This window comes from Corvus cornix, chromosome Z, assembly GCF_000738735.6.
Source record: "Corvus cornix cornix isolate S_Up_H32 chromosome Z, ASM73873v5, whole genome shotgun sequence".
Taxonomy (NCBI): Eukaryota; Metazoa; Chordata; class Aves; order Passeriformes; family Corvidae; genus Corvus; species Corvus cornix.
Window position 1 is genome coordinate 15,164,284 of NC_046357.1, and position 135,332 is coordinate 15,299,615.

The 135,332-nt window shown below is 53.7% G+C and overlaps 6 protein-coding genes across 24 annotated transcripts; 5 read left to right on the forward strand and 1 right to left on the reverse strand.

Moving 5' to 3' along the window:
- Window positions 1–774: 774 nt before the first annotated feature.
- Window positions 775–39,709, forward strand: FAM214B (family with sequence similarity 214 member B). 7 transcript variants are annotated; one of them, XM_039567779.1, is made up of 12 exons: window positions 775–837; window positions 6,143–6,239; window positions 27,961–28,025; window positions 30,205–30,297; window positions 30,895–31,096; window positions 32,714–33,989; window positions 35,531–35,589; window positions 35,896–35,992; window positions 36,421–36,579; window positions 36,953–37,021; window positions 37,486–37,691; window positions 37,915–39,709. In XM_039567779.1, the coding sequence occupies exons 6-12, from the start codon at window positions 32,880–32,882 to the stop codon at window positions 38,066–38,068; spliced, it is 1,854 nt and encodes a 617-aa protein (XP_039423713.1). In that variant the 5' UTR covers window positions 775–837; window positions 6,143–6,239; window positions 27,961–28,025; window positions 30,205–30,297; window positions 30,895–31,096; window positions 32,714–32,879; the 3' UTR covers window positions 38,069–39,709. The 7 variants fall into 7 exon arrangements, with proteins under 7 accessions (XP_039423713.1, XP_039423710.1, XP_039423715.1 ...); XM_039567776.1 differs by lacking the exon at window positions 27,961–28,025; XM_039567778.1 differs by lacking the exons at window positions 775–837; window positions 27,961–28,025 and adding an exon at window positions 894–974.
- A 146-nt stretch (window positions 39,710–39,855) lies between these two features.
- On the forward strand, window positions 39,856–47,376 carry STOML2 (stomatin like 2). The gene is made up of 10 exons (XM_039567782.1): window positions 39,856–39,959; window positions 41,705–41,857; window positions 42,136–42,235; window positions 43,230–43,288; window positions 43,543–43,644; window positions 44,273–44,407; window positions 45,519–45,663; window positions 45,994–46,073; window positions 46,274–46,402; window positions 47,107–47,376. The coding sequence occupies exons 1-10, from the start codon at window positions 39,909–39,911 to the stop codon at window positions 47,236–47,238; spliced, it is 1,086 nt and encodes a 361-aa protein (XP_039423716.1). The 5' UTR covers window positions 39,856–39,908; the 3' UTR covers window positions 47,239–47,376.
- Window positions 47,377–47,982: 606 nt separating this feature from the next.
- Window positions 47,983–64,917, forward strand: PIGO (phosphatidylinositol glycan anchor biosynthesis class O). Of its 4 annotated transcripts, none has more exons than XM_039567768.1 (11): window positions 47,983–48,058; window positions 48,494–48,987; window positions 50,851–50,994; window positions 52,077–52,200; window positions 53,175–53,334; window positions 54,493–54,666; window positions 56,512–58,081; window positions 58,584–58,787; window positions 59,058–59,260; window positions 60,047–60,117; window positions 60,716–64,917. In XM_039567768.1, the coding sequence occupies exons 2-11, from the start codon at window positions 48,495–48,497 to the stop codon at window positions 60,834–60,836; spliced, it is 3,264 nt and encodes a 1,087-aa protein (XP_039423702.1). In that variant the 5' UTR covers window positions 47,983–48,058; window position 48,494; the 3' UTR covers window positions 60,837–64,917. The 4 variants fall into 4 exon arrangements, with proteins under 4 accessions (XP_039423702.1, XP_039423701.1, XP_039423704.1 ...); XM_039567767.1 differs by having other exon boundaries at window positions 47,996–48,098; XM_039567769.1 differs by lacking the exons at window positions 47,983–48,058; window positions 60,047–60,117 and adding an exon at window positions 48,268–48,392 and having other exon boundaries at window positions 60,716–60,815.
- Window positions 64,918–65,445: 528 nt separating this feature from the next.
- FANCG (FA complementation group G) lies at window positions 65,446–75,549 on the forward strand. 5 transcript variants are annotated; one of them, XM_039567773.1, is made up of 14 exons: window positions 65,451–65,595; window positions 65,695–65,776; window positions 67,347–67,478; window positions 68,249–68,319; window positions 69,051–69,204; window positions 70,371–70,501; window positions 70,871–71,017; window positions 71,801–71,961; window positions 72,195–72,261; window positions 72,746–73,083; window positions 73,242–73,297; window positions 73,870–74,007; window positions 74,853–74,985; window positions 75,268–75,473. In XM_039567773.1, exons 1-14 carry the CDS (start codon window positions 65,473–65,475, stop codon window positions 75,383–75,385), a joined length of 1,851 nt encoding a protein of 616 aa, XP_039423707.1. In that variant the 5' UTR covers window positions 65,451–65,472; the 3' UTR covers window positions 75,386–75,473. The 5 variants fall into 5 exon arrangements, with proteins under 5 accessions (XP_039423708.1, XP_039423709.1, XP_039423706.1 ...); XM_039567771.1 differs by having other exon boundaries at window positions 65,452–65,595; window positions 68,249–68,442; XM_039567772.1 differs by lacking the exon at window positions 74,853–74,985 and having other exon boundaries at window positions 65,447–65,595; window positions 68,249–68,442; window positions 75,268–75,549.
- Window positions 75,550–77,115: 1,566 nt separating this feature from the next.
- On the forward strand, window positions 77,116–99,709 carry LOC104686563 (valosin containing protein). Its single transcript, XM_039567216.1, has 17 exons — window positions 77,116–77,269; window positions 82,121–82,232; window positions 82,613–82,785; window positions 84,584–84,726; window positions 87,791–87,921; window positions 89,599–89,730; window positions 90,148–90,250; window positions 91,972–92,105; window positions 92,359–92,494; window positions 93,519–93,631; window positions 94,248–94,412; window positions 94,521–94,643; window positions 95,709–95,921; window positions 97,067–97,375; window positions 98,232–98,387; window positions 98,714–98,868; window positions 99,263–99,709. Exons 1-17 carry the CDS (start codon window positions 77,253–77,255, stop codon window positions 99,366–99,368), a joined length of 2,421 nt encoding a protein of 806 aa, XP_039423150.1. The 5' UTR covers window positions 77,116–77,252; the 3' UTR covers window positions 99,369–99,709.
- A 7,040-nt stretch (window positions 99,710–106,749) lies between these two features.
- Window positions 106,750–122,174, reverse strand: DNAJB5 (DnaJ heat shock protein family (Hsp40) member B5). 6 transcript variants are annotated; one of them, XM_010395075.4, is made up of 4 exons: window positions 118,486–119,645; window positions 115,207–115,451; window positions 112,365–112,963; window positions 106,750–108,234 (listed from the first exon to the last, which is right to left on the reverse strand). In XM_010395075.4, the coding sequence occupies exons 1-4, from the start codon at window positions 118,551–118,553 to the stop codon at window positions 108,001–108,003; spliced, it is 1,146 nt and encodes a 381-aa protein (XP_010393377.1). In that variant the 5' UTR covers window positions 118,554–119,645; the 3' UTR covers window positions 106,750–108,000. The 6 variants fall into 6 exon arrangements, with proteins under 6 accessions (XP_010393377.1, XP_039423350.1, XP_039423349.1 ...); XM_039567416.1 differs by lacking the exon at window positions 118,486–119,645 and adding an exon at window positions 122,123–122,174 and having other exon boundaries at window positions 107,888–108,234; XM_039567415.1 differs by lacking the exon at window positions 118,486–119,645 and adding an exon at window positions 119,669–119,845 and having other exon boundaries at window positions 107,888–108,234.
- Window positions 122,175–135,332: the final 13,158 nt, after the last annotated feature.

Here is a 135,332-nt window from a genome sequence, read left to right on the forward strand (position 1 = left end):
ACAGGCTAGTTCCCAGCCCAGCAGTGTGGGCGGATGGCAGACCGGGCCTGCGGGGCAGCGGCACCACCCGGGGAGTGGGGATCACCAGGGTGACCCCACTCAGGACATGGGGCAAGGGACACCTCGGGGGTGTCACCTGGGGGAGGCCATACTCATGGGTCCAGGGGAGGGCTGTCTTGGGGGCTGGCACATGTCGCACGCGTGGGGCTGGGACACGCTCTGCCCGTGGGTGTGTGCGCGGGGTGGAACACGCCGTGGAGCCGGGGGCACCTATGCGGTGGGACGTGCTGGGGATGAGGGGTGCCTGTGGAGTGGGACACGCCGTGCCCGTGGGGCCTTGCCGTGCCCGTGGGTGGGACACGCCGTGCCGGTGGGGCCGTGCCCGTGGGTGGGACACGCCGTTTTCGTGGGGCCGTGCCCGTGGGTGGGACACGCCGTGCCGGTGGGGCCGTGCCGCAGCCCCGCCGCGGGCCGGGGGTCCTCGCTCAGCCCGCAGGGCCGAGGGGGCGACAGCCCCGCCCCGCGCCGAGAAAGGCCCCGCCCCCAGCGCCGCCGTCGACCAATGAGAAGCCGCTCCGCCTAGGCCCGCCCCTTCCCCGCTGTCATCACACTCCCGCACGTGGAGGGGGCGGGTCGTGGGTGGGGTCTCGGCGCGCTGCTTCACCTCCCATTGGTCGCGCGGCCCCGCGGCTCGCCCCGCCCCGCGCCCTTCCCCGCCCAGCGCACCAATCAGCGCGCGGGAGGCGGGCGCGGGGGGCGTGTTCGCGGCGGCACCCGGAAGGAGCGGAGGAGCCGCGTACAGTCGGGGCCGCGGCGGCGGCGGCGGAGGGGGCGCTGGTGGGTCCGGCGGGGCCGCGGCGGGCAGGGCCGGGGGGCGCGGGGCACGACCGGGCTCCGGCGGGGACGGGCAGCCCGTGCTGCGTGCGAAGGGCTTCGTGCGCCCCATCTCCGCCGCCATCCCCCACTTCCAGAAGGTTCGGGGGGGGCCGTTGGGACCGGGGGCCCAGACCGCAGGGGCGAGCGGGAGCTGGGGGAGGCGCGACCGGGAGGGGCCGTGATCGGGTAGTACCGAGGAGGCCGTAACCGGGATGGGGGGCTATGAGCGGGGGGGGACCGTGACCGAGAAGGGTTCTCTGAGCTGGGGGGATCATGACAGGGATGGGGATCTGTGAGTCTGGGGGATCGTGACCGGGGTGGGGGCTATAGGCGGGGCACTTGGACCGGAGAGGGGCCTGGCACCGGGGGCGCTGTGGTAGGAGGTGCCGGGGCGGGGAGGGCAGGGGGCAGTGTGACCGCAGAGCGACTTTGGGCGGGGGGAGGGTGCCCGGGGGAACTGAGGCATCGGGAGGGCTGTGTCTGGCAGAGGCAGGTGTGGGGGGAGGCGGGAGGGACCGAAGCGGGGTGCAGGCTATGCTGCGGGGTGTCCCCGATCCTGGCTCCCAATGCCCCGGCAGCTCAGGGAGGCTGCACTCTCCCTGGTCTCGCCCACCAGGGCCACGTCCTCTGCGCTGTGACATGGGCAGGGACAGCCTGTCCACAGCTCTGCCCGCACGGTGGGGCCTCCTCCCCCTCCTCCTCCTCCTCCTCTTCTTCCTCCCGCGGGCATCAGCTCCTGCCCAGCCGGGACGTGGTGGGTTGTTGTCCCCCGGGACGGTCCGCGGCGGTGGGGCCGGGTCCCCCGGGGGCGCGGGAGTCGCGGCTCGGGCGGCACCTGCCCCGAGGGTCCCTCCCAGGTCCCGGCGTGGGGCTGCGGGGTGGGCGCCGGGGCGGATGTGAACCCCGGCATCCGCCGCCCTCTGGTGACAGCCAGCCGCGGGCGGAAGGGCCCGTCGGGGACAGTCACCCACCCGAAGTCAGCAGCTGCCGACCTAGCGAGATTTTCAAGCGTTTTGCGGGTTTTATACAGAAATCACGCAGGCGGCGTGCGCTCGTTAGCCCGGGTGTCATGTTTGGAAAGGTGGCCTGCGTTAGGGAAGGCAGAGGGAATGGCTGCGTGGTGGGTGCTGGGGAGGTGGGCTTGCTCACAGCCCGCCCATGAACGAGATCCATCAGTGCGACGGGCAGACACTTACCTCTGGGGTTTCCACACTCCTTTTATTATTTTTCTTTTAAGGAAGTAGCGTGGAATTTGCAACTGCTGTGGAAAGTGTATGGTAGAGGAATGTTGTGCAGTGTCTTAGTTTTGAAAGGCATTTGCAATCACTGCCTTTTAAAAAACATCAGACAAGCAGAGATTTGCTTGTGGACCTGTCCTCTCCCTGAATTGTGTCTGTTGGCATCAGCAAAAAGGGGAGGTTGGGAAATTGTGGAGTGTAGCAGGCTTGAACCCTGACACAAAGCAGTGTCTTGGCAAGCTTGGTAACACGAGGAGGTGAACAAGGTCCAGCAGGTGACAGAGGAGAAAACTCCCAATGTGATAGTGCTAGAGTTACTTTCAGCAGGGCTGGGCTTTAGGTTGAGGACTGGGAGAATGAAGTCATCCTGTAAAGCCTCGTCACCGCCTTGTTTCACTGCGGCAATTCCCATGGTGCGGGTCTCGGCGTGCGTGAGTGGTGGGGCCCTGGTAGGGACTCTACATGTCCCAGCATGCAGTCCCCTGTGCTAGGGCAGGGCACTGGTGGGAGTTGGTAGGGCTGAGGGGTTCGGACAGGGGTGGTTCCGAGGGACGCTGCTGCCATAGTGTTTCTTGCCAGGGAGTCAACACTTGCCCTCGCCTGACCTCCAGCCCCTGCTCCCATAACACTTAACCATAACACTGGATTCCTGCTGACTCCAGTGGGGCCTGGACACGTCCCTTGCCATGGAGCCTGGGGAGGTCAGGATGTGTGGGTACAGCAGAGCCCTTGCTGTCACCCAGCTGTACAGCTGTGGCCCTTGGTGAGCTGGGCTTGTGGACCAAGGTCCAGCTGCAGTTGGAGCAGTGCTGGGGCTGTTTCAGCTCTGCCACTTGCCCACCTTGTTTCTGTTCCTCATGTGAGAAGTTTCTTATCCACTGAAAGAAGGAAAGGTTGTGGGGTCACTTTGCACTGACTGTGGGAACTCTGCTATTCAGAGGCACAGCTTGCTGAGGAGCTCTCTTGATTCCCTGCTTTTGCAGCAAGTCGTGCAGAGCAGCTCTCCATGCTCTATTTTTCATGTCTGCTCTCTCCAGAAGTGGCCTTTAGGGAACTATAGATAATTTAAATTTTACTGGTAGGGTTGCTCTTTCGCTCCTGGTGGCTTACTCCAAATCTGATGAAGGCCGCAGCCCCTAAAGTCTCCCTTGGCTGGTGGTGCTGAGCTTTCTCAACCCCTCTGCCCTCGGCTGTCTTCTGAGGATGCAGAGCAGGAGGAGGAAGTTCCCTCCCTGTGTTCAAGGCACCTCTGAGAGCAGAGAAGCACATCTTTGCCCCTGGTCTTCCTTCTTGCTGTCTGCTACCAGCTGCTTGCCCTGGCACATTTCTGCATGACTGTGCTGAGTACCAGAGGCCAGAGATACCCAAACTTTGCTCTCTGAGTCTGAGGGTGATTGAAGGGGATGGTTATTGATCTGAGTCTTCAACATCAAAGGCTCTTGGCTCTTCCCAAGTCCTTTACATGCTCTTACTGCTCTGGGCTTGCCCACATTTGTCCTCTGCTAGATTTGGTTAGCACTGTCATGTGCTGTGTGGAAATGCATCATGCCTGGGGGCCAGGACACTTCCTGATGCAGAACAAGAAAACCTGTTGTTGGTAGGTATGTGACCACAGACATGAAAGAAGAAAGTGAAGCCATATGGTTAGAAAAGTGGTGTCCTCAGCACGCTGTCAATGGAGCTGTAATCAAATTATCAGAGGCTTTGGTAGCTGGAGGAATTAATGAGTCGGGTTTGAGACAGGACAGGTGTGAAGGGCAGCATGGGGGAAATCCTGAAAGGAGGCATTTGTATGCTGGCAGATGGTTTGTTGCAGGTTACTTTGTGAGAGTCTTCTGTGAGAGGCTTTTGCCTGGTGTCTCTCCACGTTGCATCATTCCCAGGGACCCCCTTCCTCCAGGGAGCTGTGTGGCTCTCTGTGTCGTGGTAATGCCATGTTACATTGTTTCTGATCCTTCCATCTTCAGTGCCTGGCACCTCTGCTCCCTGGAGCCTATTTTCTGACCAGCTCAGTTCCTTTGTTTTTTGATTTTGGTTTTGCTCGTGAGCAGGTGAGCCAGGTGAATATAAACTCCAGAGAACTTGGTCTCACAAAGTTCGAGGCCTGCTTTAAAAATTATTTTCTTTGACAGGGAAGTATCTCTGTTCATTCTCTCTTTGGCTTTGCCCCTCTCTTTCACAGTCTCCCTTGCTTGGCTTGTGAATGCCCAGCTGCCAATAAACATGTTTTCCCCCTGTTTCTGTCTGCATCTTCAGCTGGTTGTGAATCTTGAATGAAGAGCAGCTGGGCTCACATGCTCTGCATTTCAGAGAGCTTTTTCAGAACCAGCCAGTGGTTTGCAGTCATACTTGCCTGTGGCCTGGACAACCCCCCAGCTAAGCAGCTTGATGGTAGAACAATACTTGGATAGGAAACCTTCAAAGGAGTCCTGTGTGCTGCAAAATGGGAAGTTAGTGATTCAGCTGGAAGTGCTTTTTAGTAACGAATGCATGTCCCGGGCCAGGGCTGATGTCAACCCTGTGATTCTTCTTGTTGGAAGTGAACAAAGATGCAAAGCCCTTTATGCAAGAGCTGAGGTGGTAATCCAGATCTGCTGGCCTCAGTCCATTTGGGGTAATTGCATTCTTCCTGGGTAGTGTTTTCAACCCATCCCTGTCAGATACATTGCCATCGCTTCCTGTGCTGCAGCAGTATGTGGGTGGCAGTCCTTCAGCCATGTCCAAAGCAATTCTTGTCACTGCTCAGGCTTAGCGCCTTTTGAGCCTTCTCTGAAAGTGTGCTAGAACAGGGACTTGGTGGAAGTTGGTACACATATATATATTTACATACACCCATGCTGCATTTACTCGGGCTTGTTCTGCTTATAAGCTCTCCAAAAAGATAGCCTTTTTGCCTAGCTAGTGCAGAATCCAGGTGGGACCTCTCCTGGGATGCCAATGTAGATGTCACTAAGCACAAGCTTTCTGGGTGCCCTCAGGACTGTTTTAAGGGCTGGAGTCCCAGTAGGGTAGTGTGGACATGCCTCCCTGCACCATGGTGTGGAGGCTGTGCTTCTGGGGCACTGGCAGCCTGTCTGCCCACAGTGCTCTGCTCCCCGGCACGGTGGCTCTGGTCACAGCAGGGCTGTGCTGTAGTCATGCTGCAGGGTGGTTGCCTGTGTGGATGGTCAGGCTGGGGAGCAGGGACTGCCTCATAGCAGCTTTTGCTCATCATGCCTGAGGCCAGAGGAAGGTCAGACCTGATCCTGGGGAGGCTGATACTGTCCTGGTTTTCAGGATCTGCTATGCATGAAGACCTAGCCCCCACAAAATGTGATCTCCAATGCTCTGTAGTTAAAGCACTGGGAGCCTGGGGAGGAGACTTAAACAACATCTTTGTGATGGTGTTGGCAGGCCTCTTGGAGATTTCTATTAAGCAATTGTCGTTTTCTCCCTTCCCTGTAGCCTGGGAAACGCTGCCGCGTTGGATTTGTCTTGGTCTGTTTGGGTTGTTGGGAGGGGTGTCTCTCCAGCAGTGGAGTTTGTCCCTCCCTGCCCTGGCTCTGTGTCTCTGTGGGGTGGCTTAGCAGGTGGCCTGTGGAGACCACAGCCAGCACCTGTTCTTGCAGATAAACCATATGCCAGCGCACCCACTCGAGTACCAGCAAAGCCTGTGTGGTGAAGAAACCTACAGCTGCGTGGGTGGACAAGAACAAAGCCAAAGGCACAGAAAGGCCTTTATTTCCCACTGAAATCTGGGAAGGGAGATCGTGGCTGTGACCTTAGCAGCTCTCTCTGGAGAACCAATTGTGTGCCCACCCGCAGTCATGCAGGGAGCTGGGGGTAGATGGAACCCAGGAGGGAGTCAGGGCTGCAGCTGGAGGGGCAGCCTCAGCACTGGTAAAAGATGTGGTGGGATCTTTGAGCTGGTGGGGTGCTTGGGGTCTCTCACTTCTGTGCATGGGCCACTAACTCACTTGGCTTGGATGAGCAGTTACTGCCCACCCAGTGTTCCAGCTGAACTTGTGCCTGTGCACTTGTCTTTCCAGGTGACCCAAGACAGCCAGAACAAGCAACCCTAAGGCCACACTGCGAGTGCTGACAGCTGAGAGCTGCCTTCTCTGTCTGCTTCAGCCCTGCAACGAGGTTAGCAACATTCAGGCGTCACTGGTTTCCCTTCCCTCATCAGGGATGTGTGAAGAAACAGGGAACTCCGTGCTCTTCTCCCCTTGGCTCACAGGGATAACTTCGTAAAGTAGGTGTCACCTAGGTGAGGTTCTCCCCCAGCCAAGGCTTTTTGGGTACTCCTGCATTCCACCTGGCTGTCAGCATGGCAAAGGGAACCTGGATGTGTGCAACCAGCACTGTTAAGACTGTTGAACCCTGCACACAGTTGTCAGGAGCTCAAGGGTGGTGTGTTCTAAACCCTTGGGAACTTGCAGTCTGTGCTGTTTGCCACACTCCCCCTTCTCCATGCCAGCAGGATTGATGGGAGCATTTTCCAGCTGCAGGTCCCTGCTGTCCTTCACCTGAACCCAGCTGAGACTTTATCCAGAGCTTGTGGCAGACGTCCTCATGTTCTCTATTAGAAGCATTTGGGTTTCCCCTGCATTTTCCCAGGATTTTGTAGCTTGGTGTTGGTGTATGAGGCTCAGACTGACAATGAAGTGTTTTAGGAGGACCAGCAGTTTTTGTGTTGCCACCGGCAAGAAATATTACCTTCTCTGAGGTAACCAGCCTGGAGCAGCCTGAGATGGCTGTGGGCTTCCTGCCCTGTCCCTGGATGCTTGTGTGCCTGCCTAGAATCCTGCCCTACCTGCACAGAGTGCTCTCACCTGAAAGGGAGCCCTCATCAGGACTGTGCCTCCGGCAGGGCAGGCTGAACCGTTCTCTCACCCCAGAGCTCAGGTGTGATTTGGCCAGGAGAGATTATGTGGGGAAGGTGTAGTTTAGGATGCATGGCTGCCCAGGCTCTGCAGCTCTTTCTCTGAAGTGTCTGCCAGGGATGTTGGGACCAGACCAGAGGCAGCTAGAAACTGGGCCTCAGGCCATCTCATCCTGCAGCCTGATCCTGAAGTGGTACCTACAGCAGGTGAGGCAGGGATAGATTTACCTGTGAAGGTGAAAGGAAGGAAGGAAGGAAGGAAGGAAGGAAGGAAGGAAGGAAGGAAGGAAGGAAGGAAGGAAGGAAGGAAGGAAGGAAGGAAGGAAGGAAGGAAGGAAGGAAGGAAGGAATGAATGGAGGAAGAAGTCCTTTGCTCATGGTAGTGCTCTGTGCTCCAGATTCCCAATCACACAGTGCAGTGACAGCAGAGTGGCCCCTTTATCCAGCTGGGTTGTGGCATTCACTGATACCTGTTCCATGATGGGATTTTATATCTCTCTTACTGATGAGAGACATGACGAAGACCATAGAAAAGGTTTTCCCTCAGTTCTTCTGGAGCTGCTTGTAGGTCCCAGTCCACTAAGTTCACAGCATCTTCTCAGGGCTCCCCTGCCTTTTAACAAAGGGCATTTTAACACAGGGGTCACCACAGAATCATAGAAAGGCTTGGGTTAGAAGGGACCGTAAAGATCACATTCCAATCTTCCTGCCATGGGGAGGGGAGCCACACACTAGACCAAGTTGCTCAGGGCCCCATTCAACCTGGCCTTGAACACTTCCAGGGATGGGGCATCCACAGCTTCTCTCAGCAACCTGTGCCAGTGCCTCACATGCCTCTGGCATAGTATTTGGATCCACTTTTATCCCACCCCTCCTTGCTAACCAGTTAGCTTAATATCTTCATGGACAGCAAATCTCCCATTTATGTGTAAAGCAGCAGCTTCTCCTGTTGCTCGGCCACAGCATGAACTTACTCTCTGGTTTGTATGTCACCTTACCCAGGTGATATCAGTAAGTTTATATTTGGGCTAAATTAACAATGTTGGTTCAGTTTAGTGCAGCTGGCAGTAGTCTGGAAACTGATACAGCTTGCAGACCCATGGACAGACTTGCAGGCTTCCTCTCTTGGGAATGGGATGGTTTCCCTTTGCTGGGAAACCTATCAACTGGGCAAAGTGGAGTTTATATCTTCAACAGAAAGCAGTCAGCCTAATGTCCTTCAGCCTTCCCTCAGTGTGTGTAGGCTGCCCTTGCCCCTGAGTCTGACCAGCTGATGTAGCACTAGGTCATCTTTCCACTGAAGACCACAAGAAAATGCTGCCTTGTCCTTCAGAACAGGGCTCTGGGTTCCTTGTGGGTATTGGCACTGGAGTTATGCAAGGAATCCCCTATTTGCCCTACCTTCTCTGTTGCAAATAGGTTGGGTATTCAAAGATCCTGTTCATGGGAGTGTTGGGACAGCTGGATCCTTGTTCAGTTCTTGCTGCTCCCAAGAATGGAGCAGAGGATCATCTGCTGAGGCTATTTTAGGTTTCTGGACATTGCTGGTGTGTCCTATTTGTGTGCAATCCTACAGCTTCCTGCTAAGATCTGTGTGAGAATCCTGTATCCTGATGTGTGAAGGTTTTGCTTGGGCACGGTGTCCCAGGGATTAGGAAGAACTTTGAATTCCTCACTTACCTCGACATCTAAGCCATATCAGCTGTAACTGTGACCCCTTTTTCTACCTTTATCTCCAAACATCCCTTGGACCTTGCTTTGTGGATGGCCACATGTTGCCTGGTGGAAAGCAGGCTGCAGCTTTCCAATCTTTTCCTGACAAAAATGCAGCATCCTTCCTGTTTGCAGCAGTCGATTCCTTTTGTCTCAGATGGGAGCATGCATTGCCGAAAAGTCTTCCACGAAACCTCTAGGTGTGGAAATACTGCAAGGCCCACATCTGAGTGAGATGAGAGCCTGGCTCTGGCCATCTCTGTATGGCTACTTGCCATCTTCCACCACCATCCTCCAGCACAGTGTGGCACAGGGTGAGGCCTCCTAGCCTCTCCCTTCTTGGTACACCCAAGACTTTTGGCTTCCCTGCACTTTTTGGTTTCCACCTGCTCAGGTAATTTTTCAGCAGTGCTGAGCATTGCTAAGTTTCATGTTGAGGCAAGATGTGGCTCTGCAGTTTTGGCCCATCTTTATTTTTAGCTGTGTAAGGCATGGTTGATGGTATCAGAAGGAAGTTGCACGGCCTCCGGAGCTCCATGACTCATCCTGGATCAGGACCGAGGCTTTGCGAGCTTCTGCTATAACCCTCAAGTGATGTAACTGGTTGTGGGAGAGGGCAGAACGGAGAGACAAGCAGAGCTTTTAGAAGTTCTTTTTTTTTTTTCTTGTCTGCAAAGTTGTTAAATTCACATATTGAACGATATTGAGAGGTATCACTCCTGAGTGTGGTTCAACAGGGTCCTTTGTCTCTTCCCCTTCTGTCTTGTGCCTTCTGTCTTGTGCTTCTGTGAGAGAGGTGACAGGGAGAAGAGCTCTGCTTACCACCGAGGCTGGGTAACTGTTTAGTGGCACATAACAATGATGGGGAAGAGTTTTTAGGGCAGGAAACAAAGCAAGATCCTGTCTCCAATTCATGCCACAGTGAGGTTTGGTGCAGCAAAACAGATCTGAAGTGGAAACTCTCTGGAATTGGAGAGCAGAGGCTTAGGAGATGCCTGCCAGGATGCAGCAAGAAGAGTCTGAGACCCCCCCCATTCCCATCAGATCTGGTGCTGCTGCAATGTAGAAAGAGCTCCTGAGGCCTTCTGACCTGTAGGCAGCTGTGTTGGGCTGGACTGGACAGGGGGTGCATGTCACTCCCATGGAGCAGGCACTGTGGGACAGGTGAGGATGTTGAAGCATCCCTGCCTGCCACAGCATAAAGGAGATGCAGTTAAAAAGGCCTCTACTCCCCAAGTCTGGCAGCGTGGCTCTCCTGTGCCTTGCCTTGAGACTAGACAAGGTGGGGTGCGATGCACCTGGGTCCTGAGTAGGGTCCTTGCCCCTGAGGTAAGCAGGGATGATGGGTTGTGGAAGTGGGCTTACACCTCTGTCCTGTTTCCTTCCTTGGTGAAGGTGCTGCCTTTTAGGAGCATGTTGCAGCTTTTGGGTGTTTTATGTGTGGGGCAGCAGGGAGAGGACAGCAAGGGGGAAAGAGGCAGGGGAGCATGCTGGAGGGTATTGCTGTGGCAACTTGCCACTGGCAGCATTGCTGGCAAGGCAGAAGAGCAGTCGGGCAGATGTGCAAAGTGCCACAGCCCTCAATGCAGCCCAGTCTCAGCTATGCCATGGGCTTGGGACCCCAGGACCCTGCCTGACAATCTGGCATCTGGAGCTGTTCTCCCCTGGCAGCAGCCTCAGGGTTAGTGGTGAGGGGTGTTTTGTCCATCTTCTCTCCGCTTTTGCCCCTCACTGGGACATGGGCAGGCCTGCTTGCACACCTGTTTGGTTTGAAGCCCTGAGCTGCAGAGCAGGCCCAGCCAGGAACAAACCGGTCTCTTGATCCCTCTCACTGTACCATGGAAGAAGGCGAGTCATTCTGCTGCCCTTGCTTATCCTCAGTTAATCAACCTAAGTGGCTCCAGCCATGACTGCACCTTCCCAGGATGCCTGGCCCTGTGCTGTGCTGCCCACCTTGCACAGCCAGTTTGCCTTGCTCCAGGGTATCTGTACTCTGAGGCAGAGCAGACACTCTTGTGACCCCCTCTGATATGGTTTGAGACCATTGGGACCGGTAAAGGACAAGTTAAACATTTTTGAAGCTGCTCTTGGCTAGACCCCTTACCAGATCCTGGTAAGAGAGCTGGCTGCTGTTGGTGAAGGGAGCAGACAAAATCATGCACTCACTAGCAGAGGGGATGGGTCAGGAAGCCATCTCCAACCTGGCTATAATGTGAGTGTGGCTGAGACCTGACCTGTCATCCATGATATGCCTAAAGGCCTGGATGTAAGCCAGGGAAAAGGACCTGCTGGCAGCAAGCACAGGTTGCCCGTGTCAACATGGATGGCTATGTGAGCTGTAAACCTCTCTCATTACACCTCTCAAAGGTCACTGCTGGCAGCGAGCTGCAAAGCCCTGCCCACAGCTCTGCACGCAGCCCAGAGAGAGAGGGGAACAATGCTCTTGGAGATGTATGGAGGTTAAACGTGTGGGCTTGCCATGGGGTGGCACATGCTGCTCTAGTGCCTGTGGCCAGAGTTGCCTGGGACTAGGATGTTCAGTCAAAAATGGATGGGAAAGGATGCCGCTCTGTGAGCTACCCAAATAGCTCTGCACTCAAAATATCATAATCCTTGCCTGAGCTGTGACCCCTCCTTTCCAAGGCCTCATATATTCCCCTGAAAACCATTTCACCCTTTCCAATGTGTCATAGCATCCTTCTGCAGTGTAGGGCTACTGTAAGATCTGTATGGACTGCCCACTTCTGTCCAGTGCTGCAGTTCCAGTCATCTTAAAACTCTCAATGAGGCTAGACTTGTTTGCACAATGTTCCCTGGACTCCAGACCCTGGTGTTCCCAAGGGAGAGCAAACAAGGAGGTGGAAGCTGGAACATGGAGGCTCTGGGAAAGCCGCCCGTGGCAGGCAGCGGTCTGCTTCCTCCCTCTCACTTCCAACAGGTTCCTTCCCCTTTCAGAGGGGAACAGCTTGCTCTGCACTGGCAGCTGGAGCTTCCTTCCCAGGGAGGAATCCGGGACACTGGTACCTGACACTGAAGGCAGTTTTGGATCAGCAGCTCAAGCACTGCTTTCCATATATGTGACCTTCAGCACTTGGTGTGAGAGTTGGTGTTACAGTATATTATGGGTGCAGGTGATGCCAGAGTATGGTAAGAATCCATTGAGCCACACTGTAGTTCCCTCTGACCCCACTTTCACAGCCTGTGGTTTGTCATCTTTCCTCTGGACTGAGGCCCCAAGATGTGCTATGAAATACCATGGAGTGGTGCAGAACCCAAGCAGATGAGGCTCTGGGTCATATGTGTGTGTTGGGGTGGGAATTGCTGTTTTCTAGGGCAGAGGATGTTGTCTCTTTTATCATTTGTGAAGCACCTTGCCTGCCAAGATCGCTGCCCAAAGCTCAATCTCTTGGGCGCTGTGTCCCCATGAGTTACAACCATGTCATCTTTGAAGTGCTGCCCCCTCTTTTTCTGTCTTACCTGTTCCTACTACACAGTTTCAAGCACAAAGGACCAGAAAAGCTCAAAGGTAGTGGGGTCACATATGCTGCTGCTGATTTGGGGAGGAGTTAAGACAGGCAGTGCGGGAATAAGCATTTAGGGAGAGGCAGCCAAGAGAGATTTCCTCCTAGCTGAGCCGTGGTGTTGAAGCTCGGAGAGTACTGTGTTGGTTACGTGCTGCTGTGCTTTGCTGCTGCCATTACCTGAGACAAGTCCAGGACATGGATGCCTTCTTGTAATCAGGTGGGGACACCATCCTGAGCAGTGTCACTCTGGAAAATTGGACAGTGCCCTATGGGACATCAGGAGCAACCTAAATGCTGCTGCTGTGGGAAGAGTGGTGGGGATTTCAGCAGAGAGGTGATAGATCAGTGGGACCAAGTGGAAACTTTGACTTGGGGGGTGTTTCTACCTGCATTCCCTAAATTGTGAGAAGGTAGCTGAGTCCAGCTGTGCTGCACAGATTGCCCTGCCTGGAAGATGCATGAAGAATGGCTTGCAAGAGCAGACTCTTTGCTCCACTCAGGCCTGGAGAAAATGCCTGGATGCTGTGTACCAGGGTTTGCTTATTGCCAGTCAGCGCTGCTGGAGCTGTCAGGCCAACGCTGCCACTCAGCCCTTTGTATACCAGCGTTTGCATTGCTGATGAGATTAGCATAGCTGGGCCAGCAGTGGACAAAGGGCGTAATTCTCAAGATTCTCTCTGCTGTGGCTGCCAGCAAAATAGAGCAGTTATGGCATCAAGTGGGGAGTCTGAGCTTTGCTTTCAATTCATCTTTTAAAAGCAGCAACAGCTAAAAATATAAGCTGGTTTTGAGGAATTAGAATATTCTCAGGCTTTTTTTCTAGGCCTGGTCTGCCAGCCTCTTTCCTAGGCTGACAGTCTGGGCTCTTAAGGTATTTGCAATGATCTGTTCTGGCCATGTGATGAATCTGGAGAAAGAGAACCAAAAAATTGCTGGCATCAATCTGCCACCCTGAAAGTGCTCCTCTTGCTGCTGTGCATGTTCCCTGTAACCAGAGGCTGTTTTGTGGCTTAGATTTGTTGAGGAAACAGACTTACAGCTCTCCTCTTTCTTCTGTGCAGCAATTTCCCTGGCAGCTCAGTAGGAATGATTTATTACAGATTTCAGCTGTTTAATTCTGTTTCCCTACAATATGACAGTGTTGGAGTAACTGAGTAAAATGCGGTGGTGTTTCCGGAGGAAGGCTGCTATCAGAGGCCATCCCTGTAGCAGAGGCTGGAAGCAAGGAGGAACAGTTTACCAGGAAATGCCTGTGTTCATGCACTGGGCACTTTTGGGAAGGAAAAGGCATCTCGCCGTTAAAGCTTCCTCGCTACAGGACTCCAAACATTCCTGGTGAAGCTCTTTGAGCAGTAGTGAGAATGCTGCCCTCCAGAGCCTGGGAAAGGTCTGACCAAAGTGGTGGTCTGGAGAGAAAAGGCAATATCTGTCCTTAAGTGAACCTTCAAGTGCTATTTTTGGAGTGTGGGGGTTTTTTTGGTTTTTTTGGTTTTTTGGGGTTTTTTTTGTTTTTGTTTGTTTGTTTGTTTTTTGTTTTTTGTGGTTTTTTTGTGGTTTTTTTTTTTTTTTTTTTTGGTTTGTGGTTTGGGCTTTTTTTGGTACTGAAAAGAAAAGGTATCACTTGTGCAAATCTGTGTAAGGAAAGAGAGAATTTCCTTTGGAGTGAGCTGGCGTGAAACTTGATACGTCTCTGATGTGTGTTAACAGAGAAATGAAAAGATAGTACCATAAAGTGATAGGGGATAATGAATTTCATCTAGTATTTTGTTGTCCTGGGAGACAGGGCTGGGGCAAGGGTATTGCAATAATGTTACGCTTTGCATGTCAATAACAGCAAATACCACCTTAACACACTTCCCTGGGGAGGGGTGAAAGGGTCAGTTTTCAGAGAGTCCCCAGGAAGGTGGAGCGAGGCAATCAAGAAGACAGGAGCCTGGGAAAAGATGCCCGGAGACTTAAAGATGAGCGGTGTGTAATAACTGTGCATCTTTTGCAGCTTGAGTTCTGCTTTCCCATTCCATGTCCCAGCTGAACTGGGCAATGCTGGGCTCTTAGCCTCACTGCAATCTTGAGAAACGTACTAAAGAAACCCTAGCTTTAATAACATTCATGAGATGTCTGACCCAGAGCCTGAATGAACAAATCTTTAAGTTCTCTGTCTACAAGGCAGATGGATGGGTGGTGGTTTGTTACTGCACCAGTCAGGGATTTTAAAGGGTTCTGCTGTGGGTGAACACTGCTGTAGACCTGGTCCCAGGAAGCTTAACTGGTTAGCAGGCCCTCAAAAGGGTTTCTGTAGGTGTGTGATAAAAACAGAGAGCCTGAGGTCAGTACCTGGAAACTTACCAGCTCCTAGAGCTGGACCAGAGTGTCAAGTCTTTACTCAAACACATGAATCTTTTAAGGTAAACAATGCCACAACTTGTTCTCAATGAAACAACCAGTCCCCTACCAGCCTTTTGAGATGTAGGGCACTCTTCTGATTTATAATGCTCTATCTGGATCTTTAATTTTTAAATTTTTTTTTCTGGGCTATGCTAAGTTACTGCATGTCCTGGTCCCCTCTGGTGGCAGAGAGCACGTGAGTCAGTTTGTGGGGCCAGATGTAGCCCAGCAGAGCTAGGTGCAGTCCATATGGCCAAGCAGCAGACTGAGGCCAACTGCTGCTTGAAGAGAGGTGGGAACAGAGGAGGCTCACAATTGGGAAAGCTGATGGATGTAGAACATGTGGGTACCTTTTTATCCCTCCCCATCACTGGGGTTCTCAGAGGTCTCAGTACCACCTTTGCCCTACTCCACGCTGTGCCAGGGGCTGGGGGCTGCCCACCCACTCTCCTTCCTTGGGGCAGGGCCAGCATGCTGTGACTCAGTTTCCCTGAAGCCTGAGGAGAAGGAGAGGGGTGGAGCGGGACCGGAAAGGGGCAGAGGGGAAGTTACAGCAGCTGGTAGGAAATGGCATTTTGGGGTGCTGCAAGGTGGCCCTACTCCATCTTGTTTGCCGGGGTGGTGTTTTGGGGTACAAGCAGGCTCTGTCTGTCATGGAGCTGGTGTTTCAGGATGTTGCTGGGCAGCTCTGTTCCAGCTGCAAAGCTGGCATTTTTGGCAGCCCTTGATCCATACTGCCTTTTCTTGTGCCAGGGATCATGCTAGGAAGGGAGAGCTGGCTGTACTTTCCATGTCCTCTGCATTCCCGTGTGCAGGGTGTATAATTATGCACAGTCCCATGGCACTGCTTCCCCTGGCATGTGACTTTGGGCTGCTGGTCAGGATGTGGGTCTGAGCTTATCTCAGACAAGGCCAGAATCAGCGTGCAGGCTGTGTAACAGCCTGGTATCCCTCGCTGGCTCTGATTTGCTCCTGGTCATGGAGCAATGGCTGTACCTGGGGGCAGCAGCAGAGGAGTCCTTGCAAGACTGACAGTGGGGGTGCCCAGTCCCAGCTGCTTCCTTCATCTGCCCTATTCCTCTGTGTGAGCCCAAAGCTGCATGCATGGAGCATGTTTTGTAATGAACCTGCTGAACTGAGGGGAGGCAGAGCAAAACCAGGAGACTATAAAGAGGTGTAAGTCCAACCCCTGCCTGTGTCACTGCAGCAGTGTGAGGTACAGTAGTTTGTAATGATGATGCACATGGCCAGAGACATCCCTCCCACCCTGTTGTGAGTATCTGATGCATGGCACCAGCAGATTGTCAGTACAGTTCTTTTGTAAGTGGAGGGCAGGTCCAGCTTCCCATGGATGCTGCAAACTGCCTAGCTTCTGTGAATCTCTCTTCATTTGAGGCAGTGCCCTAAGGGTTAAGCCATGGTTGTGGGATAGGGTTTGTAACAGGAACAAAGAGGGCTTTTAAGGTCTGTGTTGGCCTAGGAATAGAGGGAATTGATTGAGCCTTTCCCAGTGTGTTGAATTACAAAGGTCATGGAGACCCTTTTGCTGGGAGGCAGCAGCCTTTGAGCTCCCTGCTGGAAGTGGGGCAGAGAGAAAAGAAACTGTGAAAGTCAGTGAGAGCAGCTTAGTGGAGAGCTTTAAGACCAGGTAAAAACTGGAACTGTATCATGGGATAAATAATTATTGAACACAATGCTGGGTACCTTCTGCCCTGGAATTTTTGGGTGCTTTGGTTTTGTTCCACCTTCTTCCCCCTATTGCATTTACAGCTGCCCCCACACGTGGCACCTGAATTTGCAGCATCACTGGTGTAGCCAGAACTTGGGCCTCTCCAACCTGCTCGAGGCTGGTGAAGGCAGCAGAGGGTAAAAGGCAGTGGCTGTAAGGGCAGATCTTTCCAAAATGCAGAAGACGAGACAGGCCCTGGTGCCTACAGGCACATTTTGCCTTGACAGAAGAGGAAGCTTCATATGGGCCCAGGCTAAAACTGGATTTTTCATGGTAGTTGAGCAGGAAAGCCCAAATCTAGCTGGTTTCGAAGCCCCTCTTCTTAATGTTGTCTGTTCAGGATGTCCCATGGGGCACAGCAGCAGAGGGTCCAGGAAAAAGAGCTAGGGAGGGAATGGATGGCAGAAACCTCTGTTTCCCTTCCTGCAGCAAGAGGAAAAGTGGACACAGGTAGTTTCCATCTTAAGCTTTGGATGGCATGAGCCATCCAGCTAACCTACCCAAGATAGGTATGCAAAAAAGTGGTTTAGTCCTTAAAACTCTCAGGTTTTAAGTGCTAGCTTAGCAGGAATTTGGCCATTCACTGGCACAAGCGTGCTCCCCGAGCTGATCTTTCATTTAAAGTAGTTCCACTTCTGGTCTTTATGTTGGATGAGATGACCTCAGATGTGATTTTTGGAGCAAAGGATTGTTTGGGCTCTGCCTGGGAGATGAAAGCTGGTTCGAGGGAATACCCCATGAGGGTCTGTGCAGCCAACACCTAAGTTAGCAGCCTAGAGGCTTCTCTACTTTTTCAAGCACTAGAAGGGCAGGACTGTGGGACCACAGAGCGGCATGAGAAGGGGGGCTTGTTTTGGAGCTCTCACAGACCAGAACATTTGTTCACCTTGGTAGCCAGCCTGTTCTCAGAGTCATTCTCTGTGTCTGTCCCAGTAACCAGGAACTGTTTCAGCAGAAGCATCAACTTCATGGACTTGTTGCTGCTTAGCATTGACATTGAGAAAGCCTGAATTCCTCCATCTATTGTTTCTCCAAATCCTCTCTCTCACCCTGTCCTTTGGTATCACCTGTGCTGCAGAAGCCTGCCACTAACATAAAGATGGGTGGACAACTGGGCTCCTCTCTGCTGTTAGTTCCCAGGTTGCTGACTTGGCAATTTGAAGACAGCAGGGTCTACTCACTGTATTTTGGGTGGACACTCTGCCACTCTTTTTGGCCACCCAGGCTGCAGAAGGAGAACATGAGGCACTTGCAAGGGTTCCCCTTCGTGTGGGAGCGATGTCAGAATCAAGGGCTGCTTGGCTGCCTCTGCTCTGCTCCTTCTCCCAGATGGAGAGGGGTGTTGCAAATGGGATGTTACCCCTCTGTTAGTCACAAAGGCGGGTGTGGCAGGAAAGTCTGGCTCAAAAGTCAGTCAGTCTGGCTCAAACTGGATCAGTCCCCAGCTGCTTAACTGGATGTGGGGCAGTTCCTCAGCTTCCTCTGTCCCCAGGGGCTGTGTCAGGGAGCTGACCATGTCCAAGAACTCATATAGGTTGTTGCTGCTCTCTCAGGGGCTCCCAGAGTTTGTAGGCAAGCCCATCTTTTCAGTGGTGGCAGGCTGATTTAAGCATGTGCATTTAAATTGCTGGGTCTGTCCTGCTGGTGCCTGCTGAGTTTCATTCAGGAGCTTGCCTAGTTGCTGTGACCTTGGTGACACTGTGATCATGGTGTTGGCCCTGCTGACACATGGTGAGCGCTATGGATCTCCCCCCTGCTTCCTTAAAAGAGACCCAAAGTACTGGAGCATCCTGATGAGAGGAGGAGTGGTGTGCAGGGGAAGCTGCTGGAGCTTATAAGGAAGCCATGGGACAAAAACTTGTATTTCTTTGTCCTGAGAGAGAGAAGAGGCTCTGATATACGTAGTGAGGATCAAAAATTTAAAAGTCCAGGGAGAAGCAGCAGTTCTGGCATACAATCCTAAGCTTTGGCAGAAAATCGTTCTTTGTGCCTATTAATATGTGACATTCCAGTCCAAAGTGTCGTCCCTCGCTCCCTGGCCAAAGCGTGGTTTACTTTGGCCTTAATTCCTGGGTGTCAGGGCCTTCTGTCCCAGCTGGGGCTGCATGACCCTGCTGAAGACGTATTGCTTGACTGACTTGTTCTCTTGCAGCATCAGCAAGGCTTGTCCTGAGTATCCTGTGTGCGGCTGCAGGCAGAATGCTGCAGCTGGCGAAGTGCTCCTGGGTGGAAGGGACCAGAGCCCCTTGTCAGCATGACTGTGACCCATAGGATGTGGAGAGGAAAGGGTGAGAGAAGAGCCTGTATGATCCCAATGATTTTCTGTTGTAGTCAACAGGAAATGGATCAGAGGCAGACAGGCAGAGGCATAGGTCTGTGAATGGGTGTGCTGCACAGAGCAGCATCTCCTGCTCACACTACAGCTCTCCTGTGCTCAGACACAGGTGGATGTGCAGAGCCCCTTGCTCTGCTGTCTGGGAGGTGTGCCACAGCTCTCACTGGGCTTGGCACAGCTGCACAGTGCCATCTTCCTCTGTCTGCTCTGGTCTCTCCCAGGAGACTGAGGTTACCTGGACAGCCCTCAGAAATGCTTAGCAGGTGGAGGCAATGTATGTGGCTTAGGAGCAGGCCAGGGTATGGAAAAGAGGGGAGGGAAAGGATGTGGGGCAAAGCCTGTTTGAGCCTCAGCCCCAAGCATTAGGGAATCGCCAGTCAGACAAGCAGCCTGCAGAGGATCTGTGTGTACGTAGATCATGTGCGTGACTTGCACTGTCCACACTCAGGAACTGGCCAAGCCTGTGGGCCCTGCATGCACTGTGGCATTAGCTGATGCCAGCTGACCGTAGCCATGCTTAGAAGTCATTTTGTGTCTCCCAGAAATCTGTCCACCTGGAGAGTGAAACTGGGAAGGGGCACAGCCTGGGGGGGGCATGTTTGACTGTACCCAAAGGCAGTTTAGCTGGCAGACATCTTGCTTGTGGATCTGAGCTGTGGCAGTGCTGGGTAACCCTCCCACAGCCAGCAGTGGAGGGCTGATAAAGGGAATAAGTTTGCCTGGAAGGCAGCCTCAGAGCCTGGAGGAAGCCCTCCCCTAGCATTGCTCCTTATCTTGGCAGTGCTGGCACAGAACAGCACTCCCAGCCTGCCTCTCTGCCCCTTCTCCCCACAATGGACTTGAGCCAGCAGTGTCACCTCTGCCCCTCGGGCTGCTGGGTGCTGCAGGGGGCGAGGGTTCTGGCATGGCCAGGCCAGGCTCCCTGCCCAGTTTGCTGCCTTGCAGAGTCCATGTCATTGCCCATGTTGCACATGCACACTCTCACACACTCTCTTCATACACGGGGCTGTGGCAGAGATGAGTTAGTCAGGAGGGGGTGAATCACAGGGGAATGAGTCAGTGGGAAGCAGAAGGCGGGTCCAGGACAGGGCCTTCAGGGAGCCCAAGGGTCTGGCAGCTCGTGCTGAGCCCCTGGGAGATGGGCTGAGGGTGCCAGAGGGGAGCTGGGAAAGCTGCAGGGTTTAGCAGGTGGAGGCAATGCCTGTGCCTCGGGAACAGGCCAGGATCTTAGCTACATGCTGAATTCCAGCTGTGAGTATGTTGCTGTCCTGGAAAGGCTTGGGGCATTTGTGGTGCTGAGGCTTTCCCAAAGAGGAGCACTGCAAGGGAGCAGTCTGGCACAGGTATGCCTGCCTCCAGTGAATGGGGTGGATCTTCATCCCCACGCAGGCAGTGGGGTGTCCAGCCAGTTCAGGCAAGCTGAGCAGTTCTCTATCAGATCCTGCCCAATTGTCTGAGAAAGCAGATGCAGGATGGAAAAATGAGTGATACTTTCTGGGACAGAGAATGATAAATAGCTCTGGATTGAGTGAAGACAGCATGAAGGAAGAGCTGGGATGTAGATAATACACTGGAGATTTGGGGACATGGTTAGTTGTTGGCTCCAAAACCTCTTGTGTGACCTGGGCTCTGCTGCAGACCCTTGAGGGTATTGCAGGGGTCCCAGATGGCTGCTTCCCTCAGTGAGGGACCTGCTCTGGGCTGTTGACTTTCCATCTAGCACAGCTGGTCTCTGCTGAGTTGGATTCCTAATTGTCCTGCTCATCACTCCTGAAGACAGGTCCCTCGTGGGCATGGTGGAGGCAGCTTTGGTATCAGAGCTACAGTAGCACAACCAAAGCTCTCTGTGTCTAGGGCCAAACTTCTTGGAGCAGGTACTTGGGAATTCTCTCTTGGAATAACATAGGTGTATTGCAGCAGGCACTGGTATTGCTACCAACCAGAGCAAGGATCGGAGGATACTTGAACAAATCAGCCCCCGCTGATCTCAGTGTTGAGGTGAGTCTCTTTTTTCAACACCCCCAAGGTATGCAGGTGCAGGTACCTCCCGTCCTTCCTGGTGGCACCCTTGGCTGGGCAGGATGGAGCCCAGCAGGCTCCAACAGTCTGCAGAGATGAGATGGAGCTCTGGCTTCTTGTGTGCTGCAGTGGGCAGAGGCTGAGAGTGGTGGGCTTGTGCCGCCTGGGAGAGGGAAGGCAGCGAAGGAGGCTCTTGCTGCTGCTGCAAACTGTGGGTTTGCAGTGAAGCTGCAGCTTGGCTCTCTTGAGAAGTGCCCAGGGGCAGGATGAGAAGCAGTGGCACACGAGGGAAGTTCCAATTAGATGTTAGGAAAAATATTTCTCTGCAAGGCAGTTAGGCTTTGGAGTAGGGCCCAGAGAAGGGAGGCAGTTTCCACACTTGGTGACTTTCAGCTCCTGGCATGGGCAAACCATTGCTTGAACTTGGCTCTGCTGTTAGCGCGATTGGACCCAAACCCTCTGAGGTCCCTTCCCACTGTTGTTCCTCAGTTCTGCAGTTCTCAGGTTGCTTGGCTATGTCACATGTTATGGACTATTGGATTGGCCAGCTTGAAGGCACATGGAGGGCTTGGGGTCTTGTTCTGTCTGTCCCCTTCTCACTTGGACTCACCTGTATGGTATTAGCAGTGGTGGGAGATGGAGGCACTGCCTTAGGAGTGTTGCTCAGCTCATTCACTTGCCCCAGTCTCCCTTAGCTGGAGCACACATCTCTCTGGAATTCGGCATTATTTCCTCTCCACATGAGCACAAGAAGCCAGTGGGCAGTGAAGCACAGGATGTAAAGCATCCTCCTTGCTCTGCTGGAAGCACAGAGCTGTGATATGTAGGGGGTGCTGGTGTTTTTGGAAGGCTCCTGAGGAGGCTGGCCTCCAGCCCTCCAGATGGAAGGTTTATCTTCCCCATGATGCCTGTCCCAGAGATAGTGGCGATTGGAAGGGAAATCACTGGTAGCTTTTTTAAAGGTTCCAGCTGTTTGACCATCCTCAGCAGATGGATGCTGAGATGAGCCCAAAGGACTGTCTGGAAAGAATTATTTGCTCACAGTATTTTCTGTTTCTTTGCCAGCCTTTTATTCTCATGGCTGCTCTTTTCCTGGTCCTGTCCTTCTGCAAGGCTGGCTGCTGGCAGTCTTATGAGTCTTGTCTTCAGGAACAACTTCACTCTGCGATTTATTGTGTCTCCGAGCTTTGACCTGGTATCTAATGCTGCAGAAGCCCATGTCTGGTGTGTAAGTGTTCAGAGGGTGTTTACAGTGTTTGGCCCATCCTGTCTGCAAGAGTAATGAACCAGAGCAAAGGGGTCTGCTTATAGCCATGGTGCCTGGGTTAAGCTGACCTGCAGCAGTAGCTACATATGCTTTCTTGTTTGGCAGAGGCTGGGTGGATGTCCAGGCTCCCTTTATGTAGGTTTTCAAGGTCTAGAACATTCTCGTAAACCTGTGTTAGTCCCCAGATCCCTTCTGAAGTTGCTCCTTTCAGTCTTTCCCTCAGGCTTGTTGACACTGGGCTGCCATTGCCCTGTGTGCTCTGCTCTCCCTTCCTTGGCAGTCCACTCAATACTGCTCTGGGCATGCTTGCTTTAGTTGGATGTCCCTGTCACAGCACCCCCTGTGCATCAGGAGCAGCAGGATCTGGTGGCTTGGGCCTGAGGTTTGTTCCCAGCTGCGGGAACAAGTGCTGTGTGGCAGGGGATGAGCTGGTTTCTGGTAATCCAGGGAGAGCTCTTAGGCCTCTCACAGGCTCTGTCTCCTTAGGAGGGTCAGGTCTAGAAGGACATCTGTGTCCTCAGTGGCATGGATCAACCATCAGGTTGAAGGTGTTTTTCACCTAGTTGCCTCTGCTGTCTGTAGGACCCCAGGGGTGGTTCACTCTGTATGGACCAGGAGGTTTGCAGTTTCACAGGACATAATAGGAGCTGGACTGCGTCTCCTGTGCTGCCTTTCATATGAATATGCCTACAGTCAGAATTCCAGTCCCTGCTACCCCCACATTTCCCTTCTTAGGGCCTTCTGCTCTCATGTGTTTGTCTTCATTATGGGCAACAGTGTCAGTGTTTAATGACAGCTGTGACAACCTGTTCGTAATTCCAGCAGGGTGTTTCTCTCTCACTTTCAGTCCTACAGGAAAGAGAGGTTTTCCTTTTCTGTGACAAGATGCAGGACATTGAATTCATGGTGGAAATACTCCTTGCCTGCAGTAGCCCTGGTTGTGTCCATCTTCTTAAAATCAAAGATGGACAAAGCCTCACCCTTATGGCCCAAATACCTGCCCAGCACATGCCATCACTCTGGCCTGTGCTAGACTTGAGCCTTTCTAAATCGCAGCTGGAAAAGGATGGATTGGGTGGCTGTGCACAGCTCTCTGTGTGTGTGTGTGTGTGTGGTATCTCCTCCCCCTGTGCCACGTACATGTCTAGTACGGGGAGTGGAAAAGATGCTGAATGTCCCCACAGCTGCTGCAGCCTTATCTGCAGGCTGCAGCTTGGTAACCAAGCGGGAGGCCCGAGTGCCTGTGCTCAAGCACCTCCCTTGGAGGGCTCTTACAGTAAAAGGAAGTGTATTGCAAGAGGGCTTGCGGTGGGGAGGGGCAGTTCCCACGGGGCAAATGCTGCAGTGCACAATCCTTGCTGCCCTCCCCACTGCAGGCCATTTGCCTACTCTCTCTTCCAACGTGTAGCTTTGACACCCAGAGCTGATCAGAGCAATTCAGCATCCCTGGGATTTTCTCCACTGCCCTGAGGTGCCAGGTGACTGTTTGGAGCGGTAGGGAAAGGTGAAGGTGCCGTGGGTCTGTTGGGTGTCAGGGGCTCATCAGCTGAATGTGTGCAAGGAGGCTTGGACTTGGGGCTGTGGGTGTGTGGCAGTCGGGAATGGGAGGAGCCTGGGCTAAGTTAAAGTATGAACTGCAGCAATCAGGAGGCAACAGAGCACAGGTAAGAGCTACGGGCTTGCCTTGGGGGTTCATAGAAACCGGACAGGGTCTGATGGTGGTGGAGGATGGGGTGGGAATGAAGAGGAGCACACTTGTGGGGATACAGAGCCCAGGTGCCATGTGAAGGATGTGGGGAAGGGGCAGTATTGTGCATCTGGGTTTAGGCGGTGTGAATGGCTATGGGGCATCAGGGTACAGAAGGAGCTGGCTTGGTAAGGAGGCTGTGAATGCCTGTGGCTGTATGCAGTGGTGACCAGAGGGAGAAGAAAGGAGATGGCAGAGCAGGGAGCAACAGAGGTCCTATCACCTGCTGATTTCTGTGCATATCTTCTCCCAGCTTGCAAAATGTCACCCCACTCCCTGTCAGAGGCTCCTGTTTCTGTACTCAGCTAATAGTGCTGGAAAAGGGGCTGGGCTGTTCATGCTGGACACTGAGATCATGCTTCCCATGGTGCACAGTCCAGGAAAGGGAGCTGACAGGATGGGAGTTACTGTGTGATTGTCTTACCACTGGAGTTGAGTTAAACATGTTAGAGTATGGTTTGCAGGGCTTCTGATGCAGACACCATCTGCAGGGTATTATTCTTCCTCTTGGGAGATCAGATAAAAGGGACTCTTGGTGCTAACATTTGTACATCACTTAGAGTGGTGGGGGCCTCATCCAGACTGGGCCTGGGGAATGCCTCTCTTGGACAAGCATCCTTATTGAACTTGAAATGTGGCAGTGCATTGATGCCCTGGTCATGGCCAGAGACCTCAGGTGTCATGCAAGTGCAGACCAGAAGTGGTCCCTGCCCTTGGCCAGATCCCACTTGCCTTCTCAAAGCCATTCTGTGACTGGCTCACAGGCATGTGACTTGGTAATCACACAGTGGAAAATTTTCCATTGGTTTCAGTTGGCACCAGGGTCTGGACTGGAGCAGCCAGTCCGTGTAGTCATCCAGTGGCTGAGGTCCTCCACGCTCGTCCCTCAGGCCACCACCCCTGGAGAGGGACAGGAGGGCTGGAAGGGAGCTGGCTGACATGTCCCTGTGCTTGGGTGGCCAGGGGCTTGCTTTCACATTCTTTGTTGCCTCAGGGTGACTGCTGAGGCCACTGTGCTTGCCCCAAGTCCAACGCCGTGGGGGTCCCCAAGGCTTGCAGGCGAGGTGCTGGCTGCACCTTCTGCTGTGCAGCAGCTACCCCGAGGTGAAAAGACACAGCTTTTTGTGAAGTGGAGCCAGCACAGAGGAATTTGCTGCTAGTGGACAGCTGTTGTCCTGGGCCTGGCTCGTGTCCTCCAGCACTTCTCACCCAGCACTGCCTCGGGAAGGGGAATGGGAGCTGCCCACCCTCGACTCCCTGTGCCGGGCAAGTGGGTGCCACCTCGGGCTAATGGGGGTGAATAGCTGCGGTGGAGCCTAGCAGCATCCTGCTGCCTCTGCAGGGATCCTCTTGGGCAGCGGAGAGTTTTCCCCACCCCCAGCTCTGCCGCTGCCTCTTTGTTTTCTGGCAGAAGCCTCTGTGCCTTTTCATTGCCGTTGAGGCGCCGAGCAGGAGCCTACATGTGCCGTGTGTGCGTCTCGCCGGGAATGTGATGCGGGCTGGGAATCCTGCCGGGCCAGGCATCTCCCCTGCAGGGCAGCGGGGGCCAAACAGCAGCTTCAGGGGTCTCCTTTCCAGGGGACTGTTCCTCCGGTCGAGTAAGGCTTCGAGGCAGCTGGTCTCCTCCACAAAACCCTCTCTTGCATTGGCAGCGCTTCTGCACCTTGCCACAAGTAGAGTAAGTTGGATGGGAAGGGGCTGGTCCTCAGCTGGGCACTCGGGCTCTCCGCTGTGGTCCCCCCTCGCTCCCGCTGGGAAGGCACCTGAGATTAAAGCAGCGCCAAAGGCTATGGAGCTGGATACAGCGGTGGCTGAGGATTGCTTGTGCTGCGCCTGCCTCTCCATGCATTTGATCTCTCGACTTCCAGCGGGGACTGAATTCCTGTGCTGGATTCTGGGCTCGGCTCTTGTGAAAGGATCCAATTATTTTAGAGCTTTGAGCATCTCCATTTGCTGCCCATATTTGCGGCGCGCTGGCTGGAATTCCAAGTGATTAACGTGGCTGTGACATCCCTCCTAGGGGTGTTATCTTTGCTCGCTGTCCCCCACCGCCCCCCTCTTCCTCCTCCGGCAGCGAGCGAGCGAGACAGGCAGGCAGAGACAAAGGTCTGTCCTCAACCTGGGCTGTCCTCCCCGTAAGCGGCTGCTGCATGGGATTTCCCTGCCCTGCCTGCTGCAGGTTTCCTGGGCTCCCGGTCGAACACTGGAGCTGGGCAGCCGTGGGCTGTATCGCAGAGGTTTGAACCTGCTGGGCTGGGTGGGCAGAGGGTGCTGCCGGCTTTGGAGAGCTGCCCGATTGTCCTGCCGGATTATAAGCTGCTTTTCATTCTTTGACTGCGCTTTCCTGGGAAGAGGGGCAGCCGTGCGTGGAGGCGAGGTTGGCGAGGAGGGGGTTGGACGTGGGGGAAAGCTTTACACAGGTGACTGTCGCATAGTGGGATCTGCCTGCAGACCCTGTAAGCCCCCCTTCCCAGCCGCAGGCTATTGTCAGCGTCGCCGTCTGCAAGCCAGGCACCTGGGAAAGGTGTGCGGAGGCGGTCCGTGCCAGGACGAGGGGCAGCAGAGGGAGAAGGGGTAAGTCACTGGGCTGGGAGCTCTGCTCCGGCTCCCCCAGCTCCCAGGAGAGGTTTCATTGTGTTATCCTGACTTGGCCGAGCGGAAGGGCTCAGTCCCTGCGGCACCTGCGTGTGGTGCTGGGGCTGGGGAGGCATTGCATGTCGCTGGGCAGACCTCAGCCCTTGAGGAGGCTGCTGCAGCCTGGAGCCCCAGCAAGATGTACTGCAGAGAGGGCTGCTCTGTCCCCGGGGGCTTCTGCACCCTGTCAGTGCCGCCTCCCGCGGGATGGGAGGGAGCAGCAGCACCTCACGGACACGGTGCTGCGGGCACAGGGAGGTGTCGTGTCTCTCTCTCTCTGTAGAAGCTGTGTCTGGTGGTTTCTAGGAGCTTGCACTCCTGACATGGACATTAGATACCTCTTGCCCAATCCTTCCCCTCCGGGCTCAGGCTTCCTCTCCATTCCTAGCAGGGGCTAGCACTGAGCGAGGCTCTGCAGCTGCATAAATCTGGCATGGCAGGAGGCCTCCTGAGGACCCTCGAGAGCAGCACTTGCCCTTGCAGTGGGGCAAGGAAGCTCCCTCCCTCTGTTTCCACTCCCCCTCCCTCTCCTTCTTCCTCCCTCTTGTTTCCACAAAGTGTCAGCTCCTTCCTCCACAGCCTGAATTTCAGGATAGTGCCAGAGCCATGGCCAGTGGTCATCTTTCCCTTCAAGCATAGTTTGTTCCTCTAGCATCTCACTAGTCAGCTTCTCCCTGGGATTGCCACCTCTGCTACGGTGCTGGAGGTACTCCCCAGCCTCACGTGTCTGTCTCTCTCCTGATGGTGAGATGCCTGATCTGTCAGACTGTGCAGGAACCCTTCTCTGGTGGCAGCATTGCTGTTAGTGCTGCCATCCTTCAGGGTTGTGACGGAAACTTTCTGCCTGCTGGCACTTTGCAAGCTCTGCTCTTAGCCTGTGCCAGGGAGCTCCTGGGTTTGTGCTCACCACTGGTTAGATTTCCTTCTTTCTCCTTGGGTTCAGATAGGACCTGTGGAGCTGTGATTTATCCTCCAGACAGTCTGTTTCCAGCAGTTTCTGTTGCCTCTTCTCTTGCCTTGTGCTCTGTTCATTCTAAGGATTATTTGCCCTCTGGTAATGATGGCCCTTTTCTTTCCTGGCTGTGTGGTTCCTGCTTCACCCCCCGTGAGGCCACCAGAGTCTCTCCGTAGCACTTCCCAGGAAAGGGAGCAGGAGAGAAGAAGGCAGCAAGAGCCACTTAGGGGTTGGTTTGGGGGGTTTTTTGTGGTCTAAATTGTGCAAAGACCTCTCTTGGCCCTGCCAGCCCCCAGGCTGGTGCTCTGTCCCAGGCAGCAGTGCCCAAGTCAAAGCCTCTTGTCCACTGGCCATGTGTCCCTTCTGACTGGCTGGCAGTGCTGCTCTGGGAAGCCACTGGATCCCCCCTGAATGAGTGTGGCAACTTTGGGCACAGCTCTTGCTCTCTTCCTTGCACTGGTGCTGTGCAGCCATCCCTGCCAGGCTCCCAAGGGTTCTGCCTCATGACAGATACCTCCCTGCTCCACACTCATGCCGCTTCCTCTCTGGCTGGCGCAGTACAGCTCGAACAGCAACAGATCCTTTTGCAGGCTGCAGCCCGGCATGTGGCACTGCTGCTGCATTGCCCAGCCAGGAACCCGTCCTCACTCGCCATCCTGCTCTGTTTCCTCCAGACTGAGACCATGGTCTGTTAATCCTGGCTTCCCCCTGGATGTGCTAATAGCAATGGAACCAGCAGGTAAGCCAAGTCCCTGACCCAACCGCACCAGGCCTGGCTGTGTTATTCCATGTCAGGCTCTGGTGGTTCAGCGTCCCCAAGGAACACAGCCTTTCTGCCCCAGTGCCTGGGACACGCTCCCTCTCTGCAGGTCCTTTGGCACTGGGTATCTCTTGGGTGATGAAGCGTGGTGCCCTTCCCCAGGCAAAGAAATAGAGGAAAGCTGTGCCTGGCATAGCTCCAGATCCAGGTGCTGGGAGATCTTGGCAAAAGCACAGGGCCCTGCCTGTTTTCTGAGCAATGAGTAGCCTTGGCAGGAGCGGGGCAGACAGTAGAAGAGCTCTGGCTAGGCTTCCCTCAAGAGGGAAATCTTTTTGAGTCCTGTCTTAGAGCACCAGCATGGGCTGAAACATTGTCAAAAAAAATGAGCATCACGTGGGCTTAGGAGGGACCAAACCCTTGGTCCAGGCACACGGAGCCCCATGTGCTGTGTCCAGGGGCTGGTACCTGTGCTGCTCAGCTGAGCTGGTGAGGCCCTGGGCCTGGCTCTGTCCCATCCATGTGGCCAGAAGTAGGGCTCTGGCAATGCCTGTCTCAAGGGAAAGAGAAGGCAGAGGTGACCAGGTGCTTTCTCCCTGTCCCCTGGACTGCAGGAGGCTGTGGTCCCAGGATTGCTGTCCTGCTCTGGGGGAGGTAGTGGACTCCCGTAGTGCTGTCAGAGGCTGAGCTCTACTGTGAGCAGGATGGGCTCTCAGCAGGGAGGAACTGCCCTGGGAGGCGCTTGGCACTGCCAAGAGAACCTCCCTGGGACACAGCTCCTTGCATCTCAAAGGGGGTGAGAAGCAGTGCTATGCCCCAGCTGATCCCCATCCCAGGCTGATGGGCATTCCTCCAGAAGGATGTTCAAGGAGATCCTAGGGTCTACTTGGAGACACTTTGGGTGACACTTTCCTGTCCCCACCATGGGTTTGGCATTTCCAGCATGATGCTCCAAGCAACAGTATCTGGGCTGGCAAAAGATGGTGCAGTCCCTTGTTCTAGCTGTGTGTTCTATTGGCTGGTGCTGGCAGCACCTGAGGACTGGTGCTGAGAGCTCAGCTGGGATGGATTTCTGGTGTTAGCAGGTCAGCCTGTCCCAATACATCCATTCTTGTGAAAGGTAGCTGCTGCTGGGGAGAAAATGGCTGTGACTTCAGAGGGACACAGGGAAGAGAATGAAAGGATGCGGGTGAAACTGTGTGTTTGTTCTGGCAAGGACACATGCTTTCTTCCACTGAACCAGGCTGATTCTTGCTGTTGGTTGCTGATTTTGCTTCCCAGGGGTTGATTGTGCCACACAAGTCATGGTACAAGTCTCCCTCAGGGATGGAGGAGGGAAACAGCAACCTTCCAGGCAGGCAGAGCACAGCATGCTACCACTTCAGCATCCACCCACAACTGTGGGCATTCACTTGCTTTCCTACCTGCTTTGGTGCAGGTCTCATATGGGAAGGAGCCAGGAGGAGCTGGTCTTTACAAAAAGCTTTTGTTGAGGTTTTGGACCTGTGGTTTGTTGTGCTGCAGCACTGATTTGCCCTGCTGCAAGTGCTCCTTGGGTGCTGTTGTGTTGAATCTCAACAGGTCCTGTTCTGGCTGGTTGCTGGCAGTGCCCTTCCCCAGCAGCGGCGGTGGCTTTTGAGCTGTCCAGCTCTCAGGGACTGGTCATGACAGCCTGTAATTACAAATCTTATTGGAAATGTAATGAAAGAACAGCCTGTTTTCTGGGTCAGGTGAGGTCAGGCAGCAAGCACAGCTGATGCTGGCTTCCCACATGCAAGCTGGGGGGATGCAGAATTTGCCAGACCGGGATGCCAGAAGGGGATTGCACTTGAGTGTTGCTGCCTCTGGCCCTGCTGTTTCCAGCCTTCAGAGCAGTACTCACTGCTGGCTTGGGGTGCCCAGACAGTGACTTCCCTCTGGATGGGTGCTGCAGTGAGCCCCTCTTTGAGGGATGCATGGGGAGGGAGGAGAGGAGGGCGTGACCCCCAGGGACAGGCACCGTTTCCTCCTTCAGCTGCAGGTCCCTGGGCTAGTGAAGCCCATGAGCTGCCTCTGCTGTAGAGGTGCTGAGGTTGCAGGTGCCCAAGGGCTCCTGCCCACTCTGAAGGTGTTGCACCATGAGCTGCTGCATGAGCTGACTCTCCTCCACGCCCTCTTCCAGGCATCAAAGCTGCAGTGCCCGTGGATTATGACCACAGGGGAGCTGTGTTGCATCCGCAAATCTCCGTTGTGCATCAAGGGCACATCTGAACAGGTGACTGCTGTGCACATGAAAGGATTGCTGTCTTTGTGCTGGGGAAAACTGGTGGGGGGCCATCGTGGCTCAGGGCTGTCAGGCTCCTCATTTCTGCCTTCCCTGAAAGGCATCTCTTATTGGAAGAAAACAATTCCAAGCTCTTCTCCTTATCTGTAGGGCCAGAAAGTGTCCTGTGCTGTGGGTGGAAGGGGGAGGAGGTGAAAATGAGACCAGGAACTAGCTGGAGGCCCAGAGGTTGCTGCAGTGTCTTGGAAAGCAAGGCACGAAATGGTCGCCAGAAAAAAGAGGAATCTCTTCCTATGCGCAGGGTTTCATACAGGAAGGCATGCAAAAGGGATGTAAAATCAAGCCAGGTATGAGAGTTCACAGCTTAGCTTAAAATATTTGTGGTTCAAATGGAAATCAAGGTGTTAGCACTGCCTGAGGTGGCTGAGGTGTATGTGGCCCTTGATTTGGGAGGTTGGGAAAGGCTGAGCCTAAATGCTGCCTTCCCTGCCTGTGTGACCCTGCAGACAGGCAGCACCGTCCTGCCTTTCTCCCAGGAAGCATCTGAACCACCCCAGCCCTGCATCTCCCCCTTTTTCTTCCCCTCAGAGCCGCTGTGGACACTGAAGAGCTGGAGAGGACGTTGCAGAGGTTCGGAGGCACACCGTGATGGTGGGAGCCATTCCACGGCAGCCACGCCGCTTCTGGGGGGTGCCTGACTGGCAGGTGTCTTCAGCTAATTGTGCCAACGACCGCCTGCTGCAGGGCAGGGAGGTTAATCCGGAGCAAAGCAGGGTCCTGCTGCAGAGGGGTAAGTGAGGGGGACAGCCAGAACAGGCTGCAGTGTCGTGGGCTACACAGAGGGATTGAGGTTGGTGGGGATAACTGGACCAGCCCCACCCAGAGCCATTGCCCAGGACTTTGTCCTGATGACTTCTGAATATTTCCAAGGATGAAGACTCCATAACCTCTCTAGGTAACTGGTTACAGTGCTTGGTCACAGTAAAAGAAAATGGTGTTTTCTGATATTCAGAGGGAACCTCTTATATATATATCTATATATATATATCTATATATCTATATATATGGATGAGATCTCACTGAGCCTTCTCTTCTCCAGGCTGAACAGTCCCAGCTCTCACAGCCTTTCCTCGTAGGACAGATGCTCCTGTCCCTTAATCGTTTCTTAGGGTCCCTTTGTTGCACTCTCTCAGGTGTGGCCTCACCAGTGCTGAGCAAAGAGGGAGGATCAGTTCCCTCAACATGCTGTTAATGCTGTACCTGGTGCACTATTGTTTTTCTTTGCTGCAAGGGCACATTGCTGGCTCATGGACAACTTGGTGCCCACCAGGGCCTTCAGGGCCTTTACTGTTGTGCTGCCTTCCAGCCAGTCAGCCCCCAACATATCCTGGTGCATGGTTATACCTTTTATCACTTCTTTTAAACAAAATTCCTGGTCTTGACCACCTTGGCCTTCCATTTTCCCATCCCCATCCCAGCAAGGTCAAAATAGCATATGCAGCCTCACTGTCCAGAGAGCCTTGATCAACTTGGAGAACCAATTTCCCTATTGCTCACTTGCCCCTAAGCCCTTGCTCCACAAGATCAGGCACAGCTGCAAGGACAGGCAAAAGTCAGAGCTGCCAGGATGGGCAGTTTTTCCTCAGTCTGCTGGTGACTTTTCCTGCATCTCCTCAGCTCTTGCAGCCATTTCAGTATTTTTCATGCCTGAAAAGAAACAACATATAGACAGGATTCTCACAGCCCTCCAGCTGGACTGAAAATCAAAAGTGAGGCACCAAGCAGCATGGAGGAGGGCAGGCCCTCGGAGCTGGCAGGAGTGGGTGGATGGTGACACTGGTACTTCCCAGCTGCTGACTGAGGTGCTGGAGGTGCCTGGTCCAAGCTGGAAGGGGTAATGGGGATGTTAGGCCAGGTTCCTGTCCCCAGCATGGGACTGACACCAGCCCTGCCTCGTTCAGTGCACGTGGCTGGGACAGGTTGTCTTGGCCAGTGCTGGGAGACGTTGCTGCTGTTGCCCAAAGGGGTGATTACAGGCCTGAGCCCCTGGGACTGGTCTGACCTGCCTGACTCCTGTGCTCCACAACAGCATAAGCGTGTCCCTGGCAGAGGGCAGGCCTCTTCCTCCCTGCTTGTCCAGACTTGTCCCCAGGAGTCTCCTGCCTGTCTGGAGACCTCTCCTTGCCTGAGCTGGGAAGGAAGTGCTGAACGCGCAGGTGGGTGATGCCTCAGGGTTTCCCAGAAAGCCACACCAGCCTGGTTCCTCTTCCTGTCCCTGGAGAGGGAGGTTCAAGTGGGGCTGTGTTAGGAGCTGCCCGTGTCCCAGTAGGTCCCTTGCAGCCAGAAGTCTGAATGAGGATGGGGGCTCCAGGCTGATCTTCATCCTTCTGCTTTCTTGTTTTTCCAGATGCTGTGCTGCAGAGCACCTCATAGTAGAGGGCTCACACAGAGATCGTGAGTGAGAGGGGATCCAGCTCCCACCCCCCTGCCCTTGCACCCTGACCTGTGGCACTTTACAGTCCCCCTCCTGCTGCCGCATGGGCTCCGCCCGGAGTCCCAGCAAGTGAGGCTCCATGCGGCACATCCACACAGAGACGTCCGTGCCCCCAGAGCGCAGCACGGACCCCAGCCTGTCCCGGCCCAGCGGGGAGACACCCTTGGAGCCTTCCTCGCAGTGCTGCACCCACCGCAGCATCCTCATGGGCTACAACGAGACAGAAATCAAGCGCCAGAAGGTTTACCAGGTGTCCATCTTCTCCCATCTCTCCAGCTCCTCTGAGAGCACAGAGCAGCGGGCAGGCACCCGGCCAGCTGTCAAGAGAGGATACCCCGAGCAGCGAACTCCGGAGGGGGGGCGAGATCCCAAACGAACTCACTGGGGTGACAGGGGGGTGGATGGGGGCCCTGGGCAGCCTTCCCTGGATGATGATGATACCTTTGAGGATGGTCTGCTGGTGGAGGAGCTCTCGCTCTGTGGCTCTGCCCAGCACTTCTCCCACAGTGGGCTGCGGGTGGTGGAGCACCGCTGTGAGGGCAGCCCTAGCCACAGCCCCAAGGCCAGCAGAGAAGACAAGTCACAGGATGTCTCCTCCTCCTCCTCTTCTTCCTTTTCCTCCTCCTCCTCCTCCTCCTCGTCGTCATCCTGGCCCCGGCACATTGCTTGCAGTACTTTGCACATGAGAGACAGTTGCCCTGTCTCATCAGGGGATCAGCCCATAGACTATGGAGAGAATGGGGAGCCAGCAAGTGGCCACAATGTACTTCACCTTGAATTGCACAGTATTGCACAAACAACCCAGTTGGACCCTGGTGGGAAGAGAGAGAAGCCAGGGAGCAGCCCAGCTTGCACCAGCAGGGCTAGCGGAGAAGTGGAAGGGCCAGTGATGGCCAATGGGTGCAGGGAGCCCCCCACTCCACAGACAGCGCTCAGCCCCGAGCCCAGCAACCTGAGCTCCCAGGAGATGACGCCCTGTGGGAGCAGCCAGCTCAGCAGCACCTGCCCAGCCAAAAGGAAGTTGCTGCCTGCTGGCGAGGTTACGGCCGACTCCTGCTCTGAGGATGAGAGCCTGTCCCCACCAGCAAGGAAAAAGAGGGTCCTGCCATGCCATCCTGTGCCCACAGCCTGCCGCAGCACTGATGCCAAGGGAGCTCCGTTCTGGAATCACCTGCTTCCTGCAGCCAAGGTGAGCATTGCTCATGGGGGGAGGCAGCGAATGGTCTGGGGATGCCCAGCCCCACTGTGGCACCATGCCCTGAGCTGCAGTGCTGGTGTGAGCAAGGCAGCAGCTGACAGCCAGCCCTGGCACACATGGTCTGTTTTAACCAGCTCTTGACATCTTGTAGTCACTGGATACTCTGGATGCAACCAGCTTTTTCTCCTGGAGAGCCCTGCTTGGAGAGGAGACAACCTCCCCGCGGCAGTGAGAGCTGGACACATCGTGAAACCACATTTGGTGTCTCATGGCTTCCTGTTAAGCCATGATATAGCAGCAAGCTTGGGAAGAGTAGCTGGCCTCTACCTGCCTGATGAGGAGGAAGGCAGATGCATGGGATGGTTTGAACTCCTGGTCATGATGCCTATTAGAGCAAGTGTCTGGTGGCAGGCAGTGGGACTGGACATACTCCGACCAAGGAGCCCAGTGCTGTGTGTAGAGATGCCACTGGCTTTTCTGCCATTTTGGGGCGCCTGTGGCATGTCCCCAAGGTGCCACAAGGTCTTAGCAATGGGGCAGACCTCTGAGGTTTGCAACCACCCTAGCAGCTCAGGAGCTGCCTGCAATTCCTCTTTTCTTACCCTGCTCCCTGCCCTTACCTGTCCTGCCAGCTGAGGCTGCAGCAGGCTCAGGCCAGACCTGGCATGCTCTTCTTTTTCTCTGGGGCATCCCATGGTGTGGGGACACACAGGAACTGATGTCAGAGCTATGCTGGCTTCTTGCTGCGTGGAGCTGAGACACGCCATCCATGGGGCACAGCTCAATCCCTGCCAGCCTTTTTCATGACTGTCCCTCAGCCCAGCTGCTGCCAGCACTGTCCTTGCAGAGTGAAGCCCTCCAGCAGCTTCCCTGGGTTTTCCCGCCCGGTCATGCCAGCCAGCTCCATCATCCTTTTGTGTTGTGCTGCCCTTTGTGTGGCTTCCAGAAGGGAATACCCCTGAAAAGAGGACATCTTTAAAAGGAGGCTGCAGTGTGGCTGTGGCTTTAACCCCCCACCCCACAGCTGTAGGATCCTAGCTGTGGGTAGCGATGGGAAACGCACCCCTCTGCCTGGTGGCACTGCTGAGGACTTTGCATGAATCACCAGGGGACAGAACTTTTCCCAGGCTGGTCAGGGAGCATCCTTGTAGGTGTCCCAATCCCTGGGAAGTGCAAGGGGGTGTCACTGCATGGCTCTGTCTACAGGTGTCTTTCACTGGGGCTGCTCCTGAGACCTGCTTTGTAGAGTGGGAATAGTGTGTTGTACCCTTGGGTACCAACACCCTCATTCCCAGCTGAGCCACTTTGGGGTTTGGGCAGCCCTACGTCCCCACCAGACATCCCCGGTCCTTGTGCTACCCTGCTGGCCACCCCTGCAGAGGCTGCTGATGGCTGCCCATGGACTGGAGCCTGTTCATCTGCTGGGACCCCCATGGGAATGTGGGGCAGGGCAAGGGGCGATGGCCCCTCCCAGGGGTGCACGGGCCCTGGTTGCTGCCCTAACAGAGTTCTCCATTTCGTGTCCCCTCCAGAGCTCTGCAGACTGCACTGCGGTTGGGAGGAGGCTGAAGAGTGGGCTGCGCCTCAAATCGTGAGTGTCCTGGCAGCCCCATGGGATGGACATGAGGGCTCAGGGTGCCTGCCCACCCCAGTACCCTGCAGCCCAATGGGAGGTTCAGGATGGGTCAAGTCCTCTTCCCTGCCCTGGCCCAGGTATCTCCCCTCTTGGACACCACAGACTGGGGGGGTTTTTTCTTCCCATGGGATGTAGGAAAGTGGGTTCAACCTCCAGCAAAGGTATAGGGGACCTGGAGAGGGATCCACATTCCCAGGGACATGAACAACCCAGGGCTGCGTGCTCTTCAGTCCAACACCAGTCTTCTCTCCTCACTCCCAGGCGACATCTCCGGACCAGCCTCCGGAGGGGCACCAGGTCTCCCACAGTGCCCTGGGCCACCACCACTGTCAGCCATGCTCTGCTGGGCAACTTTGAGGTAACAGCGCCCACCTGCTGGGGGGAGGTGGGTCCTGGGGGCTCCACACAGGGCTAGCAATGGGTGTGAGAGGCTGAACCTGATGGGAGCCCTGGTGTGGGGCCGGGCTGCTTGTCCCCAAAAGGCCTGCTGTGCAGTGGCAACCACACAGCCACCAGCAGCATGGCTCAGCCAGCAGATCCTTGGGTGGAACCTGCTCAGATGGCTGCTGTGAGGCTGAGCCAAGGTACTCTCACAGCTTCTCCCTGTTAGATGGTTGGTGTTATCTCACCAGTTCAGGGTGTGTCTGTCTTAGAGCGAGGTCTCTGGGCACATGAGGGCAAGCAGTCACTTGGGTGCAGTGAAGATGGGGATGACTTCACCTGGAGCATTGAGGCAGGGGGTGGGGCTGGTGTTTGAGGTTCCCTAACACTTCCTTCCCCTCTCAGGAGTCCATCCTGAAAGGGCGCTTTGCACCATCGGGGAGGATCGAGGGCTTCACAGCAGAGATCGGTGCCAGTGGCTCGTACTGTCCCCAGCATGTCACCCTGCCCGTCGACGTCACCTACTTCGACATCTCTGAACACAGCGCGCCCTCGCCTTTCCTGGTACATGGATGTGGGGGAGGGGGGCTGTAGCCCAGCACCCTGGCACAGCCCCTCGCTCTAGAGGGTGGCTCAAGCAACCACCTGCTTGTGGAGGTGGATGGCTGTGCCAGGGTCAATCTTTAACCCAAAAAGCCAAACAGGAAACAAGGGGGAACATACACAGGCCCAGCTGCTTCATGGTTGTCATTGTCATCACCTCTCTTGTCACCACCTCTCTGTTGCTGCTCCTGGTTTGGAGAGGAACTGAGCTGGGGGTCTTCTTGCTGACTTGTGCCAGGTGTTCCCAGCGAGGGAGTCTCAGGCCCATGCTGGTTCCCAGCTGGGCTCTCCCTCGGCTTTCTCCCTCTCTCACATGCTGTTTATTTTGCCCCAGGGAGTGATTGACTTGGAGGCCTTGGGAAAGAAGGGTTACAGTGTCCCCAAAGCTGGAACCATCCAAGTGGTGAGTCATTCCCTGGCCTGCAGTAGCAGTGTGGGGGTGGGGCTGGGTGGGCTCTGTTTGCCCTGCTGGGGTGGGTATGCTCCATTATGTTGTTAGGCACGGCAGCAGCTGGAAGGCTTGTCTTCTGCAGAGGGGTTACATGGCCACCAAGACAGCACAGCAGAGGGGAGTACAGGGTACCTGGGATGCTGGCAGGGAGACAAGGTGATGGGAGAATCAGGGAAAGAAGAGGTTGGTGAGGGTTTTTGGCAGGAAAGTGTGCATGTGCAGTGGGAATGGGATGTGATGCAAGGGGAGCAAACGTGTGAAGGTGGGTGTAAAGGACTGACCTGTGACACTCAGGCTAAGCCCTCTGGGACTGGTGTGAGGCTTTCTGGATCCTTTGACCAGCAGCTTCTGCTCCCAGATGCCCCATCTCTGCCCTGCATCCCTCCCAGTCTCACTCTCTACCCCTCTGCCCCCAGACCTTATTTAACCCCAACAAGACTGTGGTGAAGATGTTCTTGGTGACGTACGACTTCCAGGACATGCCAGCCAACCACATGACCTTCCTACGCCATCGCATCTTCCTGGTGCCCGTGGGGGAGGAGGAGGGGTCCACGGTGGCCCCCAGTGACCCACTGGGCACCAGCCCACCCCGCAGGGTCCTCTGCTACCTGATGCATCTAAGGTAAAGCATGCCAGGAGGGGTGGGCACCTGCCCCAAGGCCACCCCTGTGCTCCTCTCCAACATGTCCCAAGCCTGCAAGACTGGAGGAGGGACTGGGGAGGAGCAGGGACCAGCTGCTCCTTGACCAGGGGCCAAAGTAGCCAAGGGGGTTGTGCCCTCACTGAGGATGCCCTGCCCTTGCCTGGGAGCCTGAGGTCCCTCTGCCTTGATCGTCTCCACACAGGTTTCACAGTTCCAAGTCGGGGAAGATCTACCTTCATGACGACATTCGGCTGCTTTTCTCCCGCAAGTCGATCGAAGTGGATTCGGGGATCCCCTACGAACTGAAATCCTTCACAGAGATGCCCAGGCACCCCTGCTACTCACCCCGGGCCTGATCTTCTTCACCCCCCACCCCCCAAGGGCCACTGGGGGAGCCTCCAGCCCAGCACTTAGGGGAGAGATGAGTAAAGGGGCAGCAAGCACTGCTTTGAGATATCCCCCACCCTCCTGACCAGCACGGACACCACGCTCTGCAGCGGGGCTGGGATCACCCCGGGGGCTTAACCAAGAGTGGCAGGGGCTGAGGAGCAGCCCTGGCACTCCAGGGACATGCCCAAGCCTTCTGCTGGCACTGCTCCCAGCTTGGAGACTGGGCTGTGGCCGAGGTGGGTGGGTGGGGAGTGAAGAGTTGGACTGGGGCTTGTGGGTAAGACCAGCCACACTAGTCCTGGGTCTGGAAGCAGAAAATGTGGAAGAGTTTGTATTTATTAGTATTTATTGTTACTGGGAGTGCAGAGGAGGCTGGTGCAGAGGATCAGAGGTTCCGTGCTTGTTCTTCCCCCCAGCCCTGCCCCCACCAGGCTGCCTGTGTTGGGACAGGGCTGTGGGGACTGTGAGGGTGACTCGGGACAGGGACACCTCAGCCCATGGAAGGGAGAGTGACCCACTGCTCACCAGGGTGCAGCTCCCAGGCCAGGGCTGTGTTAAACACCCTGTGACAGGCTCAGCCTTGCTGGCACCCGCTATGCAGGGCCAGCCCAACTCAAAGCAGCTTGGGCAGGCCTGCACTTATCTTCTGGGTCTTTTAGGGCAAACCAAACGCCAAGAGGCCTGTGGCTGTCAAGGAAATGGCCACTGCCAGGTTCCTGAAGGTAAGAGACACAGCTGTCACGTGGATGGGGACCTGGGGCTCTTTGCAGGAGTATGGGGATAGCCCTCTGGGCAAGAGCCTCCAGAGCACGTGTGCTGTGGATCTGAGAAGATTGCCAAAAAAAAAAAAGGAACCTTGCACTGTCAGTGGGTGGGGGGTGAATCCTATGAAGGAGGCAGCTTTGGGCAGGGTCTGCTGGCAGCGTGGTCAGGGGCTGGAGGATGGGCAGGAGCCCCAGCTTAGTTCCCTGGGAAGCAGGGACGCAACAGAGGACATCAAATTCCAGGAGCTGGGCTGGATTCTCAGGAGCAGGACTGGGGGGAATCCAGAGAGGGGCAGGGCTGAGGGCAAAACAAGCTTGCACATCCCGTGTCTGTATCACCCCTCTGCCCTCTGAGCGTCTCGGCAAGGCTCCCCTGCCAGCCCAGGCTCTGGGGAGCCTCAGCCCCTCTCTCAGAGGGAAGAAGACGGTGAACAGGCCCGACCCCATCAACTCCAGCCGTGGGGCTGCGACCCCAGTGCCGGGGCCTCGGTGTGGCCATGGGCCAGGAGTGGAGGGTGTGGGGTCGAGGTCGTGCTCTCCCCTGCCCGGGGGCGGCCAAGGGCTCCGGCCTGCTGCACTGAGAGGTGGAGGCCTGAACCCGCCCATACACTCACAGCGGGGGCCTGAATCCCCCAAACCGTGGATCTGAACCCCCCAAGCACCGGGGGCCGCTCCTCCCCCTGCCCTGAGCAGTGGGTCCCGGGGGCCGCCATGACACCGGAGTCCCCTCGCCCCCCGGTCACCGGGCCTGCCCCTGTCGCCGTGGCCCTGCGGGCTCGCGAAAGCCGTGCCGGTACTTTTCGTGTTCCTTTTTAATTTAATAAACGTCCGTTTGGAGCTCCAGAACGAGCCCGGGGCTGCCGCTCCCAAGCGGGCCGGTGCAGAATCGCGGGGCGGGCGGGCGAGCGGAACCGGGGGCCGCGGCCGAAGGAGCCGGAGGGACCTATCCGGGTGGCGCACCCGGAAGCAGCGCGGCTGCAGGGGCCTTCCGGGCGTGAGGGAGCGGCGGCGGCGGCGCCGAGCGGGACGGGCGGAGGGGGCGATGCTGTCGCGGGCGGGGATCCGGGCCCGGCCCGGCCTCGGGCTGCTGCAGGTGCGGGGAATCCAGCGGGGAGGGGCGGGGAGGGAACGGGGAGAGCTCAGGGGGTGCCCACGTGGGGGAGGTCCGGGGTAGCGGGTGCTGGAGGGGCCGGGAGAAGGGGGCTGGGCTGGGGGCACCGGGATAAGGGGGATGGTGTTGGGGGCCTGGGAGGTGCTGGGGGGGGACTGGGGCAGGGATGGGGTCAAGGGGTGTGGGGGGAGGCAGAGGGTGGACAGGCGGGGGGGGTCGGAGGTGGGGGTTCAGTGGGGTGGGGGTTTCGCGGGTCCGAGGAAGAGGTGAGGGGGGACTTGGGCAGGGATGGGGGTACGGGACGGGGGTTAGAGGGGGCTGTGGACAAATGGGTGTCGGGGAATTGAGGAGATTGGGGGTATTTGTGGTGTTGGGGCTCCGGGAAGGTGCTGGGGTGGTGGTGAGGAGCTGAGCAGGAATAGGGCTATGGGGACACGGCGGGTGAAAAGGATAAATGGGTATGGGGGGACTGAGGGGGAGTCGGTGTGGTGGTGTTTGAGGTCCGGTGAAGGGCTGGCGGTGTGGGGGCTCGGTGGGGGAGAGCTGGGCAGGGATGGGGGAAGGGGTGCGGCGGAGTGTGCAGTGGACAGACGGGTATAGGGGATTGAGCAGGGGCAGTGGGGGGCAGTGGGATAGTGTTGGGGGTCTGGGGAGAGCCGGACAGGGATAGAGGTGAAGGGCAGGGCAGTGGTGTAGAGGACAAGACAGGTATAGGGAGACTGAAAAGGGCGGTCAGTGGGGAGTGTTCGGGGCTGGGGAAGGGCTGGGGTGGAGCAGGGGGATGGACAAGGAGAGAGAGAAAGGAGGTGAGGGGGTTGGTACGGCGGACAAGTGGGCTTGGGGGCAACTGAGGAGGTGGGGGTTCAGTGGGATGGTGGTGTTGAGGGTTTGGGGAACACTGTGTATGCGGAGGAGCTGGACAGAGACCGAAGTGTGAAGAGGAGAGGTGCAGAGAACAAGTGGGAGTATGAGGGGGACTGAGAGGGAGGGGCCAGTGGGGGGGTGTTGGGGGTCTGGGGAAGTGCTGGGGTGGTGGTCGTGACCTGGGCAGGGATTGGGGTACAGCGGGGTTGCAGAGGAGGCTGTGGATGAATGGGTATGGGGAGGGCCAGTGGGGGGTGACTGAGCATGGGGTGGTGAGGTGGATTGTTGTAGGAGAATTGGATGCGTGGAGCTGTAGAGGTGTGAGCTGGGTTGGGATGTGGGAAGGTCGAGGGAAGCTGTGTGAGTGAGAGTCTGTGGGGAGAAGGGTGCGGGAATGCCTGGACAAAACAGGTCTTTGTGGGGAGCCCAGGAGGCAGCCAGAGCTGCGGAGGGACAGGTTGTTGAAAAGGGGTGGCCTGGGACTGAGGTGAGTGAGAGAGCTGGGGGGAGTGGGCCTGAGCAGGTTATAGGGACTGAGCGGGGCAGAAAAGACCCACATGCACATGCCTCATTGCCCTTAACAGTGGCAGGGAGGCTTTGTTCCCCCTCCAGGGTGGATGTAAGAGGAGCAGAGATGTGCAGAAAGCTCTCACATGGGAGTGAGCCCCCCTACACCAGTGGAGAAGACTGTCCCTGGGGCCCAGGCCTCATCCCTGTGGGAACACCCTTACAGCATGGGCTTGTTTGGGGCACTGTTTCCTGCCCTGGTCTCTGGGTTGTGAGCCCAGATGGGGTAACAGGTGTGGAGCTGGGCTCTGAGGTGCCAGCAGCTGGCCTCAAACCTGTTCCATCTCCTCTCCCAGCACTCCCAGCAGCTGAAGCGTGCGGCACGGCTGGTCCCAGCTCCGTGCCGCTGGAACTCCGGGCTGCCCGTGAACATCGGAGTGCTCTTTGTGCCGCAGCAGGAGGCCTGGGTGGTGGAGAGGATGGGCAAGTTCCACCGAATCCTCGAGCCTGTAAGGAGCAGCTTTTCTCCCCTTCTGGATTCAGCAGGTTCCTAAAGCTGTAGCGAGGCGCGTCCTTTGCACGAGGATCCGAGGGGTGGTGGGCTTAGTTTCCCAGGCTGAAATCCTTTTGGCTGCCTGTGGATTAATTTTTCTTGGTGAGGTGTTTAAAGCACTGAGTAACCAAAATGCCCTGTGTGTAAAATGTGTTTGCAGTGTGTGGCATGTGCTTTTGTTGCACAACTCTGTCTAGTTTGGCTATCAGCCATCTAATCCTACCCTTTTCCCAGGGTTTGAACTTTCTCATCCCTCTCCTGGATCGGATTCGTTACGTCCAAAGTCTCAAAGAAATCGTCATTAATGTCCCAGAGCAGTCAGCTGTCACACTGGGTGAGGAACAGCTTCTGTGTCCTGCCCCCTTCCTTCCTCTGCATCTGGGGTGAGCAAGGGACAATGTGGGGATGAGTGGAATTGTCCCAAGCTCCTGCACTCAGCTCTGTCCCTTGGTACCCAGGCTTGGCCATAAAATCACAGGATCACTGAATGGTTTGGGTTAGAAAGGACCTTAAAGTTCATCTTGTTCCAACCCCTTACCATGGGTAGGGACACCTTCCACTAGGCTGGGTTGCTCACAGCCCCATCCAGCGTGACCTTGAACACTTCCAGGGATGGGGCAGCCACAGCTTCTCTGGGCAACCTGTTCCAGTGCATCACCACCCTCACAGGAAAGAATTTCTTCCTAACATCTACTCTAAGCCTGCCCTCCATCAGCTTAAGGCCATTCCCCCTTGTCCTGTCCCTCCATGCCCGTTTGAAAAGTCCCTCTTAGCTCTCTTTAGGTACTGGAAGGCTGGTGCTGTGAGTGGGGGCACCTCAGGAAGTGAAGTCCCATGTGGTCTCTCTGGGCTGCAGCTCCCCCTTCTTGCTGAGTTGAATGCACCTGGCCAGAAATACATTTTTGAGGTGCTTTCCTTTATTGAACCACAAAAGAAATTTCTGTTTCTGTAAAAAAACATTTTAGAACAGGTTAATGGATGTAATGTTAATTGACAGCTCTGTTACAGTTTTAGTTATAAGTGATTTGTTTTAGTTTTTTCCTCCTTAAGTCTTTATTTATGAGAGCCACAGTGTGAAATGCTTGATTTTCTATCTGGAAAATTGGGACCTGTTGTGTACTGAAACATCACAGTGTTTTCTAGGGAACGTAAGATCCTTTTTATGAAGCCTTTAGATAAGAAGATCTATTTCAGCCAATCCTTCTCTGTGCCATGCTGCTATGCCAGCACGGAAAGGGATGACCTGCCCAGCTGTGCTCTGGAAGAGGGGGTTTCCATGTTTTGTTTTTATTGCTTCAGTAAACGGGGCTGTTGTTCTTTCCCAACAGATAATGTCACCTTGCAGATCGATGGTGTGCTCTACTTGCGGGTTATGGACCCCTACAAGGTACAATCCCTGCCCCTTGGGCAGCTTTTCCTGGCTCTGCCCACTCCCTGCTCCCCAAAATGTGTGCTCCAGCCTCTGTGCTGTGCCCAGCAGGTGGGCTGGATACTCTGACTCCTCCCAAGGCTCCAGACTCCACGTTTTCAGCAGGAGTGTCTGGCAGGTTTCTTGCTTTAGTGCTGTGTTTGTCTCTTCTGCCTTGTTCAGGGTCCCTCTTGGCACCCCTATCCACTCTGTTTTGTGCTTCTGCTCTTCAGGCCAGCTATGGGGTGGAAGATCCTGAGTATGCAGTGACCCAGCTGGCCCAGACCACCATGAGATCTGAACTTGGCAAACTCTCCCTTGACAGAGTCTTTCGGGTGAGCTGGAGAGGTGAATCATGGAGCTGCCAGTGTCTCTCAAAACCCCAGGACAGCCTGCATGCCCAGGCTGATGTGCTTAACAACAAAATGCCCTTTGCTTAGAGGACTTATGGCTTCTGTTTCAGTTGACCTATTGGTGAATCCTTGGAGATGGGTCTTGTTTCGGTTGTTTTTGTAACAGGAGCTATCTTTTGCCCTGCCCTGGGTTATTTGGAAGGGGTGATGGGTGGCATGTGCCCAGACCCAGCTGGTGCAGCCATGTTTCTCTTAAGTCACTGACTCTTTGCTCAGCCCCAGTGATGAATATCCCTGACCTGGGTGATGGGGTGCTGTAATCCTTGTAACTGCATTTGCTGGGAAGAAACTGGAATTGTTGACATTCTGTTGTATCCAGAGGTATGCCAGATGTTGTATCCCAGCAGCTTCAGTGTGGGGCACTGCCCTCCCTAGGAGGTGGTGACCCCTTCAAGAGCTGCAGGAAGCACCTGGCCCTGCCTGAAACCTGTGGAGATGGGTTTTTCTGGCAGACCTTGGCCTGTGAGGGAGGTGTCTGTTTTCCTCCTGACACCTCTCTTGTGCTCAGCACCTCTTCTCTGCTCTCTGCTGTTTCTTTTGTACCTCCCAGGAGCGGGAGTCCCTCAACGCCAGCATCGTGGATGCCATCAACCAGGCTTCAGACTGCTGGGGCATCCGGTGTCTGCGCTATGAGATAAAGGACATCCACGTGCCCCCACGCGTGAAGGAATCCATGCAGATGCAGGTGAGGCTCTCTGGGAGGGAGGTCTGGAACAAGAGGGAAGCCTCCTCTTCCTCACTGCATCACAGAGTCACAGAATCAGTGAGGTTGGAAAAGACTTCAGATCAAGTCCAACCTGTGACCAAACAGTACCTTGTCAACCAGACCATAGCACCAAAGTGCCATCTCCAGTCTTTGCTTAAAAACCTCCATGAACAGTGTTTCTAGCACCTCTCTGGTAGCCCGTTCCAATGTCTAATCACCCTTTCTGAGAATAATTCTTCCTAATATCCAACCTAAACCTCCCGTGGTGTTACTTAAGACTATGTCCTGTCATCCTGTTGCTGATTGCCTGGGAGCAGCCCCCATGTGACTACAACCTCCTTTCAGGTAATTGTAGAGAGTGATAAGGTCACCCGAGTCTCCTCTTGTAAACAACCCAGCTCTCTCAAGGGCTCCTCATCAGTCTTGCGCTCCAGATCCTTCCCCAGCTCCATTGCCCTTCTCTGGATGCTCCAGCACCTCAAATATCCCTCTTGAATTGAGGTGCCCAGAACTTGACACAGGACTTGAGGCATGACCTCACCAGTGCTGAGTACAAGGGGAGGATCACTTCCCTCATCCTGCTGGCCACACTATTGTTGATACAGGCTATGGTTCATTATTGTTACCTGTGCAGAGTGGGCAGCACCCACCCCTTACCTCAGGAGGGCACTTTGGCTGGAGACATAAAGCTACTGAATAAATATATCCTGTCATAATTTTTGTGGTGATGACCCCTGCCTGCTACATACACACCATGCCAGCTCCCTTTAAAATCCCTCCTGGGCTCTGTGGGGAAGCAAATCCCAGAGCTGAAGGTCTCCCCTTGAGGAAAGCTGGAGACCAGATCTCTGGGCTGGAAGGGGAGGAGGGGAAAGCAGCTGTCCATGTAGGTGTGGACAGGGCTGGGAAGGGCTGCGTGACGTGAGGAGCAGAACCAGCCCTTGCCAGGACCACACAGTGTTCTGTAGCTGCATTCTCATGCTTTGTAAGCCATGCTTCCCCCAGCAGGACAGAGGAGCATGTCCTTGCCCCACAAATGGGATTTCCCCAGCACAGCCATGGCAGGCTGGTGTCTGAGCTGTGCTTGCAGGTGGAGGCAGAGCGACGGAAGCGGGCAACAGTGCTGGAGTCAGAGGGGACGAGGGAGTCAGCTATCAACGTGGCTGAAGGCCAGAAGCAGGCCCAGATCTTGGCATCAGAAGCTGAGAAGGCTGAACAAATCAACAAAGCTGCTGGTAATGCCTTGGGCTAGAACATGTGGGCATCTGTAGCCCTTTGGACTGAGAGGTGGTGCTGCTGGGGAGAGACTGCATCACTGTGGGCCAGGCTTCCTCAGCCACTTCTGATCCTTCCCTGCTGGGGCCTCAGGCTGAGCACCAGCTCATGTTGCTGCCCCGCCCCAGCCGCCAGCAGCAGCAGGAGGCATGTGCCAGTGTTGCTGTTGGGGAAGAGACAGCCATGCATGCATGAAATTGTCCTGATTCGCTCCCTGAAGTGGTTGGGATTCAGTCCTTGTAAGTGCTTTGTCGTGATTCTGATGTGCTCCCTGCTGTGGTTTGTTGTAGGAGAAGCCAATGCCATGCTGGTCAAGGCTAGGGCCAAGGCAGAGGCAATTCAGCTCCTGGCAGCTGCTCTGGCACAGCAGGTGAGTGATGGCTGCTTGGACCAGCGCTGCTTTGGTGCTGGCACTGGGGGAGGTGAAACCATGGGCAAGGTGGCACCTGGCTTTCTCCTGGACACTCCCTGGCACCTTCAGCAGCAGCAGGGAGTGAAGATCTTTGGTGGGCTGGGGATACAGGCAGGGATGAGCTGTTGGTGGCATGTGACCTGTCTCTCTGTTCCCAGCACGGCAATGCTGCTGCCTCCCTGTCGGTGGCAGAGCAGTACGTGAACGCTTTCTCCAAGATTGCCAAAGACTCCAACACTGTCCTGCTGCCCGCCAACACCGGCGATGTCACCAACATGGTCGCACAGGTCAGTGTAGTCCCCTGTGTCCTGGGCTGCATCCAGAGCCCCGTGGGCAGCAGGGGAGGGAGGGGATTGTGCCCCTCTGCTCCGCTCTGCTGAGACCCACCTGGAGCACTGCATCCAGCTCTGGGGTCCCAGCACAGGAGGGACAGGGACCTGCTGGAGCCAGTCCAGAGGAGGACGCCAAGATGATTGGAGGGATAGAATGCCTCTCCTACAGGAAAAGGCTGAGAGAATTGGGGTTCTTCAGCCTGCAGAACAGAAGGCTCTAGAGAGACATTGTAGCGCCTTCCACTACCTAAAAGGGGCTTACAAGGAAGATGGAGAGACTTTACAAGGGCATGTAATGATAGGATGAGAAGGAATGGCTTTAAACTGAAGAGTAGGTTAAGATTAGGTATCAGAAAGAAATTCTTTCCTGTGAGGGTGGCGAGGCACTGGAACAGGTTGCCCAGAGAAGCTGTGGATGCCCCATCCCTGAAAGTGTTCAAGGCCAGGTTGAATGGGGCTGTGAGCAGCCTGGTCCGGTGCGGGATGTCCCTGCCCATGGCAGGGGGGTTAGAAAAAGAGGATCTTTAAGGTCCCTTCTAACCCAAGCCATTCTTGCTCTCACCCAAGTGAGTCTTGCTCTGGGGAGGTGAAGAGGGCCCCATACTGGGGCCTGGCCCTCTCCTCTCCTCCCCTCCCTGTGACTGTCTCATTCCTTCCAGGCCCTGGGGATCTACACCACACTGACCAAGCCACAAGCTGTGAAGACCCAAGATGGGATGCCCCAAACCCATGAGGACTCCCAATCTCCTGCCCTGGAGGTGCTGAAGGCAGAACAGGGCAGCTCCAGCTAACAGGGCTGGAAGGATCCCACACCCTCTCCTGAGGCCTGCCGGCAGTCCTGTTCTGCTGTGGGCAGTCGCTCTTCTTCCCTTAGTCCCTATTTTATATTGGATTTAAATCATGTAATAAATGGTAACAGTGATGCTGCAGCATGTTCCCTCGTGCTTGGGTGCCTGACCCCAGCGTTCCATGCTGAAGGGGGACCATCCCTCCTCAGCAGGCTCCTGCTGGGATCTCCCATCGACATGCAGTCACATGCACGAGTGGCAAATTAGATACTCTCCTGTGAGGCTGATGAGCCACTGGCACAGGTTGCCCTGGGAAGTTGTGGGGCTCTGAGCAACCTGGTCGAGTGGAAAGTGTCCCTGTCCCTGCCCACAGTGTCCCTGCCCACAGTATGGAACTAGATGATCTTCAAGGTGCCTTTCCAACCCGAACCATTCTATGATTCTTTGAATTTGGGGACCCCACTCCTAGGAAGGATGCCTTGCCCAGCACATCACGTCTCTAGGAATGTGAGATCTTGTCATCATCCCCTTCTCTGTTATCTCCCAGAAGTTGTCCCTACAGTGCATGACTGTGCGTTCTCTACAGCAGGCTCCTCACAGTGCGCACCACAGGGCGAGGAGCGCCTCTGTCGATTAATTAATTAATAGATTAATTAAAACAACACCCTCACTGTTAAGAGTGTGCCTCGGTGAAGGGAGGTGCGCGGGGACCTCCCGGCCGCCAGAGGGCGCCGCCGCCCCGCGCTGCTCCCCGCGGTGCCGCTCTAGCGTGGTCGGCGCCACGCGCGGCGCTTCCGGGGGCGAGGGGCGCCCGGAGCCGCAGGTGGGACAGAACGGGAGCGGAGCCCCGGGGAGAAAAAAGGGTCTGTGAGGGCCGGAGGGGAGTCTGGGGCTCGGGGGACACAAGGGTGGCGCGGGCGTGAGGTGGCGGACCGGGAGTCGGGGGTGCAGGGGCGGGGCTGGGGGTGCGTGAAGGGGATGGGGGTGCGGGAGAAGGGCTGTCGGTGCCGAAAAGGCTCTGGGCAGCGCTGGGCAGTCGGGAGGGAGCAGGGCTCGGCTTCCGCTCAGGAGGGGATGCAAGGAGGTGCGTGGGGCAGTTGCGAGGACGCGGAGTGGGACCAAGGCAGATCAGGCTGGTGGGGGCTGCTGCGGGACAGGTGCGTGTGCGAGGTGTTGGGCCGGGGGTGGGTGCTGGTAGGGAGTGGTACCGGCCCAGGTAGAGCCGCGGGGGGTTGAGCCTGCCTGTCCTTCCCTCCAGGATGCAGCGGTGGCCAGTGGTGCTCTTCTTGGCCTGGGTTTGCTTTCTCTTTTTTGCTGGTATCGGGCTCTTCATGAGCGGCTTCCTGCTCAGCCGGATCGAGCTTGCCAGCAGCAGTTCCTGCGCAGACCCACTCGTGCCTCCACCTTGGGAGAGGCAGAGCCTCCCGCCGGGCTCCTGCTGGGCACCGCAACGCTTTTCCAAGGCCGTGCTCATCATCATCGATGCCCTCCATTTTGAGTTCGCCCGCTTTGACCCCGCCAAGACCAGCCCACTGCCCTACGAGAACAAGCTGAGTGTCCTGCACCAGCTGGCCACCTCCCAGCCCCGCCATGCCCGGCTCTACCGCTTCCGAGCTGACCCCCCCACGGCCACCATGCAGCGCATCAAGGGCCTCACCACTGGCTCGCTGCCCACCTTCATCGATGTGGGCAGCAACTTTGCCTCGTACGCCATCCAGGAGGACAACCTGCTGGCACAGCTGGTGCAGAACGGTGGGTTCCTGGCTTTAACCTCAGGCAGGGGAGTTTCAGGCTAGATACGAAAAAAAAATTTTCACAGGCATAGGAGTAGGTTGCCCAGGGAGATGGTGGAGTCACCATCCCTGGAGGTGCTTAAGAGGCTTCCAGATTTCATGCTGGGTGATGTGGTTTAGTGGTTTAGGGTTTATAGTGGTAAGTGGATGATTGGATTGGATAATTTTGAAGGTCTCTTTCAACCTTGGTGATTCTGTGACAGGGGCTATTCAGCCTGGAGAATAGAAGGTTGTGTGGAGACCTCGTAGCAGCCTTCCAGTACCTGAACGGGGGCCTACAGAGAAGCCGGAAAGGGATTCTTTATCAGGAACTGTAGTGATAGAATGAGGAGTAATGGGTACTAATTGTCAGAGGAGAGATTTAGATTAGATATTAAGAAGAAATTTTTTACTATGAGGGTGGTGAGACACTGAAACAGCATCCCCAGGGAGGTTGTGGATGCCATCCCTGGCAGTGTTTAAGGCCAGGTTGAATGGGGCTCTGAGAAACCTGGTCCAGTGCAGGATCCCTTCTAACCTCTTAACGTTCTATGATTCTGTGACTCTGTGTGGGCAGGGCAGCATGCAAACCTCTGCTCAGATTAACCTGTGTTCAAAACCTTGATTCCTTTCTCCCTGGGAAGGGCACTGCTTACAACAGCTCCACCCTGTGAGCTAATTGTTTTGCCCTGCTTAGGGACAGTTACCTAAGGCAGAGTTGTCATGCAGGCAGGGTGTCTCCAGCTTGTGCTTCGAGTGAGAAGTAGCTGTGACTATGGCTTCATCATCATCATCTTCAAAGATGACGAGAAAGCAGGTGAAAGTGGCTGCACTGGTGGTGCTTGTCCCAAGGTCACCCCCAGGAATGCCTGCAGGAAGCCAAGGGCATTCGGTCATGCCGTGTGAGGCGCATGATGGGGGAGGAGCCAGGTGTGCCAGGTGGTGGCAGGTGTGCCATGGGGGTGTCCCTCAGGCAGCCAGCCTGCCTGGACAGCTACCTGCACCTGTGAGGCAGTGACCTCATCCCATTTTCATTGTAGTTTGGTGCTGCTGGGGGGTGCTTAGTGCAGCTGTAAAGGTCTTGTTATGGTGGGATAATGGAGTAGAGGGAACAGGACAGGCCACAGTGGGTTGTTACCCAGAGAGACTTCCTCCCAAGGCTCAGACTGGACTAAGGCAACATGACTTTGTGTGAGCAAGGTGGGCAAATGCAGTAGATCATCTGAGGCAAAATGCAGCAGTAGATCCAGTGCCAGAGCAGCAGCCTTAGAGGAAAGGGTTCCTGCTCCCAAGCTGAAGAGGCCCTGTGGAAACACAGCTGGCTGATGGCAGGCAGAACAACCAGAGCAAGGGCGGAGGGAAGCATCAGTGCTTTTTTGCCTTCTCTTTTCCACATCTGAAACACCATCGTGTTTAAAAGCCAGAGCTCAGGACTCGTGTCTTCTACTCTATCACCTGCTGCCTTGCATTTTGCAGTGGGGTCACAGGCCTCTGGTGAGGGTTTGTCTGGTTTGTGCTGCACCCCCTGCAGCCACCTGTGTTGTGGTGGCCCAAGAGTCTGCAGGGTGACATGACAGGTCAGTGATAAGTTGTGAGGTTGTGCAGGTGGATTTGGGCAGGGGGAGCACTCAAGGGCTTAAAGACAGGGCTGGTCCCTCCCTGTATTCAAAGTCATTTGCAGTCAGATGGTCGTTTTAATTTTAGGTCAGTTTTGAGTGTGGGTTGGAGAGGAGCCATTGCTCCAGACCCTGACCTGGGTCTGCCCAGGCTCTTGGGATTGTTGTGGTAACAGCACGACTCAGGAGGTCTCCATCTCTCATTGGTTCCTTTCTGTCTGGCTCAGGAAGGCGAGTGGTCTTCATGGGTGATGACACATGGGAAGGACTCTTCCCAAAGAAGTTTTTCCGCTCGTATTTCTTCCCTTCTTTTAACGTAAAGGATCTTCACACTGTGGATGATGGGATCCTGCAGCATCTCTATCCAACTGGTAAGCAGCTCTTTCACCAGGGCATGGATAAACATTGGCCTAATGTGGGAGTTCAACTGCAAATTTGAGGTAGGGCTGAAGGCTTTTTTTCTGTTGCAGAGCAGCACTGGCCAGTTACATGCTGCTGCCCAAGGATTACAGTGCTCTAGCTGGATTTCCACGGATAAGCCACTTCTTGGGGTCCACGGACCATTTCTGTAGATACCTTTCCTCTGTCTGGGACAGAGTTTAGGTTGTTGGGATCAGGTTAGCCTTCTACCTCTGTCTTACAAAATACCCTGGCAGGCTGGAGACAGAGGAGCAGCTTAACTTTGACATGTGGCTGCCCAGGCAGGCACACAGTGCTCTGGGAAAAACACAAGTTAGGAGGCTGAGACACAGCACTGCTCTGAGCAAAGCATTGGTGCTTCCTAGTCATGGGAAGAAGATGAAGCATGAGATTGTTTGAGAATTTTAGGTGATTTCCACCTCCCTGAGGTACTGGGACTAAGGGAAATGTTCTTTCATTTTTCTGTATGTGAATCTAAGCGTGCCTTGTGTGAGAGCTGCAGTTCATAATTTAACTTCAAATATGTTGGTTTTCATGTGTCAAAGCCCTGAAGCAGTGGGGAGAGGCCAGAGTAACTTCCTAACTAGGGACTGTGTTGGTGTGTCATGCCCTTGTCCTGGATGGGATGCACAGGGGCACATTGATGGGTCCAACCTAAAATATCTTCAGGGAAAGATGGGAGTTCTGGGTTCTCCTTTTTCTGAGCATACCTTTGTTTTAGCTCGGTTTGTGGCAGTTTTGAGGTAAGTTCAGGATGACTTGGGTGACATTGTACTGTTCCCTTCCTGAGGAGTGGTGAGAAAAAACTAGGGATGCTTGCTAGGCTTTGAGATCCCTGTGCCATTACACCCAGGAACCCGTGGCCAAGAGTGCGCCTCACTTAAAACCTGCATTGATTTCCTTGGGAGCTGGCAGTAACAGTGGCAGGAAGGGAAGAAACAGTAGTGTCCAGGGGCAGCCAGGAAGTTCTGGAAGGAAGATCCAGGCTTAGAATTCCAGCCTGGTGTGTGATAAGTTTGCTTTTGTTCCACAGTGGACAGTGGTGAATGGGATGTGCTGATTGCTCACTTCCTTGGCGTCGACCACTGTGGGCACAAACATGGACCTGACCATCCCGAGATGGCAAAGAAGCTCACCCAGATGAATGAGATGCTCAGGTGATTAGGGTGGGGTTGCTAGCTGGCCTCTTACTTCAGCCGGACTGCTGGGATCTTCCTGGGGAACTTAGAGACACTGAGGGCAACATGGGATGCTTTACTGAGCCTGTTAACATGGAAAATAGCTTTGGCCAGCTGGAACCCCAGCTATAGGCAGTGTTGCTCGCAGAGATGCGTGTTGAGAGGTTTGGTTTCAGAGGTAAGGCTGCCTTCAGGTCTCAGAGCCTTGGTTCTCTACCAAGCCATGAGACGATAGTGCAGCTGGAATACAACTGAGCCTCACTCTTTCCATCTTTAACGTGGAGATTGTCCCACTAAGGTCTGGCTAACGTTTGAGAAGCAGATGGAGGACCCTGGCTAGGGAATGAATACTGCATTTACCACACAGACCCATGAGTTGCACCTTTGGGCCAGAGGGCAGGATGGGATCCAGAAATTTCAGTCATGCAGATCTGTATCAGCCCAAAATGCTGCAGCTTTTGATTCTTAGGAGTGCTCTAAGTTTTGCTGCTAGAAGGAGTTGGTAACTTGCCCTGCTGTATCTGAGAGCACAGTCTATATTGTGTCATACTTACAGCATCCTTCAGGGACTAATCCCTCCTTTTTTCGTTTGAAGTGGGAGATGGCTCACACAACATGATACATGACCCAAATAGAGGCAGCCTAAAATTTGGTTATTGTCAGGAGCATTTCTTCTGAATTGTGTTTTGTCAAGACCCCTGAAGGCACTGTTCAGTGGGGACCCAAGCAAGATCAGTCCACTCTGTCTTAGGACTCTGGATTTTCAGTTTGGCTTTAAATCACCAATTTAAAACACCCTGGTCCCTAGCTTGTAACAGTTCTGCATCAGCATTTAGTTTTGCTCACACCTTTTTGTGGGCTTCACCTCTGTGGTGCAGGCAGATGTCCCCTCCCACCTAGGCTAGTTGAGCCCTTGTCCAGGGAGAAGTTGACCTTCCTTATCTCGATGACAGGTCCTTGGTGGATCATGTGGGGAATGACACTCTTCTTCTGGTGGCTGGGGACCATGGCATGACAGAAACTGGAGACCATGGTGGCGACAGCGAGAAGGAAGTCAATGCAGCACTGTTTGTGTACAGCAGGACACCCCTGTTTGGCAGTGGCCCTCCAGAGGTGAGAAGCTGACTCTTAGCTATCACTGCCTGAGGTGGTATCCAGGCTGAAAACTACATCCTGGGATTACAGAGAGTGACAGGGATTGTTTAGACTGGGAGGGATGATCAGTCTGTTGTAGAATCATAGAGTGAGCTGAGTTGGAAGGGATCCATTAGGATCATCAAGTCCGACTCCTGGCCCTGCACAGGCCACCCCAAGGGTCACGCTATATTCCTGAGAGCATTGTCCAAACACTTCTTGAACTCTGTCAGGCTGGTGCAGTGACCACTGCCCTGGGGAGCCTGTTCAGTGCCCAACCATCCTCTGTGTGAAGAACCTTTTCCTACTATCCAGCCTAAATCTCTCCTGACACAATTTCAAGCCATTCCTTCAGGTCCTGTCACTGGTCACCACAGAGAAGAGATCAGTGCCTGACCCTCTTCTTCCCCTTGTTAGGATGTTGAAGGCCACACTGAGGCCCTCAGTCTCCTCCAGGCTGAACAGACCGAGTGACCTCAGGCACTCCTCACACAGCTTCCCCTCCAGACCCTTCATCACCCTCCTGGCTGTCATTTGGACGGTCCCTAATAGCTTAATGTCTTTCTTATATTGTGGCACCCAAAATTGCCCTCAGCACTCGAGGAGAGGCTGCCCCAGCTCAGAGCAGAGCGGGACAATCCCCTCCCTTGCCCAGCTGGCGATGCTGTGCCTGATGCCCCCAGGACAGGGTTGGCCCTCCTGGCTGCCAGGGCATTGCTGACTCACAGTCACTTGCCATCAGCCAGGACCTCCAGGTCCCTTTCTGTGGCACTGCTTTCCAGCCTTTTCACCTTGAGTGAGAGGAATGGGGAGTTTGTCACCATGTCCTGAGAGAACAGTGGAAGGGCTGATGCAGGATGTGGAGGACTGAAGTGTTTGGAACTCACGTTCAGGCCACTACGGCTGTGAGGGGTGCTTGTGTGAGTCCAGATGTGCTGTTAGACAGCACCTTTCCCATCAACCTGCAGCTCCCAGCAGGCATGTTTCCCGTCACAGGACCCTTGGGGGCAGCAGAGCTGTGCTTCTGCCTGGATTCACCTTTGGATGGGGATGTCTTCTCCACTGTCCTTTCACATGAGTGAAAAGCTGCGTTGCTGTGTTTTCTCTGAATTTCTGATTCCTCCCCTGTCTCTGCAGGAGCCTGAGACCATTCCCCAAGTGAACCTGGTGCCCACTATGGCCTTGCTGCTGGGTGTGCCCATCCCCTACAGTAACATTGGGGAGGTGATGGCCGAGCTGTTCTCTGGGGATGGTGACACTGTGTCTGCAGCCTTGCAGCAGCTCTCGGTCTATCACATCAATGCCAAGCAGGTATGGGCTGTGGTAGGCCTCCTATTGAACTAGAGAGGAGAAGGAATGGGTTTTTAACTGCAATCCTCTTCTGTTAGGTGGAGGTGGGGTGATGACATGCTGTTATCTTCATGGGGAACTTATTTTGAAGCATTACATCCTTGCAGTGTTTGCTCCAGTAAAAGACAGCCTCATTTTCCCCAAAGAGAAATGAGAGCCACCTGTTTAGTGCTGTGGTGTGAAAAATACTGTCTGGGAAGGTGGAGGAGGGTTGGATCTAGATGGTCAGAAGTGGATTAGGTAATAGGGGACACTGGTTCCTCAAGTCTGAAGATGACCAGAGGCAAGTCTCATGATTGGAGATTTGAGAGTAAAAGTGGAGGTTTTGATCCTGCTTCAGTTTTGAAGGAGAAACAGTGTTAACAAAAGGCTACTCTAGATAGTGAAAGAAGGAAAACAGTAGTGAAGGACAAAATAAAAGAAATAACTATGTAACAGGTAATACTAAGGTAGGATACTGAAAGAGCAATTTGTACAAAGTGCAACAAAGTGCAACAGGAGCCCAGCAGCAGAATGACAAAATTTAAATGAGAGTCTCTACACGAGCTATAAAAGAAGCCCAGGCAATGTAGCAGGCTGAGTGAGAGCCTCTATGAGTGATGTGAGGGCCATCTGTTGTGGCTCTGGTCATGCTACAGAACCAGATTTGCCACAAGCATTGCAAGGCATGTATCTCAGCTAAGGGCCAGTTTGCCTTTGAGGGACTCTGCATTGCTGGCAGCACAGGAATAACTCCTCCAGTGTCCAACCAGCTCCTTGGAGTGCCAGTTGGACAGCACTGGTGCAAGCCAGTGAGGAGCTGGAGAGAATCACTGCTGATGGGAAGACAGAAATATTCAGCTCTGTATTCAGAGAGCAGCAGAGTCCAGTGACATTTAAAGATCATACGTGATGTTAGTGTGCATTAATCACTGAGGATATCAATCATCATCTGTTAGGAATTAGTGTTATCCAGTCGTACCTCTTTAAATATTTGCATTCATTGTTTGGGGAGGTTTCTGGCTTGATAACAGTGGTGTTGAAGAAGCTGTGGCATTCCACGGGGGCCCATGAGAGAGCCAGTGGATGTGTTTGCCATCCATGGGCAGAGCCAGACTGATTCTGACTGTGCTCTGAGGCAAATGGAAGGTGTGTGAAGTTACGGGTGCATTTCAGGACTGGAGCAGATCTACCCTGCTAAGCAGATGGATGTATGTGCAGGTGCTCTGCCCTGCTAATGCCCCTGTAAGACTTCTTTTATGACTTTAGGATTGTAGCTGCCTCTGTTAATGTCCTCTTGAAGCAGAAAGCAAAAAGAATGACCTTTCCTTAACCTATGGTGCAGTCTATTAATGTGCTAGTATTGAATAAAGGGAAGCAGCTTGGTTTGACCCACTGTGAGCTTTTTAATTTGATGTTTTTCCTCAGACAAAACTATAAACTCAAAATGGGGTGCAGATTAACAAGTCATTAATAGAAATGACTTGGACTTCTGGAGGACATTTGCCTTATTGCTGCCAAAGACTCTATAAAAGCCCGTACTGATGCACAGCATTACCAGAGGTGTAGCTGCAGGAATCACTGTGACTGTCAGGATGGATGGATCACTTGAGAGGGATGTCACTTGGCCAGAGGGATTGAATTTTCTGATGGGGACATCCTGGATTTGTGTGACCAGCCCTGGGTGATGTGGCTGGGGACAGGTCTGCCCTAGCACGGCTTGGTAGATTGGGGTTGTTTCCATTCTGAAAGGGCAGTGTAAAGTAGTGAATCCCATTCCCAGTGTTCCCTGTGCTGCTGTCTGATCCCTTGTTCCCTCTCCTGCAGGTGAATCGCTTCCTGCAGTCCTACTCGCTGGTGGCTCAGGACCTGCCAGCAGAGCAGCTCCAGCACCTGCAGGAGCTCTTCTCCAGTGCTGTGGAGGAGCACACACAGCTGCTGGCCCAGGTGCAGGGGACGACAGTGGTGCCTGCAGAGCTGGAATCCAGGCTGGGAAGCCTCATCGGTCGCTTCCAGCGCTACTTACGGGAGGCACGGGCTGTGTGCACCCAGTCCTGGGCCCGCTTCCACCCCCTGCGTATGGTGGGGGGCTGCATTCTTATTGCCTCCTCCTGCTTGCTCTGCTACATGGTGTCAGAGCTTGCCACGTCCTCGCACTCTTTCTGTCGCAGCTGCCTCCTGTACCCGCTGCCCTGGGTCCTTGTGGGGGCTCTGCTTGGGCTGGCCCACGTTTTCACCCAGAAGGGGCTGGATCTGCTCCTGGTGTCGTCATGGGCAGCCGCTGCTTCTCAGCTGGGTTTTTTCTGGCACTGGTGGGGCCAGCATCCCAAGAGAGCCCGTTTGGCAGGCAGTCAGCCGCCCTTGGCCAGCAGTGGCCTGAGGCAGAGGCTGCGAGCATGGCTGGGGCTGGCCTTCCCCATGGGCATTCTGTTCTTCCGCTGCGGAGCTATGTTTTCTGACAGCTTTGTTGTGGCTGAGGCACGGGTGGCCCCGTTCCTGCTGGCCTCGCTGGTGATGTTGTTAGTAGGGAAGCTCCACTGGGATGGTCGCCTGACTGTTCCAGAAAGTCCCAAGCAGCAGCTCCTTGGCTTTTCTTCTTACCGGAGAGAGATCTGGTACCTGCTGTGCCTCGTGGCCATGCTCCTGGTCTGTGTGCGCCTCTCCAGTTTCTTCCACCAGTGCCGCGAAGAAATTCCTCAGTGCCGGCCCTCTGTTTTCCTCTCCCCGCTTGCCAGCCTGAGAAACACACGGGCCAAGAACCTCTTCTACCTCCTGTGCGTGGCCTTGCTGGCTGGGCTAGTGTACGCAGTGCAGAGCTGGCTGAGGCACTACGGCAACCTGAACAGCTCGGACCCCCTCGTGCTCTTCGTGCGCTGGGGTTTCCCACTGGTGGTCCTCTGCATTGCCTGCTACTGGGCTGTTGCCTCCAGTGCTGATGACTCTCTTGGCAAACTGCAGGAGCTGGTGCAGGTGGCAGTCGTTGTCTTTCCCCGGGCTGTCTATGGACTAGCATCTGTGGGACTGCTGCTCCTGCTGTGCAATCCCATGACAGTGTTTGCAAAGGACACACGGGAGTTGGCAGGATCCATCGTCACTCCCTACCTGGGGGTTCCCAGCTCCGAAGTCGACTTCCGCCATGTCATCCCTCAGATCTACAAGAGGATGCAGGAGTCTCAGAGGAGCCGGCTGGAGCGGGGTAGCTGCAGGGCCACTGTTGCAGCGTATGGGCTGGGCAGCGTGTACTCAGCAGCCCTGGTCATAGCCCTCACCCTCCTGGGCTTCCTCTTGATGCTTCTGCACAGTGAGCGGCTGAGCTTCGCCTTCCTGCTCCTCTTTGTGGAGGCCTTCGTGCTGCTGCACATCCACACGTGTGCCAGAGGCCTTGCTGGAGATGCTGGTGAGTCCCGGCTCAATAGAGCAACCACTGGATGTGTGATCTGGGCCTCACCTGCAGTGACCTTGCCGTAATTCCAGTGGGAGGAGCAGGGTCCAGTTTCTAGTCTTGGGAAATACCGATGCACTGATCCTCAGGATACTCTTAGCTTTTTTAGAGCTGCCTAAATGCTCTAGATTTGAATGTATTGTGGGTGGAGGAGGAGTGTCTTGGGTCAAGGAAAGGACCTCTACACCTACCTCTTCTGCCCAGGATATGAATAGTCACCAAACCTCTCAGGTGCTGACAGAGTCCAGTGGCGGGGCTACTGGCACCAGCAGAGGGGATGCCAGCTCCTTGCTGTATCTGTGGGGGGAGCTGGACTGTTTCCTCTATCTTAAAAGAGCCAACATGGAAGGGAAACCTGGAAAAAAAGGTCAATAGGCTTTTTTGGACCATGGATCTGTCTTGTTCCTTCATGCTGATATCCCCACCCCCTGCCTCTGCTTTTGTCTTTATCTCTCAGAGCCATTTTCAGTGCCCTGGTATGCAGTCATCTCCTGGCTCCTTGCTGCTTCCCAGTTCTTCTATTCCACAGGCCACCAGCCCATCTTCCCAGCCATCCACTGGAATGCAGCCTTTGTTGGCTTCCACCTTGACCACAGCACGAACCTCCTGCCTGCTGTCCTGGTGGGCGCCAACACCTTCGCCTCCCATATCCTCTTTGCAGGTAAATCAATTTCTTCCTGGGCTGTGGAGCCTGAGCAGACACAGCTCACTGCAGCGCCTTGTCTGGGACTCTGCAGCTGAGCAAGAGGTGCTAAAGGCTCCAGCACCAGCTGAGCAGCAGCATCCTCACTGTTCCCCTTGTGGCACCACAGCAGCCTGCCCTGGAGCTGAGGTGTATGCTTCCTGCACATCCAGGGCCGGATGGCAGAGCCTAGACTCCTCCTCACCTCCTGGGCTCCAGTAACTTCATGTGCCTTTGTCCTTGAGGTAGTTGGCTGCCCGCTGCTCCTGCTGTGGCCCTTTGTGTGTGAGATGACCAACTCACAGAGGAAGAAGCCCAAGAAGGAGTCCCGGGAGGAGCTGCAGGAGGTGGAGGAGCGCATGATGGAGATGAGGCTGCGGGAGTCTCCAGAGAAGTTCTCCACGGCTCTGTTACGGCTGGGATTGAAGTACCTCTTTGTTCTTGGGGCACAGGTACGGGCAGAGGCAGGGTGCCTGTGGGAAAGGCTGTCTAGGAGGAAATTGGTGTGCTGTGAGAACTGTGGAGCACTCTGATGAGAGAAAGGGGTCAGCCAGGACACAGACAGGTGGGGGGGTGATGTGTCTGGTTGCAGGTGGAAGAGCAGGTCCCTTTTCAGCCATGCCACTTGCTGTGTGCTTTGGGAAGGGCTCCAGCATGGAAGCTGCTGTACGGATTAGGACACTTTTCACACCCATATGCCCAGAGTGGTAATGTCTTGTTCAGGAGCTGCATTGTTGTGATCCTACTCCCTGTCTTCCTTACCATTCCTGTCTCACACCAGCTCTGGTTTTCGTATGTGCTGTGATGATATAGGGAGCTAAACACCAGAAAATTTAATCCTGTGAGAGAAGTGAATAGCTTTCTGGGATTTATCCCTTCAAATCATTCTCCCATGTGGTCCGACCAGAGACAGTGCAGGGGAAGGGGGCAAGCCCTGCAGCAGGAGAGCAGGAGTGCCCCTCTCAGTGAAATAGCAGGTCAGGTTAGCCACAGTGTGAGCCCTCCTCTGTGCTGCCCCAGCCTGGCCTCGGGAGGGCCTGCACATACCCCCAGCTGCTTGTGTTTCCTGACTTGAGGACATCATGGAACGGAGTCCTCTTTAGAATGCTCATTCCTGGTGTGTGCCATGCCAGCCTCTCAGGCATGTGCAATTTAGTACCACCTTCAGATGTGAACCTAGTCCCCAGGAGGTCTCTCCAGAGTCCCCTGTAACTTGTTTTTCCTGATCTTCCCTGCAGCTTCTGGCCTGTGTTTGTGCAGCTATGATCCTCAGGAGACACCTCATGGTCTGGAAGGTCTTTGCCCCAAAGTAAGTCCCAGGAGTTGCTCTGATGCTGGATTAGGACTTAAATCCCTGACATCTTGACTAGAGTTTACAGACAGTAATGTTGGAAGAGACCCTGTGATTGATCTTCTGACTCATTACCTAGTAGTGGTTGTAGGAATGTCCCTAACTAATTCCTGCTTGAAATTCAGAAGCTAGACTTAAGCTAGAGCCTAGAAGTTTCTCCTCATCTTAATTTCCAAGGACCAACAGAGCCCAACTGGAAGCTGAGAATATTGTAGGTCAGAGAGCCAAAGGTAAGGATACCAGACCAGGAGTGATAAACCCAGAAATGCTGAACCAGCAAACCTTTGAATTAGCTGGTGCGAGGGGTGGCCTCAGCCTCTGAGGGATTCAAAATCCCACCTGAATCAACAGGTCCTGAGCAGCCTTTGAACCAGAGGAGCGCTTGGCTTACAGGTTTTAGGCAGCAACTGCTGGGGAGTGAATGTAATTCAGGTTTTAGGATGTGAGATGGTACCAGCCTCTCATTGTCAGGAAAATCAGTCAGCTGGAGGGTAGCAGCCTGTCTTTGTAGTGATGCTGGCTGTTGTATCCTTAACTGCCTCTGTTGTGCCTGCAGATTCCTCTTTGAGTCGCTGGGCTTCATGGTGAGCAGCATCTGCCTCTTGCTGGGGATCTCGCTGGTGATGCGTGTGGACTGTGCTGTCAGCACCTGGTTCAGCCAGCTTCGGCTCAGGTAGCCTTGGAGACGTGGGGAGCCTGACCTGCTCGTCGGCCCAGGCTGCGGCTGTCTCCTTGCCTCCCTCGGGTTGGGAGGGATACATGAGCCGCCAGCAACGAGTGCCTGCCACAGCAGTCAGGGATTATCCCCGGCTCCCTGCTCTGTGCTGAACAAAAGGACAGGAGCCAACTGTTCTTGCTCACGGGGATGGTGTTTCTCAGCAGGGGAGGAGGTCAGAGCTCTCACTGAGCCTTTGCTGGCAGCAGGTGGACTCTGCTGCAGGAGCCCAAGAGTGCTGAAGTGCTGCTCTGGTGAAACACCAGCGGGGTCTTGCTGCTACTTTCCTGACAACTGTTGCAATGTGCAGCTGGTAGGCTTCAGTGGCCAGCAGGGTGTCACCTGGACTCTGCAAAGACAGTGACTCATGGAATGGGACCTGCTGAGGAGGGGAGAGGAGGTTGGAAGGGGAGGGAATGTCCCACGGCTACCACTTGTTTTCACGTGCTTGGTTTTCATGCAGGAATCACACTGTGCATGGTTCCATGCAGATGGTTCCTGGAGCCTTGGTGGCAGCTACTCCTCTGTAAAGTCAGTCAGTTGCTCTGTAGTGAGGCCTCTCTTGCCCTACACTCAATCCCATTTTCCTGGTTCTCCTCAGCCCTGTGAAGTGCAGTGGGGAGCACTCTGGGCTGCCTTGTACAGCAGGCTTAGCTTGGGGCAGTGGTAGCAGGGACAACTGTGTCCATGACCAAGAAACTCTCCACTTCTGTTCTCATCCCGTCAGGGTCCCTGTGGGCTGGGTGGTAGCAGCCAAGGCTCCTGATCTCTCCCTGAGTATGTGCTGCTGGATGCTGGCAGTTGACTGTGAACAGTTAAGATGCAGGAGGATGCAGTGACAGAACATGGACTCACCCATACTGGGCCTGGCCAGCAGGAAAGGGGAACCTGGAGTAGCTGTCCCAGCTGCAGGAGTAGCCTTGGTGTGAGCTTCAGCCTGGGAACAGCTACTTGAAAGCCTTGAGAAGGCACCAGTTCTTTTGGGAGATGGTTTAACTCACTGGTGCCTGTGTATGTGCTGGGTGCTATGGACCAGATGCAGTCAATCACATCCATGATCCCATGTTTGGTGCTTGTCTCCCTGTTGGCCTTCGCATTCTCTGTTAGACTTCATGCCACAAGTGAGCTATGCCAAACATGCCCTTGACTGCTCACTGTCGGGAGACATGGTGTTTCTTTCTTTATGGGCAGAAGTAGAGGATGGTGACCATGGTGCCTGGCCACATCCCAGCTCAGTTCCTCCTGCAGTTTCATTTGAGCTGGGATTCATTACTGCCCTGAACCACTGTGTGGCATTACTTGGTGCTATGAAACCTTTTGTCTCTTTCCTCTCTGGATAGAGCCAAGGACTGCTTGCCTGGGATTTCTGCAATCCCATTAATTTTTAACTCATGCACCATGACTGCCCTTGTTTGAGTTCCTTACTGCAGACTGTTAGCATAACTCCAGGCTCTTCCTCTCCTCTGCCCTGCAGAATCCCAGGGAAAATGTCGTGTCACCTCTCTCATTATTTCATTTCTTGGCATTTTTCCCAAGTGCTCAGTTGCTCTGGCTCTTGAGGGCAAGTGGAATTTTGTATTTTACCCCTGCAAAATGCCTGCTCAGGTGATAGGATGCAATTCCAAGGAGACTAAAACTGTTCTAATATTAGGTTTTCATTGCCTGGCCTGCTCTTGAGCTGCTGGCTGTGCTGTGCTACCTCAGCCTCTCATCTCCTCTGCTCTGTGGTCCTGCTCAGTTTCACCTGACACAACCAGGGACTGGTTTGTAGCTGGTATCACACCCTGGCCTGCCTCACTGCCTGGATGCATAACACCAGTGCTAGGATAAGGAAGGGGCAGCAGCAAACAGTGGGGGAAGCTGGAAGCTACAGGAATGCATCAGCCCACAAATAAAATGGGCTTAGGCAGTCACACTCTTAAAAATAGGTTATTTGCTGAAAGCTAACTCTCTGGTGGCCATAATGCTTCTGGAGGAATGAGGGGTGCATCGATACAGGGAGGAGGAAGGGGGTGGAGGTAGCAGATACCCAGTAAATTTTCATTAAATGTGATGTTAATCTGGATAACACACGTTGCTAAACCCTGAGGCTGGAGCTCAGCTAGGTCTTGTTGTAACCTCATAACCTGGTCAGGAACTTTCTGCCTGACTGTATTTGTGCTGGCAGAAGTCCCTGTGGTCACTGATAGTGTAGGACTGACTCCTGACATCCCCACAGCTGCCATCCAGGCCCCTTGGCTTCCATCTCTGGGACTGGTTCCTCTTTCACTGGTCACTCTAGTGCAGCTGAGCCTTCCCATGCTCGCTGTTCATGGTTGGAGCACTCACAAGGGGCTTGGGCATCCTCTCCTCACCCCTCCATGTCACCCCTCTGTTGTGTGTGGGCTCATGGTCCCAGGAGACCAGGGAGAGCAGAGGGAACAGCAGAGCTGTAGCGTCATCAAAGGACACACACTTATCTCGCCAGAGACTAAACAAAACTTGCAGTAGAAGAGCTGCAAGTACATTCTTGTCACTGCAGAGATGCCACGGAGTGCTGGCTGCTCGGACACGGCAGACTGGCTGCTACACCAAAGATTTCAGATTCATGAAGATGAGTTTTCCACGGGCTGGAGATGCTCTTGCTTCTTTTCACTGACTGTTTTAGCCTTTGTCAGCCTTCCTCAGCTGCCGTCAAGCTGATTGTTTGGCTGCCATTCTCCTGAGCATGCCGGGGATTAGAGAGTTAATTCCAGTCCAGGGCTTGGTGGCCTTGGAAGCAGATCATGCTGCTGATGCTAGAGCAGACAGGGCTGTTTGCTGATTTAAAACCCCAAGAGGGGATTGCCTCCTGGTCCAAACCAAGCCTCTTTGGGAAATCTGGTGTGCTGGGGAGTAGGTTTTTCCCCACATCCCTCCAGAGAGGTTGTTGTAGGGCCCCACTTGTCTCTCCTGGACAAGTTATTCCAAGTGGTTTATTTCTGGTCCCTGTGTCCCTCGTTGAGTGTGACAGTGGACAGAGTGCTCAGCTGAGCAGTTTCCATCCTGCACTCCACAATCTTTCTGCGCTTTGGGCTTAGCAAGTGTTGTGCATGTGTTTTTTGGGGAGAGCCATTGGGAAACTTTCCTGCCTCACGCCCATGGTGTGTCCCATGGTCCTGGCACAGAACAAGAATTCAGTTGTGTCTCTTTTTTGCTGCCTAGAAAACAGTGACCAAAACCTGCAGCCACTGTGAAGGGTTGTGAGTGTTGAGAGCATCCCTCAGCTCTGGCCCATGGGGCTAACATGGATCCCAAGAGATGCCACTGTTTTGAGGAGCCCAGGGCTCGCTCTAGCTCTGTTCCCACAGCCATTCCTCTGTCCTATCTCTCTCTGGTTTCCCCTCAACTCTTCAGGCTGCTTTTTTATGCCAAGGCACAGTCCCAGTCTCGGTGTGCATGTCCCCCCTTCCCCTCAGGAAACAGCAGTGCCAGTGTGTGCGGAGCAGGGCTGGGGAGCGCTGCTCTCTCCCCCGAACCCTGACTCAGTGCACCACGTGGCTTGGAGCAAGATTGTTGTTTTATTTTTTATTAACCTCTGTGTGCCTCAGTCCCTCATATAGGGAAAAAAAAAAAGGGGATGGACCCAGTTGTGGAAAGCAACCTGGGAGCTCTGCATGCAGCATGGTGCTACACTTTCCTGGGTGTCTACATATCTGGCTGCCAACGCTTTCATTCACATCCAGCAGCTACACCTGGAAGGTGGAAGCAAAGCTCAAGTCTCTGCTGGCTAGCAGAGCCTTTTTACTTTCAAAGACTGCTCCAAAACAGGCAAGCTGGCAGTGCTGGTTCACCTGGCAGCCGTGGTCCTTGAGATTGGTGTCCTGCATCCAGCAGCGCTGGGTATGGCACGACTGACCCAGGAAGGCAGCCAGGGAGGGGTCACTCCGTTATTAAATTGTGTAATTAATTAATTAATCGGGAGTGGGGTGAGGTGTGAGTGGAAATTTGCTTTGCGAGGGTGGCACAGGGCTCCGGGTGGCTGTGAAAATGATGTCTGCAAATAAAACTGTGAGAGCCAAGGAGAGTTGTGTTGTCTCCTTCCATCTTCCCCCAGCCTGTCCGGGATTTCCTTCGTGGGGAACCCTCATCTACAACTTCCTCCTGAGGGGAAGTGGAGGGTTAGGCACTGATCTCTTCTCTGTGGAAACCACTGACAGGACCCGAGGAAATGGTCTGAACCTGTGTCAGGGGAGGTTTAGGTTGAACTGGGGTCCAGGACTCTGGAGGTTCAGGAAAAGGCTCTTCTTCAAGAGAGTGGTTGGGCACTGGAACAGGCTCCCCAGGTTAGGGGTCACAGCCACAAGCCTGCCGGAGTTCACGAAGCGTTTGGACAGCGCACGTGGTGTGATTCTTGTGGGGTCCTGCACAGAGCCCGGAGCTGGCGATCTGATCTGTCCCTTCCAACTCGGGATATTCTGTAACTGGTTCTGTGACCTCTGGCTTCGCCTTGCGACGAGGTTTGTCCCTCCGCGGCCGCCCCCTTCCCGGCGCGCGCCCCCTCGGCCCCGCGCTTCCCTGTTGCTGTGGTGACGGCCGTTCCCGCCAATCGGCGGCGAGGGCGGGAAAGCGGGCTGGCGATGGCGGCGGCCATGAAGCGGCGGCGCGGGACAGAGCCGGGGCCGGAGCCGGAGCCGGAGCCAGAGCGGGGCTGCCTGCGGGCCTGGGCCGCCCACAGCCGGGTGCTAGTCGGGCGATGGACGGTGCGGCACGTCCCCTTCCCTCCCCTTCCTTCCCCAAACCGCGGGGCTGCCGCCGGTGCCGGTCCTCAGCCGGGCCGGCTGTAAGTGCGTCCCTTGCAGATGGCGCGGTGCGGCGGAGAGGCGCGGCGGGCGCGGCGGCAGCAGCGAGACGAGTTCGGGGAACTGCTCCGGCGCATCCGCGGTGAGTGGCGGCCGTCTTCACCTCCCGCTGCTGTCCTGGGCCTGAAGCGTGTGGGCGTGGAAGCACCGGGTCTCGAACACATCTCTTTACCGGGGTGCAGCTCCGGTATCCCGGAGCTGGAAACAAACCCGTCAAGGGGGCGGGGTGAAACGGTCTCCACTGCTCCGTGCTGAACGGGGCGTGCAAAGAAGTTAATCATAGAATCATCAGGCTTGAGAGGCACCTCTGAAGATCAGGTCATGCACTCCAACCCCCCTGCCTAGGCAGGGTCACCTGGAGCAGTGACACAGGAACACATCCAGGTGGGGTTTGAATGGCTCCAGAGAGGGAGACTCCAGGGTTGGTGCCCTGTAACAACAGGGTACCAGAGACTCCCTGGGCAACTGTTCCAGTGCTCTGCCACCCTCAGCATAAAGAAGTTCTTCCTCAAGTTGAGGTGGAGCTTCTTGTGTTTTATTTTATGGCCATTGCTTCTCTGAATGCAGCTCCAGTATCCCTTTGCTGGAAACAAGCCAGGGTGATATGATCTCTGTTGCCCTATGCTGACCTGGGCCAGCAGAAAGGTTACTGTCTAGCCCCAGCCTCCACCCTAACTTGCTGGGCAGAGCTTTGGGATTTCTGTAAAAAGAGTGAGGCAGCCTTTGCCCTGGAAAGTCAGGGAAGAGGCTCCCTGATACAAGTGTGGTGCAGAGAAAGCCCCATATGAGGCAGCCTGATTTCCAGTTTTCTCAGCTCCTCAGTGCAAGAGAGACACGGAGTTCCTGGAGAGGGTCCAGCAGAAGGAAACAAGGATAATTAGAGGACTGGAGTATCTCTCTTATGAGGAAAGGCTGAGTGAGCTGGGCATGTTCAGTCTGGAGCAGAGGTGACTGAGAGGGGACCTCATCGATGTCTGTCAGTGTTTGCAGGGAGGGGTCAGAGGATGGAGCAGGCTCTGCTCAGAGGTGCCCAGCAATAGGACACGAGGCAAGGGGCAGAAACTGATGCACGGAAAGTTCAACCTGAACACAAAGAATAACTTTACCCTGTGGGTGACTGCGCATTGGAACAAATTTCCCAGAGAGACTGTGGAGTCTCCCTCACTGGTGATACTCAAGAACCATTTGGATGCAGTCCTGTGCCACGTGCTCTAAGATGGCCCTGCTTGAGCAGGGAGGTTGGGCAAGACGAGCCACTCTGGTCCCTTCCAGCCTTACCCATTCTGTGATTCTGTGATAAGGAGAGAGAGACACAGTGTGTGAAAGGGTGAATGTGTACTGGAACAGAGCAGGCTATTGATGGTCTTTTGAGAGAGCTGAAAGGCCTAAGTCCTGAAGGACTGCAGCATTTGGATAGCTGGGGAATAGATGTCTAAAGCAGTGTTGGCACCTGGAATGCTGAGACATGCTGTCTGTCTGGGCACTGCAGTTCCCAAGTGGCTAAATCACACCACAATCCCTAAAACATTCTTGCCAAGCCACTTTTCTTGTCACCAAGCGAGGCGTTGCCACCTGAGCATGGATGGCTGTTTATTCTTAGTTTATTCTCAAGTGTTTATTCTAAATTTCTTGTTGGGTTGCTGTGCCCACAGGGCTGCCGGCTGCCCTCCCTGCCCTGCCTCTAGAACTCACTGTCCTCTACAACTCCCTGCTTTTCACTGTGGGAGCATCTGACTCTGCCATCAAAAGAGAAGCAGAGGGAATACGCGAGGGGCTCCTCAGGGGTAAGGATGTGGTTCTTTGTACAGCGAGTTCTTGGGATGAAGAGAGTGTTCTCTGTGCTCTGGAGATACTTGGTGACTGGCTGGAGGTGCAGAAACTATGCGCAGACACTCCTGGCTCTGCCAGGAAAGGCCAGAGATGGGGGAGACTGTGAGCAGACACGCCTGGCTCCACCTGGAAACTGTGGGCAGGCATGCCTGGCTCTGCTTGGAAGTGCTGGAGATGGAGGGAACTGTGAGCAAACATCCAGGCCCTGCCTGTAAGGACTAGAGGTGGAGTGGCTTGTGGCCAGGGACGATGTGCAGCTGCCTGCCTGCTGCTGCCTGCAGGGATGGGCTGGAAGTTTCAAGAGAAACAACGGTTTTTAAGTCTCTAGCAAAGTTTTAGTGACAGCATAAAATAAATGTTTTCTTTAATTATGGTTTGCTGTCTTCAAAGGAAACTCAGTGAAAGAGGCTGCAGTTCAGAGGTGGATCTGCAGTGTTGGCACATGTTTACCTGAGGGCGAATGATTTCATGAGGGCTCAGCAGAGCTGGGGTCTAGCCCTGAGTCGTGCTGTGTGTTGTCTCCTGAGTGTGCTGCTCTCTTTCAGAACTTGTTTTCCATTCTGCTGAGGCCAGGCCAGCCCTACAACCCCATTTATACCATCACTACAAGGAGCCTGTGCTTGCTTGAGGCTTTCTCTCCCTCTCTCAGCCAGGGTGCCTGTTATGGGGCACCAACCCACTGCCTCACATCTGCAGATCTTTTTGCTTGGGTTTTTTTTTTCAGTTCTGGAGGCTTGTGGGGCCTGCGGACAGGATCTTGGCACGGAGGAGCTGTGGCAAAAGGTGCTGCAGGAGGTAACCGTGGAGGAGCTGCAGGCACCTCTGCACCGTCTGGGGGCCCTGCAAGCAGCCTGGTGGCTGGCAGCTGGCCGTCTGGGAAGTGTTGCTGGCCTGTTCCAGCTCCTGAGCACCGCTGAGGTAACTGGGCACAGGCAGATGCTGGCAGAGCTGGCATAAATACCGTGTTTCTCACAAAACTCACTCTGCAAAATGTTGTTGTGGCACTTTGACACCTGAACTCATCAGTGCTGCCCAGTCAGCATGACTCATCCTCCCCCTGATATTCCCAGCATAGCCTAATGGCCCTGAGAGCATTAATGGATCGCAGAATATTCTGCCTGTTGGGGCCCTGGACCTCTGTGTTTGAGACAGGAGACTTGGGCGGCCTGGAAGAAGGCTGCAGATGGACTTGCAGACTCTGTAGGGAACAGCAGTGGGATGCAGAACCTTCCCTGCTGATTGCGAGGCTGCTGCTGGGTCCCATCCATCAGCATCTGTTGGATCTGCCATGCCAGGAGGCCCTGAAGGTGCACCCCACTCTGAGGTGGGGAGGTGCTGCCCCAGGCCAGGCAGGAATCACTGCAGTAAGGGGGTTGTAGCTGAAGTGAGTAGATGGTAGGACATTGCTCCCCAGTGCAGGGAGTGGTATTGCGCGGTTTGGTGGGACATGTTTCTCTGTGCCCTTGGACCAGTGTTTCCTGCTTCCCTTCAGCATTCCCTGCTCTCTCTCCTCTGTGCCTTCACAGGAGCCAGGAAGATCTCACTGCAGTGAGGGGCAGAACAAGCTCCTCTCCCTGATCAAGGCATGGAGGGTCCCTCCTGAGGGGGCCTCCCTGCCCCTTGTACAGAGTGCCAAGGACTTGAAGGAGATCCTCTGCACCACAGCAGCCTTCCTGCAAGGTTTGTGGGGGGCAGGTACTCATGCCAGCACAGTCTCCTGCTCTGTCCCAGGACCACTTTCCCTGCCCTTATCCTGGTTTCTCTTCCCAAGCAAACTGGCCCTTGGGGTTTTCTGGGTTGTTCCTTTGGAAGAGGCCCTGGGCTGAGTCTCTGAGTCTCAGCTTTTACATTCCATATTCAAAGAGCTTCCCTGCTTTTTCCCTAGCCCATCCTTTCTCTGTGCTATCACAGAGCTCCTCTGCCTGTCTGTGACTTTCGGGAGGTATTTGGGCCCTGCTGTGACCCTAAAGCAGAAGGCTGGCAGGGGACTTAGGAAGATCTTCCTTTCTTCTGTCTGTCTTCCGGAACGTGCCTTGTTGCAAACATGTTTTTCCTGTCAGATTATGGTGCTGCAAGAGCCACGAAAAGCTGTTGTGAGGCTTTGTAGCCTGGTGTCACAGCAGCCAGTGGATCTCATCTGACCGCTGTGTTCCACCCTGCCTGTTTTCTCTCCTTTACTGTTTTGACAACCCCAGCAGCTCCAGGGACAGCCAGCGCTGCCTCAGTGTGCTTGGGCTCATACAGGGCCTTCCTGCCAGGAGACAGGGCAGGAGCTCTGGCCCACAGAACTGGAGCCAAAATACTCTAGGGTTTGCACCAGCACTTCCAGCAGGGAGGTGGCAGATGTGAGTGTGGTGCTGGTATGTAAGAGCAGCCTCAGGGAAGCCTGAAGGGAAGATTGAAGGAAAAGCAAATAACCAGTTGTGATACATATTAATGAATTGATATCCCAAAGCATCCTGCTGGGAAGTGACCCAGATGTGCTGGAAAGATTCTGAGGTTCTGTGTGTGCTTCCCCATCTGCACTACTGTCATTTTGGATGAATGTGGAGGTGAACCTGCCCAGCACATACCCCTGTCCTTGTTCTGGGCCAAAGCAGGCATCTTGGTTTCTGGACTTGGAAGCTGCTGTTATTTCTGCTGGACATTTCCATTGAGTGGCTTGTTCTCTTGCAAAACCATTAAAGCAAAGATGGCAGCTTGGCACTGTCCTGCTGTGCATCGCTGCATTTGGAGGGGATCAGGCAGGTCCCTATAGCTCTGGGAAGAAAAGGCCACCACACTTGTTTGGGGCCAGATGGGACAGGAAGGTGAGCCACTGAGCCAAGATGCTGGGTCTGTCCTAGGGCTGCAGGAGCTGGAGGCTGGGAACTTCCCCACCGCCCTTTCCCTCCTTCAGGAAGCTGCAGGAGGATTCTGCTCCAAGAAGATCCTGGCCCAGATCTACACCTGCCTTGGCTGCTGCGCTCAGCGAATGGTAATGACAGCACAGAGCGGAAGGGCAGCTTAGAGCTGTGGGGTGAGCAGGCTCAGGCTGATGTCCACACTGCCTTTGCATGGCCCAAGGCCTCTGCAGGGAGGGAAGGCTTTGAGCAGAAGTTGCCCTTGTGGCCCCAGCCTCCTTGGACAGGCTCCAAAATCCATGCAAAGATTTTGGCTGAGTGCAAAGTGTCACTGCAGAGAGAGAAGCTCAAAAACCAACCTGAGGAGGGCTGCCTTTGGCTGAAGTGCTGCCCTTGCTTAGTGGGGATCTCTTGGGGAGGCAGAGCAAGAATCTGGATCCCATCAAACAGTAAAGAAATCAGCATGATGTCCTTGCAACATGCATGTCTTCCCATCCACCTAGGGCAAGCCTCAGACAGCCCTTCAGCACCTGAAACGGGCCCTCCAGATAGATTTCCAGTGCCTTCCTGCCCTGTCCCACGCGGCAGCAGTGTACCACGAACTGGGAGAGACCGATGTGGAGCTGCAGGCCCTGACCCTGCTCTACGAGGTTTGTCTGGTTCCTGTACTTCTGGGATGAGTTTTGCCCAGCAGAGCCTGCACAGAACTTCAAGCAGGCTTCTTCCTTCTGGAGGGCTGTTTGACCCTGGAAGGGGCCTCCAAAATAGCATGGTGCTGCCTTCAGCAAGTGGGCAGGAAGGAGCCCAGCAAGATCTGAAATTCCTGCTCAGCACTACATTGGGATGTGGCAAGACCTTGAGTCCTAGTTCATGTTCTTGGTGGCTTGGGAGGAGAGGTTATACTCTCAGGTCAGAAAGTATCAATCTCCTAATAAAATATGTAGTAGTAAAGAGGCCTTTAAGGGCAGATTTTGGCTGCAGCGAGGCAGTGTGCATTAGCTGTGTGAACCTGCCTGGGAGAGCAGGTCAGAGCAGTAGACCCTGAATTATCTCTTCAGCTGTTTGCAACTGTCAGATACATACAGAGCTATGGAGAGGGAACTCTCTCCTTACAAATGGTCTAACTAGGTCTGTGCTGCAATGGGACGTGGTGTTCCAGGCAGCTCAAAGCAACTTGAACTAAGAACGTGAGGTGATCTGGGTGACATTGCAGATCTCCTGGTGCCACATGGAGATCAGAGGTCTGCCTGCCCCCGTGTGATCCTGATGGCTCTTCCTGGAAGCGGCTATGAGAACAATGTAGCTGTGCTTGTGAAGTGCAGCACTTCTGCTTGCCCGGGTGCATCTCCAGATATCAGAAGTGACAAATGATTGCAGCTGCCCGAGACTTGACCAGTGTGGTGTTGATCATATTTTCTGTTCCTGTTTCACAGGCTCTGGGAAAAAACCCTCCAGCAGCTGCTTCCTCTAGTCCCTATTTCCTAATGCAAACAGAGCTGCTTGTCCACACACCAGTACTCGCTTCTCTCCTTCGCCATCACCACCCCTCTGAAGTGAAGTACCTGCTGGCACAGCGGTGTCTCCAGGATGGGAGGTAACAGTGCCTCTGCTCTGCTTGCAACATGCTGCTTGTTTGGGCTCTGCAGTTTTCCTTGTTCTCCTGGAAATGGTCCAGTTCAGTACTGCTGTTGTAGGTCTGCTCAGAGCATGGATATTGTGAACAGGGCGAGTGTGGTGCAGGGGGAGAGACTGTGGGCTGGCAGTCCAGGTTTCACCTGGCTGATGGCACTTCTGCTCCTTCCACCACATGTCCTGTTCCTGTTGCAGGGTGGCTGGTGCAGTGGAACATTACCTGGATTTTCTGTCTCTCCTTCAGGGAGGGCTGCAGCAGCAGGTAGGTGTCCTGGGGAGGAGCTCTCTTGGTGACTTGGAGGATGAGGGTTGGAGGGATCCAAACCCAATCCCAAGGGCTAGGCCCAGGCATCAGCCCCGGACTCCAGACTTCAGTGTCTAGTTTGAGATGTGAAGGAAATGAGTTGGGGGCTGGCACCCCTGAACTGTGGCATGTCTGCCTTTGGATTCACACCAGAGAGCACTCACCACTGCTGTTGGGAGAGACAGCTTCCCCTTCCCTGTGGGGTGTATCTGTCACCCTGATTTTGGATGTCCTTCACTTCCAGAGTAGGAATTTGATGCCTTTACTCTGCTGACTTATGAGTGCTTCACACCTTCTGCCTGCTCCACCAGGCTCCAGTTACTGTGGGAGTGGGCTTGAGCTTTGCTGGGCAGCAGCTCCAGGTTCCCAGTATGCACGGAGTCATTCTGCTTGGCTGAGAACTCTGCAGTTCTGCAGCACTGACATCACTTTTGCTCCCCAGGTGCCCCTGGATGGTAGCTCAGCTGTGCCCAGGATCCCAGAGGTGTTCCTGGAAGCAGCATCTGCCTTGGGGCAGTCTGGGAGGCACCAGGATGCCATAACCGTGTGTGAGGAGGTCATCAGCCGGACGACTGACCTCATTCCACGGGTGTTACGAGTGGAGGCGAGGCTGGAGCAGCCGGAGTGCTCATCGCCAGGGGCAGAACTGGCGGGTGGACTCCTGTCCCAGAAGAAGGAGAGTCTGTGCTGCCTTGCCTGGAGAGCAGCTGGATACCTGCACCAGGGCTGGGCATGGGCCAAGCTGGGCGAGAGCAAGGAGGCTGTAACACAGTTCAGCAGGTGATGAAGCCTTGCTGGGAGAAGGGCCCTCCCCAGCAGGCAGCAATGCATGGTGGGGCCAGGGCAGGGCACAGCACGGCACTGGGGCTGCCCTGACAACTTGACACTCCTGACAGCCCAGGAGCAGCTCCAAAGCTCCTCTGTCCTCCCACCCACAGGTGCCTCAATGATCTCCTGCGTCTCCAGCTTCATGGGTCTGGTGTCAAACCAACAGGTAGGACATTGCACAGGTGGGACCTGTGTGGGGCCTGGGCTGGGTCAGGATCTGTGTGCTTGGCAGCAGCAGATACAGGAGCAACGTGGTGGGCCCAGCATCAGTCTGGCAAGAGGCAGTTGTCCCAGGGTGCAAAGCTCTGGGCCGTGCTGAATTCTCTGAAGACACTGGCTGCATTGTTTGTAGCAGAGCTTGGCCTTGACTCTGCCTCTTTCTTCATTGTCTAGGTAGCAGTTAAATGAGCTGTGAACTGGAAAGTTTCTCCAATCCAGTCTTTGGGGAAAAGATACGTGCCAGTGGTGCAGAGGGGCAGCCAAAGGCCAGGCTGCTGCTGAGGTCACTGTTCACCACAGCCATGTAACATTCTGGGCTCTTGACATTCTTCACTCTCCCCCTCTGCTGCCTCCCAACCTCTTCCTACCTGGCAAAGAGGCTGAGCTTTGCCATCTGTCTGCAGAGCTGGAAGATGAGCAGCCCAAGTAAATGTTTGGCCTATCCTGACTGCTAATCTGGCTCAGCCTGCTTGGACAAGGAGGATGCTGTCTTCAGGTGTGTGTGTCTTCCTGTGACAGAGAATATCCCAGCCGAAGTGGAGGTGCTCCAGAAGATCAGGTTGCTCTCTCTCATCGGGCGAGGAACGCAGTTCTTGGAGCTGGGGAAGCACAAAGAAGCCCTGTTGGATTTCCAGCACAGTTTGCAGATCTCACCAGGTAAGAGGCTCATTTTGGTGAGGAACACAGGGGATTTCCCCAAGTTTGTCCTGGGCTGCTTTGCTGTCTTCAGCAGGAAGTTCTTACACTTTAGACCACATTTATTCAGGTGTCACAGACGACAGTAGGGCCACTAGCAAGGTTGCATACTACTGATGCTTCTGTGAGGCCTGGTCGGCTCACTGCCCGGGAGAAACAGACCAAAACTGTTGTCAGAGGAGTATATCAGAACTCTGACAACAACCTGTGCTGTCAGCTTGGAAATTTCCTTCCTCAACCCCAGCCTGGTACAGCCAACTCTGTCCCACACAGGTCTGCTTTCCCAGAACAGAGGAGCTGGAGTTGTGCTTCATGTCAGGAAGCAGCATGTCCATGCCTAGCAGTACAGAGGCCTTCAAGGGGAGCATTCATGTCCTGAGCTCAGCCAAGGCATGGCTAGTGCTGCTCACAGGGCTGCTCTCTCCTGTTTAGTGCTCTGCCTGTGCTGACACGCTGCAAAGGTGTGAACTTCACCAGGATCTGCCAGACCTGCTGGTCCCAGTCCTGACCATGGCTGCCTCCCTTTGAGGGTGCAGACGTGCCTGCAAGGAAAACCCCAGTCTCTGTCCAAGGAGAGGTGTGGCAGGCTGTGCTGCAGGGCTGATAGCATCTGCCTTGGCTGCCAGCCCCGGGGTTAATTAGAGCCTGTGACACAGCCAGGGCAGCCTCCTCCCCATTATACCACCTCTCTTCACACTCATTGCCCATGTCTGGCTTCTAAGCTTGTTTTATAATACCCTGCAACCCACAGCCATGCTGAGGACCTGCTCTTCCCCTGCTAAAGGCTGATCCTTCCTGGCTTGCAGGTGACCCAGCTGCTACCTCCTACCTGGTGCAGGCCTTGTGGAAGCTGAACCGAAAGCAGGAGGCAGCTGCTCAGTGGCAGAAGTTGTCCCAGAGCTCCCCTGAAGAGGATGGGCAGCAGCAAGGGCAGGGAAGGTGTGTAGAGGGATGGGTGGGATCTCACGTCCAGCAGTGCAAACTGTCAGGCTGTGAGGTGAGACATTTTAGGTGTCTGAGGAGCTTCCCCTGATGACGGCTCTGAGGGGCCACAGGCTGTAGCTCTGCTGGGCCTCCCTGGGGCACAGAAGGGCTGACATGGAGCCAGATGGGGAGGGCAGAGGCTGCAGGTAGAGCAGAGGGATCTGCAGGACAAATGTCTTAGGGCATGGCAAAGGAATGCTACAGTCCTCACTGCTGCCATGTTCCCTTCTCTTTCAGGCCCCTCCCTTTGTATCTGGTTTCATGTCTGGAGCAGGCTATGTTCCCTCACAGTGAACCTCTTGCCAGAAGCATCCAGGATTACCTCGGGACAGCAGCCCAGGACACCTCAAGCTAACCTGGTCATGCCCCCCATACCTGCTGAGGTCTCCCTGCACTTGGCTGGTACAAGGCCTTTAAGGACTCCTTCAAGACTTAGAATTACTCTATGATGAAGCTGGATTCCCAAAGGACTGAAACAGAATAGATCTCCTTTTCTAATAGAAAACTCAGCTCTGTTAAGCTTTGGGTTTTTCCAGGCCCTTTTTCCAGAGCAAAATGTTGCAGTCATGGCCTTGACTCCGCCTGGAGCTACTACATGGCTGTGCCCTGGATGTGTGAGAGATCAAGGGCAGAGATACCCTCATCCATCCATCCTTTGTGCCCGGTGCACGGTGGGGCTGGCTCTGCAACTCGGGCTCCAGGGAGCTGGTGGTCTGTCCTACCTGTGCTTTGTGTACTGTTTTTTTTTGCTCAGTTACTGTGGTTTGGAGCCCAGAGAAGTGGTTTTGTCTGAAGCATGCAGCTCTGAAGCCTGAATTTCACGATGCTGCACTAGCCAGAGACAACAGCAGGGTCCAGACCCATGCCTGTGTGTCCCCTCTGTCCCTGAGGGTCTGTGCCAATGCTGAAGCTCCAGGCCCCTCAGTGACAGTGAGCAGGGAAGTGAAGGAGCACATGTCCCTGGTGTCTGGTGGAGCTATTTTTGGATGAAGAAGGTCCCCTGACCACATGACCTGAGCCTTTGGCAAGCCTTGCTTCCCACAAGTGGGAAGGGGTGTTTGACGGCTGCAAGGCAAAGAAGGAGTGGGGGGAGAGGAAGGAGGGCACAACAGAGCTCGGGGGAGTGCAAGGTAGGACCTGCTGTCGCCTCCTGTGAATGCTGGAGGGACAGAGCAGGGCTTTGCATGGGCTTTGTCCTGCAGTTCCTTCAGGAAAACACTGGCGTGTCCTGGGCTGCATCCAGAGCCCCGTGGGCAGCAGGGGAGGGAGGGGATTGTGCCCCTCTGCTCCGCTCTGCTGAGACCCACCTGGAGCACTGCATCCAGCTCTGGGGTCCCAGCACAGGAGGGACAGGGACCTGCTGGAGCCAGTCCAGAGGAGGCACCAAAATGAGCAGAGGGCTGGAGGATCTCTGCTGTGAGGAAAGGCTGAGATAAGTGGGGTTAGTCAGCCTGGAGAAGGCCACAAGAATACTGTCCATGCCTTCAAGGGACTGGAGAGCAGGAGAGCGACTTATAACAATGACATAAAGTGACTGTTGTAAAGCTGTGGCTGCCCCATCCCTGGGAGTGTTGGAAGCCAGGCTGGAGGGGGCCTTGAGCAGCCCGGTGTGGCGGGAGGAGTCCGTGCAGGGGCAGGGGTGGGGCCGGGTGCTCTGTGAGGTGCCCCCGCCCCGGCCATTCCATCACCACGAGCAGGAGCCCGCCTGGCCTGAGTGGCGGAACCGCCGCGCCTGCGCGCCCCGCCCCGTCTGATTGGCCCTGCCCCCGGGCGCTGCCCAATCAGCGGCGGCTGTGGGGGCGGGACTTCCTGTCCGCATGGTCCCGTCGGTGGCTCTTCGCCATTGGCCGAGGCGGAGCTGTCGCTCGGCGGGAGAGCCGCGTTGCGATTGGCTGCGGGGAGGGGCGCTTGGCTGGTGGCGATTGGCCAGAGCACACCCAGGGGCGGGGCTCAGGCTGAGCCTCCCGTCTTTTTATTTCGCCGCCACCCATTGGCCGAGGCGGCCGCCGGGCGGAATTTCTGATTGGCCGGCGCACGCTGTTGCTAGGCAGGCGAGGCGGCGTGGGCGGGGCTCTGCTCGCCGATGAGTCGGCGCTGAGGCTCAGCCAGCGCGGACGCCCCGAGCCCTCCGCCCGCCGCCCGCGACCCCCGCGACCCTCCGGACCCCCCGCCCGCCCCGAGGAGCCGCCGTCCGCCGCCCCTCGCCCCCTCCCCGCAGCGCCATGGCCTCGGGATCCGAGTAAGTGCGGGCCCCGCCGCCTCCCCGCGGCCTAGGCCCCGCCGCGGCCTGGGCCCGGTCCGGCCTGCCCGCCTCACCCGGGGCGGCCCGCGGGCCCCAGGCGGGCGAAGGAGGCGCCGGGACGGGGATGAGCCGCTTCCCGCCTGGGGCCCCGCCACGGCCGGGCCTCGCCGGGAAGTGTCGAGTCATGGCGGGGGGGTGAGGCCGGGCCGGGCCTCCCGCCGTGCCAGCGCCGGGCCTAGGGCCGCCCGCCCGCCTGGTCCTGAACTGCGGAGGGCTTTGTTTTCTAGACTCGTCCCCGGCTCCTCCTGCTCGCGGCGGTCCTCGGGCCGGGGCTGGCGAGTGACTTGGCGCTAGCCGAGGCAGACATGTTGTGCCGGGCATGGCCGAGGCGATCGGCGGTGTTTCCGTCTCGGGTGTCTTGCCTCACTCTTCTTGCCTGTACTCAGTTACAGGCTGAGGATCATCTTCCGTGCTCCTCAGAAATGAGTAACAGTGTCTGCACGCAGCCCACGTGCGTTTTGAGCGGAGCAAAATAGAATCCAAAGATAAATGTTCCCAATCCAAGAATACTCGAAGTGACTTTTTGACCTCGCTAGAGGCACTTTTGGTCCCTTTGGTGCCTTTTGATGTTATTTGAGTATGTTTTCCTCTTCTTTTGCGACTCGTGGAATCTAAACCTGCTTGTCCCAGCCGGGTCAGTTCCAGGGAGATGTGCCAGAAATTCCGTGTCTGCAGTGGAGGTGACATTCCCAGACCCCAGTTGTGCAGCTGCGCGAGTTAACAGTGTTTTTAAAAAGGGATTTCTACTTTAGCAAAGTTCTTCTCACCCACATAGGAAACAGCAAAAGTTAGTTTGCAGATGGAACACGGTTACTTTTTAGATGCCATTTTTTGTCACAGCTGCTGGCAGCCATCTTGCTGAACCGAGCCTCAGCATGGCAAGAAACATTCCAAAAGCTAAGGGAGTGTGGTTTCTGAAGGGATTCCTGTTTTCCCCTCCCAGCCTGTCTGAAACAGTGTTAAAAACTTGGCTTCTCCACAATGGGTCTAAACTCCCCCCTATAGTTGTCCTGTTTCAGTAAGTGGCTGCAGTCACCACATACCTCAGACACTTCACTTGGGGATAAAAACGTTTTATGATTTTTTTTTTTTTCTTTAGTACCTACCTGGTAAAAGCAGTCCAGTCTGTACATCAGATGTTCGGATTGGTAAGAAATTGCTCATGGGTTTTTTCTGGGAAGTGATTTCACAAGGGTGGTGGTAAAAAGCCACGCCAGTGTGCAGAAGACATGGCTGATTTCACTTTCGTTACTGCAGCGGAATAATTCTGGGAAGTGATTTTTTGTTTATTTTTTGCACAGACTTGAAGGAACAGCTTGTTTCCTTTCTTTAAGTGGAGCTTTGGAGTATGCTTGTCATTTTCAGAAGGATCATTAGTTGGTAATTACTTTCTGCTCTGGCTGTTCATACCCTCCCCTGTGATGCCTCTGGCCATTATCACTTGCTGAACAAGGGGAGCTCTGACACAGAGAGGAACCACGGAGTGGTGTAATTAAGTCCATGAAGCTGTGTCAGGGGAGGTTTAGGTTGAATATCAGGAAAAAATTCTGAAGGTGGTCAGTCACCGAAACAGGCTCCCCAGGGAAGTGGTCACATCACCAAGCCTGACAGAGTTCAGGAAGCATTGGGACAATGGTCTCAGACACAGGGTGTGATTCTTGGGGCTGCCTTATGCCAGGCCAGGAGCTGGACTTGATAATCCTGATGGGTCCTTTCTAGCTCAGGATATTCTGTGGTTCTAAAAGTTGTAGAAAGTCCCCTCGTTCTCCCGTGTGTGAAATGGAGCTGTTGAACTGCTTTAATGAGAGAGAAAAGGAGGCTGAGGGAACCTGTTATGGTTGGCCTTCAGGGCTAGTACATATTTGCTTCAGTTTTATAGATGTCTTGCGCTTTATATGCTGGCTTGGCCATTTGCTGTACTGGTGATTTGTGTCCTCACTTCTGGCTTCTGTCTAGGGGCAGCTTAACGCAGACCTTGAATTTCCTTTTAATTCTGAAACAGCTCTAAAGCTACATTTTGTGTTCAGTTTGTCTCTTTGTTAAGTCAGGGAAAGAAAGGGGTGAGAGGGAAGGTATGTGAGGGAGCTGACAAAAGGAGTGGGTCAGGGAGGTGATTTGGAGGGTTTACACTTTGGTCTCTGACCAGAAGCTCATTGAGGAGCTTTAAAATTACCTGGGTTTGCTTTCTGTCCCTGTCCTTTCCTGAAGTTTCCCAGCAGGGGTAGGAAAGTTGGCAGGACAGAGTCCCAGCCCATGCCTTAGGCTTTCCTCTTTGGTATTTTCTGTTCGTGCTCTCCTCCCCACAGATGTTGGGGTTTGTCTGAGCAGGGTTGAGGTGCACAGATCTCTTCTGCCCTGTTACTTCAGCTGCAGTGCGAGGAGCCCCTGGAGAGATGCAATGAGGGCAAATGATGATGGTAACAATATCATAAATTGCTGCTGAAAGATGGGTAGTGCTTGTCTGTTCAAAGCCTTACCCTTGTCTGCAGGAGGAGTAACATCATTTCCGTGAATAGCTGACATGGAATTTTGTAGCACCTTTGTTTTTTCCTCTGCAGAACTGTCAGGTCAGAGCACTGAAGCTGACCCTGCACGTTTAGCTCCCTGGATGCTCTTTCTTGGAGACTTTTATTCCATTTTTAATGCCTCTAAGCTTTTTGATCCTTCTAAGTGTATCTGGTATTGATCCAGCCTTCAGTTCTTAGGGAACTGTAGGTTCAGTTCTTCCATACTAAAACTTTTTTCTCTTATTTCAGCAGAACCAAGTGGATTCTTGCTGTGTTCTTCAGCACTGCTGTATGTCAGGAGTTATCTGAACTTTCTCTCTAGTTTTTTACAGCTTTTGCGTTGTAGGCAGTGTTGATTGAAAAGCTTCCACTTGTTACCCAGTTCCTTTTTCATTTTGTGTCCCAAGCTGGTTTTCAGGCTGGATAGCAGTCCTTGCATCCCAAGGGACAAACACTTATCACGTAGCCAAAGTCTGGCAGGGGTTTCTTATCAAAAGGCCTTGGGATGTGCAGAGGGATGAGTTAGAGTCACACTCTGAATAACCCAAATACGAGTGTTGTGTCTCCCTGGTGTTTCTTAGCTGAAATCTTGAAATCTACTTGCTGGATTAGTTTCCAGTGGGAGGAGGCAAAGTCCTTACAAGTAGGTTATTGGTTTTATGTACTGTTTACCTGTAATCTGCCCTGATAATGTATGTTCAGTTTTCTTATTGCTCTCTCAGTTTTTGTGGAAATCACAGACGTTTTAGGATTTGCAACAAGACCATATTTTTAGATTGAATACGGCATTTATAAGCCCTTTCCAGGATGTATGCATCAGCCTTTATTGTGTCCTTTTTTGCTCAGAGAATAGGTCTGCAGTGTCTTACCTCTTGCACTCTAATAAAGAGAGGAAAAAGGTAAGTTTCATAGTGCTGGCGTTCCAGGAAAGAACATGTTTTACAACTTGTTTTGTTCACTTAAAATAATGTTGCCTGTCTTCGCAACATGTTTTCTGTGCTACCACCGTTTAAGGGAAGCTTGAGAAACTTTTGGAAGCGAGCTGGCTGCCCTCACAGGCTTGTTTGGTATTGTTTCCCCTTTTACGTGTCAGAGAAAGGAGCCAACACTACATAGCCTGACTTGGAAAAGCCTCTGTCTTGAGGGGGGGAGGGACCTGGGTAACATCACACCATATGTATGTCACCACTCTCTGATGGACTCTTAAAAATGCAGTGAACATGCCAAGTGCTGCCATTTCCACTCAAGTTTTGGTTTCTTCTGGTCATTCTGTCTCTAAAAGGGTGAGATGGAGCCAAAGTTATGACTGCCAGCATTGTCCACAAAGCTCCCTACTCTTTGCCAATGCTTGCTTAGGACAAAGGAAGACTTTATTTTTCTTTATTTTCTTTCAGAATCAAGTCAGACTGTGCAAAGTTTTCTTTTCTTACCTTGGAAGCTGGCACAGCCACATACGTGGAGAAAGTAGTCAGGTGCCCAGTGGGGGAAGCTACAGTACTCCACCCCTGTTGTGTGTGGCTAATGTACAGCTTCCAAGAGCTCCTCAAGAATAAGTTGGTTCAAATTCCTTTTATAACATAGAGTGAATTATTTGCTGTATTAGATTTTGAAGGAGAACAGTTGATCTGCCCTTCTTCCATTGCCCTGACGTTTTTCTTGCTCCATTTTGTCAAGGCAAATGAATGATTTCTTGTATTTCTCGTGGCTTTGTTGGCCAGAGCTGCTGTGACTCCTGTGAAGGTATTATGGAATAGTGCTAAAAAAATCCCATCACAAAATCATTTTCTGTGACCACTTGAATATTTCTATGGCTTGCTTGGTTTAACAAACAGGCCTCGACAGGCTAAACTCTTACAACTCTTCCTGTCAGGGTTACTGCAGCATTGTCCTTTAATTCCCCTATTTATCTGGGATTTGACACCAAATAGACTTGAACTTCTGTTATGTTGGCAGCAGTTACATGTGATTTCAGATGAGTCTGACTAATTCATTGAGGCAAAACATCTTACAGTCAGCAACATCTCACTGACCGCTTTTTTTCATAGATAGTTTCATAGCTGTATTCAGTGGAAGCTCATAGTTTTTTTTTCTGACAGAAAACGTCATCCCTTGAACTCCTGCTACTGGTCTCCGGGAAGTAATGTTCTCCTTTGTTGTACAAACAAGTATAGTTTATGAAAGACAAGACAACAAAGAGATTTGTAGGAAGTGGAGATGAAACGGGGGGTGGCTGGACAGGGCCAGTATCACTCAGACTCATAAGCTGTGTTTTCTCTCCCAGCTCTAAAGCTGATGACTTGTCGACTGCTATTCTGAAGCAGAAGAACAGGCCCAATCGGTTAATTGTTGATGAAGCCATCAATGAAGACAACAGTGTTGTGTCACTGTCCCAGGTGTGTCATCTGTAGAGGCAAAGCATTTAATCTGGTAATTTGCGAGCTGTTGCTGTCTGTTAACTTGAAATGTAACTTTGCAACATGAGTACAAGTGTTTGCGTCAGAAGCTACAGCTGTTACCACGGAGGGAGGGTTGTCTTGTTTTCTGACACTCCTCCTTGATATAATGTTTTTTTGAGTCCCAGTTTGTAGGATTCAGTTGAGCTTGTGCCCTTCCTCTAGTTTCAGGATTAGCTCTATACCACTGTAGTGAGAGTCTCTGTCCTCTGGATTTAATATATCGCTTCCAAGGTGTAATTTCCAAAGTCAAATAACTATTCTTCAAATGCTCGAATTCCTATTTTTTCAAAAGCTTGTTCTAACATTTTGCTGTGCAGGCAAAGATGGATGAACTGCAGCTGTTCAGAGGAGACACTGTCCTGCTCAAAGGAAAGAAGAGGAGAGAAGCAGTCTGCATTGTTCTGTCAGATGATACCTGCTCAGATGAGAAGATTCGCATGAATAGGGTTGTTCGCAACAACCTGAGAGTGCGCCTGGGTGATGTGATCAGGTGAGGACACAGTGTTACCAGTGGAAGACAGTAGCAACATCACACATTATCTCATAGTATCTGAGCTGCCCTATTGCAAAAACAAGTTAAAACCTGTTAGAAATGAGTGCCAGAAAAAAATGGAACAGCCAAATAGCAAGATTAAAAATCCCTCAAGGATGTTTATATTCCAATTTTTGTTGTAAAAATAATTTTAAATTTAGGAATGCTGAAAAAATGTTGCAGAAATTTTGTTGTGCAGCACTTGCAGGAAATAGAATCATAGAATTGTTTGGGTTGGAAGGGACCTTAAAAGCAGTAGGAAAACTCTGAAGTATGGATCTCTGCTTAGAGGAGACAAGTCCTATTCTGTGATGGGAGTGGGTAGAAGGGTAGCACATGAGCATTTCCTGAACATAAAAATGGTAGTTTACAGGTTTAAATATGACAGGGCTATCAGCTCCTCCTCCTGAGCATTGTCCTGATAGGGAATATCCCACACGTTCTGAGAAAATAAGAGCTTGGGTTCTGACACCAGACTTTCTGAAGTGGTATCTGTAATAATTTTTAAATGCAAAATGTGTTTCATACAAACTTAGTAGATGAGAAGAAAAGAGGCTGTTCCACCCATCCCTCTACCACTAAAAAGGCAAGTTTTAAACACCACTGTGGTTGGTTCAGAATGGTGCTTTGTGTCTTTGGATTTAAAATAGAGGTGAATTCTTACTTTAACTAAATGTGAGATTCCTGTTGGAGTCTCTTCTAGCATGACAGCCCATGCTCTTCTCCTCTTTGTTAGCACTATGTCTGTAGTGGTTCTCAGCCTCCCAAATGTGTTACCAGTTGTCTTGACTCACTGTGAGGTCAGGGAATTTTCACACCACTTGCCCTCAAGGTTTTTCTTGCCAATCTTTAAGAGCTTATAGGTTACTGTGTCCTGGTTTCTGCCGAAGTCCAGATTCATGTGCTAATCATTTGCTGGTTGTGGTCTGTCAAATGTTTTCCTTCTGGGACAGTGTGTCTTTACCCTTTTGCTATGTCCTCTCTGTAAAGCACGTGGTAAAATAATGTGTTAGGAGTCTCTAACAAAAGTCACATACGAAAAGCTGCCTGCTCAGCTGCACTTCCATGCAGGCTTTTCTTAGCTGGCGAAGCCAGTTTCTGCCACGGCTGGATACTTTGAGCTATCGCTACCATAGGCTGTTGTGCTACACTGCAAAATAATAACTGTAGCATGTATTTAAAAAGGGGGAAGGGACCCTCAGCCTTTAACCTAATTATCAGCCCCTACAAAGTGGGACTGACAGACACGTGGCTGCCTAGCTGTTTACCCCTGGTTCGTACTGCGAGAGCCTTTGCTTGAAATCAGGTTTGTCAGCAGTAGGGACTCTGGGGACTGTAGTGAGAGAGAGGAAGGAACGAAGAGTTTTCCCCAGCTCACTTTTCCTTGCAGCTGGTTCTGCAGTAGCTTGTTGAAATAAAAGCTACCTCATGACTCTCACTGCATTAGAGGTGTGTGAATGTGGTGAGGGGGTCTGCAGAAGAGCAGAAGGGTAGGAGGAAACTATGAAACTCTCCAGTGGTCTTGGACAGGGCTGAAAGGAGTGAAGGCAGGTGTGTGTTGTGAAGACCAGCTCTGGGTATGGTTTTTGCCTTGTCAGCATTGAAATATTCTTGTGTCAGTAGGAAGTCTTGCTAGGGCTTTTGGTAGTCTTTGGGTGTTCTTTTGTGGGAAGGGGCATATCTTTTCTTTTCCAGGTGTAGCACTGAGGTGCAAGTCCAGCATGATGTGGCTAACTGGGGTTTTCTTATGTTGCAGCATCCAGCCTTGCCCAGATGTGAAATATGGCAAACGTATCCACGTGCTGCCAATTGATGACACGGTAGAAGGGATCACGGGGAATCTGTTTGAGGTCTATCTCAAGCCCTACTTCCTGGAAGCTTACAGACCTATCAGGAAAGGTAATAATGCCTGTCATTGAAGTCCTCATGGCAGCAAGTGTGAGCTAGTCCTGAGACTGAATACGGAGAATTTCTAGAAGCTTGCACAGATCTCTGTAAAGCATTAGACCAGCATTTAGACACCAGTAGGGAGAGATTTTGCTAGCGTTGATTTAAATTTTCCCTAATCTTCTGAAGGAGCGATTGCTGCTGCTGGCTGGCAGAGTAATTTGGTAGTTCTGCATTTTTTAGCTACATGAGATGGGAGAGCATCAAAAAGGCTTAGGTGGAACTTGGGAGAAAATCTCATTAAACTAAGTTGCTAGCACGTGATGTAATTGGTGAGTTGCCTGCGTATTAATCAATTGGTTGGGTGTACGTTGTGCTTATCCAGTCTCATCAGAGTCCATCCTTCATTAATGTGGTAATTGAAGGGGAGTCAGGTTCAGATCCCCACATCTGGAGTGGTAGAGTTGGGTGCTATGTGGTGCTGAATGTGGTGACGTGCATACACCTGCCATAGAAGTGATCATATGCAGCATTATATAACAATTAACATCATACAATTTAATTAACTTCTTACTCTCACCTAAAATCCAGTCACCTTGAGCCATACACTGGCCTTCTCCATCCTCCCACATCACCCATGAAGTGCACCCAGGTCCTTGAGGAAAAGCAGAACCGTGGGTGGGCTTGCCTTTGCCTGAGGCAGCAGTGACCCAGACTGTTTATCCCAGCATATTACGTGCATTACAGAAACTTTGTCTACTTCTACAGTATGTAAAATGTTGGCTGGGGAGGGGCAGTCACCAGGTGGCTTTTGCTAAATGTGTGTCCCAAAGTTTGCTGTTCCCACTGCACTTTGCTCTCAGTGTAGTCATGAACAGTCCATTGCATCATTTGGTTTTCCAGAGGCTGATGTGCGATAGGAATGCAATACACCATCTCAGTGCCATGCTTTGCCTCTCCCTGGCATTGGAGTAGCCTCAGCGTCTGATGTTTTGTCATCGTTTCTTCCTCTTAGGTTATGGAATAACGTGGAACAGACTTCCGGTGTGCTGGGCCAGGTCCCGGCACACTGCAGTGATTTGTGTCTCTGGATCTGCCAGCATGACCTTTTTCCACATATTTACTAGTTTTTCAGGATTCTACATTTGTTCAGGAGTGAAACTCCAAAATGTTGTAGTTCCACTGGACAGCCTGGACACTTTCCCATACTATTCCACACACTTTGCCACTTATAACTGTTGGTCCTCTAGACATATCCCATCACATAACCTTAAACAAGACCTGAACCACATTCAGCAACATGCTGTTTCACAGCACCAAGCTTGCCAGAATTCCAGAAGTATTTGGACGACACCCTCAGGCATGTGGTGGGATCCTTGTGGCTGTCCTGTGCAGGACCAGGAGTTGGACTCAGTGATCCCCTTGGTTCTCTTTCAACTCATATATTCTGTGATAAGAACCAGGCTGGCTTCAGGTGTACTGAAAGGGTATTAAAAATCTTTAAAATGCTCAAATGCTACTGTAACCAGCTTGGTGAAGGAAGACCTCAGGAGGGAGATGTAGGAAAGGTGCAGTTACCAGTAGTTCCTGGTGGGTGGCTCCCAAAGTACAGAGTGGATGGCAGTGCTCAGTTCACTCATCAGATTCGTCTCAGGACCAGTGATTCCGTCGCATCCATAAGCCCCTGCTGCAAGGAGCAACACAAAGATAACCTTAGCCCAGGCACCAAGACAATAAACCTCACCACAGGGGACACCTACACCGAGTGAGGTGTTAAAAAACGTGCCCTGAGAACAAGCAGGACTAAACATAGTCACCAGCTACTGTTATATACTGGATGCTTGTAACAAAATTGGTTTAACATGCTCTGCTCAGAATTATGCCAACTCTTTGTCCCCATGCTGGGTGCCAGAAAGGACTATTGTCCTTTGACCCCAGCATGTGACTAAATATCACACAGCCACTCATTCCCCACCCAGCCGTGGGATGGGGAGCAGATCAGGAAAAACTCAACTTATTGAGTTAAGAACATTTTAGAAATTGAAACAAATTAAAATATAATAGTAGCAGTAATGGAAAAGAGGGTGGATGCAACCCAAAGAGACACCTGGGACAGTTGCTCACCGCCTGCTGACAAATGCCCAGCCTGTCCCTCATCAGTGTGTGATGTCTCACAGTGAAATCCCCCTAGTTTATACACTAGACATGGTGTTCTGTGGCATGGATAATCCTTTGGCCAGTTTGGGTCAGCTCTCCTGGCCATGCTCCCTCCTGGCTTCTCGTGCACCTGCTCACGGGCAGACCATGGGAAACCAAACAGTCCTTGAGTAAGGGTAAGCACTGCTGAGCAACAACTGAAACATCAGCGTGTTATCAACATCATTCTCATCCTGAATCCAAATCACAGCACTGAAACAGCTACTAGGGAGAAAATTAACTATCCCAGATGAAACCAATACAAGTATATCAGCTGGCACCCTGACTAAATTCACTTCGTTAGAGTAATTTAAGGAATAACTGGGAGACTGAGTAGAAAACCAAATGCACTTTTGGGATTGTGTTCATAGCACTTCTGCTGTAACGTAGATGAAAGTACACTATATAGACACAAGTTGAAGTTATCCAGGTCTGTAGCCCAGCGCAGCCAGGAGTTGTAGTGCAGTTTTATATATTATTCTGCTTCTGGAGACGAACAGTTACAATTAGTAACAACTAGTTATAATGAATTCAAAATGAATTTTTATTATGTTAAGGCTTTTTGCCTGTTCTAGAAATGTTAAATTGAAACTGAATGGGAAAAAAATGTGATTTCTTGCCTTTGTGTTTTGTATTTGGGCAGGGTGTTCTTTTCTATTTGCTGTTTTTTACTGGATGAAATTGGAGAACTGAAACAGTGCTCAGGCTGTCTCAGTGGATGCAGATCCTGAGTTTAACATGCAAAGCAGTGTTATAAATGCCACGGTGTCTGCTGGCGTGACCCGCTTCCTTGAACTCTGGGGCTGCTGGTTGTACAGGGGTTGACATTTTGCAGGTGTGGGTTGCAACAGGCCCCTGACTGATATGTGGGGTTTTACAGGTGACATCTTCTTGGTGCGTGGAGGGATGCGTGCAGTGGAGTTCAAAGTGGTGGAGACGGATCCAAGCCCGTACTGCATAGTGGCTCCGGACACAGTGATCCATTGTGAGGGAGAGCCCATCAAACGAGAGGTGAGTAGAACCCTGCCATGTGGTTCTCCTCTGTCCAGAGTCTGTTTCTGGGACAGGGCTGGAGTGCAGCAGTGTTTGCAGTTCCTGTTTTGACATTTTGTCTACTGACTGTAATGGTTAGAAACGCCGGTTTCAGGGGATGAGCTTCTGCTGGAGTTAATAAGAGAAAGGTACTTCCAGTGTCTTCCTCATATGCTGAAAGCAGCAGGGGGTAGATTTGCTGATGAGATGCCATGCTTTGGCAGCAGCTGCTTTGCATCTGCCTGCAGATATCTCACTCTGTGCTTGGACGCATCTTCTAATTCCAGTGTTCCCTTGATTCGTAGCAGAGAGAGCTTACAATGCTGCTAAATTTCATGCTGTGTAAAAAGAAAGTAACAGGCACTTTTTCTGAGAGAAATTTGAAATCCCCAAATGGTTGACATTAAAAAAATAAGAATTCCCCAGTCCATTAAGGTGTCTAGCCCTGAGTGTTGCAACCTTGTGGCTGCCTGCAGGGCTTGTCTGACCGGTCTTGGCCACCTGACTGTTACAGAGTAGGAAATCTCAGGGAAATGAGCTAAGGTGGGTGCATACTTCATAGAATAAGTACCTTTTTCTCCCTGCAAATAGAGTGAGTGCTGGTTTGTTGTTAGCTGCCTTCTGAAGAACTCACCTCTGTGACCCTTGTGAGACTGCACCTGGGCACTCCATGAATCCAATTTGGCCTCTTCAGGCCACAGCAGAGATAGATATGAGTAAGTTCAGCCAAGGCCACGAAAGTTATGAGGAGCTGGAGGTCAGGAATGAATGAGGAGGGACTGGGATCAGGGGATGATGCAGCCTGGAGAAGGGAAGGCAAAGGGACAGACCTGATGGGAAGGGGTAGATGACCAGAGTCTTCTGAGAGCTGTGCCCAAGGACAGGACTGGAGGCACTGGCATGAGCTGGATCAAGGGAAGTTACCAGTAGATACTAGGAAAAATGTTTCTCCCGATCCTGAAAGCAGAGACCAGAGAGGGCAGAAATCTCCAAGCTTGAGATCTTCAGTGCTTGTTAGGTCCAGCCCCTGAGTGACCTGATTGAGGTAGGTGAGGCTTAAACTGAGCGCCTCTGAGATTCCAGGCTGTGTTATTATTTTAGTGTGGCCTAAATAACTGAGGCCAGTAGAGGTTTGGACAGCTGAATGAATGGATGCTGTGAAGGAAGAGTTGGTTACAACTAATCTTATCTATTTGTCTGGACCTTAACATTCTGTGCTAATTGTAGTCAGTGTCAAAAGGTAACACTGCACCTGAGTAACTGGCAGATAGAGTGTGCCAGATAGTTAAACATAGCATTTACTCTAAGAAGTAGGTATATTTTATACTGACATTGTCTCTTGTTACTTCCATTAGCCCCACCAAAGAGTCACAGAGCTTGTTTTGTGCTAGAGTCTGTAGGGAACCTGGCAGCAGAGGCTGTCATTCCAGAGGGTGGGCTTCAGTGAAGTCTGAGTACGTGCAGGCAGTTCTCTTTTTATGTCTGGGAAGACAAAGCTAAGAAACAATTATAGAAGACATCAGGAAGACTTGAAAGGGAGAATCTCAAGACAGGCAAGAAATGTCTAAAAAGCCATATTCCTGGCTTCTGTAGACTGGGAGGGGTTGTTAAAGTATTGTTTTCATTCAAATGTTTGATGTATTTCCTCCTGGGTAGGATGAAGAGGAGTCACTGAATGAAGTGGGCTATGATGACATTGGTGGCTGCCGGAAGCAGCTGGCTCAAATCAAAGAGATGGTGGAGCTTCCCCTCCGACACCCCGCTCTCTTCAAGGCCATAGGGGTGAAGGTATGTCCCCGTGTGCAGGTGGATAAGTGGCCTTACCCTGGGAAGTGCTTCTCCACGACAGAGGTTTAGGAGATATTGGAGAGGGGAATAAATAATTTGTGGTGTGGGGTTTTGGTTTTTTTTTTTTTAATGCTAGTGTTTGGAAAGCATTTGCTTATGTGTTCTGGACACAGACTGAAGCACTGGCAGCTTGTAAAGCAGAGTGATGCTTTGAATCAGTGCCGCCAGTTACTGGCAAGGTTTTTGTTGTGTGTTGTGTGAAGTAGTAAGGGTGTTGATAGCAATGCTGGGATGGCAGCTGTTGCATGAGTTTGCATCACAGTTTCAGACTAGCATTATCAAATGCTTACAAATTCAGTGTGAAGCTGCTTAAGCAGTCAGATACTCACCACCTAAGTCCCTTGCCTTTGTCCTCAGCCTCCACGTGGGATCCTGCTGTATGGTCCTCCTGGCACTGGTAAAACACTGATTGCCCGAGCGGTGGCCAACGAAACGGGAGCTTTCTTCTTCCTGATCAACGGTAAGTTTTGTGTCTGCTTTGGCCCCAGATCTGCTGTGTGCTCATTCGTCCACCTTATGGTAAGGAATGGTGTTATTAAGGCTTGTAGAGCCCCATTGTCTTCCTGACATCCTTCCTTACTTATTTCAAGCATGCCTCTGGGGATACTTGGAAGCCCTTTGTGTGAAAGTATCCGTTGTGGCACTTCCCTGAAGCTTGATTTCGTTGTAGCAGAGTGCTTGGAAGATTGTGGTGGGACATGGGAATTTGGAGTCTGTCTGTCCACTTATGTTGGTGAGGGCAGAGCTGGCAGGCTGGCTTTGGTCCCACCCTGCTCCATTCAGAAAAGAAGCTGCTACGGATTCCTCTTTCCCCTAAGTAAAGCACAAAGACCTCTTTTGTTTCACAGTACATTATTTGGAAGGAACTTCGCTGAAAACTATAATGAGATCCTTTAGACTTAGCTACAAGTGACAGAACTCCTATTGATAACTCTCACCTGTAGCAGTTGAGGTGGCTACTGGTTGATATCTAGTAAGGGCCAGATTCTGAATTTTCCACACGGCTTTTCTGTCCCATTTTAATCAGTGCTGGAATAACAGAACATTTTTACTGAAGGAAAATGCAGCTTTTCTTCTCTGGTTTCAATCATGTGACAGTGACAGCAAACAACAGTATAACACAGCACAGCAGTGACCAGCAGTAGGGTTGGTGACTTGCTTTTATCTCTAGATAGTGGATGTAAATGGGCTGGTTTTATCCATATGTCACCACTGTCATATACTTCCTCAAGTGTGTGGAAGCTGTCACTGAATGCTAATGCACCAGCCGTTTCTTTATATGGTTGTACATCTACTGCATAATAAAAATAACACTGTCAGAGTTAGCGATGCATTCGCTGCCTGCTGGCCCCACTCCTGAGCTGTAGGTAGGGCTGATATGAACTGGTGAGTTACCTGTAATGAAATACTTGGAGCACCTGGCCACACCTGTGCCTTTGCACCTGGCAGCTTTGTGTGCCTGAGGGTCAGGTTTATTTTTCTTGGATCCTTTAGAAGCATATTTTCTCTTCATTACGTCTGCCATCAGCATGATAGCAAAATCTGTAAAAACAGAATAAATCTCTAAACCTGCACTAGTGTTCAGCAGTTGTAGATGTCAGGGGAATGCTGTCCATCCATTTGGGATCAATGTGCTTACACACTTTCATTTTGTATTTAACCTTTGAAAGGAGATGGGGGTTGTGTTTTTGTTTGTTTGTGGTTGTTTGTTTTGATTTTTTAAACTAATTTTTAGGATCATACAGACGTAAATGTATACCTGTATAATGTAAGCTAGAGATGGCCTCATAGAGGTTTTCCTTCCCTATCCTGGTAATTCATCACCTTATAATTTGATTGCTTCTCTTGCAAGCTAGGACTGGCATTAACTGTGTGTGGTGGCACATTACAGAGAAGCTCACCAAGTGTGAAATAGGGTAAGGAAAGAGGCAGCTAAAGGTAGCTCATTGACTAGTGCTGCATTCTCTTAGAGTAAAGTGGAAACACCAAAATAATGATAGAAAGTAATTCTGCATGCTGGTCTTGCCTTTCAGCTGCAGATTTAGTGAATTTGATGGATAGTATTTGCTTTGGCTTGAAATATAGTTCGTCCCATGTGAATGTTGTACTAAAAAAATTCAGCTGCATGTTTTTGGGACTAGCTGCCTCTCTTCTGAATGCCACAGTACCACTATTTTTTAGGTCCTGAGATCATGAGCAAGCTGGCTGGTGAATCTGAGAGCAACCTGAGGAAAGCCTTTGAAGAAGCAGAGAAGAATGCTCCTGCGATCATCTTCATTGATGAACTGGATGCCATTGCTCCTAAGAGAGAGAAGGTAAAGAGAGCCTGTAGGAGGTAAATTAGTATGTCCTTTTTTGGTAGCAGCTGGCATGAGTCCCTGCATTTGACTACAGGGTAAAGCAGCATTTCCTTAACACCCGAATTGAGTTGGACATGAGATGGGTCAGATACAGTTCACGACATTTGTTACTGTCCTGTGGCTGCTGTATCTGCCAGCTCTGATGCAGTGCTGGCTCCCATGCCCCTTGTAGAGCTGTTGGTCTCAGTGCTGCTTTCTCTCCCCACAGACACATGGGGAGGTGGAACGTCGCATCGTGTCCCAGCTGCTGACCCTCATGGACGGGCTGAAGCAGAGGGCACATGTGATCGTGATGGCAGCCACCAACAGACCCAACAGCATTGACCCAGCTCTCCGGCGATTTGGTAACCACCACTGCCCTCTCTTCCCCGTGTGTCACACACTTTGTGACAGGCCACGCTTCAGGGGCCTCAGATTGAGCAGAAGTTCATGCTGAACATTTTCTGTGTGTTACATAAACTATTGACCTGTCTCCAGCTCCTTGCTAGAAATTAATTTCCAGGTTTGCAGCCTTTGATGTCATTTTCTGTGCCATGTAAGGTGAGAGCATGTAGAAATAGAATAATAGTTTGAAGTGGGAAAAGTGTGCTAGCCTCTATTAGGTGAAGTTGTTTCAGGACACAGTTAAGGAGGAAATGCCTAAGAGGATGTTCGTGCATTAGATTGCAGAAGGCTGTGAGTTACTTGATTTGTCTTTCTTTTATTAATGGCAAGTACAGTAGTTTCTGAGACTCAGGTTTTCAAGACATGGCGCTGTGAATGAATGTCTGGTGTATGACCAGTTGGTACAGTTTGTAATAGCAAACCTGTCAAGTGTATGGTGGAAATGACCTCTTAAATGTGTAGTGAGACATTTGAAAGCACAGCTGTGACTGGAGGAAAAATAGAGGTGTGCATATCATAGTGAATATTGCAGTGATACCCTGTTTTCCTCAAGTGTTTCACCACTTGGGTACTGCTCTGAAAATCCAAAAAAATTATATCTCTCAGTATTTCTGGACTCTTGTGGACAAGGACACAAAGGTAGAAATAATCAAAAATGTCTCACGGTATGTTGGTTCAGTGAAGCCTATTTTACCAAAAATGAGGCTCAGAAAAAGTTATTAAATGAGCAGTTTTCTGTGCTGTATCATCCCCAGCTCTTACTGTTAGTCTCACAGTAGTCTTACTTACCCTAAATGCCTATTGCCTTTCCTTCTTCTGTGATCTGTCTCTTCTGTTGTGCTGATAGATGCTGCAGGCAAACCCAAAACTCTGGTATTTTCTGAAATTTTGTGGAAAAAATTACTTTGTTCAGTCAGTGGAAGGCAGCAGGTGCAGCTCCTCTGGTGTGCAGAATCAACAGCTCAACATGTTTGTACTCCCCAGGTCGTTTTGACAGAGAGGTAGATATTGGTATCCCAGATGCCACCGGGCGCCTGGAAATCCTGCAGATCCACACAAAAAATATGAAACTGGCTGATGATGTGGATCTGGAACAGGTGAGTGACATTAGGAAAGCTTGTCTCCTACTCAGTGCTCTGTTCTGTAGTGGAAGAGTTGTTAAGGCTTGATTGTACAAGTGCAGTAGCTCAATTAGGACAGCATGAAACTGCATGAATGTGTGATCTCTGGGGTTCCTTCTGACCAGTTTACCAGTGACCACAAGTCCTCACTCACTAGTTAACAATGGCATAGCTAAGTGAAACAAATATGTGTCATTCCAATCTGGAAGTGCCTTGCCACTGTCCTCCTGCGTTTGTTTGCTGTGGCATTGCCTTTAAAAGTACAGCAGGCCTGAAACAGCTCCCACACACCTGGCTGAACATTGTGGTGTCACTAGACACCACTTGTAAGCTGGATGGTTTCTGTCATCTCTGTCCTGAATGAAGAACTGCAGTCCTCAGGGTTACCTTTCTGCACACCATCTGAATTCCAGATGCAGATTGGATCTGCAGTAGGCAGTAGAAAGCAGAGTGTCTTTGCCTGAGTGGTAGCACTTGTCTTGAATGTGCAGCAAAGCCCTGGTGTTGCTGCCCTCCCTTCCCAATGAGGGACCAGAGCGTGTGTTGCCCTTGCTTGTATCCCTGTGAGTCATGGTCAGTGCTCTGCTTTCAGGTGGCAAACGAGACCCATGGCCATGTTGGTGCTGACTTGGCTGCTCTTTGCTCAGAAGCTGCTCTTCAGGCTATCAGAAAGAAGATGGATCTCATAGACCTGGAAGATGAAACCATCGATGCTGAAGTGATGAACTCTCTGGCTGTGACCATGGATGACTTCAGGGTAATGCAGGAGTGCCTCTCATTTCTTCTGGGTGCAATTAATTGCTTCTCTGAAGCAAGAGAAGGTAACATGCTAGAATTCATATAATACCATTTCTTCTAACAACAGTGGGCTCTAAGCCAGAGCAACCCTTCTGCTCTTCGGGAGACTGTGGTGGAGGTGCCACAAGTTACCTGGGAAGATATTGGTGGCCTAGAAGATGTGAAGAGAGAACTCCAGGAGCTTGTACAGGTAAGGCTTTACAGCAGATTTTTTTGCTTACCCAGCTTAAAAAATAATTATAATAATAAAATCCAGAATATCTTCAGTTTCCTGTCTGGGCTGCAAACAGAGTAAATGCAGAGGCTTTATGGTATCTACTTGTAATGGACTATAAATACCATGCTGTTCCATCTTAGTGAACTTGGGGAGGAAGGTGCTGGGAAGCAGCATCAGGTCTTCCTGAGCTGAATCTACAGTGACATTTTATGTGGGTGTTGTGCAACGTGCAGAAACAGCCACAGTTCTGCCTCATAAGTGGAGACCAGCAGTGGGACCACTGCTGAGAATCATCTTACATGGTAGCTTTATCTGCCAGGCAGTGGATGAAGATGCTAATACAGAGAGCTTCTGAAGGGCTCCCCATCAGCCTAAGCACAGGGACAGGTGAGAAGTAATTGTGAAGCCCTCTACAAAAGGAAAGATCGGGACAGAATGTTACAAACGGTCTGTGGAAACTCCAGGTGTCTGCACTGGCATGGTTTGGGTTTGATACATTCCTGCTTTAGCTAGCTCTGTAGAAACATCCTGCCTGTGAATAAAAGAATCTAAATTTTCAGTCTAATTTTCTGATGTTAAAATCATCACCTGTCTTGTATCTGACCTCGTTGCTGAGGATAAAGGCTCACATCAGACACCTTGCCTGTCTCTGGAGAGCAGAACAAATGGGTTAGGTAATGAGCTGTTCCCTTTTGCAGGGCAAAAGTGAAGCTGAGGTTAAGTGTGCTGGAAAGTACTGAACTGGTACTTAGTTCCTAGAGGTAAATAGGTTGTTCTAGGCACCATTCCAAACCAGTGTCTACTTAAAAACTGCGGTGGCACCAGGCAGGATCTTGTGTTTAACCCACCAGAAATCTCAGGCAGTGCTTCTGGTAGAAGCAAGAAGAAGAACTGACTCAGAGAAAGGTGTCCCTTCCCATGGCAGAGGAATTGGATTGTATGATCTTTTGAAGATCGCTTCCTACCCAAACCATTCTGTACTTCCAAGGTAGCCTGTTCTGGCTCATCATGAGAGGTTTTTGTTTTGTTCTCCTTCAGTATCCTGTGGAGCACCCAGACAAGTTCCTCAAATTTGGCATGACCCCATCAAAAGGCGTTCTGTTCTATGGGCCACCTGGTTGTGGTAAGACACTGCTGGCCAAAGCCATTGCCAACGAATGCCAGGCAAACTTCATTTCCATCAAGGGGCCGGAACTGCTCACCATGTGGTTTGGTGAGTCTGAAGCCAACGTGCGCGAGATCTTTGACAAGGTAAGTGTTTCTCCTACTCCCTGTGCTATCTTTGTCTCCACTGCATCTGTCTTACTGGTTCTTGGTTGTGTTTTCCCCACTTGCACTGAGAGCCGGAGCTGCTTTCCTGGGGGAATTAATCCTCTTCAGCAACATAACTCTTAAAACGGTTTTCTCTGGCTGCAGTTGGCGTCTGTTGTTAGAGGGTGATAAATTCCCCAGTGCCTTTGGCAGAGGCTATGGTTAGGATGGCACATGTGTGCTCCACATCCCTGGAAACTTAGATTAACACCTCATTAACTGTCACCATCTACAGATTTTTAGAATCTCATGTGAGGTTTTGTCATGCAATATACACAGTTTAGAAAGGAGCTCACTCCTGCTCAGTTGTCCCATAGTGTCTGCATGGATTATCTTGTGAATCCTTGCCCTTGTGGTCGGGGACGGTGCTATTAGAACAAAGTTGTCAGGAGAGTAGAGAGGAATTTAGGTGGGAGGGAACCTCAGAGACTGTCTAGTTCAGCTGTTTGTGCAGAGCAGGGAGATAACTTTGAAATTTCATCAGCTCAGTGCATTGAGTTCTGGCCATGGGTGAAGGGTGGAGAATCCCTGACCTCTCTGGGCTTGTTTGCTGGTGTTGGAGAGCTCCTATTGTGAACATTTTTTTTCCTTATTTCTCACTGGGATTTTCTCAGCAGCTGTTTGTGCCTGTGGTCTTTCCTCCTTTCACTGCACACTGTGAAAAAAGATCCAGCTCCCTATAACTATACATTAGGTAGCTGAACGCAACAATTGGATTTCTCCCTTCCACTGGATATATCTCACCTACTTGTGTGCCTGAATGCCCAGCTGACATCCTCAGGTCTTGCAGGGAGAGTTCTAGTCCAGCAAAATGGCTGAATTTTTCACTCTGGACATTGGAGTTGCTACTTTTCTGCCTGGTTCACAATATTCCCACTGTGGGGAAATCCAGTTTGCTCTGGAGAATTTGATGGAGGGGTTGTGTGGCAGGGGATTGTTCTGGAGCAGCTCTTCCACGCTGTTCTTGTGAAGAGCTTCTGGTACTCCTGAGCTGTGTTAATGGTAAGGAAAGCTTATAATGAAGTCAGTGTGCTCCTTGTTGGGCAGTATTAGCATGGAATAATGGTGCCCACTGCTGTTTGCAGGCTCGCCAAGCAGCCCCGTGTGTGCTCTTCTTTGATGAGCTGGACTCCATTGCCAAGGCCCGAGGTGGGAATATCGGCGACGGCGGCGGTGCTGCAGATCGTGTCATCAACCAGATCCTGACTGAGATGGATGGAATGTCCACTAAGAAAAACGTCTTCATCATCGGTGCCACCAACAGGCCGGACATCATTGACCCAGCCATCCTGCGCCCCGGCCGCCTGGATCAGCTCATCTACATCCCCCTGCCTGACGAGAAATCACGGGTTGCAATCCTTAAGGCCAATCTGAGGAAATCACCAGTTGCCAAGGTAGGATCTGTGCCCTGACCGCTTCTGGCTTGGGTTTGCTGTGTGCTGCTCGTGTTCCTCACAGGCTGTGGACAGCACAGAGGTCTGGAGGCTCATCTGTATAGAAGGGTAGAAGAGGAGGCTGGAGCTCTGAGGTTAGGTGTCAGAAAAGCTGGAAATCGGTCTGCAAGCACAGCAAGACTGTGTCAAAGTGGGGTTCTGCTCACAGTGCAGGGTCAGAAAAGCCTATTTTGGTGAGGTGGAAAAGATTCTTACAGTCTGGGAAAAAAAAAAGTGTAGAACACACAGATGGGAAATAGGAATTGAAGAGGAATCATTGCAGTGAGTTGTTGCTGAACCCTGTCATAGGCAAGAACTGTGTCCCTTGCCTGGGAAGAGGCAATAATGAAGCTGAGAGTTAATCAAAGAAAAGCAGACATGAAGTGAGAGCCCAAGCTTGCCTATTTAGGTGCTGCTGAGAAGGAAAGTTTCAAAGGAGGTTGCAGTAACACCCTCTCAATTGAGGGGGAAGAGAGGAGGAGGTCGGCTGTCTTGGTCTGCCTGTGCCCCATCTCTATTCCCAGTGTGATGGTGTTTTGTTTGATTCCTCATGCTGAGACCTGAGCAAGTCATATCCTAAATCTGTAAGTGCAGAGGCATTTACAGCCACTTTTTGGATGCTTGGTGGGTGTGAGGAGCATAGCCTGCTTTCATGTGTGGTTAACTTTTCCTGAAAATGAGAATCTTAACAGCTGATCTTTCCAAAATTGGCCATAGTTAAGGGAGCACCTTGATACCCTGGGATCTGATGACACCTCTCTGTCACTTGAGGATGTGAGGTATAAAGGAAAGGCCTCTCTTCTGTATTTTTCTCTAGGATGTCGACCTGGATTTCCTGGCTAAGATGACCAACGGCTTCTCAGGGGCTGACCTGACAGAAATTTGCCAGCGTGCCTGCAAACTGGCCATTCGCGAATCCATTGAGAGTGAGATCAGGCGAGAGCGTGAGAGGCAGACCAACCCTTCTGCCATGGTGAGTGGGACAATGAGCTCTCCCTACCCACATTTGTGAGGTGTGATGTGTTCCTCTGTCATCCTCGGGGATGAGTGGGCTCTTGTGCAGAGCGGGGAGCTGGAGCACTTTGTTCTCATCTTGTGGGAGGTTGAGGACCCTCCTGGGATGCCTCATGGTCAGCATTGCTCAGGAGGTGCCTGCTGCAGCCCTGACTCATGCACACCTTTCCAGCCCCCGCCTTGGAGGGTGTTGGGAGCTTCCAGACCTGGAGGGAAGCTGTGAGCAGCTGTTGGGCCTGTGGAGCTTGGGCACGCAGCTTACCTGGTCCCTCTGTCCCGCTGCAGGAGGTGGAGGAGGACGACCCGGTTCCCGAGATCCGCAGGGATCACTTTGAGGAGGCCATGCGCTTTGCTCGCCGCTCTGTCAGCGACAATGACATCAGGAAATATGAGATGTTTGCACAGACCCTACAGCAGAGCCGTGGCTTTGGCAGCTTCAGGTACCTTTGGGGTGTGAGGGGTGGGCAGTGTGGTTCAGCCAGGCCGGAGCACAGCACTGAGGCAGCTTTCTGCTGGGTTCTGGGCGACAAACCTCTTCTCTACTGCACATTCCCATTCAACCCAGCACGTAGAGCACCACTACACAGTGTGGCAGGTGTAGGCTGTGCTGCAGGTCGTTGTAGCTGCTCTATTAGTGCTCCTGAAGTCCTTTTTTTCCTTTAACTCAAGTGACAGCCAGCAGCCACGAGCCCTTAGACCTTCCCTAATGCTTCATCCCATTCCTTTTTGCCCATCCTAGTTGTCACCGGGGGTTGGCGCAGAGGGAGGGGATGGTGCTGAGCTGCCAGCAGGCTTTTCAACAGCATCTCTTCTGTCCTGCACTGCTGCACGCAGGTTCCCGTCAGGCAACCAGGGCGGCGCTGGTCCGAGCCAAGGCACAGGAGGTGGCAGCGGGGGCAACGTGTACAGCGAAGACAATGACGACGATCTCTATGGTTAACTCGCTGTCCTCGGTGGACCAAACTCCACATCAGGCCACGTTGTACAGGGAAAAATCCAGTGTTCAGTGGACTCTTGGCTTCTTCATTCCTCAGTCAGAACAGTGTAGCTGCACGTCAGACTTTGTACAGGGAATGTTTTCTGCAAAGACTGGTGTTCAGTTGGGAGGCAGACAATGAATTAACAAGGAGGGGAACTGACTAATTTCTGAGAAATTTCTGTTCTAGTTTATGTGGCAGAATCAGCAGCTTTAGCAAAGGGTACAACGCTAGCCTGTATTAAAAAAACAAAACCCCATAAAAAAGAATAAAAAAAAATTAATAAAAATCCCACAAAACTCTAGCCAGGCCCCAGCAGTTCCTTTGTGTGGTGATGGCACTGTCTAAACCTGTGTTTCTGGCATGCTGTCTGAGCGCTCCTTGCTCCAGTGGAGCCCATCCATGTGTGTATTCCCCTGCTGTGGACAGGGCTGCTCTTTATGCTTAACACCGCTTAGCTCTGTTAGTGGAAGAAATGGGTTTGGCAGGGTCTCTGCCCTGCCCTGGCTTGGCAGCAAGAGCCTGGCAGCAGGTAGCTGGTGTTGCTTCTCCGAGGCTGGCCATGAGCTGTCAGGTCTCCTGCTGCTGTGGCTTTGCAGCGAAGGACCTCTCCAACAATCCCCGTCTCATCCAGGCATGAGGGGCGCTTGGGGCGTCTCTGGGGTTCTGGCACAGTGTGACACAACTGTGGCTGGGGAGAGAGGAGCTTCAATGCATTCCATGTGTCCCAGTGGCTTTCTGATGGTTGTCTTGGATCTCTGGTGCCAGCTGGCCTTGTGTTGTGACCCAGACTCAGTAGCTGGGTTCTGATCATGGTTTTTCTTCCTTTTCACCTGTTCTGACTCCCCACCTTGCTGCTTCGTTTTTTTTCCCTTCTGTGAGCTGAAGAATGTGCTGCTGCTGTACGTGGTTGCTTTATGTCAGGGAAGCCCTGGGTCCTAGGGAGCAGGAGCGGACAAGAGGCTGGATACGGCTGAGCCCTCAGCCTGAGGGGGGCAGTGGCTTTAGGATGCACAGAGCAGCTTTTAGGGAATGCAGGAACTGAGGGTTTCTGCAAGGAAGGTAAAATGCAGTTTGTGTGACAATGTTTCCCTGGGCCTTTGGGGCTGAGCTGTGAGGGGGAGGGCAGGAGTTTTGTGGGGCTGGGCTGTGGGGTTTCTGTCCCAAAGCCTGGCATATCTTGGAGGGCTCCATCAAGCCATTTGTATTTAAGGGGAGAGGATTTAATGGCAGAAGGATGGGACTGGGCGGGAGAAGGGGCTTCTGCGGAGCCGTGGGGATAAACACAATGAAATTGGGAACGCTGCGTTTAAATAGCGCAACCTCCTGTGGGGGAGGAGGCGGTGCAGGCCCCGGGGGCCCGGGCTGGCAGCTCACCTGCGCTGTCCTACTTGGGAGCTGTCTGCCGGCACCTCTGTCCCGTCCTCACACCACCTCTGCTGGGGAAATCGCTCCTGCCGGCTCTGGCAGGGACGCTACTGGCAGCAGGGCTGAGGCTGGGAGGGCCGGTGCTTCCCCTGCCCCACTCCAGCCCGTTTTTGGGTTAAATATCACCTCTCTGGTCTAGGATTGATTCTCCTTTCTGAGCTCTGCAGGGACACAGATACCAGAACTAAACCCAGGTGCTTTCTGCCACCCAGGAAAGGAGCTCTCCAGGACTCCCCAAAGTCTTCCACAGCTTGAACAGGGGATTCTTCCTCTCTGCAAGTGTGAGAACATCACCATCCAGCAAGTGAGGGGCAGATCCATCCTGGCATGTCTGTCTGCTGTGGAGGCTGGGGTGATGAGGCCATGGGATGGTGGGGTGCATGTCCCTGCTCCTGGCAGCCCATATATTCCCCACTGCCTCCCTAGTCGTAAATGCTAATTAAATCCAGCAGAGCGGCTGGAGAACCTCCTCCTTTCTTCCCTGCCATTTGTGGGACGTGGTTCCTGGTGGGGGTACAGCACCTACAGGATTTCCAAGAGCATCTATCCCTGCTCCAAGGCTGTGTAAACCTGCTGGGGGGGCTGAGGGTGTCCCCAAGGTCAGCACTCACAGCCCTCCCTGTGAACCTCAGCAGCCCCAGGTGAGCAGTTGGTATCAAGGCCTGCATTTGTCCCCAGCCCTGCCCCTTTCCAGGACCCCTCCAGCAGAGACCCTGGTCACTGCCAGGGCAAGAGCCTTTCTGCAGCACCCTCCTCCCCTGCCCAGATCCTTGCTGGGGGTACTGGGCAGCTCCTGAAGATACTGAGGGGAGGAAGATGCTGCTGGCTCAGGCTTGCCCTGGCTGGTGTGGGATTAATGATGGGAAAGCTGAGGACATCCCCTTTCTTTGCCCACATGATCAGCAGCTTCCTGTACCCCCTTGGGTTTCACCTGTGGCTCCAGAGTCCCTTCACCCCCTACAGCCAGGCCCCATGGGGACCACTGGACTTGATGGGAGCCACAGTCCTGCCACACTTGATGCAGGATGGCAGACCCCTCTCAGGCCCCAGTATTGGGGTTAGAGGCTGGTCCCTGATCCAAGAGACTGGGACCCTCCTGCACCACCCCAAAACCCTCTAGGCCCAGCAGGTGCTCCTGTCAGCAGAGGGCCAGGGGTGACCGCTCTCAGCAGGTCCTCATCCTTCTCCAGGCCAGGCATGGATGTGCTGTGGGCATCCCTGCTCCACTGGCATCACTGGCCCCCAGGACGTCTCTTCCTCTTGAGCCCCCTAGCCCATGTACATCCTCTCCCCGTGGCTATCCTTATCCCAAGGGCATCCCTCCTCCATGGGCATCCCCTGCACTATGGATGTGCCCTCCCCATTGACATTTCCTGCCCCATGGGTATCACTTCCCTATGGATGTTCCTACTCCAAGGGGAAGAAGGATGTTCCCCTTCTGCGGAAGTTTTAACCCAGCTGGCAAATTAGTACCTCTCAGCTGCTCATTTCCCACCCCACCTGCCACAACCCTCCATTTAATACACTGGCCATGATGTTCTATGGCATGGATAATCCTTTGGCCAGTTTGGGTCAGCTCTCCTGGCCATGCTCCCTCATGGTTTCTTGTGCACCTGCTCACTGGCAGAACACAGAACACTGAAGAGTTCCTTTGTCCCTCCAGAAATATGAATGGGTTCTGCCCTGTGTAGCTCCATGACTTTAAGGTGCCCTGTGTGGGATAGAGGATAGAAGCAGGGCCCTTCTAGTCCTGGTCATAGGATTTGCCACTCACTTCTTGTAGAAATGGATTAGGATGTCTTGTAGAATCACAGAACATCATGAGCTGGAATGGACACATCATGAACATCGAGTCCAGCTCCTGGCACTGCACAGGACACCCCAAGGGTTACACCCTGTGCCTGAGATCATTGTCCAAACACATCTTGAGCTCTCAGGCTTGGTGCTGTGACCGCTTCCCTGGGGAGCCTGTGCCAGTGCCCAACCACCCCTCTGTGTGAAAAACCTTTTCAACCTAAATCTCCCCTTCACAGAGCTTCACAGCTTCATTCTTGCCATAGGATCAGGAATACCATCAACCCTTGGACTCTGCCTGGGAAACTACCCACTGGAGACTGGGCAGCGAATATTCTGGAAGAACCCCCATTTTTGATTGTTTTCCTTCACAATTCCCATACCTGTGTCTCTATAGTCAAGGTAGGTTTTCCTTCCCACATTCTTGTCTCGTCTCCATGTTCTCACAGGTAAAATCACCAGGTACCCCATCCCCTGCCTGTTCCCTAAAAGGATGCCTGCTGTTACCAGTCTGGGGGAATGGAGGGCTTCTGAAGGTGGAAGGCAGGAAGGGATTACAGATGTGGACGCCCCATCCCTAGGAATGTTCAAGGTCAGGCTGGAAGGGGCTTTGAGCAGCCTGGTCTAGTGGAAGGTGTCCCTACCCATGGCAGGGAGTTGGAATGAGATGAGCTTTAAGGTCCCTTCCAACCGAACCCATTCTATGACTGATTCTGTGAAAGAAGGGAGATGCAGAAAAATACTTCTCCCATAGTTTGACTCTCCGAGGAAAAGGGCCAAAGGTTGCAGTTATGAACAGTTCCCAACAGATGGCTCCCGAAATACAGACGGGATGGCAGTGCTGAGTGCTTGTATCAGATTTGTCTCACAAACAGAGATTCTGCTGTACCAATGGATCTGTGGGCTGAGGCCAATTGTGTGAGATTCAACCAGGACAAGTGCCAGGTCCTGCCCTTGGATCACAACAACCTCCTGCAGCTCCAGGCTGGGACAGAGTGGCTGGAAAACTCCTAGGTGGGAAAGGACCTGCTGTTTTTCAGTGGCTGAACATGAGCTGGAGTGTGCCCAGGTGGCCAAGAAGGCCAAGGACATCCTGAATGTATCAGCAATGGTGTGGACAGCAGGACCAGGGCGGTGACTGTCCCCCCGTACTGGGCACTGGTGAGGCCACACTCCAAGTGCTCTGTCCAGTTCTCGGCCCCCCACAGTAAGAAAGACTCTGAGGTGCTGGAGCGTGTCCAGGGAAGGGCAACTGGGCTGGGGAAGGGTCTGGAGCACAAGTCCTGTGAGGAGCAGCTGAGGGAGCTGGAGGTGTTTATCCTGGAGAAAAGGACGCTCAGTGTGGACCTGATCATTCTCTACAGTGACCTGATAGGAGGCTGTAGCCAGGCGGCGATGGGTCTCTTCTCCCAGTGAAATCCCCATAGTATTTAAAAGATGTGCATCATAGAATCACAGAATATTTGGGTTGGAAAAGGCCTCTAAGATTATAGAGTCCAACAATTAACCCACCACTGCCAAGTCCACCACTAAACCATGTTCCTAAGCACCAGATCTGCACATCTTCGTGGAAAATTTCAGGGATGGTGTAGATGTGGCACTTAGAGACACCTGTAAGCCACTAGTGCAAAGAAAAACCCACCCAGGCCCCATGGAGGACCAATGCCACCACAGGGGACACGCACCAAGCAAGGTGCTCCTGTGAGCACATGCACAGGAATTCTTCAGTGCAAACAAAACAACCGTGTGACCAGAAACTATTAAACTAATACAGCAAATGCTTATGGCAAGCCTCGTCTAACACAGTCTGCTCAGATCTCTTGTTACTCCATCCTCTGGGCCCATGTTGGGCACCAGAAAGGACTGTTGAGGTTTCACAAGTGCCATGCAGCCACTCACTCATTCTCCCCATTTTATACACTGGACATGGTGTTCTATGGCATGGATAATCCTTTGGCCAGTTTGGGTCAGCTCTCCTGGCCATGCTCCCTCCTGGCTTCTCGTGCACCTGCTCACGGGCAGACCATGGGAAACCAAACAGTCCTTGAGTAAGGGTAAGCACTGCTGAGCAACAACTGAAACATCAGCGTGTTATCAACATGATTCTCATCCTGAATCCAAATCACAGCACTGAAACAGCTACTAGGGAGAAAATTAACTATCCCAGATGAAACCACCACTTCTTCCATACCATTTACATCATGCCAGGTCCCCCACTTCCCAATACCCCATCACCTTTCCTGTCTTCTGATATCAGTCTTTTGATCCCTTCCACTGCCTGAAGTGAGCCTATAAAAAGGATGGGGAGAGGTTTTTGACAAGGGCATGTAGTGACAGGACAAAGAGTAATGGCTTAAAACTGAAAGAGGGGGGATTTAGATTGGATATCAGAAAGAAATTCTTTACTGTCAGGGTGTGAAGCACTGGCATAGGTTGCCCAGAAAATTTGTGCATACCCCATCACTGGCAGTGGTAAAGGCCAGGCTGGATGGCACTTTGAGCAACCTGGTTGAGTGGAAGGTGTCCCTGCCCATGGCAGAGGGGTAGAATGAGATGAGGTTTAAGGTCCCTTCCAACCCAAATCATTCTTTGATTCTGTGGTGACACCATTCCCCCTGTCTGTGGACCACCCTCCCTACAAAATCCCTTGAGGCTGTTTAGTCTGTGATTTGGGCTTCATCTGTCCTAAGAGTCTTTTGGGGCAGGAATGATGGTGTGTGGTGGTGTCACATGTAGAAACCAGTTCTGATTCCATCACTGCTGGGCTTGGCTGGTTTCATCAAAGCTCATCCTTCATTAACATGGCAATCAAAGGAGAGTTGGGTCCATATCCCCAGATTTGGAGAGGTGAGGTGCCCAGTGAGGGTGATGGGCATATAGTGGCCATGGAAACTATATGCAGTGTTATGCAGCAATTAACACCATACAGTTTAATTCATTGACTATTCTCACCCAAAATCAAATCCTCTTGAGCCACACACCGGACTTGAGAGACAGGCACAAGGCCCGTGGGTTTTGCTCTCATCTCCTGTCCCTGTGCATTGCTCCTGATGGGAGCATTGTGCAAACATTCCCTGGCATCAGCAGGACTTTCCATGGGTGCCAGTAATGCCTCTGGCTCTCACCGTGCCCCAGTGTCCTTCTGAGATGGGCACTGCTCTTCCCAGCCTCCCCCTGCAGCCCTTCACTGACCATCCCACTGCCCATGTTAGTCACGTCCCAGAGCCCTGAGGGGACAGAGCCCCTCACCAGCATCCTCTACTCCCAGTCCTTGGCAATGTGGTCAGCACAACTGAGGCCATGCATGAGGGGAGCAGCCATTCAGGACCAAGCATGTCATGTATTCATTCCCATCCCCTCATTTTCAGGCCCTGAAGGTTCTGTGCACCAGGGACCAGAACAAATACATTTCCCTCTCCCTGCCAGCCACAAGGGCACCTGGCCAGGCTGGTGGTGGCAAAGACCCTGGCACAGAGCCCTCTGCCCGCTGTCTACTGGAGCCCAGCCTGACACCTCCCATCACAACACACCCCAAGGAAGTGTATTTTTCAAAATACTTGTTTATTTCTCTCAATACTGACATTACAAAAAAAAAAAAAAAAAAAAAAAAAAATTACAAAAAACCCCCACTATAAAACATTCAGGTCTCGTTGAAACCGAGAAAAACAAATCAGCTTGCGTCTGCGCGCTGGCCTGTCTTCTCGCTCACGGCGTCCACCACATTTCTCCACACTGAACTCCACAGGGACCAGTGGAGGGAACCAGTGGCCTCCCCTCGCTGGCCAAAGCGGGCGATTGATTCAGCAGCACCTCACAGGTCTCCTCGCCCCACAGGGTAACACTGCACAGCTGTACCCCCAGCCCCACAGACACCCCCCACACAGCCCCTGCCCCCAGGGACCCCCCACTTCAATTCAGTGAATTCTCTTTTTTTTTCTTTAAGAAATTAAAAAAAAAAAAAAAAAAAAAAAAAGGATTCCTGGAGTGGGGGGGAATATTTTGGCAGGGGTTTTCTTGGTGGTGCTGTGGTCAAAAAAGAGCTGTACAAAGCCAGGTCGAACGCGCCTCCTGCTCCATAGCAGCCCTTTCCTGGGAAAAAAAACTGGCCTGAGGCAGAGTGGGCCGAGAAAGGTAAGAAATATAAAAATTCTCCTGATGGAAATCCAAATGTTTTAAAAAAATACAGTATTTGAAAATGGAGCCACTAAACAGACTGCCTCATGCACCTCCCAGCTCCGCCCTGATGTCCAGAAACACCTCCTGAATGAATTGTCCCTGTAGAAAAATATATACACACGCCTCTCTCTTCTTATTAGAATCCCTAATTTGACCTGAAACACTAGTGAAACCCACAGCTCTGCTCACGCTTGGCTCTGCTTTTGCACCCAGATTAGTGCTACACGCACACACAACCCCACTCCAAGGGTTTGCTGTTCGTGTGGCTGAATCATCCCCCTTTCAAAAAAAGCCTGGGTGCGTCAGGCCAGTATCCCCAATACAGGCAGAGAAAAACCCTTACGAAGTTTATCTAATAAGCTCTATATATATGTATTTAAAAAATAAAAGCAGCAATGCAAACTCAACACATCTGAAAAAAGAAAGCTCCACCCTGGGCTTTCCCCCCTCCTCCTGCTGGCTGGGGCCCTGTGGGCAGCAGGTGCAGGCAAGTGCTGCCCACGGGCACTGGGGACATCCCCAGGCAGGGGCAGGAGGCTGGATGGACCATCCCCACGTGCTCCGTTGTTTGGCACAGCCGAGGCTCGGTGTAGGCTTGGCACAGCAGAGAGGACCACGGTTGGACTTGGTACCATGGCCCCAGGTGAGAAATTGTCCGGCTACTGGGGGGGCCACCGCAGGCAGGAGTGATTGGCACTGCGGTTCAGCCGGGACCCCAAACAGCAGCAAGTATCAAAGAGGGGAAGAGAAAAACCAGCAGCGGGGATGCCAGATCCTGCGGAGTCCTATTTACACTGCGCCGGACCCCGACAAGTCCAGCTTCTTGTGGGAAGAGTGGCCTGAAAAGCAGGTGACATAAAAAACCCACAACACGACGCACCTCCCCGGGCAAAGGGCCCACGGCTCCCGCTCACGCGAGGCAGAAAAGATGGACCTCTGGGGAGAAAGAAAAGGTGTGGCAGCTGGGAGAGCTGTGGCAGACAGGAGTCTCCCCATTGTTGGAGTAAAAAACCGGCCAAGAAGGATGGATAGGGGGTGGGTCGGGTGGGTTTTTTGAGGGAGAAAAGTAGTGTGAGGGGTTGGATTTTTTTTTTTTTTTTGCATTTAAAAGTGCTGTGGCACCTTGGCTCTGTGTGGGCCAGGTGCTGCGGCACATGCGTTTGGAGTATTGCTGCTTTGGAGGAGAGTCCCTGGGCTCTAGGAGCATGGGAGGTGCTGCTTAAGGATCTGTCTCGTCTGGGGAGCTATTCTGTCCGGGAAGCGGATTTTGAACTCCACGATCAAGTCTCCTCGCTGGCTGGGGGCCTTGGGGAAGGGCAGCCCCTCCCCACGTAGTCTCTTCACTGTCCCCGGCTTGATGATGTCGTTGCAGGGAAGTGGGATCACCCGTCCATCGATGGTGGGAATGTTCACGGTGCAGCCGCACAAGGCCTGAGGGAGGAGGAGGGGACAGGCCATCAGATGGGGTGACACCCCAAAGCATCCCAACAACCACATCCTGTCTCCCCACTAGCTGCTCCCTGGGTTGAACCGCCCAGCTCCCTTTGGATGCTGCCCAAGAGCATTGGGTGATGCTCACCAGTGCAAGCACAGCTCGCTGCTGGTGCCAGCCTGGTCCAACCACCATGAACTGGGCTGCAGGAGATGTGCAGGAGAGGGGTGCCCCAGGAGAGGGGTGCCCCAGGAGACAGGTGCCCCAGCCCTCATGGGGGGAAGGACTCTCCTTCCTACCTCCTGGGCTGCCCAGAAGGCACCACCAGCAAGCACCCAGCCACCCACAGCAACAGCACAGGCTAAATTTAGCCCCTTTCCAGCCTCGTTGCCCAGCCTCAGGCAGCCGAAAACCCAGCTGAGATCATGGGATGCCGCCACAGCCCATCAGCTGTCACCCTCCAGAGCACGGCAGCTCTGCCCGGTGCTGGGGTTATCTATAGCACAGCCCATGTCCCATGTCCCAGCCCTGTCACCGACAGCCCCCACAAGACAATGCCAGCATGGGACAATGCTGTGGCTGTGGCACTGAGCTTCCCTGGGAGCTGGGGCGCTGGAGGGGCTGGTTCCTGTCTCCCATCCCACTGCACAGCCAGGAGCCGGTGTGGGGGTGCCACCCTGCTGTACCCCAGCCCCTGGCAGCAGCCGCACACTGGCCTGCATTGGCGAGCCACGTGACACGGGAATGCAGCAAGAAAATCCTTGTGTCCTTAAATAACTCAGACAGCTCTGTCGTACATGTGGGCAGGATCGTCTCCAGGCTTTCGGCAAGGGCTGAGCAAGAGGACTGCAGAACGATGCTTCTGGAAGGGAGCAGGGGGTGGGGGGTTGCTGAGCTACAGCCTCGAGCTTCCATGTGGGGGCTGGCACAGGTCTGAACTGGGTCCTGGGGGTCCCAGCCCTCCCAAGGCACCTTGCAAGGAGAGTGGAGGAAGATGCAATTGCTGTTTCTGGGGTAGGTGGGGGAATGTTCTGCATTCCCCTCCCCAGAAAAAGCCTCCAGAGTCAGAGCAGGAACAGGCACCAGGAGAAACATCTCATGCTGGCCACTGGCTCTGAGATGATGGATGGGGCTTCTGCAGCTGAACCAAGGCTTTGAACCAGAGGGTTTGCAGTGGGATCTGTGCCAGAGCTGGTTGGGGGTCTCTGGTGAGTGGAGAACAAGGGAGAAGGTCCTGTCTCCTTGCATGGCTCATCTGCACAGGTCTCCTCCTGGAGAGCGTGTCCTCCAGGGATGAAGTCTTTAGCCTGCTGGAGGATGCCATCATCAACTCTGTGTGAGCAGCAGGTGCTTGGCTGATCTCCAGCAGGTTGGGGGGTAAACAAAGGACAATCTTCCCACATCAAGGAGTTTCTGCTGCGCACTCAGGCAAGGATGCCAAAGCCCTCCTGCTCGCTGGTGCCCAGTGCTGTGTGCCATGGCTGCATGTGCCCACGTGTCCCAAGAAAAGGACACCTTCAGCCACAAAATGGAAAGGAGCACAAGAACTCCCTATGGGAACACGTGGATGGGGAAAGCAGACAGAGATGTGAGCAGAAGCGGGCGGTAACAGTGAAGGCAGACAGGATCTTAATGTTTCCTTCCCAGAGCCAAGACGCAAGAATCCGAGGCAATCGCTCCCCCGCCGTATGTCCCTGTTTTTCATTCTTCTTGCTCAACTTTGCTGGCATTTGGGAAAACGGTTGCTGAAGTAACACCAGTAACTGCGGGAGCTACCCCGCATCCTAGAAAGAGGCTTGGTTCATCTCTGGGGATGAAATCACCCTGGGTTTGAGTGCTGTGCTGTGTGAGAAGAGCTTTATCTAGGTCAGCGTTGGGTCCACCTCCGCTCACAGCGGAGCCACCAGGGAGGATGTCGGCATCGGCCGTGTCCCAGCCGGGATGAGCTGAGCTGCAGGTGCTTCGAGGAAGGTAATGCCGGGTAAAGGATGCAAAGCAGGATGGTGCTGAGGGCAGGCATTAGGCAGCAGCCAGGCGGGCACAACGCCCTGCCGGCAGCACTGCCTCCCAGCAGAGGCAGCTGCTGGTGGAGCCCTGAGCCTCCTCCCTCCTGCAGCTCCCCACTGTGGCACACGCCTCTGATTTTAAGAAGGAAGACAACAAATCCCAGGAAAAGCACTCATACATCTTTGATTCTGCAGCAGACAGGTGGCAAAAAGCCTGCACTGCCCTGGCCAGGCACCAAACAGGGCTGGGACTTGAGGGCTGGGAGGGCCCTCCAGCACAGCTGAGAGTGGGGCGAAGCACCCATCACATGCCAGCTTTCCTGATGGCACTATGTTCTCTCATGGCAGTGACATGAGAGAACTAACTCAGGCTAGAAAAGGCAGCCTTGCAAGGAGGAAGGTGCAAGGAGAGCACCCAGAGGCTGAGGAGACGGAGAAGTTGTGCTCTGTCACATATTGAGGTGGTAGCATACAGAATTGGAGAGCTCCCAGCATCTGATCGTGCTCCAGAGCACTTAAGGAACTTCTTTTCCTGGAAGACAAATGCAGCAGAGCATCACACTGCCCTGGCAAGCAGCAGGCTGGGGATGACAGCCAGACCAGCAGCTCCATGAGGATGCCCAGCATGTTGGGTTTGTGGTGGGGGAGGTCAGAGACCAGAAATTCCAGCTGAAAGAGATGAGGAATTTGCCTGGACCAGCAATTTTCTGCTTTGTGACTGCATTGTGCAAACCCACTGCCAGCTTGCAGGCCTTGCTCATGGAGCTCACAGGTGTCCAACACTTCTGGTGCAACAGTATGTGGAGCTGGAGCAAGTTTCTCTGGTTGCTGCTCAAAGGTCAACTCCAGGCACGAGTCCCTCCAGCCTGAGCAGTGCACAAACTTGGGCTAACATGGTCTGGGCATCAGCACAGTCAGCACAGGGTTAACTTTACTGATAAGAGGAATGAACAGAAGGAAATATCTGAGATATGGCATGCACAGCTCCATAAATAAGGCAGTCTCTCCCAAGTATTTCTGGATCAGCCAGGAGAACCAGCTATTGCAGGAATAAACCTCTGCACTTTGCACTGTGAGGGAAACTCTACTCCTGAGTCTGCAGGTTAAGTGGAGCTGAGCTTCCTTCAGGAGTGTCTAGCTCTGCCTGGCCCACATGCTTTTTGCCACCAGTGGCACAGCCCGAGCTGGGATGCAGAGCCATTGCAGAACTCTCCTGACTCGCCGGCACACTTCACAAGATCACGTTTCCCTGCCTCAGGTCTGGCCCATTGAGCTTATTTCTATTAAACGCATTTGAGAACATAAATCTGCCTTCAGGAAGGAAAAAAAAATCAGCTCATTAAGAAGACAGACAGCGTCTACCGTCTGAAAGGAACAGCAAATGGCAGCTGCCAAAAGCGTCAACGTTAAATGCAGCTGCCAGCTGGGATTTATTAAAAGGTAGTTTTACAGCAGCGGTGGCGAACAGCACATCTTGTACTGAGGTAATCTCCCCTTTCCTCTCCCACCTTCGTGCAGATTGCTGGATGATCTGATGCATCCAGCCCCGCCGTGACCTCCAGGACTGGCAGCCCGGAAGTGTTGAATTTTACTCATTGCCTGGGTATTTACTTTGTTTGGTTCTTTATCTCGGAATCAAGGAAAACAGCTAAAGCACTGCTCAGGGAGGGCGAAGGATCACTTTCCTCCACGTGATCCCACTCTCTGCCTACAGGGAGAGGCACCTGGTGCAACCCCAGGCAGTAACTATGCCACAGCAGGCTCAGGTACAGGAAAAGCAGGAATCAGATGGATGCCAGCCAACCCAGGTTTTCCCTTGTTCCTACAGAGGATGTTCCACATGTGAATACCCTACGCTAAAATGGAAAAACAAGACATATGGAGAAGGGAGAAAATTAATAAATACCACCTGTATTGGCACAAGAAGTGAGGTGTCTTTAGCAGGGACTGCAGCGTCCGTGTCCCACATCCAGCACTGAGGTCAAGAACCTCCAAAACCAAGACCAAGTTGGCTTCTGCAGTTCCTTTCTTGCGACCTACCTGGTCCTTCCTATCCAGAGTTGCCCCAAATGTCATGAACCAGTGCCACCTCCCATCCCACGGGATTTAGCAGCCGTACCCACCTCTTTAAGACTGATGTTTGCCGTGTAGATCACATTCGTCCCGTCCCTCTTGAAGTGCGAATGAGGCTTGTCCTTGAGGATGAAGACAATGTCTGCAGGGATGTTGTCCGGAGTGGCATCCCCTTCTTTGGGGAATGTGATTTTGGTTCCCTCCTTCCAACCCCGCTTGATGACAATGTTTAGGATCTTGTCCTCAGTCCGCATGGTCCGGCCATCAGCATTGAGCCTTCTGCGAGTGATCTTCATCCTCTTGGTGGATCCGTGGTAGATCTCTTCCAGGGACACCTTGAGCTCATGGATGACAGGTGGGTCTTGGACCTTCCTCCGCGTGTGCAGGGACTCCTGGTGCCGCCGGTGAACCCCATTAATGCCATTGAAGCCAAACCGGCCAAAGGCACTGAAAGGGTCATCGTCGTCATCCATATCCATGTCTTCCTGGTCAAAGCCATTGAACATCCGGGAGCGACTGCTGGCGAAGAAGATGTCGAAAGGGTTGGAGCCTCCGAAGAAGGACGCAAAGGTGGCATGGGGGTCTCCATGGAAAGTGTAGTGGAAGGTGCTCCCTGAGCCACCTGAAGAGCCACCTCCAGTTTTGAGGCCTGGAAGAGAAGGGGGAAGAGGAGACATGAATGCTCCCTGTGGGGGAATGCTCTGCTGGGACTGCACTGCCCAAGTGGGAGAATGACCTCTGCCACCTCCAGGCAGTTCTTCCACCCTCTCCTTTGGTGTGCAGATCACCACCTCCAGCCCAACCACTGTGAAGGCACCATCTCCACCCATGACACACAGTCCTACCCCTACACCGTGCAAGCTCCGAATTCATTCAGGTTTTGTTCCCTCTATCCCTACTGAAGGACTTCTTTGGTTCTCTCCACCCAATTCACCTAATTTTAATTTAAAACATATCCTGATCAGCCCATCTCCATTTTTCCCCATGAGCAGGCTCCTTCCTGTCCCAATATCCTTGTCTCTGAGACTGGACATTAGGAAAAATTTCTTCACAGAAAAGTTGGTCAGGCATTGGAACAGGCTGCCCAGCAAAGTGATGGAGTCACCATCCTTGGAAATATTCAAAAGTTGTGTGGATGTGGCACTTAGGGACATGGGTTTGTGGTGAACATGGCAGTGCATCATTAAACGATCCTACAGATCTTTTCTACCCTCAATGATTCTATAGGCAGGTGGAAGTGAGCAGACCTCCAGGTCAGCATGCAGCTCCCTGCATATTGGCTGTAAAATGCCAGGTAAGCTCTGGGTTTGGATCATCTGGCAACCCTTCCCATGGGAAACTCTGCTGCCAGGTCCCAGGCTGAGCCTTACGTCACTGCAACTCCTCCCAGGTCCCAAGGAGTCAAGGCACATGACAAGTGCCCCCCAAAGAGGTCACACATGCTTTGCAAGGCTATTTTTGACCAGGAGGGTTGGGAAGGGTTAAGCCAAGCCTAGCTCAGGGACTATTTTCAGGGCACAGCAGTGACAGTGAAGGACTGTTTCTGACAGGCTGTCCTTTGTCCCAGTCCCCCACGCCCCTTCCAAGCAGGACAAGTTTGGGGGTCTCTTCTGAGTGCTGAAGTCAGTATTCTGAGTGGGTTGAAGGGGCTTTTGTGCTTCACCTTGCCTACACAGAATGTGGGACCCAGAAGCTCCTCAAAATGCTGACCTCCGTTGCTGAAACAAATAGGAAACAAAAGGTGTGTGTGGGGGGGGTGGTCATGGACCATGAGAGATTCAACTCTGATGGGGCATGGGGGAAGATGGTCTTTAACTTGATGGGGCAGCAAGGGGGACACTCTTACCCTCTTCCTTAATTCGCTCTTATTTTAGATGCCTGCAGGCTATGGGGATTTTGCCAAATCCCCAGTGAGCCCCATTCCTAATAGACTGTACAGCCAGGAGGTTTCACCTTTAATCCCATGACGCCAGCCTGAGCGGGGTCCGATTTCATTGAGGCCTCCCGGGAAAAGCTGGTTTCCCACTTGAGACAGTCTCTTCTCATTTTACAGGGCGGCAAATGACTGTGCCTGGTGCATCCATCATAGCCCTGACATAACTAACGGGTCAACAATTAACCCACTGCTGCTTAATCCTGCCGGTGGCTTGTGAGGGGATGCACCTGCCTGAGAGAGGAGCTGCCTCTTCCACCCAGCAGCCTGCTCCTGCCAGACCTCCTGCTCTTTTAAGCACCCAAGTCCTGGGCTGATTAATGCAGATGTTATTCAGCACTCTCCTCGAATGGGGTTGCGCTCTTCCATCTTCGACTAATAAGGCCGCCTTCGTTGGAGCGGCTCTCCTCCTCCTCCTCCTCCTCCGTGCCAACCACCAGACAACAGCAGCCGCTTGGTTTCAAAACAAGGGCCTATTACTTAAATTGGGAAAAGCTTTGAATCCTGTAGGTCAGCCTGTACCAGGGAGGACAATGGGACCAGTGCCCAAGTGCAGGGGGAATGTGGGCAGAGCAGTGAGTCTCTGCTGTGTTATTTAGGTCATTTAAAGAGCTGCTAACGAACTACCCCAGGTATGACCCAGGAGGTGAGCTCCTTTCACTTCCATTTCTCAGCTGGTGCCTGGAGTTTTGGGGCAGAGAGCAGGGAGAGCCCAGCCACCCCAGGAAGCAAGGTGACAAATTGCTGGAAAAGTGAAGCTGCCTGGGGAGGAGCAGGATAAGAGGTGATTTCTGACACCTGTGGAGCATTCACTCTCTCTGATTCTTTGGAAACCATTCCCATTTCAGGAATAGGCATGAAACACTGAACCACCTCTTTGTGAAAACCCTCCCTTCACCTCTAAAACTGATTTGGACTCCACATCCCTGCCTCCCAGTGGGCAGTGCTTATCCCCTTACCTTCCTCTCCGTACTGGTCGTATACAGCTCGTTTCTTGGGGTCACTCAGGACATCATAAGCCTCTGCAATCTCCTTGAACTTCTCCTCAGCGCTGGGGTCTTTATTCTTATCGGGGTGATATTTCAGGGCCATTTTCCGATAAGCCTTCTTGATTTCATCTTCATTGGCGCCACTCTGGATGCCCAAAATCTTGTAATAGTCCTTCCCCATGACGGCAACGCTGCCGGGAGCCGAATACTTATTCCTGAAAGGAGAAAGACAGCTCTTCGTAAGGTGAATATCACACTGGAGCAGTTGGGGACGGGACCAGCACACACTTATCACGGAGCCGATGCTCCCTGCGTCCCAAGGGCCAGCAGCACCAGAGCTGGCTCAAGTCCACGCTTCCCAACAGAGGTCAGAGCCCTGGTGCCAGAATGTGTCCCAGCTCTGGTTTTACCCCGCTAAGCCCCACAGCAGGGATGGACAGACTCATCTCTGAGGCTGACAGGGAGAGAGAGCCCAAGTCGGGGCACGGCGCTATTATAGGGGCCACGCCACTGCTAACGTCAGGCCAGGACCACGTCCCTGTCTGTCCCCCCCTGCCTGAGTCAGGAGGGCTGAGCTATGTCCAAATGTAGCTGCCTGCCTGTGTCCACCCCCTTACCTTGTTCTCTCCCAGCTGGGGACCTGAGACCCAAGTCAGGGTGATGACAGCAGGTTTTGGAGGCTGAAAGCAGTGGCAGGGACCACGCTGTGCCTTCACCTTAAAGGAACTTCAAACATTTTGTTCCTGAAAGCAATTGGCATTCAGCTGATAAGCGCCTCCGGCTGTCAGAGCCATAATTTGTATTTAGCGGAGAGAGAACGGAGCCGTTAGACAGAAACATCTTGTGATGGTGGGAGGGCTTTTTTCTTTTTTTGTTTAAAAAAAACCCAACACTTTCTAGCCTGACTTGCACTCCCTGAGAGCCTCCAACTGGATCTTGCAGTAAGCCAGGAACTCAGGGCTCACTCGCTCCATCGTGCGGGGGCCGAGGCCATGCCCATGCCTATACTAAGGCATGGAAAACCCGGTGGCTGTAATTCATCCCCCAGTCACCGCTGGAGTTGCAGCCACCCAGGGAGCAGCCAGGAGAGATGGCAGGGCTGCTCCTCCAGGAAAAAGCTAACAAGTCCCACGCTTCTCCACAGATGTTTCCCAGTGCTCCTCGACTTTTGGCTATCTGACAGCAAACACTTGATACCCTGAACCTCAGGGTCCTGCCTGGCCCCTCTCACACTCAGTGCTGACCCTGCTCCCCAGGTGCTGCCCCAGCAGACCTGCACTGTGGGAGTGTGGGAGCACTCATATCGTGCTCCCTGTTACAGTCCAGGTTTCACCCCATCCTTGCTCCAAATACACCTGAGCCACCTCAACTCACTGTGCCCCTCCAGCAGATGGATTTTGGCATAGGGTGTGAGCCTTGGCCCTTTTTTTCACCATCATACAAGCTACCACATGTTCTCCCCATCCTTATTCTATCCATGACCTCCCACTGGAAGTCACAGAGGGACCTCCCAACCACCACAGGTCAACCAAGGGTGGCTATGCTCCGCTAGGATCCTTGCCTGGGTGCTACACTGAGCCCCTGGCAGCCACATCAAGCATCCAGCACTTGCCTTGGGCCATGCCTTGGGCAATGACCACCTACAGGGGCTTGGAAATCGGCCCCACATTTGGCCACCTCCTTCCAAACCACCAACTTCTGCTCTTTTTTTGCTCCAGCCATGAAGCAGGTGCTTTGCTGTAGATGGGGAGGGGGGCTAAGGTACCCCTGAAGGACCCAGTGAGGGGAGATACGGGCATCTGCAAACACTGTACAGCAGCTCAGGGGGCACAAAATAGGTGGGAGGAGGTCCCTGGGGGCATAAAGAGCATCTGACAGCATCTCCTGTGGCAGCTCCCAGATGCCAGCACATTTCTATACCAGCTCCTACATGCAGAGATGCCAGCAGCACCCAGCCCACACAGGTGCTGGGGGATGCTCTGCCCCCAGCCCACACCCACCTCCCCATTTACCCTCCCTAAGTGGCGGGGGGCTGCAGGAGACCCTGGGGCGAGCAACAGGCAGGAGAGCCAAGAGCTAGCCTGTCCATTCTCCCCACCAAGGGTCAACCCAACACCCTGCTTCCCCACAGCTACCCCCAGTGGAGGGCAGGGGCTCCTGAGACCAGTACTGGGACCAGGATTTGGCCCTGTCTGGAGGTTGCCAACCTTCCCACAGCGAGAACAAACCAAGCTGTGCTACAGACTACCCCATCACACCCTAGCTCCAGCAACACAGAGGTGACAAACCTTTAACTGTCGCTGCCCAGGAACCACAGTATCTGGCTCCGACCCCACGCAGCCCAACCTGACAGCACCACTTGGACCCCCTCACCTGGCCAAAACCCCGCAGCGCTTCCCATGAAAACACATCCCGTCCTGGCAAAATGCTGCCCCCACCCACAAGATCTCTGGTCTTGCCCAGCGAGAGATCTTTGGCCAGGGTGGGGACGCCTGATGAGGCTCTCTGACCTGACCGGGGACCCCTTCGGCTGGCTGGGAGCCGAGGGGAGGGGGGAATTTCTATACCGAAATGCATCCCGGTGCCGCGGTTTACCGTGCCAGAGAGGACCAGGTGCCGGCGGGTGACCCGGTGGGTTAAGGCACACTCCGGAGGCTCAGCTCACATGCACAATGGTGGTAAAACACGACTCTGTCCCCGCAGAGCCTCCCTCCTTCCCTCCCACCTCTCTGGGATCAGCTGCGCCTTGCCACCGATCCTCTCCCCCTTCTGCTCAGTCATCCTCTCCTGCCTTCCCATTTAACCCCCTCGGGAGCGGTGGGGGGTTTCAGGCAGGCAAAGGCATTTCTGCATTGCCCTTGCAAACTGGATGCCTCCAGATAAGCCACGGCCACCCTGCCTTGGAGAAAACCACAGGCATTCCCATGCCCCGCCGAGCCAGCCCAGCCTCCATCCTCCTCTTGCAACCACACCAAAAGAGAAAAAAAAAATTAAATAAAGAATAAATCTTTGTTCCAGCCCCGCACATGACATCAGCCCGAGCAACTGCTGGGCGAACGCGCCAGCTGAATAGCGATCGTTTGACATAATCCCTCCGCTCGGCAGTCATCTAAGGGAACAAACCCACCCTGGCAACGGCACAAGGCTTTTTTTTGTTCCATCTCAGGGTGCAAGGTCACCGCGGGATGCCAGAGACAGGCACTGATGGTTTAATGAGGACACAAGGTCGAGAGGCAGAAACCCACTTACCGAAACTTTACGAACACATTCATAGTCCAAGCTGTCATTTTTAAAGGCTCTAGTTTTATTTTAAACATCGCGGCTGTCCGCAGGCGGCGGCAGGTGCTGTGTGCCCGGCCGGGAGGCACTGGAGGGCGGGAGGAGGGTGGCGGAGCGAAAGGTGCCGGCTCGTGCCGGGGATGCCGCCGCCGCCAAGGGATGCTCTGCTGGCGAGTCCCCTCCTCCACCTCCTCCGGCACACCCAAAGGGCTGCTCCTCGCCAGCCCGGCAGCCGTGGTTGCCTCTGACCTCGCTCCCAGGCTGGGTCCGAAAGGGCTCCTCCAGTCAACGCGCTGCTGCTGGGGAGCTGTCGTCCTTTGTGTGCTTCCCAGCCGCGCACGGAGAGACCCTTCAATGGAGTCACTTGCCGTGCGCTGTAATTTTCCTTTTAATTGGTTTCTCGACGCTTTCTCGTTAAACTGACAGATTAAGACACTTCTGCTTAATCCGTCAGCTCTGGCATTCCTCTTCCCCGCTGCCGCAAGGCACCCAGCCGCCCGGTACCGTCACGTCCCCCACGCAGCCCCCGCCGAGGAGCGCAGGGAGCGCAGCCAGGAGCCCCCCGGTGTCCCCAGAAACGACTCTGCTGACGCCCAGGGCTGAGCACCCGCCAGGCGAATCGGGTAGGGAGAAAAGTGGGGCGGCGTTGATATGGAAAAAAGTCACGTTAACCAATGTGCACCTCCCCAGCTTTTCCCGTTCGGATGCATGGGGGTCCCTGTATCCCCCTCACCAGGCGCCGGCACCGGTCCCCCGGCAGAAGGGATCTGAGTGCCGCACTCCCGCCCGGCATCCGGCGCTCCCCGTGGCGGCAGGGCAGCGGGACGGGGACGGTGCGTCCCCCGAGCCCACGGCGCAAAACCTACTTCTGAGAAGTCACCTTCAGGCGCGCCAAGGAAAGCCAATGCCACCGCGTTCCCCCGTCTGTCACCATCACTTGCGGGCCACAGAGAGCATCCTCTCCGGACGCCCTACACCGAAATTGGGCAGCCGTACTGGGAACATCACCAGGCAGCTCCTGCATCCCACCCGCGGCAAGCAAAACGCCGGGCGGGCGACAGCCCCTATCCTGCTGCGGCCCCAGGGGCTGGGGTCCCGCCGAGCTCCGAGCCGGGTGGGTTCGGCGAGGCGCGGGTGCCGAGGCAGTGCATACCTCTCGGCGCGGCTCCAGAAGAGCAGGATGGCCGGCATGGCAGCGTATCCCGGGTTTAGTCAGGGAGCTGGTGGGGATCTTGTCGCGCCGGGGCAGGCAGAGCCACCCGTGCCCGTGCTGGATGGCAGGCGCAGGCAACCAGGCAGCAATGTCATGACTACCCGCAATGAATCATCCCCTCCCCGAGCCCCCACACGCACCGCCCGCCTCCCCCTCCCCACCGACAGCCCCACTGGGGTGCCGGCACCTGCGTGGGGATGGGGTTAACCCTCCCCTCGCTGCCTCTTGCCAGCACAGCCCCCGCTGCCAGCCCCGCTGGCGGCCGCCTCCTGCGTGGGCACGGATCAGGACCCCCGCTCAGAATCTCCCCAGAGAGGGTCCCCCATTTCCATACCCACAAAGTGCTGCTGGGGATGGTGTCATACCACTTGCTATCACCCCTGACAGGGTCCCCCATTTCCAGACCTATCTGGTGCTGGCTCCTGGGTGGAGATGGGGTCAAGCCCCTCACAGAGTCTCCCCAGGTAGGTTCCCCTCTTTTCAGCCACACTCACAGCTGCTCACAGTTGTGTGGAGATAGGGTCAAGCCCCTCCATGCTGCCTCCCCGCGTAGGGTGCCCTATTTCCAGACTTAGTAGGATGCTCACAATGCCATGGGGATGGGGTTAAACCCCCTCATTGCACAGATCGACACCCCGTGCCCCCTGCCCAGCCCCATTGCGGGGCTAAGGACTTCATGGGGATGGGATTTATCCCCCTCCCAAGTCCACAGGCACTATCATTTTTAGGGGCTGTCACCCACATGGGGGTTCACCCACACGTTGTGCCCCAGTACACAGACCCACGGGGTCCAGGGGTGACCCCCTGCCATGATCAAGCCCCACTGGGACCCACTGTCTGCCCCAAGAGGAAAGCAGATTAACCCTTCCCTCCTGGCCAGCCCTCCCAGGAGACACTGTCACCTCAACTGGGGACAGGGGTTAACCCCTTCCATGCTGGTCCCTCTAAACCTGTTACTGTTACCTGGGTGGGAGGTTACCAACTTTCTCACCAGCCAGTTCAGCCCCACTGGGATACATAGGTACCCCCAGTATGGTGGTGGAGGAGTGTTGACCCCTTCTTGGCCAGACCACATAGCTCAAACAGGGCACAGTTTCGCTCCAAAGCGAAACAGGAGAGAGGGGTTAACCCTAACCTCACCACCCTCTCCAGCCCCACAGAGCTGTATTGTAGCCCCATGGCAGGGGTATTAATCTCTCTCTCCCAGCCTCACTTGGACGCACTATCCCCGTTATGGAGCAGAGGGGATTAACCCCTTCCTGCCACCCCCTTCAGACCCACAGGGACATGTGGTCACCAAGTAGGGCAGCCCAGTTAACCCTGACCCACAGCCCCACCAAGAAACCCTGACATCCCACAGGGGCCAGAGATGCCAACCCCTTCCTCCCCCACCTTCAGCCCCATAGAGAGGTCATGTCATCCCATGGTGACAGGACAGAGTGGTTGGCTTCTGTTCCCCAACCATGAAGGGGAAAAGGGGCTAAGCTCCCAGACCCACAGCAAAACCCTGTCACCCCTTGGGGCAGAGAGGCCAATCCTGCCAGCCCCTGAGGACACCCTATTACTTCATAAAGCAGAGGTTTAAGCCCCCACATCAGGACAGACTGTCACCCCATGGGTGCAGCGGGGCGAGCGTTCCTTCCCAGTCCTACAGGCATATGCTGTCACCCCATGGGCAGAGGGGCCAATCGCCTCCAGCCCCATAGTGACACCCGGTCACCCCTTCAGGCAGAGGGACTGTCCACCTCAGCCCCATAATGACACCCTGTCAGCCCTGGGAAAGAGGGACTGATCCTCCCCAGCCCCACAGTGACATTCTATCACCCCACAGGGCAGGGGGACTGACGAATCACCCCAACTTCATGGCAGCAACTTGTCAACCCACAGCGCAGAGAAATGACGCCCCCGTCCCATGGCAACACCCTGTCACCCTATGGGCAGGGGTACTGACCCCACGGTGACACCTTGTTACTCCCGAGACAGGGGCACTGCCGCCCCCGCCCCACAGTGACACTTTGTCACGCCCCGGGGCCAACCCCCGGCGTGAGGGGGACTGACCCCCGCCCAGCCCCACGGCAACACCTTGTCACGGCGCAGAGAGTGACGCCCCACCCCACAGTGACACCCTGTCACCCCCAGTGCGGGGTGACACGACCCCCCCATCCCCACGGCGAACCGCCTCGCTCCATGGGGCGGGGGGCCTAATTCCCCCCAGCCCCACGACAACAACTTGTCACCCCACGGCAGTCCCACAGTGACACCCTATCACCCCACTCGGCAGGGGGACTGTCCCCCCTCGCCACGGTGTCCCACCGCGGTGGCGCAGGCGGGGCCGGGGTGCGGGGGTCGGTGTGGGGGTCCGGGGGCGGTGGGGGGGCCCCCCCCGGCACTCACCGCTCCCGCTGTCCCGGGGCGCCGCGGGCTCGCTGGGCCGCCCCCGCCCCCGCCCCCCGGTCGCCACGTCAGGGGAGTCCCGCCCGCGCGCGCCCCGCCCCTGTTGGCCCGGGGGGCTGTCCATCGCCGCGCTGCGCCGCGCTGATTGGTTGTCTCCGAAGGGGAGGCGGGGCGAAGGATGGCCCCCGACGCTCCCCTCCCCGCCTCTCCCCCCTGCGCCTCCCCGCCGCCGTTTTCCATTGGCCAGTTCAAGCCTGCACCGCCCTTTCGGCGCTCTCTGATTGGCCTGGCGCTCGCTCGCAGCGGCGGGATCCCCGCGGGGAATCTTCTGGAAAGGTGTGACGTCACCGCGGAGCCGCGCCTCACGCCGTGCCTCAGCGCTCCCTCCTCCGCCGCCCGCGGGTCCGGGGGCTCGGGGAGCGGGGGATGTGACCCGGACCCGGGGCGGTGCAGCGGCGGTGGGTGGTTCTTACAGCGCCAGGGGCACATAGCACGCTCTGCGGGGCTGGGGGCTGCGCACGGCCTGTGCCCCATCCCCCAGGGTCTGGCAGCCCCCCAGGACCCCGGCCCGGGCCGGCGTTGTGCAGAATCGCAGAATCACTGAGTCAATGAGGTTGGAAAAGACCTCTGAGCTCAAGTCCAGCCTATGACTAGACAGCACCCTATCAACCAGACAATGGCACCAAAGTGCCATGTCCAGTCTTTTTATGAACACCTTCAGGGATGGTGACTCCACCACCTCCCTGGGCAGCCGATTCCAATGCCCAGTCAGTCCTTCTGTGGAGAAGTTCTTCCTAATGTATAACCTAAACCTCTCCTGACACAGCTTGCGGCTTTGTGCTCTTGTCCTGGCACTTGTTGCCAGGGAGAAGAGACTGACCCCTATCCCGCTACACCCTCCTGTCAGCTCACTATAAAGTGTGATAAGGCCCCCTTGAGTCTCCTCCAGGCTGAACACCCTGAGCTCCCTCAGCTGCTTCTCATCAGACTTGAGCCCTGTACCCTTCCCCAGCTCCATTGCCCTTCTCTGCTGAAGGAAGTTCAAGGTCCTGGAAGCAATTTGCAGGGCTGGGAGGGCTGGACCCAAAGTGGGAATTGTGAGGAGAAAGCACTGGAGCAGTGGGGCCGTGCTGTGGGAGTGCAGGGCAGTGTAGGCATCCCAAGAGCCCTGCCTGCATAAGGTGTGCCCTGCTCCATATGGGACTGGTGGGGGCAGGTGGGACAGCAAGTCCCTGAGGCACTTAAAAAGGCCATTGTGGTGCTGGAGTGAGTCCAGAGAAGGCCAATAGTGCTGGTGAAGGGTTTGGAGCACTAGTCCTATGAGAAATTGGCTGAGGAAGCTGGGGATGTTTGGAGAAAATGAGGCTCAGGGAGCACCTTATCACTCTTTGCAACTCCCTGATGGGAGATTATAGCCAGATGGGAGTTCATCTCTTCTGCCAGGCAGCCAGGGACAGGACAAGAGGACAAAGCCTCAAACTGTGCCAGGGGAGGTTTAGGTTGGACATTAGGAAGCATTTCTTCACAGAAAGGGTGATTAGATATTGGAATGGACTGCCTATTTGTGGACTCCAGGTGGTGGAGTCAACTGTCCCTGGAGGTTTTTAAGGAGAGATTGGATGTGGCAGTTGGTTCGCGATCTGCTTGACAGGGTGGTGTTTGGTCGTAGGTTGGACTCGATGAGCTCAAAGGTCTTTCCCAGCCTAATTGGTTCTGTGGTTCTGTGGGGTGCTCTGACGTGTCTGACAGGGGTGGTGGGTGAGCATCCACTCCGCAGGAACAATATTGTTGCCAGATCAAACACCCAGTGTGACGGGGCCAGGGTCCTTATGCAACAGAGGGTGGCTGAGAGTCTTTAGCTGTGTGAGGCTGGGAGGGCTGACACTGTGTTATGTTTTTTCATTGTGTAAAAGCCACTAGACTCCAAAGCCCTGGTCCAGTGGGAGGCTCAGTGTCTGTGTTTAAAACAGCTTTTGCTCTGACATCGGTGCATCCCAGCTCCGCAGCAGCTGTGGCCAGCTAGCAGGGAAACTGGGTAACTGAGCCACACACGCTGCCAGTGCTGTCCTGCTGCAAAGCCCTGTCACGCGTCCCCTTCCGAGGTGGGGGTGTGTTTGGGCTTTTGCCATGTGAGTCTCCCCCTTGATCTTTCCAGCATCCCGGCCTGAGTTGGACTGGGAGTGAGGTGGCTCCTGGCTGGAGGAGCAGTCTGGACCCAGTGACCTGGATTTTGTCCTGGGAAAACCTGCCTGTCTTGAGAAGAAAACCCCTCTCTTGATGCTGTCGAGTTGGTGCGGAACGTGGGGACAGCATCCTGCCTGCACACCTGTCCACAGACTGAGGAGGAAGCATCTGGTTGTGCAGGTGCTGCAGCTCGTGGGTGAAGCTGAGCACCGGTGAACGTCTGAGGCTGTTAAGATGTTTGTCCTTTTGTAACCTCTTTGTGCTTCCCCTTACTGATGGAGTGTTCGAACAGGGCGCTTTGGAGTTCACATCTCGTCCGTCCCTTGTGGTTTGATCACAACATTGGTCTCCCTGTCCTGCCTAGGCTGGGGTCTTTGGCTCTCCGGAGTCCCCAGGCAGGGTGTGAGTAGCCACCTGGGCTCCTCGTTTCCCACCATGGTCTCTCCGTGGAGCCCCTCTGAGCTGGAAGAGTCGGAGGTCTCTCTGCACTGCCCGTGGAGTGGCTGAGTCATCGTGGTACTAAACCAGCACTTACTGTTGCCCGTCTGTTTTGCTGTGTGTTGTTCGGTGGCCCCGTCCCCGCGGCGGGGGGGGCTCGTGCTGCGTGTCCCGCGCCGTGCCCAAGCCCTGGCCTTGCAAATGCTTTTTGTTCCGGCTTTTCATCGCCGGGAGCTTTGGGGGCCCCAGGGTGGGGGAGCTGGTGCTGGCCGTCCCCGTGCTCACAAATGATCTGCTTGGTGTGCAGCCTGCCCGGGGACAAACAAGGGCTCTGGGCCAGGGGCTGGCTGCGGCCCCGCTGGGCAGCAGCGGAGTCAGGGCAGACCACAGCCACCCCTCCTGGGGCGCAGAGTGTGTTTTAACCAGAACCGCGCCTTCTTCGCAGCCCGTCTCCCTCGCTTGCACATCCGCACCCTTTTAAAGACACGTCGGGAAAGTGCAGGGAAGGGTGGCAGGAATAATTAAAGGTACGAAGCCGTTTCCATAGATGGAACAATTACATAAACTGGCTCTCTTCCGTCTGGGGGAAGAGATGACTGAGGGAGGCATGATGGGGAATAATAAAATCCTGTGTGGTGGGGGGAAGGAAGGTGAGCAGGGAAAGGTTGTTCGAGTTCCTGTAATGGGGCATCTTGTGTCAGAAGATGCAGTGACCTTTCAGGACATGAACGCACTTTCTGAAGCAGTTTGGGATTAACCTGTGGAGATGGTGGCCTTAGGTGAAGTGGTGGAGGGAAGATGTAAGAAACTTGCCTGGGATGAAAAGACAATTGAGCAAATTCCTGAAAAGAGAAATCCACGAGGGTGGATGAGCCCACTGATGGTGATTCTGGTGCAGGAAATCCCCAGACTGCAGGAGTGAGCAGCATGCTGTGTTCAGCTGGAGCTTCAGCTCATCCCAGTGCTTTGTGCCTCACCTCCAGAGGTACTGGGGAGGTGGGAAACTGCAGCCTGGGCTGTTTTTCTGTTAAAACATCATTACTTGGTGTCTGAAGGTTGAAGCAGAGGAGAAGGCCACTTAGCACTTCAACGACCTACCTGAGTGCCATGCCACTGCAAGGAAGACCTTTCCCAGCTTGCTTCCACCTCCTGCAAGGCACTGGCTCCCTGCTGCTCTCCTGTCCCGCTCAGACTCCTGCTCAGCGCAGCACGGGGAAGTCTCCAATGTCTGTGGCTGGGTGAGCTGGGGAGATGCATCTGAGGACACCGGGCTTGGCAGCAGCAGGGTTTGCGCTCTGTTCTCCATGGTGAGAGCAGCACCCACGCATTTGGTGCTGTCTCTCCTTCTTGCCTGTTCCCATCCTCAGAGATGTCGCCCGCCTTTTCCAGCACCCTGAGCTGCAGCAGGAGGAAAAAGCTGCAAGGAAAAATCCATGCTCAGGTTTTTTTTTTTTGGGTTTTTTTTTTTTTTTTTTGGTGGGATTAATGCACCATTCCCTGCCTGCTGCTGTCCTGGCTGTGGTCTGAGCTCAGTGCATCTCTAAGGAGATACTGGTGGGTCACCTTCCAGGACAGGTCGGGCTCTTAGTTCCTTCAGAAGCTGCTGTCTGTGCAGGGGAACCCTGTCCAGGAGACATGGGAACTAGCTTCCTCGGGGTTCATCCAACCCCTGGCCTGTCCTTTGAGGAAACCACCAGCTCTCACCCGCTCCCAGTCACCCTGGTTGTGTCGGTAGCCTCAGCATGTGGTGGGCTTGTGTCTGCCTGGCTCTGAGCATGGGGTAACCCAGACGGGAGTGGTTCCCAATACTCTCGTGCTGCAAGCAGGATCAGCCACAAGTCAGCATGCGCTGCTTGGGGCTTTATCCAGGCTGACGTTGCAAACCACCAAGGACAGGCATTGCAGCACTAGAAGAGCTTGTTCCAGCAGCATCTTCCATGTCCTTGTGCTGCTGTGTGTCACCAGAGCCTGACTGGCCTCCCAGGGTGTGAGGGAGGAAGGGGGTGGAAGCTACTCTCAGCTATAATGATGGTGTTCAGTTTGTCCTTCCCGGCTGGGGCTGAGGATGGTGGCCTCTGTCTACCCCCTGCCAGCGCCGCCGGCGGCAGCCGAGCCGGCCGCTCCGCTCGGCACTCCGCACCTGCGGGGGTGGCATAATGAGCCATGTCCTTGTCTCAACCTGCCGCTTCCTCTCCCGGCAGCGTCTGTGCTGCCAGCTGGGTTATTTTTTCTTTTTCATCTTTTTTTTTTTTCCTTCTTCTTTTTATCTCTTTTCTTTTTTTCCTTCCTGCCGCTATTCTTGAGTGGTTCCCAGCCGGTGGTTGGCAGGCAGCCCTTGCTGGAGACCATCTCCTGGGCTGACCCCTGCCAGCCCCCTCGGATGAACACAGCAGGGCTCTCCTGCCACCCACATCAGGTGTGCGGGTGAGATGCAAGCAGCTTTGAGTGGCAGTGGGCAGCAGTGTGTGGGAGAATTCGATCTTCTCCAAGTCCCTTGCTGTCCCCACCTGTGCTCACGCTCTGCTGGAGTGGCCAGATCCTGAAGACAGAAGTGAGTGGGAGGAAAGGGCAAGCATGGAGGATGCTGCAGTGCTTCTTTTGTGGTAGAGCCTCAGGAAAAGAAAGGTTCCACTAGGCAGATCCTGCCTTTGGACACTTTGGTTTGTCCTGACCTAGCCTGCTGTCTCCCTTGCTGAACCACCAACGCACAGGCCTAAACTGGGCATGCAGAATGTGTGGGAGGGGAAAGCCCCTTGTGGAGACATCTCTGCCAGCCCTGTATCCAAGCAGGTGAAAGAGGAAGGGCAGTGTCCCCACCCCAACTTGACATGCTGGAATGTAGCAATTTGTCCCAGGTTGCTGTGGGAATCAGCAGCAGCCATGGGACTGGAATTTGGAGTGTCTTGGCTCTGGTTGTGATGCTACCCAGCAAGGCAGGATGATGATAAATGAGAGCCAGCAGCACCCCCACAGCCCCTGCCATCGTCCTTGCCACTCACCTCTGACCTCCACATCTCCCTGGAAGGGAAGCCAGCTGTGACAGGGAGCCAAAGAGCGTCAGCCACCCCTGGGGACCCATCTGCGCGTGGAGGACGCGCGCTGAAGTTTGGGTTGGCTCTATTTCAGCTTCCAGCCTTTGCCCTGCTTTCGTCAGCAAAGTTGTCCTGCAGCACTTGGTTCCTCCTGGGCACGTCTCTCCCAAGTTACATTTTGACCAAGCTATTTACTTGGTTTCTCCTGGCGATGTCTCTCTGTCCGAGTTACATTTTGACCAAGTTGTTTCTGCTCTCTGTTTGGGTGTCAAGCACGCTGAGCCATTCTAGTCTCACCAGCCAGCCCATTTAGGAAATTTTGGCCTTGAAACATCCTAATTCCCTGCTTTCCAGGACAGGGGTGTCCCTAGGTGCTTCCAGCAGGGGTGTTGTCCCTGAAAGACACAGCTGGAGGTGGGTAGTGTCTCCAGGCTGGAGACATACCCTGCTACATCTACTGGAAGTGTGTCCATCTGATACCTTTCCATTGCAGATCTGCCTGGCACCTAATTATTGATATTCCAAATGAACTGTGAGGAGTTCATTGGGACAGCAAGTGGGGCCTAGCTGACTGCTATAGGAAGCTTCATGCCTCTGTGGTGCTACCAAATCTGTGACCTCTAGAATAAAAGTAAAAATATCACAGGGGTTGTCTGCAAGGAGGATTTTCAGAAGTAGCAGGCTAGCTTGCCTTTATTTTGGTCTTGACTCTTCTCTGTTGCCTACCAAACTTCCTTCCCTGTGTCTGCCCTGGCCCCATGACAGGTGGTGCTTAGAGGGATGCAGGTGATGTTCTTCTGAGGGCAGAAGATTCCACTGGTGCTGCAGTGGTAGTGGTTTGCTTCCCTGTCTACCCACAGCCCATAACTACAATCTCTCTGATTTTGCTGCTTCTTTAGTATCCCATCTTCTTATGGATAGTGGGCAAGTGAAGCTCTAAAGATCCCTGTGCAGAGGAGAAAGCACAGGGTTAAGATTCCCAAACACTCCCTCAGGAATGCTGGAGGATGCTGAGGTGACCCTGTCTTGTCTCTAAAAGTAAAAGGAGACATGTGGAGCTCCCTAACTCTGGGCATCTTGACTCAGTTTCATGGGGTTTTGTGACTCTCAGCCCAGCCCTTGGACTTGCTGTACGCCACTGTGCTGGTTGTGTGATAGCTCTGCAGATCTCCAGGTCACTGCTCCTGGCAGGGAACAGTCTTGCCTAGAGCTTTTCACCAGGAGCCCAGGACACCAGCCAGTCTTGACACTGAACTGGGAGGGGATTGCAGTAGTGAGTGAGCTGAGGATGCTGGCAGGGGCTGGCTGAGCATCTAATGCTCTGGCTGGAGGCTGTAGCAAGGAGGCTTTTCCTCTCTGGCTGTTTCTTGCTTGGAGGCAGAACAGGGGGAGATGGGGCAGGGTGTGGGGGTGGTGTTTGAAATGGGGAGTGGTTAACAGTGTGTTATAGGTCACTATCTGCAAGTCAAGTAGCTTTCTCATGTCCCTCTGATCCAGAGGGCAGTCCTTGGGGGTTTCAGTTGGATCCGGTCTCCCTGGGTGGCTATCACCAGGTATCTGAGCACAGTCATACTCTCCTGGCAGACATGTCTGTAGTGGCTGCTCTCTGCATGTGTTTCTGCTGGATGCATTGCTCTTCTCCTTATGGAAAAGGAGATTGGTCTTGTCCAGGGGGCCTCAAAGGTGTCCACTAACCTGGGAAGATGTCCTGCTCCTTCCACACTTGCCCAGCTTGGAATGAGGATCCTGCTCATCACCTCCATCACTCAGGTTTGGCAGAGCCTGGGCTTGGGGCTGAGCTTGTCCTCCTTTGGAGCACAGACATGAGAGGAGACGCCAAGAGCAGAGTGAGCCCTGCATTCTCCTCTCAGCCCAGGCCAAAGGACTGGACAGGGGGTTGGCTCTTCCCCAGCACCCACCAATGCTTCCCAGCAGCCTGTGGAGGTGGGACTCCAGAGAGGCCAGATCCCTGGGGATACAAAGATATCTGGAAGCCCTGCACAGATGACCAGCGGTGTGGCCCACATACGGAGCACTGGGGCTCTCATTCCCAAAGCCATGTCCTATTTCCCTTGGTGAGAACTGCAGAGAGGATTCAACCTGGCACATGGTGCCAGACCCCAAGATAAACCCGATACATCCAAGTATCAAGTACATACAAAGAAGATACATCCAAGCCTGGTCAGGGGTGGTGGTGAGTGAAAGTGAGACTTTGCAACCCCTCCCCCCCCCCCCCCCCCCCGTTTTGATTTGCTGGGAGAGAGAGCATGGAGAGGGAAAAGTTACAGTGCTGTGTAATTATGGAGTAAATGAGGAGAGCAGCAGCGTCTCCACATGAGAACAGGATAGAAGAATTAATGCTTCAGAAAATCAGTCCCAAACAGATCGCCTGCTTTGTTTCAAATTTCAGTAAGGGCAGCAGCACTGAAAGTACAGCCCAGAGGATGGAGAGTGGGAGGGAGGCGGAGAGGAGAAATTGCCGCTGCTGGAAAGGAACAGAAACACAGCAGGTTCAATGTACTGGGCCTGGGGAGAGAGGCTGAGCTGCACCATGGGGACCTGGGATTGCTGCCACACAGTGATGGTGGCAGGGTCCTTCTTTGGCAAACCACCTTCTTTATAAAGTGTCTCTCAAGCTGGCATGGGACTGAATGACCTGTGTTTGTGGTGGAGGAGGGTTCAGCAAGAGAGACAGCAGGCGAGGTCAGGACAAACCAGCAGTCTGGGTACATACAGGTCCCTGTGTCTGGTCTCAAATTCTAGATAAGGCTGAGGAAAAATATGAATGCTCAAAGTCAAATGGGAAGAGCAGTCATTGAGGGTGTGGGCCCAGACAGGGCACACAGTGGGTGCTGATGCTTTTGCTTCCTTGAGGTGTGTGTTGGGCATCTGAATTCCTGGGTCACTCTGAGGTGAGCACCAGTACCCATGGCAGGAAATGTTCCCTGTCCAACGCAGATGTTGGCACATGTCTGTGCAATTAGAGGGGGGAACTGAGCTGGGTACCTGTCCTGCAGGTCCTGGGGTACCTGTGAGTGCATCAGTGTCTCACTCCCGTACGAGGAGAGGGAGAATAGTATTTGGGATGTGTCATGACAGCTGAGCATCATGGATGCCAGGATCTGTGACCTGGCTCTGTGTTGGGAAGGGGTCCCATGCCAGGGCATGATGACATGCTCATGGATGCCACATGCACTGTGGTGGCTGCCACTGCAGCACTGCAGGTTGGTGCTGCTGAGTGAGTGGGAGGGAGGTGGAGATGGGATGTTTTCTTGGGCACCTCGAGGGACTTGAAGTTATTCTAGGAAAAGTAATGAACTGAATCAATTCCATCTCCCAGCTTAGTGCAGTGGCTTGTCCCACACTCATCTGGAGTTATGTGAGGACACACTGACAGAGCGGAGTCATGCTGGGGCACAGGCAGGCATCATTCTGCCCTGCTGCTGCCTGGCCATGCCTGTGTGTGCCCCATGTGTGCTGGGTCAGCAGAGCCCATGCATCGTGGAGTGTGTCGGGGGTGTGCACACTCATGTGGGCACAGACTGCATCTGTCAGGGGTTGCACACTGGAGTGTGCTGTGACATCTGTGGCACCTGTGAGCCTGTGCATCCTGGGGAGTGTTCACTGCGTGACAACCCGAGGCCAGACCTTTCAGCTTAGTAATGGAGGTTTCTGTCCATGCCCATCCCACATGGATGTGTCAGTGGGCATTCACACACTGCCTGCCATGCACATATGTAACCCCTGTGCCATGCGTGTGCCAGGCCCTGCACAGCTCCTGCCAGGTCCAGCTCAGGCTTTTTGGGGTGGATTGACCTGTGTGGCCATGGTGAGGGTTTTTGCTACAGTAGCATCCCTGTAGAAGGGTCTCCACTGAGCCATGGGGGCAAAAGTGGCTGGGAATGCTTTTCTGTGTGCTAAGGAGGTATGTCCCGTGTGAGAGTCTCTGGATTTAGGACCTAAAAGTGACAGGGCATTCCCCACCGCTGGGAATATGGGACCCCCCACCATGCCATGAATCTGCCCCAATCAGGGTTGCCCTCCTATGGAGCTGGGGTTCTCCTGGCAGGACGTGCACAGGTGCAGACTGTACTTCAGTTTGGAGAGGGTGGTGAAGAAGGTGGCTGGGGGGGCCAGAATTCCTGGAGGTCGTAGGGGATGGTCGCACGTGTCTGCCACATATGTCTGCCTGCGCGTATGTTTGCATGTACGGGCAAAGCTTCCGGAGAGGGTGAATGAATGAGGCAATTCACTATTTCAGCTCTGGCTCTGGCTCGGCTTTTCCTTTAGAGGCAGGCGTGTGCCGGCGTGTGGGCTCCTGCCTGCGTATGTGCGTGGGCTCCTGCCTGCGTGTGCAGGTGGGCATGGAGGGGGCTTCGGGAGATGTTTGCCACGTCAGGGAATTCACTGCGGGGGCTGCCGTGCGCCCCCGCAGTGCTCGCTGCCTTGTCTGCATAGCGCAGCGTTGTGTAACTTCCGATACCCCGCCGGATCTCCTTACCCGGCAGAGTGGGATGCTCGGGCTGCCCTCCTGCCTGCTGCTGAGCAGACTTCCCCTCATCCAAATGGGATGAGGAGGGCAGTCCTAATGTCGCATGTGTCTTTCCTCCCCACCGCAGGGGTATCCCTGAACGACAGGCGAGCTACGGCAGACGGAGGCACTGGCTGCAGGCGAAATGCCCTTGGCAACCAAAAAAGCAGGAACCACAGAAAACGGGTCTCACAGATTTGTGCCCCTCAAACCAGGTGTTTGCTCTGGAAGTGGAAAGGGGGGGCATGGTTCTACCCCCGTAGGGACCCACAAAGGGCGTCTCCCTGCTGCCATGGCTCCCCATATGCCAGGACTGTGAGACCTGGGCTGAGACCCAGCAACTCATCTCATACAATTCTGGGCAATGGGGAGGGGAGATGAGGCTGGCAGGGTTCATCATGTCTGGTGCCCAGAACCCTTCAGAGGTATCCAAGGGAGATGGGGAAGCTTTGTTGCTCTGAGAAGCAGAAGGGGGGATCTGCCTGACATTTTTATCTCTCTACCACCGCGTTGCCATGCCAGTACTGCCGTTTCCATGCCAGTACAGCTGTTTCTATGCTGGTACTGCCGTTGCCAGGGTACGCCGAGGGTGTTGGAAGAGGACATCAGGTTGCTTTGAAGATGAGACTGTGGGAGATGAAACTGGGGTGATGCTGTGGCTTCTGAATCCCACCTTGCTGCCTGCTCAAGGACATGCCAGGCATAGACCATCTCAGAGGGGGCTGGGCAGTGACAGAATTGTTGCTGCCTGTGGGAGCTGGTGTGATGGGTGGAGGTCCATAGGGCTGGGCCCTGGCAGGTCTCTGGCCTTGCAGTGCTCACCCAATGTTGCCTGGGGCTCCCCTGGCATTTCTCTCTGCTCCCCTGGCATTGTTCTCTGCTCTCCTGATATTGCCTGGTTCTTCCCTGGTATTGCCTGGTGTTCCTCAGCATTGCCCAGTGCTCCCACAACATTGCCCAGTGCTCCCCCTGGCACTGCCCTCCAGTGCTCCCCTGGCACTGCTCAGTGCTCCCCTGGCATTGCTTAGTGCTCCCGCTGGCATTGCTCAGTGCTCCCCCTGGCACTGCCCTCCAGTGCTCCCCTGGCACTGCTCAGTGCTCCCTCTGACCCTGCTCAGTGCTCTGCCAACACTGCCCAGTGCTCAGGGTGATGAAGGGATGACCTGATAGCAGCCTCATATGTCCATGTTGGTGTTTTAGCCAATGAATTTATGAAGTCATCAAATAAAGAAGTGTGGATTATTTGACAAGCCCTGTAGAATATATGGTCATGAAATCATGCTGTGTTATAGCCCCTTCCTTAATTTCATTTCCTGCACCATCTTGGGGTGTGGTCCTGCTCTTGTAGCCTATTATGTTCAACTGATGGGACTCCTGGCTGCAAGGGTCGGGGACTTTCTGAGCTAAAAATGATACACCCTAGCAAACATCCTGGGCTGGATGGTCTGGAGGGCACAAAGGTCACTTGAGTGTGCTCCCCATGCATGGAGCAGCCTGCGGGCTTCCACAGCTTCATGTGCCAACTGGGTTGGGATGTTTGTACCACAGTTATGCTGCAAAAATCTTTGCAAAGTGGGTAGCAGCGTGGCAACCTTCAGGTGAAGGAGGTGGGGTGGCCCAGTCGAGGTGTCAGCTTGAGTTGTGGCTCTGTATCCTTCACTTGCTCTTCATCCTTATGCCAGCTCCTAAAGCACTAGATGACCCCATGAAATAGATTTGGGTACCTGTTGGCTTTGTGAGGTAGTGAGGTCCCTTCCTTCCTGGGAGCAGGGATTGGTCCCAGAGGATGCTGAGCCCCTTGGTCTTGACATCCCCTTCTCCTTTGATTTTTGTTGTGTGCCAGGTGGTTACATGAGAGCACAGTTGTGGGCTGGGGCTCAGAAGAGGTGCCATGTAGTGGGGCCATTTCTCCACCCTCTGGGGCCTGCCCTGTGCAGGCAGCTACTGGGTGTTTTCCCATGTGTGTGGGAGGTGCTGCCTGTCCTGCAGTGCTGATGGTAGGTCTCTGAGCCAGTGCCTGGCTGCAGGGTTGCAGCCAGGGCAGGACACTCCCTTGGCTGAAAAGTATTTTCTCCCCAAAAGTGAGCTAGCAGCTTCCAGTTCCCCAGCTCTTGTGCTGCTTCTCACCAGTACCTGGTGTCCCTTCAGCAGCGAGGGGGAGCATTACCAGAGCATCCCACCTAGCCTCCACCTTCCCTCCACCCATCTCCTTCCAGCCCCCATCCTTCCACCCCCATGCTCCAGCCTAAATAATTCCTCCTCTGCCTGGCGGTGTGCAGACTGCTCTCCTGTCCTTCCCTTAGTCATCGCTCAGCCAAGCAAGACAGATATAGTTTTGTGCGGCTCCTCGCGGATCAGTCACTCCAGCCCCCGGATAATTTTCCTGCTGGGTCATGGCATTCTCCATGCCGAACATGAGGTGCCTCCCCCCTTTATTACTCCCATCCTTGCTGCCAGAGCCCCAGGCCCCACTCCTGGGGGGTGAGTGGCCCCACTGATGCTGTGTGGGTTGGCAGATGCCCCAGATGGAGCTCCGTGTCCCCAGTCATCTCAGGGCTGGGTGCCTCTGCCTGTGCCAAGCAGAGTGCTCATTTTCTGGAGTGGCTCAGGTCCAAATCCCTGCTTTCCAGGTACTCTGGCTGCCTTCCTCTTTCCCTGGCCAGCAGGGTATGTCTTGGCCCCACTGAGATCCCACATTAGATGCTTTCTTATCAGAGCCCCATGACTTGAGGGTGAGCTGAGAGGACTATGTGTACTGTCTTAGGGGTCCAGGGGCACATCCCAAATGAAGAGGGGGTACTGGGGTGGACAGCACACATGTGGCATGATGAGGGATGCTGGGCCACACAAGGAGACACATGGCACTGTACAACCACCCACTTTGCTACCCAGAGGGACCATCAGCGACTGTTCCAATGTCAGCCGTAGCATTGTGGGAAGGCAGGTCCTGCCTTTTGCTGTACCCCAAATAGTTTCACTCTCTGCTTCATTTGGCAGCCAATGGCCCCTGCCACACCAACCCTGG

Excerpts from the sequence above, each read along its gene's own strand:
- FAM214B (XM_039567779.1), top strand. The coding sequence starts at position 32,880 with ATGCGGCACATCCACACAGAGACGTCCGTGCCCCCAGAGCGCAGCACG. Across the intron at positions 35,590-35,895 it reads AGTGGGCTGCGCCTCAAATC|GCGACATCTCCGGACCAGCC; the intron begins GTGAGTGTCCTG and ends CCTCACTCCCAG. Across the intron at positions 37,692-37,914 it reads TGCTACCTGATGCATCTAAG|GTTTCACAGTTCCAAGTCGG; the intron begins GTAAAGCATGCC and ends GTCTCCACACAG.
- STOML2 (XM_039567782.1), top strand. The coding sequence starts at position 39,909 with ATGCTGTCGCGGGCGGGGATCCGGGCCCGGCCCGGCCTCGGGCTGCTG. Across the intron at positions 46,074-46,273 it reads CAGCTGCTCTGGCACAGCAG|CACGGCAATGCTGCTGCCTC; the intron begins GTGAGTGATGGC and ends CTCTGTTCCCAG. Across the intron at positions 46,403-47,106 it reads TCACCAACATGGTCGCACAG|GCCCTGGGGATCTACACCAC; the intron begins GTCAGTGTAGTC and ends CATTCCTTCCAG.
- PIGO (XM_039567768.1), top strand. The coding sequence starts at position 48,495 with ATGCAGCGGTGGCCAGTGGTGCTCTTCTTGGCCTGGGTTTGCTTTCTC. Across the intron at positions 54,667-56,511 it reads ATCACATCAATGCCAAGCAG|GTGAATCGCTTCCTGCAGTC; the intron begins GTATGGGCTGTG and ends CCTCTCCTGCAG. Across the intron at positions 58,788-59,057 it reads CTCCCATATCCTCTTTGCAG|TTGGCTGCCCGCTGCTCCTG; the intron begins GTAAATCAATTT and ends TCCTTGAGGTAG.
- FANCG (XM_039567771.1), top strand. The coding sequence starts at position 65,473 with ATGGCGGCGGCCATGAAGCGGCGGCGCGGGACAGAGCCGGGGCCGGAG. Across the intron at positions 68,443-69,050 it reads AGCTCCTGAGCACCGCTGAG|GAGCCAGGAAGATCTCACTG; the intron begins GTAACTGGGCAC and ends GTGCCTTCACAG. Across the intron at positions 70,502-70,870 it reads GCTGCTGCGCTCAGCGAATG|GGCAAGCCTCAGACAGCCCT; the intron begins GTAATGACAGCA and ends CCATCCACCTAG.
- LOC104686563 (XM_039567216.1), top strand. Across the intron at positions 94,413-94,520 it reads TGACCATGGATGACTTCAGG|TGGGCTCTAAGCCAGAGCAA; the intron begins GTAATGCAGGAG and ends TTCTAACAACAG. Across the intron at positions 98,388-98,713 it reads AGACCAACCCTTCTGCCATG|GAGGTGGAGGAGGACGACCC; the intron begins GTGAGTGGGACA and ends GTCCCGCTGCAG.
- DNAJB5 (XM_010395075.4), bottom strand. The coding sequence starts at position 118,553 with ATGTTTAAAATAAAACTAGAGCCTTTAAAAATGACAGCTTGGACTATG. Across the intron at positions 115,452-118,485 it reads AATGTGTTCGTAAAGTTTCG|GAATAAGTATTCGGCTCCCG; the intron begins GTAAGTGGGTTT and ends TTCTCCTTTCAG. Across the intron at positions 112,964-115,206 it reads CGACCAGTACGGAGAGGAAG|GCCTCAAAACTGGAGGTGGC; the intron begins GTAAGGGGATAA and ends CTTCTCTTCCAG.